We start from the raw sequence: 144,179 nt of genomic DNA, 5'->3' as shown, positions 1-144,179 counted from the left end.
CAATCCCAAAAGTCAACCCCCGAACGTCAGGTATCAAAGGCTCTACATGAGGCAAGAGTAAGAGACATGTTGGTGGAGAGGATGCTGGAGCCATACCTGTTAAGATGTAAATTGTCCCGAAGAAATAGACCTGGTCGGTCTGTAAAAGCTGCAAAGTTATCCACAAAAGGAATTCCCATCGTGCAGCAGTATCCCTTAAGCCAGGTGTGTAATTGGCGTATATGACTAAAAACCATATCCGTGTAGCGTGGGGATGGAAAAGGACCGGAAACAATGCACTGCTTCCCAGATTCCAGCAGCGTATTTATCAATGTTTTAAAATCGTCTCTCAATTTCTCTGCTGCAGAGGATAAGTTCATTAGAGTTACCAGCCTCAGAAATTGCAGCCCAAATAAATGCCTTGATGACAGCTTTGCACACTCTTGGTTTTCTCTCAACCAGCTTCACCTGGAATGCTTTTCCAACAGTCTTAAAGGAGTTCCCACATATGCTGAGCACTTGTTGGCTGCTTTTACTTCACTCTGCGGTCCGACTCATCCCAAACCATCTCAATTTGGCTGAGGTCAGGGGATTGTGGAGGCCAGGTCATCTGATGCAGCACTCCATCACTCTCCTTCTTGGTCAAATAGCCCTTACGCAGCCTGGAGGTGTGTTGGGTCATTGTCCTGTTGAAAAACAAATGATAGTCCCACTAATCCCAAACCAGATGGGATGGCGTATCGCTGCAGAATGCTGTTGTAGCTATGCTGGTTAAGTGTGCCTTGAATTCTAAATAAATCACAGGGAGTGTCACCAGCAAAGCACCCCCACACAATAACACCTCCTCCTCCAAGCTTTACGGTGGGAAATACACATCCGGAGATCATCCATTCACCCACACCGAGTCTCAGAAAGGCACGGCGGTTGGAACCAAAAATCTTCAATTTGGACTCCAGACCAAAGGACACATTTCCACCGGTCTAATGTCCATTGCTCGTGTTTCTTGGCCCAAGCAAGTCTCTTCTTATTATTGGTGTCCTTTAGTAGTGTTTTTTTGCAGCAATTTGACCATGAAGGCCTGATTCACACAGTCTCCTCTCAACAGTTGATGTTGAGATGTGTCTGTTACTTGAACTCTGTGAAGCATTTATTTGGGCTGCAATTTCTGAGGCTGGTAACTCTAATGAACTTGTCCTCTGCAGCAGAGATAACTCTGGGTCTTCCATTCCTGTGGCGGTCCTCATGAGAGCCAGTTTCATCATAGCCCTTGATGGTTTTTGCGACTGCGACTGGCTTTGAAATGTTCCGTATTGACTGACCTTCATGTCTTAAAGTAATGATGGACTGTCGTTTCTCTTTGCTTATTTGAGCTGTTCTTGCCATAATATGGACTTGGTCTTTTACCAAATAGGGCTATCTTCTGTGTACCCCCCTTGTCACATCACAACTGATTGGCTCAAACGCTTTAAGGAAAGAAATTCCACAAATTAACTTTTAAGAAGGCACACCTGTTAATTGAAATGCATTCCAGGTGACTACCTCATGAAGCTGGTTAAGAGAATGCCAAGAGTGTGCAAAGCTGTCATCAAGGCAAAGGGTGGCTATTTGAAGAATCTCAAATATAAATATATTTTGATTTGTTTAACACTTTTTTGGTTACTACATGATTCCATGTGTTATTTCATAGTTTTGATGTATTCACTATTATTCTACAATGTATAAAATAGTAAAAATAAAGAAAAACCCTTGAATGAGTAGGTGTTCTAAAGCTTTTGACCAGTAATGTAAATAATATCGGTCTATCTATTAATATAGATAGAGCATTGTAATATTAATCCGTATGCAGACGATATGGGTATGTATGCCATTGCACCAACTGTTGACCAAGCTAAGTTAGAGCTGCAATCTGATTTTGTTACATTACAGAAAGCCCTTGTTGATTTAAAACTTGTACTTAATGCGGGTAAAACTAAATATACTGTATGTTCTCTAATTCACGAAAAAATTTATTCGATGGACTGCATATTTACTCATTGGATTGTTCTCGAGTGGGTTCCTGCCTATAAATATCTGGACGTTTAGATTGATAAAGATCTAATGTTAAAAAAACATACGGAAGAGCTAGTTAAAAAACTAAGATTTAAAGTGGGCTTCTTTTTTAGAAATACATATTGCCTCTCTCTAAACAGCATGAAGCAGATTGTACAATCAACATTCTTGCCAGTTTTGGACTATGGTGACACCATTTATAAAAATGCAGCAGACACCACTCTAAAACCTTTGGATGCAGTCTACCATAGCGAACGTCGCTTTATCACAGGTGATAGGTTTAATACTCATCACTGCATCCTGTATCAGAAGGTCGGCTGGTCCTCACTAAAGTCTTGTAGATCACTTCATTACTCCCTTTTTGTTTATAAAGCTCTGCTGAAAAAGCTTCCAACCTACTTCACTTCACTGTTAAAAATAAATAAATATGAGACACCAAACCCGTTCACAGGGATGGTTAACTCTCGAGGTTCCACTAGTCCGTTTCGATCTAGGTAGATCCGCTTTCAGTCTTAATGCCCCCCCCCATTCTTGGAATAGCCTGCAGAACTCCTTGCATCTTGATTCCCTGGTGCGGCCAGGGCAGTTTAAGACTAGTATTACTGTAGATGTGTTGAATGAGATTTGCAGTTGTTTTTATTGAAAGAAGAGATTGTTGTGGTTGTAATGTTGAAAGTTGTAACTTTTTTTCTTTGTTTTTTTAATCTTTGTTAGAGTGATCATTTTGTACTATTGTATTGCTGTGCTCAGGGCACCTTTGAAAATGAGACCCTGGTCTCAATGGGTTTCCCTTAACTAAAATTAAATAAATCAAATCATAATTAATACACAAATATAATATTATCACAAGGTGCCAGATTACATTTAAACCAAGTATTTCTCTGCATATCTAAGCATACCTCTTGAGCTATCTGTATCCTCCTGACTGGTCCAGTCAGTGTGCCCCCTCCGCAAAATACCGCTGACAGATATTTTTTTATAAATAATTATGATAAAATGTGGGTTTAGAAATACAGTTTAGTAATGAATTAATCTGAAATATTAAACAGAACAAATCTGAGGGGGCACGTGCCCCCTATGGGTATGACGCCTCTGTCTTCCATCCGATCCTGCAACCTCCGCTGCATCCAGGTAGGCCGTATAATCCCGCCTGAACCAGGCACTGAGCAAAGAGATGCCTAGGCAGGACGCTAGATACTCTAGTGCATGCAGTATCGTCAGTGGAGGAGAGAGGGTGACAAAACAGAGCAGCATGCCTTGCCCTTAACTGCACATACAGAACTAACATCAACAACATGCATGCCAGTCTTCCTGGTTGAGAGTTGACGAGAGATGAACTGCTTCTCCTAGTTTTTATGAGAAATATTACTGTGTTGAAAATTCCAGATTGTATGCATAATCAAATAACATACAGCTCAGACACCCATACATACCCCACAAGGTTTTGTGTTTTTTTGTGGACACCAGCAAGAGTAGCTGCTGCTTCTGGAAAAGCTATGAGGATCGAAATAAACAGACAAATAGACACTCACAGTGTTTGATTTTATTTTAGCTACAGGTGATGAGCAGGAGTAATGTTTGCAAAATAATTTGATTGGCGGAGTGGTCTAAGGGTCGTCCGGGTTACGGGAGGGTTTGGCCGGCTGGAATGTCCTTTTCCCATCGCGCTCTAGCGACTCTGTGCGGCGGCTGGGCACATGCACGCTGACTTCGGTCGCCAGCTGTACGATGTTTCCTCCGACACATTGGTGCAGCTGGCTTCCGGGTTAAGCGAGCAGTGTGTCAAGAAGCAGCGCAGCTTGGCAGGGTCGTGTTTCGGAGGACACATGGCTCTCGACCTTCGCCTCTCCCAAGTCCGTACGGGAGTTACAGCGATGGGACAAGACTAACTACCAATTGGATATCGCAATTGGTAGTTACAGCCTGGGATCGAACCCTGGTCTGTAGTGACGCCTCAAGCACTGCGATGCAGTGCCTTAGATCGCTGCGCCACTCGGGAGGTGAGTTGTAGTTGTTTTGATTGAATGAAGAGACTGTTGTGGTTGTAATGTTGTAACTTGTAGTTTTATTTAATTTTGTATCTTTGTTAGAGTGATAATTTTGTACTGGTGTATTGTATTGCTGTGCTGTGCTCAGGGCACCTTTGAAAATTGGTTTCCCCTGACTAAATAAAAGTTAAATAAATACAATTTAAATTAATACAAAAATATCATGTTCTTTTTTGCATCTCTGCAAAAATGTGGATAAAAGATTGAAAGGAATTTTAATCTTATTCAGTACATTTAGTAATTGCTTGCTTTTCTTAAGTCTAGCAACCTTGCCAGAAGGCATGCCAGCTAAGATCTACTTTAACTTAATTGATAGCCTGAAGTGGCTTGGTTGGTTATAAGGTTGGGAGATAGGTTCCCAATCTAGATGGATAGCTAAAGTCAACTTCATAAAATGGCTAGGTGGCTAGTATTACAGAGAAACAACAGAACATTTTCATCCAGCCCATCACCGGCAGCTAAAATCAAATCAAAATCTGTGTGTTTTTGTTCCTTGGTGCACCTTGGAAGGAACCACTTACTAGGGATAATAGGGGATGGGTCCTCTTTGCTTGGTCCAGTCAGTGTGCCCCCTCCGAAAAATACAGCTGACAGATCTTTTTATAAATAATTATGATAAAACGTGGGCTTAGAAATTAAGTTGAGTAATTAATTTAACATAAAAAAAACATGAAAAATCTATGTGCATGATGCCTCTGCAGACAGAGGTTATGAGTTCATCCCTAAAGGAGCACAGCTGCCACCCCTCTGTCTCTGCAGCAGCAGCACACTACAACACATCCCAAAAGACAGCAGCCGACTTCAAATCAATAACAATGGAAGGTCTGCGAGTCAGGGAAAAGCAAGATAAGCAGTTTATATAGTTACCCCCTTCTGTTTAGAAAGTAGAGCAGAAGGCTGAGTCACTGAATAGTCTTCGGTCCTTGCTGTTGGTATTTTGTCTATAATTAGCTACCACACCCCCATGCACAATTACTTATCTTTAATAAACTCCCCAGCTCAACATCCCCTGATTCCCTGTCGGTCTCTGAACTTTTACCTCCTCTGCACGCTGCTGTGAAGGAGGTAGCGAGTAATTCCTAATCACTTCCTCCCTTCTATTTGGGACATGAAACCTTCAAAATAGGGTGTCTCCAGATGTTTTGTGTGCAAGTCACTAAAGTATTACCCTTTTTGCCCTTTGATGTGCTCTGTCTGCCCACACTCTGTTTGAAGCGTAGATAATCCTACTGAAGTCTCTCTATGTCGATTTGTGAACGACCATCATCAAGAGTGGATGGATACAGTTGGGGACAACAGGGGTTGGGTGGGCAAGGCACGGTTTTATGTGAATATAGTTTTATATAAATATGGTTTTATATTCCTGCAAATAACATGTAATGATAAATGGTTTACAAATGAGTGCAATCACTGCATTTAGAAATGTATTTTTAAATGATTGTCATATCAGATATTAGCTACAGTGATGGAAGTGTTAATTTTTTGAGTGATAGAAATGTATGATGCAGTATGAATGTAAAACACAACTGGAGATGGCACCCAGCTCTAGTACACTGCGCTTTACCCATAAACTAACAGAGATACTGAGATTTATTATTCTGTTACTTAAATCTTGAAGGCTCTTTATGGCTCTGGGATGACAAGCATAATCTCCTTTTGACAAGGCAGATGAGGAGCCCTAGTGAGCTATGCTCTACTGTGCTTCTGCACAGATATAAACCATGAGGTGTCTCTTCTCGAAATAAAACAGCCCAGCTCAGACAGAACCTTACTGCTGTACAAACTGCAAACAAGGCAGCTAGAAATGTGAAGCGCAGACATACCTTAACTCTATGTGAATCAGTAGTGACATCTAGTGGTACTGCTCTATCAGAGAACAAGCAGTCACTCCAGAGGTTATTAGTAAATTAACTGTTAAAATGTATTAAGAAGTAGGGGAGCAGAATATTAATATTAATAATTCAGATCAAATATTAACATGTCTTACCTCTAATCATAAATAGGCCACATCCACAGATTATGGTTAGAAAATAGGAGCAGGGTTTATTGGGAGCGTGACTGTGTCTCAAACCAGAGCCAAAAGAGACACCACTGACTGGTGAAGTTATGTAATCCCTTTACCCCAGACAATGCCTCTGTGTAGTGAGCTGGTATGGCAGTACTGAGATTGGGACTGTGTTATTGGTTCAAATCACCTGCTAAGCCTATCAGTGCTTATAAAACCGCTACCACATCCTCTTCATGCACTACTTCATGAAGTTGAACAGGGAATGACCCTGTTATCCTTCTCATGGAGGCCTGTGGTGCCAGTGATGCCAGTGGTTCTCCAAGTTTTTGACCCGCGACCCCAAGAAGGAGTGGTTCAAAGCTTGCAACCGCACACACGCACGCGCGCACATTCACTGCACAAATGTAGTGATTCATTTTCAAACTGTGTTTATTGAAAGTAATTCATGAGCTGAAAGTCATTCATGTTAGCAGTCAATATCAACTACTAGGGATATCATGTACTTCTCTGCAGGGGCGTCATGCGCCCATTATTTTAGAGGGGGCACAAAGTCCATTAGGATGGATAAATATTTTGCATTTTTCAAACACCTGAAACAGCTTTTTCCTGCAATCTAGAGCCATAATCATTATTCCTGAATTCTATATACAAAGTGTCTTCTTTCTGCATAGGTTATCTAAGCATACCTCTTGAGTTGTCTGTATCCTCCTGACTGGTATTTAGTTTTTTTAAATACATTAAATATGTTTCTCTGCTAAAATCTGGATAAAAGACTGAAAGGAATGTGAGTCTTATTCAATATATTTAGTAATTGCTTGCTTTTTAAAGTCTAGCAACCTTGCCAGCAGGCATGCCAGCTAAGATAGTTAGACAAGCTACTCTAACTTGATTGATAGCCTGAAATGGCTTGGTAGCTAGTTATGAGGTTGGGAGATTGGAAACCTATCTAGCTGGCTAGCTAAAGCCAACTTCCTAAAATTGCTAAGTGGCTATAATACAGAGAAACAACAAACACATTTTGTTTTATTTATTCATCAAGAAGCATTATGACTGTCAAGAAGCATTATGACCATCCTGTTTCAGTTTGTTTTGAATAAGAAAATACAAGTTTAGTAAAATATGTAAAATCTGAAAATGTTTAAAACTGGACAAATCTTAGGGGGCATGTGACTTGGTGCCCCCTATGGGCATGACGCCACTGTCTGTCTGATCCAGGAATGTGTGGAGGAATCTGGGCTATAGTGCAGCAGTATGGGAATTTCATCACCATGTCACACATTCCACTTATCTGCTGGCGGGGGAAATAGAGGAGGAAGTGTTTTTTCTTGTTTCCTCTGGTAGATATGGCGGATTAGCTCTGACAGGTAATACTATGAGATCCTGATAGATAAATCCATTAATCTCTCATTCCCAAACAGTCTAGCCTTTGGATCCCATAATTCCCCCCATGATTCTCCCATGATTGTAAATTCTACAATTGGAATAGTACCAAACATTGTTTGTCTCATTAATGTTAATGTCATACTTGATTTATGTGTGTTTAGTTTATCCTGGAAATGTTGTCTGTTGTGGTGTAATACCTGTCTTTATGGACAATTTGTTTAATGCAAAAGATGCCAAGCATCCTTGGGTAGGAAAAGTACCAGTTTAATGAACTGTGTACTCTGTTAGATTCCATCTTAAGGTGTCAAGTCTCACTGAAGTCATTTCCTACAGGCACACACACAATTTCCCCAAAACAAAGTACATGTAGTACTCACAGAGAGTTGCCATCACTTTGACTTAGGGAACAAATCTAGGAATATTTGCACAAATAGGTAGGGCAGTATGTAGCCTAGAGGTTAGAGAAGCGGAGAGTTGCGGGTTCGAATCTCTGTGCTATACTGTGGCTGACCATGTGCTCCTCTGAATGTGTGTGTGTGTGTGTGTATGTGTGTTATGTTATGTTATATTTGTCAACAGACTGCATTCTAGATGCAGTACTGGTGAAGAATAGACCATTTGAAAAAGATAACATACATTTATTCACATCTACAAGAACCACAGTATAGTATATGTATATTATAATCATATATAATCAGAAATGTTCAGAAGAGCTCAGAGACTCCTATGGTCAAAAATTACACAAGTAAAATTGATTCAGATTTACACATATGCCTGGACAAAAAAACACACAACTCTTTTTCTCTTTCATCATACTCTAGATGTGTGTGTGTGTGTGTTGTCGAGGCACGTGGTCCCCAGCATCTAAGTCTGACAGAGCTCATCACAGCCCACGCTGATGCTGATGACTGACAGCTTTATCCACGCAGCATTTCTATACACATTTGCCTTATTTCCCTATCAGATAATTGACCATCCACTCATCGGCCATCGGTGGCTTTATCGAACACCTAAGTCACTTTATGGAGTTAGCGATAAAATCCCTCTTGATTAACCTGGCTAATCTGAGTGTGTGGGGAGATTAACGCCCCAGTTCATTTGCATGAGTGAGTGCTGCCATTTGGCTATCTGCATGGCAGTGGTAAGGTTCCCCCCTTGGCTCCTGGGCCAGTCACTCACCGGGCACTGTGTGGGTGGCACAATGCACTGGGGGCATCAGTACCCTCAGGCAAGGAAGAGAGTTGTTGTTTTATCTGTGGCTGGGCTAGTACCAGCCATCACGGAACAAGAGACAAAGGTATTTTTTTTTCTCGGAAATGCACCAAGAATATTTTGGTCAAATGTAATTCCGGAAACAGTATAGCTACTTCTTTGACAGTGCAGTTGTCAAAACAATGATAACGTAATAGCTGGCAATGGTAGTAGAAATATTGCTGTTGGTCTGTAGCCTTAATTTTCAAAATACTGCTTCTGTATTGCATAAGATGTTTTGTATTGTACGTTGCTAACTTTGAGGTAGTGTGTCATAAGGGTTGGCTCATGATTTACTGTGAGTATTGTAACTTGGCCTTAGCATCACATCTATTGTCTTTAACTCTCTTCAACCCAATAACCATTATTAGATTAAGTGTTCATCACTACCACATCCTTTCGATTGATTGATTGAATTGATTGGATAATTAAATGTAGTAGGCTGCTCCAGCTGGAGACAACATTCAACACATAAAAAATTATCGAGGCTTAAAACACAAAGCCCGGAGGCTTATTTCCATTGTGGTCTTCAATTTCCATTGTAACCCATTTATCTTCTTCAATGACTAATCAGATTAACATAATACTCTCAGACCTCAAAATAACTCATCATGTTCTCAAAACACATCTTGCCTGAATCATTTAATGTAGACCCACAACTGCGTGTGAATGAAAATCTTATTCTGAGGCGCCCACGTGGCCTAGTGGTAACACTTCCAGCAGTATTCAAACAGTACATGTTACAACGGCAATCTTCTGCACTGTCTAGACTATAAATAAGGCTTGAGAAAATAAATATCGTAAGGAAGGTGGAATTCCACACTTCTTTAAAAAAGTAAAATATTGTTTGGTCAACACCCCATGGGGAATTAATGTGATCTGTCAATTGTCACCCAATGTACTGTATGGAGAGGAACAGAATAGGGCATGCACATCTGCTCCACCACCACATGCCACCACCATCTGACACCCCCCTGTATTGGATAACGTTCCCCCTGATCATTGTTTCCACGGCACCCTGGCCTTCCCCTGCAGACTCCATGCAAAGCAGGCAATCAGGAGCCATCTCTCTCCTTTTCCTCATGGCCTTCCACTCCCTCCTTCCCTCTCCTTCCTTCCTACCCTCCCCCCTCCAGGCTCTCGCCATATGTCAAACATCACTCAAAATCTGACAGCAAAAGGATATGTCACACAACCAAATTGCATGTGAAAAGTGAATGCAACATGCTACAGGTGATACGTGAACTGTTGTCTGCCTGGTGACCTGCAGGCTGGAGGGTTTGGGAGTTGTGGAGGGTATGAAGCACTGAACATAGATTCCTGGAATTTTCAGCAGCGGCTCAAACCCTCTGGAGGAGTTGTGTAACATTGTAGCAGCAAGGGGCAGGGCTTCCACTGTGACATCATGGGGGAAGAAGACTATAAGTTGAGTGCCACCGTTCAGACACCTGCAGACAAACAAGCAAGCAGCAAAGCAGAAGACAGTTGGGATAATTTGCCAAAGCGCATTTAAGGATATTATACTTCCCCGTGAGCTCTACAAATAGACCAACAGCAACCATGTCAGCACACGCCAGCCTGCTCCTTCTCATCACTGTGTGTGTGTCCATGCAGGAAGGTGAGTACTACAGCGCTATTACTATAATAAATTATCTAAGGATTTGTTATTTCTTCCACAAGCAAAAAATTAACTTAATAATGTCATTGAAGCATTGAACATAATAATGGTCAAGTGTCTTCCACTGATCATTTTCTGAATGCATAACTGAATTCAAAATATCTATTGGGAATGACGCACTATATAAAAAATTATGAAATTGTATTGAGGTTCTGCGCTACTGTCTTGCATCAACAAAACACTGGCTAACTTTTCATTGAAACTAATTAATCTCCCTATAAAATAGTGACATGGTGCAGCATTGTTTTCATTGTTCAGAGCAATGTAAACACTTACTCATGCACACACTCATTATATTCAGTGACAAGATATACAAACCAACAAAGAGACACGTTTCAGAGACACACGTTACAGCAAGCCCTGTTCCAATTGTCACATCATCAATGAAGATTTATCGTTAACACATTAAGACCAGTATTACATCTCACTTCAACCTTGCTGACTAGCTCAGGGGTACACATTCTCAAATGTTAATTCTCTGGAGAACCTCTTCATCTCACTCAGCAAATAGATTATCTTGTATTTGAGTGATCTTGGTTGTCAAAAGCACCTTAAACTTGAACTTGTGAGAGCATGACAATGTTTGCTACCTGGTTGTACAGACTTTTCATTGTACAGTCAGAAAATACCAGAGGCTGTGTTTCTCCAAACTCTGGTCATCTCTGTAACGGGACAAATGAGATGTTATGACTCCACCGAAACACTAGCACACATTCCCCTCCTATCGAGGGACCCACTTACTTACTTAACACAGTCAATAAAGAGGTGGAGTCTTCTCTAAATGTCTGCTTGCACTATTGGCACTCCCTTCAGAATGTTTGAACAGGCAGATAACAGCGATTAAAGATGATTACTAGCTTTCCACGGAAAGGTTTGAATAGACTGGTGTGATAGATCAAGGCAAATAGCGGGGTACCGGTAATAATACACTTGTCTAGTGTCCTTTTACGCTGGTGGATTGTACGGTTTTGATGCACCAGGATTGTTTTCTAAGCTATATCCTTCTGTCTGTCATGTAGGATTGGGACTTCCACTGTCAGAGAGGCCTAAATCCAGTGATCTGGCTCCACCTCACAGAGTGCGGACCAAACGCTGTGCCTGCAACAACCAGCTGGACTCTGAATGCCACTACTTCTGCCATCTCGACATCATCTGGGTCAACACACCAAGGTGGGCACACACACCTCACAGAAATATATGTATTCACAGAGAGAAACACATGCACTTACACTACACACCATCAAGGACGTCAAACAAATACCTCAGCTTTGCAGACATAAACTTGAGCAATTCACTTATGTGGGTCAATTATGTCACAGTGTGATGATATCAACATAATCGATCAACATAAATATTTGCACCGTTTTTTATTTTAGCTGTGTATCATTAGTATCAATATGACATTATTCTGGCAATCATCCCTGTCTGGCAACACTGCATTTTATTAATGCCAAGGAACAAAGTCTATAAACATTGTGGTTATATCTTGGGGGTGACTGATAAAACTGACATTCCCTTTCTCTCTTTCCCTTTCTGCAGTAAGACTACTGTTTACGGCTTGGGCAGCCCTCTGTCGCGTCGCCGTAGGTCCGCCGGTCGCTGTGTGTGTGCCGACTCTGACGACCACACTTGCACCATCATGTGCCAGGACAGGTGAGTAGGGGTCACAACAATAGCCAAGACAACATCACACACACCACCACCTCAGACAGACAGATACTCAGTCACTGTGGAATGTCCTAGTTTTATTAGTCAGCCATTTGAGGACACAGAACAAGAGGGACTCCTTGTTGAAGCTCTTCAAGGTGCACAAGGTGTGGTCTGAGAGCATAGCTCACTTCTCTGGGATGCTATTATTAGCTTGAGGGAGTGTTATTGTGTGTATCACACAGGCGTTCCCTCTCAGGGTGGAATGAATTTGCACCACATGTTACGGAGTGCCCGAGGGGGCAGTGTAGTCTCAGGCTGCTCTAGCGTCCCCACGGCATGTTTTGATTGGCTGAAGGGACCGGGGAGTGAACTGTGTAGGCGTCTCGTATCATTGAAAGGCTGAGTTAGGGATTAATGGTTCCTAAGGATGATAGAGAAACAAATACAGGCACCTAGAGACACCCAGAGACTCATTCCACTCATTGTTCCTCATTGGGAGACAAATGGGTCGTTTTTCATTTAGGGACAGTTAGGGCTCTAGTCAATTCAAGTTCAGCGTTACAGCGGGATTGAAATTGAAAGGCAATGTTCCCGCATTAGCAGAGACTGCATTCATGGTAAACGCTGCATATGTCGGCTCAATCAGAAATTACCTTTACATTTCTAGCGCGCAATCTGTAACGCTTCAGCGATACAGATTGAATAGAGCCCTTAGACATTATATTGTAAAGACATTATTGTTTGGTCTATGCCATTGCAATGATGTCAGTAAAACTGTTAGTGTACAATAAAGTTGTCTTTAGATTGCCAAATTGGCAAAAAAAAAAAAAGAGGCAACAGTTCTTTACACACCTGATTCTTTGATCAAAGGTATTGTGAGAGTTCACTGATATGAGGGGTATCTACAGTGCCTTCAGAAAGTATTCATACCCCTTGACTTATTCTACATTTTGTTGTGTTACAGCCTGAATTCAAAATTGATTAAATATATTTTTTTCTCACCCATCTACACACAGTACCACATAATGACAAAGTAAAAACATGTTTTTAGAGAATTGTGCAAATTTATTGAAAATGAAATACAGAAATATATAATTTACATAAGTATTCACACCCCTGAGTCAATACTTTGTAGAAGCACCTTTGGCAGTGATTACACCTGTGAGTCTTTCCGGGTAAGTCTCTAAGAGCTTTCCACACCTGGATTGTGCAACATTTGGCCAGTATTCTTGTCAAAATTCTTCAAACTCTGTCAAATTGGTTATTGATCATTGCTAGACAACCATTTTCAGGTATTGCCATAGATTTTCAAGTAGATTTAAGTCTAAACTGTAACTCGGCCACATTCCCTTTCTTCTTAGTAACCAACTCCAGTGTAGATATGTCCTTGTGTTTTAGGTTATTGTCCTGCTGAAAGGTGAATTAATCTTCCAGTGTCTGGTGGAAAGCAGACTAAACCAGGTTTTCCTTTAAGATTTTGCCTGCGCTTTGCTCCATTCCGTTAATTTTTTATCCTGAAAAACTCCCCAGTCCTTTAACGATTACAAGCATACCTATAACATGATGCAGCCACCACTATGCTTGAAAATATGGAGAGTGGTACTCAGTAATGTGTTGTATTGGATTTGCTCCAAACATAACACTTTGTATTCAGGACAAAAAGTTAATTGCTTTGGGATTTTTTTTGGCAGTATTACTTTAGTGCCTTGTTGCAAACAGGATGCATGTTTCGGAATATTTATTCTGTACCGACTTCCTTCTTTTCCCTCTGTCAATTAGGTTAGTATTGTGGAGTAACTACAATGTTGTATATTCATCATCAGTTTTCTCCTATCACAGCCATTCAATTCTGTAACTGTTTTAAAGTCACCATTGGCCTCATGGTGAAATCATGGTTTCTATCCTCTCCAGCAACTGAATTAGGAAGGACGCCTGTATCCTTATAGTGACTGGGTGTATTGATACACCATCCAAAGTGTAATTAATAACTTTACCATGCTCAAAGGGATATTCAATGTCTGCTTTTTTATTTTTATTTCACCCATCTACCAATAGGTTCCCTTCTTTGCGAGGCATTGGAAAACCTCCCTGGTCTTTGTGGTTGAATCTGTGTTTGAAATTCACTGCTCGACTGAGGTAGCCATTCCAAAATCATGTTAAACACTATTATTGCACACACAGTGAGTCCATGCAACTTATAATGTGACTTGTTATGCACACTTTTACTCCTGAAGTTATTTAGGCTTGCCATAACAAAGGGGTTAAATACTTATTGACTCAAAACATTTCAGATTTTCAATATTTTATTAATTTGTAAAAATATAGAAAAACATAATTTCACTTCGACATTATGGGGTATTATGTGTAGGCCAGTGACACAAATAAATTCAGGTTGTAACACAACAAAATGTGGAAAAAGTCAAGGGGTGTGAATACTTTCTGAAGGCACTGTATCTTTGTTATCACACCAAAATTCACGGTTTGCAACACTGAGGCAAATTGCTGTGTCATTGTATGGTTTATTCCATAGTTTTTGGAAAACTCTTGCACTGATCATCGTTTTATGGTGTCATGTTCAAAATGTCTGCCCCCATCTCTCTCTCTTCTTGTGTGCAGCTCATATAACTCTTCACCGCAGAGCGCCATAAAGAGCTCTCGTGCCAACCTGTTGACTTTCTTTAGGTGAGCTTAAACTAAGTCCTGGAACAGCTGTTTGCTATTCTGGTTATCAAATGAAGCATAGGCTGTACACATAATTATTTAATATTGTACCACAAGATGACCTTTTGATTATGTTGCTGACCAGTGTCTCTTTCCTCCATAGATCTATGGTCAGAGCCTCTGAGAGAGCCAGGGGATGGGCCTTCCCACCCAGGAAGGAAGAAGCCGGGGCCCATGGGCTTCATGAGCGCTAAACAACATGGTGTGAGGAGAGAAGAGTGAGCACCAGAACAAATGACACTCCTCTAAAGTGGAGATGAGCAGAACAAAGGGCTGCTGAGAGAGAGGTGTCACATGCAGGAAGGCCACAGACCGGTGGGACTGCCTGACTATTTGTCTGTTTGCACCCAGAAATAGAGGGTGGAAAACAAAATGTGACAGAGGCCTGAAGACTGAGAATAGACGCTAGATCCAAACCTTGAGGGATGGATCAGGCATGATGCACACAGGCTATTTGTGCAGCAAAATAGTTATTTTAGTGGCTGGAAGGACAAGGGTGGTCCATGCTACTGGCTGACTCTGGCCAGGTAACCATAGAGGAGAGAACAGTTGATGTGTTTATGCTGGTTGTCTGTGTTCAAAACAGTGGCAGACCATTGCTGTCATGATGGAAAGAATGTAACAGGGAGAATACGACTGACAGGCTACTGATACGATCATCAAAATGATGAATGAGATAATCACTGTGTTTTTCTCATTCTTTTGCCTTTATTTGATTGTACAATAACAACATATTATGATTGCTATGCAGGTTATTCATCAGGGAAAATGACTGAGGTCATTTAAAGGTGCAATGTTTAGGATTGTTTAGGATTATACACTGAGTGTACAAAACATTAAGAACGCCTTCCTAATATTGAGTTGTAAAGTTGACTGGATGTCCTTTGGGTGGTGGACCATTCTTGATACACATGGGAAACTGTTGAGCGTGAAAAACCCAGCAGCGTTGCAGTTCTTGACACAAACCGGTGCGCCAGGCACCTACTACCATACCCCGTTCAAAGGCACTTAAATATTTTGTCTTGCCCATTCACCCTCTGAATGGCATACATACACAATCCATGTCTCAATTGTCTCAAGGCTTAAAAATCCTTCTTTAACCTGTCTCCTCCCCTTCATCTACACTGATTGAAGTGGATTTAACAAGTGACATGAATAAGGGATCACAGCTTTCACCTGGATTCACCTGGTCAGTTTATGTCATGGAAAGAGCAGGTGTCCTTAATGTTTTGTACACTCAGTGTATATGTGTGGAATGAATGTGTGTATGGGTGGGTGGTCGGGTGGGTGGGAGTAAAAAATACATAACATTGAAACGTACGGTATATCATTGACAATTTATTCAATTCTTGAGATTTTGATTTATACCACTTCTGTATTGAGTGACTGTGTGAAGCAGTATGTAATAATAAACAAATGAACGGTTGAATTATACAAAATACTTGCCTGACACTCCTTATTTGACTGCTTTGACTAGATGATGAACACTACGTTTACATACAACACAGTGTAATAGTTCCATTACAAATATTCTGATGGGTCAAGGAGTGCAGGTGGAATGGTGTTGTCAGTCTTCTATGGTTTATAACTCTGTAACAGAACATATTATAAAGGGAATGTGAAGGGACGAGAAATTCCACCCAAGTCACATGTGGCCAATTCTCCTGTGTTGTTATTGTTTTATGGTGTGATACAGAACACATCTAGCCCATGGGATAAGAGACAGGAAGCATATTCAGTCAAACAAGTTGCCTGGATTTAAACAGTTTTTTCCTGGTGTATACTTGGGTCAAGAACTGGGACAGAAAGGGAAACACCTAATAAGCAATGACTGAGCACTTAGAGTTGACTGAATCATAAATCATTATCACTCCACATCATACTGTATGTATTGTTAATTGATGAGGTAGGTGTGGAAAAGCAAAAAGCCACTTTAGAGTTGTGTGAAGAGTGGACTTTATTATGAGAGCTCCCTGCACTGCATGCAGGAATAGGTGAGATTGAATGGGCCATTTCTAAACTATGTAATGTATAGTATATGATTATTAATTTGGCAGTGGTGTAGAACGAAACCTTGAACAGAGTGTCCCCACTAAGCCACTGAAGGGAGCGTCTCACCAGAATGTGAAACGTTGAAAGGATACTATTGAAATTAGCTTATTGATGATATAACACGTCTGTAGTGAGGAGGAACATGCTATAATATTGCATTGTTACGTAAATATGGTTAATTTCAGCTCTCCAGCAGATCTATACATTAGGATTCTCCATTCACTTTACTGGAAAACTAATGGTACGTTGTGTATACAATGTTATCAAATTAATAACAATAATTGTTTTGAAAAAATACTCTCACGTGCTGATGTATGGCACGTGGAGCAAATCATTGAGAAATAGAACATGATTGTACTGTTTGTGTACAGTAGTTTCACCTTCTCCCAGTCTCTTAAGCCAATGCAAACACTGCTCTGAGTTCAAACAGAGGCCCAAGGTAGATACAGTTGAAGTCGGATGTTTACATACACCTTAGCCAAATACATTTAAACTCAGTTTTTCACAATTCCTGACATTTAATTCTAGTAAAAATGTCCTGTCTTAGGTCAGTTAGGATCACCACTTTTTTTTTTTTATGTAAAATGTCAGAATAATGGTAGAGAGAATGATTTATTTCAGCTTTTATTTATTTCATCACATTCCCAGTGGGTCAGAAGTTTACATACACTCAATTAGTATTTGGTAACATTGCCTTTAAAGGGTTTAACTTGGGTCAAATGTTTCGGGTAGCCTTCCACAAGCTTCCCACAATAAGTTGGGTGAATTTTGGGCCATTCCTCCTGACAGAGCTGGTGTAACTGAGTCAGGTTTGTAGGCCTCCTTGCTCGCACACGCTTTTTCAGTTCTATCAACACATTTTCTATATGATTGAGGTCAGGGCTTTGTGATGGCCACTCCAATACCTTGACATTGTTGTCTTAAGCCATTTTTCCACAACTTCGGAAGTATGCTTGGGGTGCATTGTCCATTTGGAAGACCCATTTGCGACCAAGCTTTAACTTCTTGACTGATGTCTTGAGATGTTGCTTCAATATATCCACATAATTTTCCTTCCTCGTGATGCCATCTATTTTGTGAAGTGAACCAGTCCCTCCTGCAGAAAAGCACCCCCACAGCATGATGCTGCCACACCTGTGCTTCACGGTTGGGATGGTGTTCTTCGGCTTGCAAGCCGCCATTTTTTTCCTCCAAACATAACGATGGTCATTGTGGCCAAACAGTTCTATTTTTGTTTCATCAGACCAGAGGATATTTCTCCAAAAAGTACGATCTTTGTCCCCATGTGCAGTTGCAAACCGTAGTCTGGCTTTTTTATGGCGGTTTTGGAGCTGTGGCTTCTTCCTTGCTCAGCGGCCTTTCAGGTTATGTCGATATAGGACTCGTTTTACTGTGGATATGGATACTTTTGTACCTGTTTCCTCCAGCATCTTCACAAGGTCCTTTGCTGTTGTTCTGGGATTTATTTGCACTTTTCGCACCAAAGTACGTTCATCTCTAGGAGACAGAACGCGTCTCCTTCCTGAGCGGTATGACGGCTGCGTGGTCCCATGGTGTTTATACTTGCATACTATTGTTTGTACAGATGAACGTGGTACCTTCAGGCATTTTGAAATTGCTCCCAAGGATGAACCAGACTTGTGGAGGTCTACAATGTTTTTTTTCTGAGGTCTTGGCTGATTTCTTTTGATTTTCCCATGATGTCAAGCAAAGAGGCACTGAGTTTGAAGGTAGGCCTTGAAATACATCCACAGGTACACCTCCAATTGACTCAAATTATGTCAATTAGCCTATCAGAAGCTTCTAAAGCCATGACATCATTTTCTGGAATTTTCCAAGCTGTTTAAAGGCACAGTCAACTTAGTGTATGTAAACTTCTGACCCACTGGAATTGTGATACAGTGAATTATAAGTGAAATAATCTGTCTTTAAACAATTGTTGGAAAAATTACTTGTGTCATGCACAAAGTAGATGTCCTAACCGACTTGCCAAAACTATAGTTTGTTAACAAGAAATTTGTGGAGTGGTTGAAAAACAAGTTTTAATGACTCCAACCTAAGTGTATGTAAACTTCCGACTTCAACTGTAAATGGCCAAGGAATCCAAAAGCTCAAATGAATAAAAAAATAGATTTGCCCTTCAAAAGCAGGCCAGTTTGTGTTGTCATATGGATTTCTTGGCACATTTCCTATGACCAAATGTGTCATTGTGGTAGTGTCCTGCACCACCCATCCTTAGTTATCATGACCCCTCGCTGACATGTAGGACATAGGCCTATTGCTGAGACAATGAGTAACACTGGGAATCGTCCTACTGGGGTTTTTAATGAGATGACTTTCAAATAATCTAATAATCTTCCCTTCGGCAGTGTGATGCAATCAGCCCCAGTCCTGTCATACTTGTTGTCATACATCTACTGTAGAGTACCCCTGCGGCCAGGCTTTCTAGACAGGCCCCAGCATAGTCATCCTTCAATCAAGAGCAGGGACGGGCGGCCGGGCGCCATTTCCTCATGTGTCACCACAACAATAATAGACCAGAGGGCAACAAGGTCACACCATGTCCCATTATGTTCTCTTACACTGTACATTAGTCAGATAATTGTGGATCCACCTACAGTTCTGCAACTGAAACCTATCCTCTGCCAAAACCCTGCTCCATTTAAAGTAACCTGCTATGCTCAAACCTGCTCTACTGCAACAAGGGTTGCAAAACTCAGATAATTGTAATTCCCATCATTCTGAAAGTGACGCAGGAAGTGTTTAAATGTACCCTGGATATTTGATTCCTAGTGTTACTCATCGGCTGGGTAAACCTTCTGGTTTGCTATGTAGTGGTCATCTTGGTTCTACACTGTAAAAAAGGATGCTTTCTCCCATTCCTTTTCATCCAAAGTTGAGGAGGGAGAAATGACAGGAAGTAGCAGGCGAGTTGTTGGTCAATGAGAGGAAGTGATATGAAGTAGTGGAGGGTTGATAATGAGGTGATTAATGTTTTTCTCCCCGTTTGGCGGTTACCAAGGTGCACCTTTGTCATACCCCAATACGATCTGTAAGCAAAAGTACCCAACAATATTTATATGAAAACAGCATGCCACTCTCTGGGTATAGTTTCTGTTAAACCACTTGTATATTCTATTCATTAGTAACAATTAACAGCTATACTGTGACCTTGTGAAGTGATTTCCTATGAGAACCTGCATCATGGCTTTTAAATCAGCTGGCAGCAGAATCTTGCATCTGGCTATGCCTCTACTGGGCTGGCTAAACTCTGTCCATGGTGCTGGAAGTCTCTAAAGGGCCTACTTTATAAGCCAGACTTCAAACTGCAGTAGCTAACATCACTTTCATCCTTCCTGTATTCAATTAGCCTAAACTGACAAGAGGAGATAATGCAGTGATTGAAGACTGTTCTAAGATATTGCGCTCCACTTACTTTCTGAGATAAGTAAATGAATAGCTTACCTCAAAAGTCACTGAGCTGACATTAATTTTGACATTTTGGTGAGACTAGTATACAATACACTACACTCAGTATACAGTGTACAGTTGGCTGGACCTCTGTTTATTTCCATGCTATCCACCTCTTATCCAACCCCAGACAACCTCTGTAACTCTTTGCCTTTTGTGTGGTGATCTCCAAAACAGGAAGGTCTGTTTCCTCAACAACCCAAACAAACAAACTGTCACCTTTGCCCCCGTTCCACTCCCCCTGATAAATGCCTCTCACTCCCATTGTCCCTGAGTTGGCTGCTTTGCAAAGCAACCCTAATAACCCCATAGAAAGTCTTCTGTAGCTGTTCCTCACAAGTGCACGTGTTGTCCCTGTGATTGTGTCGTGGTTGGCTGAGTTACAGTAGGTACATCATCAGTGCAGAGCATCTAGGTAGGCGGTATCCAGTTGTTTGCTATGTTTTTCGGACGACTGTGTGATCTCGCTCTCTGTAACCAATGTGAGTAAGACCTTTAAACAGGTTAACATTCACAAGGCGGCGGGGCCAGACGAATTATCAGGATGCGTACTCAGAGCATGCGCTGACCAGCTGGCAAGTTTTTTCACTGACATTTTCAACCTCTACCTGACTCTGTAATACCTACATGTTTCAACAGAACACCATAGTCCCTGTGCCCAAGAACGGCAAGGTAACCTGTCAAAATGCTATTGCCCCATAGCACTCACATCTGTAGCCATTAAATGCTTTGAAAGGCTGGTCATGGCTCACATCAACACCATCATCCTAGACACCCTGGACCCACTCCAATTCGCATACCGCCCCAACAGATCAACAGATGATGCAATCTCTATTGCGCTCCACACTGCCCTCTCCCACCTGGACAAGAGGAACATCTATGTGAGAATGCTGTTCATTGACTATAGCTCAGCGTTCAACACCATAGTGTCCTCCAAGCTCATCACTAACCTCAGGACCCTGGGACTGAAGACCTCCCTCTGCAACTGGATCCTGGACTTCCTGACGGGCCGCTCCCAGTTGGTGAGGGTAGGCAACAACACATCCTCCATGCCCTCAGGTCCTCAAAAAGTTATACAGCTGCACCATTGAGAGCATCTTGACTGTTTATTATCTATCCTGTTGCCTAGTCATTTTATCCCTACCTATATGTACATACTGTATCTACCTCAATTACCTCGTACCCCTGCACATCGACTCAGTACCGGTAGTGAGCATTTCTTCTTTGCCAAGATAATCCATCCACCTCACGTCACTTCCTGTTGAATGCGGAATGAGGAAAAGCTCGGATTTGTTGTTTTGAAAGTGTATTGGGAAGTTCTTAGTAGCTAGCTAACTTTTTAGTTTGGTTCCCGCGACACAGTTGGCATCAGTTGCTGGGATTGCTAGTCTCTGTCCAGTGATCCTGCCGACCAAGGACGGGTCTGAGGAGCTATTTGGCAATGCAGCTAGCCTAGCTGCTAGCTAGCAGCATATCAAGCTAGCGGGGTTTCTTGAGGGCTTGAACGCAGCCCGCGACGCGGTTAGCCATTGTGGCTGGGACCGCGGATTGTCCCGGGTTTGTGGCTGTCTAGATCCCTGCTGTTTGTTGTTTTCAATCTACCCTGTGACCTGCCATGTCTGGAACTGCGAGGAGTAACAGCATAACCTACGTTGCTAGCTACCATGACAAAGACCAAAGCCGGCGGGAGTACCATTGTCGAGGACAGTGTTGTCTCTCTATCACACGTGAAGGATATTTTAAACAAACAAAAATAGTTCTACAAGCAGTTGTTACAACAACAAGAAAATATCTTCAAGTGCTTTGTCCAAATACTGGTGGATTCAACTAATAAAATAATGGACGACCTGACCAGAGAGGTCCAGAACCTAAAGAACAGTTTGCAGTTCTCCCAGGGTCAGCTCGATGAGTTGAAACAGGAAAACGGCAAGAAGACAGCAATCTGTAAGTCATTGAGAGGACATCAGTTCTGTGTGTGAATCCATGATAACAATGACGGATAAATTACCGTCATTGTTACCGTCAAATTACCCCTACAACTCATCCAGAATGCCGCAGCCCGTCTGGTGTTCAACCTTCCCAAGTTCTCTCACGTCACCCCCCTCCTCCGCACACTCCACTGGCTTCCAGTTGAAGCTCGCATCCGCTACAAGACCATGGTGCTTGCCTATGGAGCAGTGAGGGGAACGGCACCTCTGTACCTTCAGGCTCTGATCAGTCCCTACACCCAAACGAGGGCATTGCGCTCATCCACCTCTGGCCTGCTGGCTCCCCTTCCTCTGCGGAAGCATAGTTCCCGCTCAGCCCAGTCAAAACTGTTCGCTGCCCTGGCACCCCAATGGTGGAACAAGCTCCCTCACGACGCCAGGACAGCGGAGTCACTCACCACCTTCCGGAGACATTTGAAACCCCACCTCTTTAAGGAATACCTGGGATAGGATAAAGGAATCCTTCTACCCCCCCCAATTGTAAAGTGGTTATCCCACTGGCTATAGGGTGAACGCACAAATTTGTGAGTCACTCTGGCTAAGAGCGTCTGCTAAATGACGTTAATGTGCCCTTGAGCAAGGCACTTAACCCTAATTGCTCCTGTAAGTCGCTCTGGATAAGAGCGTCTGCTAAATGACTAAAATGTAAATGTAAATGTAATAAATCTCGAGGGACAATCAAGGCATAACAACATGGTTGTGGACGGAATTTCAGAATCTCCACATGAGACCTGGACGGAGTCTGAGGACAAAGTGAGGGAAATGATCTCTGAGAAATTGAAGATGGACCACAAGAAGATTGAGGTGGAGCGCGCCCACAGGACTGGAAAACCCACCACCGTCCCAGGTGACAGGCCCAGGCCGATATTGGTCAAGTTCCTGAGGTTCAAGGACAAGGTAGCTGTTCTGGAAAGAGCCAAGAACTTGAGAGGAACGTATATCTTTCTCAACGAGGACTATCCTGAAGCTGTGCGCCACAAGAGGAAAGAACTTGACTGGGGCGGCAGGTAGCTTAGTGGTTAAGAGCGTTGTGCCAGTAACCGAAAGGTCGCTGGTTCTAATCCCCGAGCCGACTAGGTGAAAAATCTGCGATGTGCCCTTGAGCAAGGCACTTAACCCTAATTGCTCCTGTAAGTTGCTCTGGATAAGAGCGTCTGCTAAATAAATAAATAAAATATATATATAAATATCCCAGCCATGAAAGCTGCCAGAGCGCGTGGGGATATTGCTTACATCCGCTATGACAGGCTCATTGTCCAGAAGCCTGGAGAGAGCCAAGCCTATGGGTTCGTAGCTTCAACCTTGCAGCACACACACACACCAATTGATTAATGGATTGCTGAATGTATATTTTTTTATCTTGCTTTGTTTGTTATTTTCAGTATTATGTCTATCTCTGATAATCTACCCAGGAAAGAGCTGAAAATAGCCCATATTAATATACACTGCTCAAAAAAATAAAGGGAACACTAAATAACACATCCTAGATCTGAATGAATGAAATAATCTTATTAAATACTTTTTTCTTCTTCTTTTCACAACAAAATCACACAAAAATTATCAATGGAAATCAAATTTATCAACCCATGGAAGTCTGGATTTGTAGTCACCCTCAAAATTAAAGTGGAAAACCACACTACAGGCTGATCCAACTTTGATGTAATGTCCTCAAAACAAGTCAAAATGAGGCTCAGTGGTGTGTGTGGCCTCCACGTGCCTGTATGACCTCCCTACAACGCCTGGGCATGCTCCTGATGAGGTGGTGGATGGTCTCCTGAGGGATCTCCTCCCAGACCTGGACTAAAGCATCTGCCAACTCCTGGACAGTCTGTGGTGCAACATGGCGTTGGTGGATGGAGCGAGACATGATGTCCCAGATGTGCTCAATTGGATTCAGGTCTGGGGAACGGGCGGGCCAGTCCATAGCATCAATGCCTTCCTCTTGCAGGAACTGCTGACACACTCCAGCCACATGAGGTCCAGGGCCAACCGCACCAGCATATGGTCTCACAAGGGGTCTGAGGATCTCATCTCGGAACCTAATGGCAGTCAGGCTACCTCTGGCGAGCACATAGAGGGCTGTGCGGCCCCCCAAAGAAATGCCACCCCACACCATGACTGACCCACCGCCAAACCGGTCATGCTGGAGGATGTTGCAGGCAGCAGAACGTTCTCCACGGCATCTCCAGACTCTGTCACGTCTGTCACATGTGCTCAGTGTGAACCTGCTTTCATCTGTGAAGAGCACAGGGCGCCAGTGGCGAATTTGCCAATCTTGTTGTTCTCTGGCAAATGCCAAACGTCCTGCACGGTGTTGGGCTGTAAGCACAACCCCCACCTGTGGATGTCGGGCCCTCATACCACCCTCATGGAGTCTGTTTCTGACCGTTTGAGCAGACACATGCACATTTGTGGCCTGCTGGAGGTCATTTTGCAGGGCTCTGGCAGTGCTCCTCCTGCTCCTCCTTGCACAAAGGCGGAGGTAGCAGTCCTGCTGCTGGGTTGTTGCCCTCCTACGGCCTCCTCCACGTCTCCTGATGTACTGGCCTGTCTCCTGGTAGCGCCTCCATGCTCTGGACACTACGCTGACAGACACAGCAAACCTTCTTGCCACAGCTCGCATTGATGTGCCATCCTGGATGAGCTGCACTATCACCCAGGAAGCATAGGAACTGAGAAGTGGTCTGTGGTCACCACCTGCAAAACCAGTCCTTTATTGGGGGTGTCTTGCTAATTGCCTATAATTTCCACCTGTTGTCTATTCCATTTGCACAACAGCATGTGAAATGTATTGTCAATCAGTGTTGCTTCCTAAGTGGACAGTTTGATTTCACAGAAGTGTGATTGACTTGGAGTTACATTGTGTTGTTTAAGTGTTCCCTTAATTTTTTTGAGCAGTGTATGTAGCCTTAGAAATGAGGTTCATGAAATCAATAACTTGCTAACATCAGATAACATATATTAGCAATTTCTGAGACTCACTTAGATAATTAATTTGATGATACAGCAGTAGCAATACAATAATATAACATCTATAGAAGAGACAGCTTAGAGAAGATCTTATGTCAAGTGTTATTGAAGTGTTTTAAAGCCTTTTCTAAAGCCTTTTCTTTTGGGGTGTTGCTATAGGCCACCAAGTGTGAACAGTCAGTATCTAAATAATATGTGTGAAAGGCTTGATAGTGTATGTGATGTAAACAGAGAGGTCTACTTTCTTGGGGACCTGAATATTGACTGGTTTTCATCAAGCTGTCCTCTCAAGAGGAAGCTTCTTACTGTAACCAGTGCCTGTAATCTGGTTCAGTTTATTAATCAACCTACCAGGATGTTTACAAACGCTACAGGAACAAGATCATCCACATGTATCGATCACATTTTTACTAATACTGTAGAACTTTGTTCTAAAGCTGTATCTGTACCCATTGGATGCAGTGATCACAATATAGTGGCTATATCCAGGAAAGCCAAAGTTCCAACAGCTGGGCCTAAAATAGTGTATAAGAGATCATACAAAAGATGTTGCTGTGACTCATATGTGGATGATGTAAAAAATATTTGTTGGTCTGATGTGATTAATAAGGAGCATCCAGACGCTGCACTTGATGAATTTATGAAATTGCTTCTTCCAATTATTGATAAACATGCACCTGTTAGGAAACTGACTGTTAGAACTGTTAAGGCTCCATGGATTGATGAGGAATTGAAATACTGTATGGTTGAAAGAGATGGGCAAAAGGAGTGGCTAATAAGTCTGGCTGTACATCTGACTGGTTGACTTACTGCAAATTGAGAAATTATGTGACTAAACTCAACAAAAAGAAGAAGAAACTGTATTTTGAAGCCAAGATCAATGATATAAAGAATTATGGAGAAAAAAAACTTTGGAGTACATTAAATGGGCAGAAAGACAAATTCAACTCCATCTTTCATCGAATAAGATGGCTTTTTCATCACAAAATCATTTGATGTTGCCAATTATTTTAATGATTACTTCATTGTTAAAGTGGGCAAACTTAGGCAGGAAATACCAACAATGAACAGTGAGCCATCGTATTCATGCATAAAAAAACAAAAAATGAAAGAAAAGCATTGCAAGTTTGAATTTTGTACAATTAGTGTGGGAGAGGTGGAAAAATTATTGTTATCTATCAATAATGACAAACCTCCTGGCATTGACAACTTAGATGGAAAGCTACTGAGGATGTGTCACACCCTGGCTCTGGGACTCTATATGTTGAGCCAGGGTGTGTTCATTCGATGTGTTCTGTTTCTTTGTTTGGGTGTTCTAGGTTGTCTGTTTCTATGTTTGCCTGTGTGACTCCCAATCAGAGGCAACGAGTGTCAGCTGTCGGCTGGTTGTCTCTGATTGGGAGCCATATTTAAACTGTATGTTTTCCCTTGGGTGTTGTGGGTTTTTGTTCCGTGTCGGTATTTGCTTACCGTGGACTTCACGAGTCGTGTTTTGTTTGGTATACTTTAACTAATTAAAGTTATGTTTGTTTCACACGCTGCGCCTTGGTCTACTCACTCATACGACGATCGTGACAGAAAAACCCACCGTAAAAGGACCAAGCAGCGTGTCCAGGAGCAGGCAGACTGGACATGGGAGGAAGCGCCAGGAAAGGAGATGGAGAGGCTGGCGATGGCCCAGGTGGGCAAAGTGTGGTCCTGGGAGGACATGCTCGGGGGCAAGGGACCTTGGGGTAGGATTAAGGCCCTGGCGAGAGAGGAGCAGCGGCGTCAGCAGTGCCATCGTCGAACGGACGAGAGGCACCCCCAATAATTTTTTAGGGGGGGGCACACGGCATGGGCGACTGGGCAGCAGGAGGCTGCCACAGGGCGAAATGGGAGACGAGGAGAGAAGGCCACCGGGTTACGGGAGCCATTGGCGAGAGGAGGGAAGGAAGTTGTAGAGGCACGGCGAGAGGTACTGAGGTGTATTGCCAGTCCGGTCCGGCCCGATCCTGATCCCCGTTTAAGGCCAGTGGTGTGTGTTCCCAGTACGGTCCGGCCTGTTCCTGCTTCACGCACCAAGCCTACGGTGTGCGTCGCCAGCCCAGTCCGGCCTGTCCCTGCTCCACGCACCAAGCCTACGGTGTGCGTCGACAGCCCAGCCCGGCCTGTCCCTGCTCCACGCACCAAGCCTACGGTGTGCGTCGACAGCCCAGCCCGGCCTGTCCCTGCTACACGCACCAAACCTACGGTGTGCGTCGCCAGCCCAGCCCGGCCTGTTCCTGCTCCACGCACCAAGCCTACGGTGTGCGTCGCCAGCCCTGCCCGGCCTGTTCCTGCTCCACGCACCAAGCCTACGGTGTGCGTCGCCAGCCCTGCCCGGCCTGTTCCTGCTCCACGCACCAAGCCTACGGTGTGCGTCGACAGCCCAGCCCGGCCTGTCCCTGCTCCACGCACCAAACCTACGGTGTGCGTCGCCAGCCCAGCCCGGCCTGTTCCTGCTCCACGCACCAAGCCTACGGTGTGCGTCGCCAGCCCTGCCCGGCCTGTCCCTGCTCCACGCACCAAGCCTACGGTGTGCGTCGCCAGCCCTATCCGGCCTGTCTCTGCTCACGCACCAAGCCTACGGTGTGCGTCGTCAGCCCAGCCCGGCCTGTCCCTGCTCCACGCACCAAGCCTCGGGGTGCGTCGCACCAGCCCGGCCCGGCCTGTCCCTGCTCCACGCACCAAGTCTACGGTGCGCGTCACCAGCCGGTCCGGCCTGTTCCTGCCACTGCACCAAGTCTACGGTGCGCGTCGCCAGCCCGGCCCGGCTCGTTCCTGCCACTCGCACCAAGCCAGGGGTGCGAGTCGTCAGTCGGCACAACCCGTGCCTGGGTCATCGGTGCCAGATCAGGTACCGCTTTATTGCTCCCCAACGGAGCTGAAGCTAGCCGCTCCTGCTACGTCCCAGGTCAGCTCCAGCCAGCGGAGCCAGACTGGACCAGGGCGCTATGGGGGGGTTCATTGGAGGGTGGTGGTCAAGGCCGGAGGCAGAACCGCCGCCGAGGAGGTATGCCCCGCCCAGCCCTCCCCTGTTTTGCTTTAGTTGAGGCGCGGTCGCAGTCCGCGCCTTTAGGGGGGGGTACTGTCACACCCTGGCTCTGGGACTCTATATGTTGAGCCAGGGTGTGTTCATTCGATGTGTTCTGTTTCTTTGTTTGGGTGTTCTAGGTTGTCTGTTTCTATGTTTGCCTGTGTGACTCCCAATCAGAGGCAACGAGTGTCAGCTGTCGGCTGGTTGTCTCTGATTGGGAGCCATATTTAAACTGTATGTTTTCCCTTGGGTGTTGTGGGTTTTTGTTCCGTGTCGGTATTTGTTTACCGTGGACTTCACGAGTCGTGTTTTGTTTGGTATACTTTAACTAATTAAAGTCATGTTTGTTTCACACGCTGCGCCTTGGTCTACTCACTCATACGACGATCGTGACAGGATGGTAGCTGACACTATAGCCGCTCTTATCTGTCATATCTTTCATCTGAGCCTAGAGGAAAGTCTTTGTCCTCAGGCCTAGAGGGAAGCAAAAGTAATTCCGCTACCCAAGAATGGTAAAGCGGCCTTTACTGGTTCTAACAGCAGACCTATACATTTGCTGCCAGCTCTTAGCAAACTGTTGGAAAAAATTGTGTTATTTTACAATACAATGCTATTTCTCTGTAAACAAATTAACAACAGACTTTCAGCATGCTTATAGAGAAGGGCACTCAACATGTACTGCACTGACACAAATGACTGATGATTGGTTGAAAGAACTTGATAATAAGAAAATTGTGGGAGCTGTACTGTTACATGTCATGCACAAAGTAGATGTCCTAACCGACTTGCCAAAACTATAGTTTGTTAACAAGACATTTGTGGAGTGGTTGAAAAACAAGTGTATGTAAACTTCCGACTTCAACTGTATCTATCTAATAGAACTCAAAAGGTTTTCTTTAATGGAAGCTTCTTTAATGTCAAACATGTAAAGTGTGGTGTACCACAGGGCAGCTCTCTAGACCCTCTGCTCTTTTCTATTTTTACCAATGACTTGGCACTGGCATTAAACAAAGCAAGTGTGTCCATGTATGCTGATGATTCAACCATATACGCATAAGCAACCACAGCTAATGAAGTCACTGAAACCCTTAACAAAGAGTTGCAGTCTGTTTTGGATTGGGCGGCCAGTAATAAATTGGTCCTGAACATCTCTAAAACTAAGAGCATTGTATTTGGTACAAAGTTCTAGACCTCAGCTGAATCTGGTAATGAATGGTATGGCTGTTGAACAAGTTGAGGAGATTAAATTACTTGGCATTACCTTAGAATGTAAACTATCATGGTCAAAACATATAGATTAAATGGTTATAAAGATGGGGAGAGGTCTGTCCGTAATAAAGAGATGCTCTGCTTTTTTGACACCACACTCCAAAAAGCAAGTTCTGCAGGCTCTAGTTTAGTCTAATCTTGATTATTGTCCAGTCTTGTGGTCTAGTGCTGCAAGGAAATACCTAGTTAAGCTGCAGTTGGCCCAAAACAGAGCAGCATTTCATGTTCTTCATTGTAATTAGAGGGCTGATATAAATACTATGCATGCCAGTCTCTCTTGGCTGAGAGTTGAGGAGAGACTGACTGCATCACATCCTCTTTTTATAAGAGACATTAATGCGTTGGAAATCCCAAATTGTTTGCATAGTCAACTTACACACAGCTCTGACACACACACTTACCCCACCAGACATGCCACCAGGGATCTTTTCACAGTCCCCAAATCCAGAACAAATTCAAGAAAGCGTACAGTATTATATAGAGCCATTATTGCATGGAACTCCGTTCCATTTCATATTGCTCAAATAAAGAGCAAACCTGGTTTCAAGAAACAGATAAAGCAACACCTCATGGCACAATGCCTCTCCCCTATTTGACCTAGATCGTTTGTGTGTATGTACTGATATGTAGGCTATGTGTGCCTTTAAAAAAAAAAAATGTAGTTCTGTCCTTGTCTATTAATGTTCTGGATTATGTCATGTTTTATGTTTTGTGTGGACCCCATTAAGAGTAGCTGCTTCTTTTGCAACAGCTAATGGGGATACTAATAAAATACCAAATACAAAATACCGTGTATATAACCAAGTTATCGTTACTCATTGTGTATTTATTCCTCATGCTATTAAGCATTTGACAAATAACATTTTATTTGATTTGAAATGAAAAAGAGAGCTTTGGAGTGAGAGAGAGAAGGACATGTCACTCAGACTGCATGGGAGAGAGAGGTTGGGCTCTCTCTCCCAGGCTAAATAACACTGCAGTGGAGTCGTCTGCTGGTGGATGAACAGAGCGACTATGATCCTCTCCGAAGCGCACTAATATTTCATATGAGATCAGTCCTTATGACATCCTTGCTGTGTCTGAACCATATAGATATATAATAGGTCCGAACCGGGATTGTGTGAAAATGGGACCCCCTGCATGGCTCATTACACCAACGGCAAAGAGAACACTCTGTACTTTCCTATTGTACGAACATGCTCATGAATTACCATTTGTACGCGTTTGCAAGCGTGGAATGCAAGGCACTACTTTCCCTCCATAAATTGAAACTGATATGGGCATATCAATGAAAACATTTATGTTTTTAAAACCCAAACCTATTGCAGAATGGCCAGTGTTCTGAGCGCATAGGTGACCTATTTTATGAATGAGGACTTTAGTAATACTATACTATATTAGGAAGTACCCGTGCTCAGGTCTATTCAACGCTGGTCTGACCAATCGGAATCCATGCTTCAAGATTGTTTTAATCACGCGGACTGGAATATGTTCCAGGTAGCCTCTGAGAATAACATAGGCGTAAACACGGACACGATGACTGAGTTCATCAAGAAGTGTATAGGGGATGTTGTTCCCACTGTGACTATTAAAACCTAACCAAACCAGAAACCGTGGATAAATGGCAGCATTCATGCAAAACTGAAAGCGCGAACCATCGCATTTAACCATGGCAAGGTGACTGGGAATATGGTCGAAAAAAAACAGTGTAGTTATCCCCACTGTAAGGCAATCAAACAGGCAAAATATCAGTACAGAAACCAAGTGGAGTTGCAATTCAACGGCTCAGTAACGAGACGTATGTGGCAGGGACTACAGACAATCACGGATTACAAAGGGAAAACCAACCATGTCATGGAGACCGACGTCTTGCTCTCGGACAAGCTAAACACCTTCTTCGCCCACTTTGTAGATAACACAGTGCCACTGACGCGGCCCGCTCCCAAGGACTGTGGGCTCTTGTTCTCCGTGGCCGACGTGAGTAAGACATTTAAGCATGTTAACTCTCGCAAGGCTGCCGGCCCAGACGGCATCCCTAGCCGCGTCCTCAGAGCATGCGCAGACCAGCTGGCTGGAGTGTTTACGGACATATTCAATCTCTCCCTATCCCAGTCTGCTGTCCCCACTTTCTCCATTGTTCCTGTACCCAAGAAAGAAAAGGTAACTGAACTAAATGACTATCGCCCCGTAGCACTCACTTCTGTCATCATGAAGTGCTTTGAGAGGCTAGTTAAGGATCATATCACCTCTACCTTACCTGACACCCTAGACCCACTTCAATTTGCTTACCGCCCCAACAGATCCACAGACGATGCAATCACCATCGCACTGCACACTGCCCTATCCCATCTGGACAAGAGGAATACCTATGTAAGAATGTTGTTCATTGATTATGGCTCAGCCTTCAACACCATAGTACCCTCCAAGCTCATCATTAAGCTCGGGGCCCTGGGTCTGAACCCCGCCCTGTGCAACTGGGTCCTGGACTTCCTGACAGGCCGACCCCAGGTGGTGAAGGTAGGAAACAACATCTCCACTTCGCTGATCCTCAACACAGGGGCCCCACAAGGGTGCATGCTCAGCCTCCTCCTGTACTCCCTGTTCACCCATGACTGCGTGGCAACACACGCCTCCAACTCAATCATCAAGTTTGCAGACGACACAACAGTAGTAGGCCTGATTACCAACAATGACGAGACAGCCTACAGGGAGGAGGTGAGGGCCCTGGCGGAGTGGTGCCAGGAAAATAACCTCTCCCTCAACATCAACATCAACAAAACGAAGGAGCTGATCGTGGACTTCAGGAAACAGCAGAGGGAGCATGCCCCTATCCACATCGACGGGACCGCAGTGGAGAAGGTGAAAAGCTTCAAGTTCCTCGGCGTACACATCACTGACAATCTGAAATGGTCCACCCACACAAACAGTGTGGTGAAGAAGGCGCAACAGCACCTCTTCAACCTCAGGAGGCTGAAAAAATGTGGCTTGGCCCCTAAGACCCTCCATTTTTTTTACAGATGCACAATTGAGAGCATCCTGTCGGGCTGTATCATCGCCTGGTACGGCAACTGCACCGCCCGCAACAGCAGGGCTCTCCAGAGGGTGTTACGGTCTGCCCAACGCATCACCGGGGGCACACTGCCTGCCCTCCAGGACACCTACAGCACCCGATGTCACAGGAAGGCAAAAAGATCATCAAGGACATAAACTACCCGAGCCACGGCCTGTTCACCCCGCTACCATCCAGAAGGCGAGGTCAGTACAGGTGCATCAAAGCTGGGACCGAGAGACTGAAAAACAGCTTCTTTCTCAAGGCCACTAGACTGTTAAATAGCAATCACTAACCGGCTACCACCCGGTTACTCAACCCTGCACCTTAGAGGCTGCTGCCCTATATACATAGACATGGAATCACTGGTCACTTTAATAATGTTTACATACTGCTTTACTCATTTCATATGTATATACTCTATTCTATTGTATTTTAGTCAATGCCACTCTGACATTGCTAATATGCATATATTTCTTAATTCCATTATTTTACAAGATGGCGTAGCAGTGCGGTCATGTTCTTTGTTGTGTGTCCGTGTAAATAGCCTGTTTTTTGTATATTTTTGTATTTTTCGTACATATTTCCCTATCACACTTTTCATCCTTCTACTAAATATACTTTCCTGCAACCCGCCTCACTCAATGTGGAACAGATTCTATTATTTACTCACCTTTATCTAGAATCTCCAGTTGAAACTAGCTAGCCAGCTAACTAGCTACCTGCTATTAGCCACAGTTAGCGGTTTTCACCCAGAACATCGGATTTTCTGCCGGAATAACTGAATCACTGGACCCTAACACCAGATCGCAACTAGCTAGCCGCAACCGAATGGACGTTGCTGTAGGCTAATCACCACTGCTATTGAAGCAAGCACCAGTTAGCCTTGAGCCAGGCCCATATCCCGGCTATCTACCTCTTTGTCTACCGGACGGGAGTAGCCAGCTAACTAGCTACTTGCTATTAGCCACCGTTAGCGGTTTTTAATCATTGTCCGTGGCCTGCACTACCTACCAGCCAGCTCTAGCCTGGAATATTATCGGTCGGTCTGCACTGTCTGCACAGCGCATTATCGACCCAGAACATATCGGATTTTCTGCCGGAATCACTAAATCACTGGACCTTTAACACCTGATCATCGCAACTAGCTAGCTGGAACCAAATGGATGTTGTTGTTGGCTAATCAGCCTTGAGCTAGCCTCGAGTCCGGCACATCTCCCGGCTATCTACCTCTCTGTCAACCGGACGGGACCTCCTAGAGTCGACACGGAGCCCCGCCGATCCATCACGACTGGTCTGCCAACGTAATCGTTTGTGGTTTCAACAGACTTCCCGTTGTGATGACCACGAAGATCCATCTGCTAGCCCCGGCCCGCTAGCACACACAAACAACAGCCGTGCTTCCTGCTCGCTGTGCTTTAGCACCAATTCGAACTGCTCTCGGACTCACATTTTGCTGTTCCCTGGACCTTATGATCACTCAGCTGCACAGCTGATGCCTGCTGGACTGTTCCTTTACATGGTACCCTGTCCTGTTTATCTGTTTAGCCTCAGCCCAAACTTTCATCGCCATTACCAGTTGTTGTCTTAGCTCTCTCTAATAACACCTGTGATTGCTTTATGCCTCTCTCCCATGTCAATATGCCTTGCCTATTGCTGTTCCAGTTAGTTCTTATTACACATTTACATTTACGTCATTTAGCAGATGCTCTTATCCAGAGCGACTTAGAAATGGGTGCATTCACCTTATAGCCAGTGGGATAACAACTTTACAATATGTTTTTTATTTTTATTTTTGGGGGGGTGGGGTAAGGGGGGTAGAAGGATTACTTTATCCTATCCCAGGTATTCCTTAAAGAGGTGGGGTTTCAAGTGTCTCCGGAAGGTGGTGAGTGACTCCGTTGTCCTAGCGTCGTGAGGGAGCTTGTTCCACCATTGGGGTGCCAGAGCAACGAACAGTTTTGACTGGGCTGAACGGGAACTGTGCTTCCGCAGAGATAGGGGGGCCAGCAGGCCAGATGTGGATGAACACAATGCCCTCGTTTGGGTGTAGGGACTGATCAGAGCCTGAAGGTACGGAGGTGCCGTTCCCCTCACAGCTCCGTAGGCAAGCACCATGGTCTTGTAGCAGATGCGAACTTCAACTGGAAGCCAGTGGAGTGTGCGGAGGAGCGGGGTGACGTGAGAGAACTTGGGAAGGTTGAACACCAGACGGGCTGCGGCATTCTGGATGAGTTGTAGGGGTTTAATGGCACAGGCAGGGAGCCCAGCCAACAGCGAGTTGCAGTAATCCAGACGGGGAGATGACAAGTGCCTGGATTAGGACCTGTGCCGCTTCCTGTGTAAGGCAGGGTCGTACTCTCCGAATGTTGTAGAGCATGAACCTACAGGATCGGGTCACCGCCTTGATGTTAGCGGAGAACGACAGGGTGTTGTCCAGGGTCACGCCAAGGCACTTCGCACTCTGGGAGGAGGACACAACGGAGTTGTCAACCGTGATGGCGAGATCATGGAACGGGCAGTCCTTCCCCGGGAGGAAGAGCAGCTCCGTCTAGATAGAACTGCCAAAGGGGGTGGAGTTGCAATCTACTGTAGAGATAGCCTGCAGAGCTCTATCATACTATCCAGGTCTGTGCCCAAACAGTTTGAGCTCCTACTTCTAAAAATCCCCCTTTCCAGAAATAAGTCTCTCAATGTTGCCGCTTGCTACAGACCCCCCTCAGCCCCCAGCTGTGCCCTGGACACCATATGTGAATTGATTGCCCCCCATCTATCCTCAGAGTTCGTACCGCTTGGTGACCTAAACTGGGATATGCTTAACACCCCGGCCATCCTACAATCTAAACTAGATTCCCTCAATCTCACACAAATTATCAAGGAACCTACCAGGTACAACCCTAAATCCGTAAACATGGGCACCCTCATAGATATCATCCTGACTAACTTACCCTCTAAATACACCTCCGCTGTCTTCAACCAGGATCTCAGCGATCACTGCCTTATTGCCTGCGTCCTAACGGGTCCGCGGTCAAACGACCACCCCTCATCACTGTCAAACGCTCCCTAAAACACTTTAGCGAGCAGGCCTTCCTAATTGACCTGGCCAAGGTATCCTGGATGGATATCGATCTCATTCCATCAGTAGAGAATGCCTGGTTGTTCTTTAAAAGTGCTTTCCTCTCAATCTTTAATAAGAATTCATAACTAAGAACAGATATAGCCCCTGGTTCTCCTCAGACTTGACTGCCCTTGACCAGCACAAAAACATCCTGTGGCGTACTGCATTAGCATCGAATAGCCCCTGCGATATGCAACTTTTCAGGGAAGTTAGGAACCAATATACACAAGCAGTTAGGAAAGCAAAGGCTAGCTTTTTCAAACAGAAATTTGCATCCTGTAGCACAAACTCCAAAAAGTTTTCGGACACTGTAAAGTCCATGGAGAATAAGAGCACCTCCTCCCAGCTGCCCACTGCACTGAGGCTAGGAAACACTATCACCACCGATAAATCTACAATAATTGAGAATTTCAACAAGCATTTTGCTACGGCTGGCCATGCTTTCTACCTGGCTACCACTACCCCGGCCACCAGCTCTGCACCCTCCACTGCAACTTGCCCATGCCCCCCGCTTCTCCTTCACAAAACAGCCAATGTTTTGAAAGAGCTGCAAAATCTGGACCCCTACAAATCAGCTGGGCTAGACAATCTGGACCCTTTCTTTCTAAAACTGCCAACAAAATTGTCGCAACCCCTATTACTAGCCTGTTCAACCTCTATTTCGTAACGTCTGAGATCCCCAGAGATTGGAAAGCTGCCGCGGTCATCCCCCTCTTCAAAGGGGGTGACACTCTAGATCCAAACTGTTACAGACCTATATCCATCCTGCCCTGCCTTTCGAAAGTTTTTTAAAGCCAAGTTAACAAACAGATCACTGAACATTTCGAATCCCACCGTACCTTCTCCGCTATGCAATTCGGTTTCCGAGCTGGTCATGGGTGCACCTCAGCCACGTTCAAGGTCCTAAACGATATTATAACCGCGATCGATAATAGACAGTACTGTGCAGCCGTCTTCATCGACCTGGCCAAGGCTGTCGACTCTGTCAACCACGGCATTCTTATTGGCAGACTAAATAGCCTTGGTTTCTCAAATGACTGCCTCACCTGGTTCACCAACTACTTCTCAGATAGAGTTCAATGTGTCAAATCGGAGGGCCTGTTGTCTGGACCTATGGCAGTCTCTATGGGGGTGACACAGGGTTCAATTCTTGGGCCGACTCTTTTCTCTGTGTATATCAATGATGTCGCTCTTGCTGCTGGTGACTCTCAGATCCACCTCTACGCAGACGACACCATTTTGTATACATCTGGCCCTTCATTGGACACTCTGTTAACAAACCTCCAAACAAGCTTCAATGCCATACAACACTCCTTCCGTAGCCTCCAACTGCTCTTAAACACTAGTAAAACTAAATGCATGCTCTTCAATCGAACGCTGCTGGCACCCGCCTACCCGACTAGAATCACTACTCTCGACGGGTCTGACCTACAGTATGTGGACAACTACAAATACCTAGGTGTCTGGTTAGACTGTAAACTCTCCTTCCAGACTCACATTAAGCATCTCCAATCCAAAGTTAAATCTAGAAATGGCTTCCTATTTTGCAACAAAGCCTCCTTCACTCATGCTGCCAAACATGCCCTCGTAAAACGGACTATCCTACCGATCCTTGACTTCGGCGATGTCATTTACAAAATAGCCTCCACCACTCTACTCAGCAAATTGGATGTAGTCTATCACAGTGCCATCCGTTTTGTCACCAAAGCCCCATATAATACCCACCACTGTGACCTGTACGCTCTTGTTGGCTGGTCCTCACTACATATTCGTCGCCAATCCCACTGGCTCCAGGCCATCTATAAATCACTGCTAGGCAAATCTCCGCCTTATCTTAGCTCATTGGTCACCATAGCAACACCCACCCGTAGTCTGCGCTCCAGCAGGTATATCTCACTGGCAGAGGTGGGTAGTAACGAGTTACATTTACTCCGTTACATTTACTTGAGTAAGTTTTTGAACAAATTATACTTCTAGGAGTAGTTTTAAATCACTATACTTTTTACTTTTACTTGAGTAGATTTGTGAAGAAGAAACTGTACTCTTAATCCGCTACATTAGGCTACAATGAGGTCGTTACTTTTCTTTTTACCTCTTTGGTATTCTACGCGTCATTGTCTTTATCCCCCCGCATATGCCTTATTTTAATGTTTTATTTTGACAGAGAGAGAGAGACTTCCGCTAAGGCTCTACCACGTGACTGTGTTTCACCAATCATACGTAGTTGTGCCGTCTCGTCACTTTACCATACTCAATCTCAGCGGCGGGACGGGTTGGCTTTACAGTCATAGCAACACAAAAATGTCAGAATTAGCCGTCGGCAATGCAGACACAGACGAGGAGGAACACCCGCACCCCTGGCCTCATATTGAAAGCATGTTTACCTTAGTAAAAGTGCGAAAGAACAGCTACATTATGCGGTGTCTTCTGTGTCTACCAAAACAAACGGACATTTCAGCATTCAAGAGCTCAACATCTAACTTGAGGAAACATGTAACGGTAAGTTTCCTAAATTCGTTTTTTTTTTGCTGTGGATAGGCGAATGTTTGTCTTTTAGGTTACATATGTTTTAAACATTTTCTATATATATATATATATATCCAAATTTGATGTGATAATAAGTCTCTTTTAATGTCTTGATCTCCCTGTAGCCTCACAGATTATTTTTTTGTCCACAGAGGATTCACCCCAACAAACTGGCAAAGTACACAGACTTACTAGAGAACCACAGAAAGCGTAAGTCCTCCTCTTCCAGTGATACTCTTGTGAAAAATGCAAAAATCACAGCCTTTGCTGCCCCAGGGGCGGGTAACACAAGCAACGCTTGACAAGCTGATGCTAAATTTTGTATGTGAGGCCAACCAACCATTTTCTGTGGTTGAGACGCCATCCTTCAATACTTTGATAGAAACCTTGCAACCTCATACAGTAATGACAAGGAAAACGTTATGCACAAGAATACAAGAAGCTGCAAAACACAAGAAGAGCATAATCATCAAAAAGCTGAGTGCTGTGAACTATGTTGCTAACGTAGCTACTTAGGTGTCACCTGTCACTGGATAGACAACACCTCACTGGAGAGGCACTCCACATTGGCTTGTAGACCTGTCAAAGGCTCGCACACGTTTGATGTCCTTGCTGCTGCATTAGAGGAAATACATTCTGAGTACCATATCAGGGAAAAAGTGACCAGGACGACAACAGACAGTGGCTCAAACTTCCTTTCGATTATATGGTGAGGAGAAAGAGGAGGGAAGCCATCAATGTACAAGAGGAGAGTGACTCCACCCTTGATGATGCAACAGAAGATCAGAGTGAGTCAGAGGTGGAGTATCAAGATGTCTGCAATTCTGGATGACAACACAGGCCTTGAGTACCAACTTCCAAGGCACCAAAAGTGTGCATGCCATCTCCTCAATCTTATATCCACAGTTGATGCCACTGCTGCAGGAGGAGCTGCAAACGAAACCTACAAGAGGCTGTCTCGGTCTGCTTTTGCAAAATGTCATGCTCTTTGGAATAAAACCAGCAGGTCAACCATGGCTCATGAAACAGTGGAACGTGAATGCAAGCTGCAGTTTCTCCGACCCAATCTGATACGCTGGAGCTCCCTGTTCCTCGCTGTAGAAAGGATTGTGCGCATTCACCGAGAGCAAGGAGAACAAGCAATTCGCAATGTCTGCACAGCATTAAAGATAAAGATGTAAGTTGACAAAATGTATATTTTGTTTTTAAAGAATAATACAAGTAAATAAGCCTTGCTGATTAATGGGTGAATCCACTTGTCTCAAGTAACTAAGTTTTCTTTGCATGGTGGTGTGACAATTGTGGATGACTTGAATTAAATATATATATATATATATTTTGTATTTAACATGTACAATGCATAATAAAGACATTGTACCAGAAATAGCTATAAGTCATTGTTTTATCGTTACATCTTTTATAGGTTCAATCCAGCTGAAAATGGGTTTTTGGTCGAGTATGCTGCTGTGATGAAGCCTGTTGCCATGGCCCTTAATATCCTCCAAGGGGAATCATCTGTGCATATGGGCCTCCTGCTGCCAACACTTTACCAGTTGCGGGACAAGCTGAAGAAGTTGGAGTCAACTTGCAAAATGTGTACACCTCTTGTTCACGCCCTGCAGCAAGGGATCCAGAAACGTTTTGGAGACGTCATGAAAGAGCCTGAGCTGATTGCAGCAGCAATACTCCTACCAAGATTCAGAACATCCTGGACCACAGAGGAGAACATCTTAAATGCTGGTAAATATACTTGTTTATCAATTCAAATGTGAACCAGTAGACCTTGACCTATATAACTCTGTATAATGTTACTGTCATTTAGGATTATAGTGTGTCAGTGACAAACCACAGGGTGGCAATATAGTTAGTGACTTTTTTTTGCTGACTTTTCTTGTTAGATATTGGAACTGGAAGTAAACATAATGCCCGATCTACAACTACATCACTCTCCTCTGATGCCTTTTAGAGAACATGCATTCAGCTTAATTTGTGTTCTGGGATACTAGGCCTGCAATATTGTTTTATTTGGCCATCTATCATGGACTGGTGCTTTTTCAGTTGATGTGTACTGCTGCTCTTTTCCTCTGCTCAGTGAGATGTGCAGTGTGGCCTAATCACAGATCAGAGTATTCATTTCTAGGCACACAGAAAAAGGGCTGTTGCTTGCCATGCAATACAAAGGTACTGAGTAGGCCTAATCAACACCTATTGATTATTTTACGTTGACCGCTTCCTTCTGGTGTGCAGTTTTCTGTTCAGCATGCCTGGTATGAAATGTTTGTGTGTTTTATGTTTATGTGTTTATGAGAGTTTATGGGCTGCCTCATTCTAGTTCTGCCTGGTAAAAAAAAGTATAAAGGTTTGGAAATTTGTGTTACTTGTGCTTATTTATTTATTTTTTATTTATTATTATTTAATTTTTTTATACTTGAATTTACCTGAATTATTTTAATTTAGGCTATTGTGACGTCACGAGAGGCTACACAGCTTTCAGCGGGATTGCTCAAGTAGTGCAAGGAGCCCAGGTTCAATCAAAACAAGGATTTTATTAAAGGTCTTGGGAAACTAACAAAATTATAACACAATTCTGTTCTCTTGTGGCTCTTTAAGGGTTAACAGTTCAAGGATGTCTCTTCCACATCCAAAAGCATAACTCTCACTCGCTCAAATAACTTTTCCCCAGTCTTCCTGTATTCCACGTTGCAGCTAGTGGCCAACCCAGCAAAACGTCCTTCCAAATGTCCCACACGTATTTCCACAGGTGCATATATCCAAAGGTGAGTATTTCCCAAAGGTAAGTATCTCCAAATCCTTATATTCCTCATGGAAGTGGACGTGCAGCACTCTTGTCCTCCAGAGAGCCCAGGTTGGAGACCGTGTCTCTTCCCTTCAACAAACCTTCAGCTCATCAGCTCCTGATTGGTTTCAGCTGCGTGGGAAGATTGGCCATAGAGGGTTGGAGTTCCCGACCATACCAGCAGATGGAGCCATAGCTGTCTGGGTTTGCAGCCATCTCAGGGGGATGTAACGTCCCTCCAGGACACAGCCTCTCGTGACATCACACAATTTTGTAATTCATTAAAGATGATTATTTTGTATTTTTGTCTGTCTGATTGTTGTCTTGTGTTAAAAAATAAATCAGACGTTACTCAACAGTTACTCAGTACTTGAGTAGTTTTTTCACCAAGTACTTTTTTACTCTTACTCAAGTAATTATTTGGATGACTACTTTTTACTTTTACTTGAGTCATATTATTCTGAAGTAACAGTACTTTTACTTGAGTACAATTTTTGGCTACTCTACCCACCTCTGCTCACTGGTCATCCCCAAAGACAACACCTCCTTTGGCCACCATTCCTTCCAGTTCTCTGCTGCCAATGACTGGAACGAACTGCAAAAATCTCTGAAGCTGGAGACTCTTATCTCCCTCACTAACTTTAAGCATCAGTTGTCAGAGCACCTTACCGATCACTGCACCTGTACACAGCCCTTCTGAATTTAGCCCACTCAACTACCTCATCCCCATATTGTTATTTATTTTGCTCATTTGCACCCCAGTATCTCTATTTGCACATAATCTCTTGCACATATATCATTCCAGTGTTAATACTAATTGTAATTATTTTGCACTATGGCCTATTTATTGCCTTACCTCCATAATTTGCTTCATTTGCACACATTGTATATACATTTTCTGTGGTATTTTTGACTTTATGTTTTGTTTTACCCCATATGTAACTCTGTGTTGTTGTTTTTATCGCACTGCTTTGCTTTATCTTGGCCAGGTCGCAGTTGTAAATGAGAACTTGTTCTCAACTGGCTTACCTGGTTAAATAAAGGTGAAATAAAAAATAAATACATACATATTTGTGTGTATTGTTGTGAATTGATAGATACTACTGCACTGTTGGAGCTAGGAACACAAGCATTTCGCTACAGCCGCAATAACATCTGCTAAATATGTGTATGTGACCAAGACAATTTGATTTGATTTGATTTATATACGCACGCACAGTGAAGGCCCACCAGTGGATCATAAAGCTGTCATTAGTCAAGTCTTCCGTGATAAAGCAGCTAATAATTTCAGCTGCTCAAACACTGAGTTAACATTCCAGTCAACCAAGCTACATTCATCCAGTCTAAATGTTACGTCTGGCGACTGAAGCTAAACTAAGAATATGTTCTCAGTGTTCTCATTTACCGAGTTCTCTATACTCTCTGTACTCACTCTCACAAATATCAATCACATAAGTTGCCAATTCTTCAGACATGCACTATTTTAATGGTTCCTAGTCTGACTACAAACCCCTGTTATGGAATCACATTGTATACATCATGATGGAGTTTATGTCTCTGACAACATGTGAATAGAACATTGGACAAAGAGACCAAGTGTATTCTCCCCGCTGCTTGTATATTGGTCGGGTAAGCATTGGCCTGAAGTGTACAGGCTGAATGAAGGCAGGTGCTAGGCCCTCTACATTTGGCTCTGATTTGAGCTAGTTCACAACTAGGGAGTTGTGGTAAAGCAATGTATATTTTTCATTAGGGGGGATCACAAGTTTTGATCCGAATCTGTTCCAGGAAATCCCTCTGGTTCCTTGTGTGATGTTGTGACCGTGAGTGCATTCCCTCTGTCTCCTTGTATAAATACTGTGTGTGAGTTTGGCATCCCACATCTGAAACAGCTATTGTGGAAATGATACACTCAAATAGCCCAGATTCCTTAGACTGATACATAAACCTGGTTACCATTATGAATGGTGCCAAGAGATATTTTTAAGCTGACCGGGTCACGTCACATTGGAAACGACCCTTACCAATTTATTAAGCTAGCTCAACATTCCTCAAATAAGACGATGCTCCATGCGCAGATGTATTGAAAGTGATTTGGGTCATACTAATAAATTATTACATGCATCATCCATAAGTAGTAAACCGCATGCAAGAGCAAAACTCCATTGGTTAATTTACTGTGCAAGTCAAAGCTTGACCGTGCATCCTATATCCTTGACCTTGAATATACATAGTCTTGATTTGTCCTAATACAAGATTGAGAGAATTGATAAACATGAACATGGGGTTGTCCTCAGGGCCAGCCCTAGCCTTTTGGGGGCCCTAAGAGAGATTTGGTTGGGGACCCCCCCCCACCTCGCGGGCAAAACATACTTGATGGCAGAGAGAACAATTTACTTTTTTAAGTTAATTTCCTGCAATTTACATATTTTGCAATGGGGAGAAAGAAAATGTTGCAGTTTTAAATCAAGCTTTCTGCAATTCTACACATTGTGCCATGGGGTGGAGAGACGATGAACAATTTAAAAACACATTTCATGCAATTCTACTCATTTTGTCATGGGGCAGAAATAAAAAGTTTTACAGCAAAGTTCTTGCAATTCTATCCATTTTGCCATGGGGTGGAGAGCAGAGGAGGATGCGCTCCTTGTAATGGCTGGAATGGACTCAATGGAACGGTATCAAACACATCAAACAAATGGAAACCACATGTTTGACTCCGTTCCATTAATTCCATTGCAGCCATTACAATGAGCCCGTCCTCCTATAGCTCCTCCCACCAGCCTACTCTGGTGGAGATACATTTGCATTATGCAATGTTAACAATCTCAGAGTAAGTATGACTAACAAAACATGCCAAATAGTGTCCACCTGCCAAAAAGTTATTAGCTATTAGCATCCGTTACTATATCAACGGTGTGATGACCTAATGCGTTGAATTTTGGAGATCATTACAGCCAAAATGATGTTATTTTCATCCCCGCTATATAAACAAAGCCGATTTCCGTGACAATGTCACTGCTTAAATTAGCTTTGTTTATCTAATAAGATACAAACATTACTTCAAACTACTTTTGGGTACCTTCTTAACATTTCAAAAACATGAAATCCATGTCTTAAATGTTGCTACGTTTCGAAAATAACAAAGAAAGCGTGTAACCTTAGGTGTAATATAGTAACCCTAGGTGTAAAATAGTAAATAATGGCTATTTCTCAGAAAGTCTTAAACTGTCAATTTATATCTATTTATTATGGTCATCGATATGTTAGCTATTAAAATCAGATCCAACAATAATATCAAGGGATTAGAAATCCAGGGCTTAAAAACAAAGGTGTCATTGTACGCTGATGATTCATTTAAATCCACAACTCGAATCCCTCCACAGCCTCATAGAGGATCTAGATACATTTTCTAACCTCTCTGGATTACAAACAAATTATGATAAATGTACTATATTACATATTGGATCTCTAAAAAATACAATTTTTACATTACCATGTGTTTTGCCAATAAAATGGTATGTGGATATACTCGGAATACATATCCCACATGAAATAAATGATCTCACTCCAATACATTTTAATAGAAAGTTAGCAAAAATAGATAAGATCTTGCTACCATGGAAAGGTAAATACCTGTCTATTTGTGGAAAAATCACCCTGATTAACTCTTTAGTATTATCCCAGTTGACCTATTTGCTTATGGTCTTGCCTACGCCGAGCGAACAATTTTTTAAATTATGATTAAGATTAAGATTAAGATTCTATTTTATTTGGAACGGCAAGCCAGACAAAATTAAACGGGCCTAATTATATAATGAATATGAATTCGGAGGACAGAAATGATTAAATATTATAGCATTAGACCTATCACTAAAGCTTCAGTCATACAAAAGTTATACTTAAATCCGAACTGCAAATTAGTAAGATTGTCTCACCCCATGTTCAAGAATGGCCATTTACCTTTATTCAAATTAGAACCTCTCACTTTCAGTTATTTGAAAAGGAAATCATCTCCGAAATATCACTATTTCTAAAACAAGCCATAGAAAATCCTCCAGAAACGACAGAACAAAAAAAGTAACAAATATTGTGGTTAAACTCAAATATACTAACTGATAAAAAAGCATAATAATAAAAAAAAAAGGTATAATCTTCGTAAATGATATCATAGGAAGGACTGGTGGAAAACCTGAGCGTGCATAACTATTCACCCCTCCAAAGTCAATACTTTTTAAAGTCAACTTTTGCAGCAATTACAGCTGCAAGTCTCTTGGGGTATGTCTCTATAACTTGGGACATCTAGCCACTGGGATTTTTGCCCATTCTTCAAGGCAAAACTGCTCCAGCTCCTTCAAGTTGGATGGGTTCCGCTGGTGTGCAGCAATCTTTAAGTCATACTACAGATTCTCCATTGGATTGAGGTCTGGGTTTTGACTAGGCCATTCCAATTCATTTATATGTTTCCCCTTAAACCACTTGAGTGTTGCTTTAGCAGTATGCTTAGGGTCATTGTCCTGCTGGAAGGTGAACCTCCGTCCCAGTCTCAAATCTCTTGAAGACTGAAACAGGTTTCCCTCAAGGATTTCCCTGTTTTTAGCGCCATCCATCATTCCTTCACTTCTGACCAGTTTCCCAGTCCCTGCCGATTAAAAACTTCCCCACAGCATGATGCTGCCACCACCATGCTTCACTGTGGGGATGGTGTTCTCGGGGTGATGAGAGGTGTTGGGTTTGCGCCAACATAGCGTTTTCCTTGATGGCCAAAAAGCTCAATTTTAGTCTAATCTGACCAGAGTACCTTCTTCCATATGTTTGGGGATTCTCCCACATGCCTTTTGGTGAACACCAAACGTGTTTGCTTATTTTTTTCTTTAAGCAATGGCTTTTTTATGGCCACTCTTCCGTAAAGCCCCAGCTTTACTAGCCCCGGCCCGCTAGCACACGCAAGCCGTGGCCTCTTGCTCGCCAGTGCTGTAGAAGCCCCCAAACTACCTCCGAACTCTATACGCTATACAGCTGATGCCTGCTGGACTGTTCCTTTATACGGTACCGCATCCTGTTTATGTTTAGCCTCAGCCCAAACTTTGTCGCCATTACCAGCTGTTGTCTTAGCTCTCTCGAATAACACCTGTGATTGTTTTATTCCTCTCTCCCATGTCAATATGCCTTGCTTATTGCTGTTTCGGTTATTTCTTATTGTACTATTTCACTGTAGATCCCCCAGCCCAGCAAAACCTGCCTTAGATAGCTCCTTTGTCCCACCCCCCATACACGCGGAGACCGACTCAATCGGTGCCTCCAGTGATGCTATCTCTTTCATCGTTACCCAACGCTTAGGTTTACCTCCACTGTACTCATATCCTTCCAAATCCTTGTCTGTACATAATGCCCTGAATCTATTCTACAACGCCCGGAAATCTGCCCCTTTTTTTCTCTGTACCCAACGCACTAGAAGACCAGTACTTAAAGCCTTTAGCCGTATCCTTATTCTACTCCTCCTCTGTTCCTCTGGTGATGTAGAGGTTAACCCAGGCCCTGTAGCCCCCAGTATCACTCCTACTCCCCAGGCGGTATCATTTGTTGACTTCTGTAACCGTAAAAGCCTTGGTTTCTTGCACGTTAACATCCGAAGCCTCCTCCCTAAGTTTGCGTTATTCACTGCGTTAGCACACTCCGCCAACCCTGATGTTCTAGCAGTGTCTGAATCCTGGCTTAGGAAGGCCACCAAAAATTCAGAAATGTCCATCCCCAACTACAACATTTACCCCACATTTACCCCATATCTAACTATGTGTTGTTGTTTTTATCACACTGCTTTGCTTTATCTTGGCCAGGTCGCAGTTGTAAATGAGAACTTGTTCTCAACTGGCTTACCTGGTTAAATAAAGGTGAAAGAAAAAAGAAAGAAAGAAAAGCCCAGCTCTGTGGAGTGTACGGCTTAAAGTGGTCCTATGGACAGATACTCCACTCTCCGCTGTGGAGCTATGCAGCTCCTTCAGGATTATCTTTGTTCTCTTTGTTGCCTCCCTGATTAATGTCCTCCTTGCCTTGTCCGTGAGTTTTGGTGGGCGGCCCTCTCTTGGCAGATTTTTTGTGGTGCCATATTCTTTCAATTTTTTAATAATGGATTTAATGGTGCTCTGTGGGACGTTCAAAGTTTCTGATATTTTTTTTATAACCCAACCCTGATCTGTACTTCTCCATAACTTTGTCCCTGACCTGTTTGGAGAGCTCCTTGGTCCTTATGGTGCCGCTTGCTTGATGGTGCCCCTTGCTTAGTGTCACGGTCGTTGATGAACGGGTCAGACAAGGCGCAGCGTGAAATGCATACATGTTTATTTTATAAGCTAAACTCACGAACAAAACAACAAAACAACGTAACGTGAAGTCCTCAGGCTAAACACAATACAAGCCTATACACGGAACAAGATCCCACAACTAATGATTGCAAACAGGCTACTTAAGTATGATCCCCAATCAGAGACAACGAGCGACAGCTGCCTCTGATTGGGAATCACACCCGGCCAAACATAGAAACACAATACCTAGAATGTAAACATAGAAATAATAACATAGATCTCCACACCCTGACTCAACATACAAGGGTTCCATTAGTCAGGGCGTGACAGTACCCCCCCCCCCCAAAGGTGCGGACAACGACCGCACAAACCTGACATAACAGGGTAGGGTCCGGGTGGGCATTCCGCCTCGGAGGCGGATCCGGCTCCGGGCGTGACGACCTCATTCTCTCAGCCTTCCCATTGCGCCCCTGGTCTGGTCTGGACCTCGGTGCACTGCTTCCCCTCTCCTTCCTCCCACGATGCACCAAGCCCTGTCTGGACCCTGGTGTGGGAGACCCCAAACCTGGAGAGGGGCTGACGTCTGGGTCTGGACTGGAGCCGCTGACCGGAGCTGGACTGTGCACCGGTGGAGCGGACTGCTCTGGCTCCGGAGTGGAGCTGCTGACCGGAGCTGGACTGGACCCCGGTGGAGCGGACTGCTCTGGTTCCGGAGTGGATCCGCTGACCGGAGCTGGACTGGGCACCGGTGGAGCGGACTGCTCTGGCTCCGGAGTGGAGCCGCTGACCGGAGCTGGACTAGGCACCGGTGGAGCGGACTGCTCTGGCTCCGGAGTGGAGCCGCTGACCGGAGCTGGACTGAGCACCGGTGGAGCGGACTGCTCTAGCTCCGGAGTGGAGCAGCTGACCGGAGCTGGACTAGACCCCGGTGGAGCGGACACGGGCCTTGCCGGGCTGGGAACACGCACCACTGGCTTGGTGCGAGGAGCAGGCACGGGCCGGGCCGGGCCGGACTGGGAACACGCACCACTGGTCTGGTGCGAGGAGCAGGAACGGGCCGGGCCGGACTGAAGACACGCACCACAGGTCTGGTGCGAGGAGCAGGAACGGGCCGGGTCGGACTGGGAACACGCACCACTGGTCTGGTGCGAGGAGCAGGAACGGGCCGGACTGGGGACACGCACCACTGGCTTGGTGCGGGGAGGAGGTACGGGCGTACCCAGCTGGCGACACGCACCACTGGTTTGGTGTGAGGAGCAGGGACAGGCCGTACTGGACTGGGAACACGCACCACTGGCTTGGTGCGGGGAGCAGGTACGGGGCGTACCGGGCTGGCGTCACGCACCACTGGTTTGGTGCGAGGAGCAGGGACGGGCCGTACTGGAGGTCTGGAGCGTAGAGCTGGCACAACCCGTCCTGGCTGGATGCCCACTTCCGCACAGTACGTGTGTGGCGTGAGCACCGGACGCACTGGGCTGTGCACGCGCACTGGCGATACAGTACGTAGAACCGGCGCAGGATATGCTGGCTGGATGCCCATTTTCACACGGCACGTGCGTGGCGCTAGCACAGGACGTTATTTTTTTCATTCCACTTCATCAATTTAGACTATTTTGTATATGTCCATTACATGAAATCCAAATAAAAATCTATTTAAATTACAGATTGTAATGCATCAAAATAGTAAGAACGCCAAGGGGGATGAATACTTTTGCAAGGCACTGTATAAGCTGGAAGTAGAGGCCTAAGCGTTGTTGTTCACTAGTTTACTCCAATTAGGGAAGGGGTGGTGGGGTTGGAAAGTAATAAATGGAAATATATATTTTTTTAAAGGATATGTGTATATATGTATGTATATGTATTTATATGTATGTACAGTTGAAGTCTGAAGTTTACATACACTTAGGTTGGAGTCCTTAAAACTTGTTTTTCAACCACTCCACAAATGTCTTGTTAACAAACTATAGTTTTGGCAAGTCGGTTAGGACATCTACTTTGTGCATGACACAAGTAATTTTCCAACAATTGTTTAAAGACAGATTATTTCACTTATAATTCACTGTATCACAATTCCAGTGGGTCAGAAGTTTACATACACTAAGTTGACTGTGCCTTTAAACAGCTTGGAAAATTCCAGAAAATGATGTCATGGCTTTAGAAGCTTCTGATAGGCTAATTGACATAATTTGAGTCAATTGGAGGTGTACCTGTGGATGTGTATCAAGGCCTACCTTCAAGCTCAGTGCCTCATTGCTTAACATCATGGGAAAATCAAAAGAAATCAGCCAAGACCTCAGAAAAAATATTGTAGACCTCCACAAGTCTGGTTCATTCTTGGGAGCAATTTCCAAACGCCTGAAGGTACCACGTTCATCTGTACAAACAATAGAACGCAAGTATAAACACCATGGGACCACTCAGCCGTCATACCGCTCAGGAAGGAGAAGCGTTCTGTCTCCTAGAGATGAATGAACTTTGGTGCAAAAAGGGCAAATCAATCCCAGAACAACAGCAAAGGACCTTGTGAAGATGCTGGAGGAAACAGGTACAAAAGTATTTATATCCACAGTAAAATGAGTCCTATATCGACATAACCTGAAAGGCCGCTGAGCAAGGAAGAAGCCACTGCTCCAAAACCGCCATAAAAAAGCCAGACTACGGTTTGCAACTGCACATGGGGACAAAGATCGTACTTTTTGGAGAAATGTCCTCTGGTCTGATGAAACAAAAATAGAACTGTTTGGCCATAATGACCATCGTTATGTTTGGAGGAAAAAGGGGTATGCTTGCAAGCCGAAGAACACCATCCCAACCGTGAAGCATGGGGGTGGCAGCATCATGCTGTGGGGGTGCTTTTCTACAGGAGGGACTGGTGCACTTCACAAAATAGATGGCATCATGAGGAAGGAAAATTATGTGGATATATTGAAGCAACATCTGAAGACATTAGTCAGGAAGTTAAAGCTTGGTCGCAAATGGGTCTTCCAAATGGACAATGACCCCAAGCATACTTCCAAAGTTGTGGCAAAATGGCTTAAGGACAACAAAGTCAAGGTATTGGAGTGGCCATCACAAAGCCCTTACCTCAATCCTATAGAAAATGTGTGGGCAGAACTGAAAAAGCGTGTGCGAGCAAGGATCCTACAAACCTGACTCAGTTACACCAGCTCTGTCAGGAGGAATGGCCCAAAATTCACCCAACTTATTGTGGGAAGCTTGTGGAAGGCTACCCGAAATGTTTGACCCAAGTTAAACAATGTAAAGACAATGCTACCAAATACTAATTGAGTGTATTTAAACTTTTGACCCACTGGGAATGTGATGAAAGAAATAAAAGCTGAAATAAATAATTCTCTCTACTATTATTCTGACATTTCAAATTCTTAAAATAAAGTGGTGATCCTAACTGACCTAAGACAGGACATTTTTACTAGGATTGAATGTCAGGAATTTAAATGTATTTGGCTGAGGTGTATGTAAACCTCTGACTTCAACTGTATGTGTATATGTATGTATATGTGTATATATATATATTTGCGAGAGAAAAAAATCATATGGGGGATTGGAAGTGATGCAGCCAATTACATTGATGGAAGTTACAATCTATCTGCAATATTAAAAGGGGGGAATCTGCTTCACACATTGTTACACTGAACAAAAATATAAATGCAACATTTAAAGTTTCATGAGCTGAAATAAAAGAGCCCCAAAAATGTATCTCATATTTTCTGCATTAAATTTGTTTACATCCCTGTTAGTTAGCATATCAAGAAGCTGATTAAATAGCATGATCATTACACAGGTGCACCTTGTGCTGGGGACAATAAAAGGCCACTCTAGAACGTGCAGTATTGTCACACAACACATTGCCACAGATGCAATTGGCATGCTGACTGCAGGAATGTCCACCAGAGCTTTTGACAGAGAATTGAATGTTAATTTCTCTACCGTAAGCCGCCTTCAACGTCGTTTTAGAGAATTTGGCAGTACGTCCACCCAGCCTCACAATCGCAGAACACGTGTATCCATGCCAGCCCAGGACCTCCACATCCGGCTTCTTCACCTGCGGGATCGTCTGAGACCAGCCACCCGGACAGGATGGGGAGAAGTCTGTCTATAATAAAGCGCTGCTCTGCATTCTTAACAGCACTATCAACAAGGCAGGTCCTACAGGCCCTAATTGTGTCACTCCTGGACTACTGTTCAGTCGTATGGTCAGGTGCAACAAAGAGGGACTTGGCTCAGAACAGGGCCGCACGGTTGGCCCTTGGATGTACACAGAGAGCTAACATTAATAATATGCATGTCAATCTCTCCTGGCTCAAAGTGGAGGAGAGATTGACTTCATCACTACCTGTATTAAAGCGCTGCTCTGCATTCTTAACAGCACTATCAACAAGGCAGGTCCTACAGGCCCTAATTTTGTCGCTCCTGGACTACTGTTCAGTCGTGTGGTCAGGTGCAACAAAGAGGGACTTGGCTCAGAACAGGGCCGCACGGTTGGCCCTTGGATGTACACAGAGAGCTAACATTAATAATATGCATGTCAATCTCTCCTGGCTCAAAGTGGAGGAGAGATTGACTTCATCACTACCTGTATTTGTGATAGGTCAAATAAAATCAAATCAAATTTTATTTGTCACATACACGTGTTTAGCAGATGTTATAGCGGGTGTAGCAAAATGCTTGTGCTTCTAGCTCCGACAGTGCAGTAATATCTAACAATTTCACAACATATACCCAATACAAACAAAAAAGTAAGGAATGGGATTTAAGAATATATATATATATGGACAAGCAATGACAGAGCGGCATGGACTAAGATACAGAAGAATATCATAGAATAGAATGCAGTACATACATATGAGATGAGTAGTGCAATATATGTAAACATTATTAAAGTGACTAGTGTTCCATTTCTTAAAGTGGCCAGTGATTTCAATAGATAGCAGCAGCCTCTAATGTGCTAGTGATGGCTATTTAACAGTCTGATGGCCTTGAGATAGAAGCTGTTTTTCATTCTCTCGGTCCCAGCTTTGATGCACCTGTACTGACCTCGCCTTCTGGATGATAGCGGGGTGAACAGGCAGTGGCTCGGGTGGTTGATGTCCTTGATTATCTTTTTGGCCTTCCTGTGACATCGGGTGCTGTATGTGTCTTGGAGGGCGGGTTGTTTGCCCCCGGTAATGCGTTCGGCAGACCGCACCACCCTCTGGAGAGCCCTGCGGTTGTGGGCGGTGCAGTTGCCGTACCAGGCGGTGATAGAGCCCGACAGGATGCTCTCAATTGTGCATCTGTAAAAGTTTGTGAGGATTTTAGGTGATAAGCCAAATTTCTTCAGCCTCCTGAGGTTGAAGAGGCTCTGTTGCGCCTTCTTCACCACACTGTCTGCGTGGGTGGACCATTTCAGTTTGTCGGTGATGTGTACGCCAAGGAACTTGAAGCTTTCCACCTTCTCCACTGTGGTCCCGTCGATGTGGATAGGGGGGTGCTCCCTCTGCTGTTTCCTGAAGTCCACGATCATCTCCTTTGTTTTGTTGATGTTGAGTGAGAGGTTATTTTCCTGGCACCACACTCCCAGAGCCCTCACCTCCTCCCTGTAGGCGGTCTCGTCATTGTTGGTAATCAAGCCTACTACTGTTGTGTCGTCTGCAAACTTGATGATTGAGTTGGAGGCGTGTGTTGCCACGCAGTCATGGGTGAACAGGGAGTACAGGAGGGGGCTGAGCACGCACCCTTGTGGGGCCCCAGTGTTGAGGATCAGCAAAGTGGAGATGTTGTTTCCTACCTTCACCACATGGGGGCGGCCCGTCAGGAAGTCCAGGACCCAGTTGCACAGGGCGGGGTTCAGACCCAGGGCCTTGAGGTTAATGATGACCTTGGAGGGTACTATGGTGTTGAATGCTGCGTTATAGTCAATGAACAGCATTCTTACATAGGTATTCCTCTTGTCCAGATGAGGAATTGACATGTTGAATGAACCGAGCTGTCTGTTTGAACTACTGGCACACAGCTCGGACACCCATGCATACCCCACAAGACATGCCACCAGAGGTCTCTTCACAGTCCCCAAGTCAATAACACAGTACTACATAGAGCCATGACTACATGGAACTCTATTCCACATCAAGTAACTCATGCCAGCAGTAAAATTAGATTTAAAAAATAGATAAAAATACACCTTATGGAACAGCGGGGACTGTGAAGCAACACAAACATAGACACATGCATACAAACACATGATAGCATATGCACTATACACACGTACACATGTATTTTGTGTTGTAGATATGTGGTAGTAGAGTAGAGGCCTAAGGGCACACACTTAATGTTGTGAAATCTGTTATGAATGTATTGTAATGTTTTTAAAATGTATAACTGCCTTAATTTTGCTGGACCCCAGGAAGAGTAGCTAACGGGGATCCATAATAAATACAAATACAGCTGATAAAACTGATGAGTATTTCTGTCTGTAATAAAGCCCTTTTGTGGGGAAAAACTAATTCTGACCCCAAGTGGGTGGGCCTATGCCCTCCCAGGCCCACCCATGGCTGCGCCCCTGCCCAGTCATGTGAAATCCATAGATTAGGGCCTAATTTATTTATTTAAATTGACTGATTTCCTTATATTAACTGTAACTCAGTAAAATCATTGAAATTGTTGCATGTTGCATTTATATTTTTATTCAGTATACATACCTTACAGATTGTCAGCTGATTTCCACACCATTCATATGCAAATCCGTTTGATTCATACACTGACTTGTCTGGCTGGGATGTTTTTATTTTGTCTTGTCTACACTGAAATATTATATTAATATTATGAAATATTATTTTAGTTGTCTTCTATTATGATTCCTTTTTTTCTATCTCACATAGCTCATTAGTACACCCTTGTAGTTTAATATATATACTGTAGGCCCTAGGATACAACAATAAATAACGTTGAACTAACATAGACCATGAAGGGATACGTTTAAATTTACAACAATTAACATCTTGTGAAACAGCTGTGAAAACCAACTTAAGCTGACCGTCCCCAAAATCGGGCACTAGAATTACAAAAAAAAAGATGTATATGTTTACATGACTTATTTTATTGATTTCCCACCGTTTTATGTCAGTAGACAACCATCCAGATCTTCCAAGGACCATGTAAATGTCCTCTGTCGAATAGACTTGTATTTGCCTCCCTCTGGTGGTCGGCTGCATCATTAATATGCCATTTAGCAGACGCTTTTATCCAAAGCGACTTAGTCATGTGCGCATACATTTTTACGTATGGGTGGTCCCGGGGATCGAACCCACTACCCTGGCGTTACAAGCACCATGCTCTACCAATTGAGCTACAGAGGACCACATCATTACATCCATTAATATCACTTCACTGCAACGTTACATGAAAGGGGTGGTCCTTTGAACAATATTTAACCAGCTCGACTGCTTCACGGCACAGACATGGCAAAGCAATTGCTGAATTTGTCTCGAGCAGGCGGATCTTTCATAGCTCTATGATAAAGAATGCAACCTGCACACTTCCTTAAACCTAAAATAAGTAAAGAAGCAATTGTGTGTGGAAGTCAAACATTTGTTTTACAACAGATGCAGACAAATTGCATATGCTCAGAACAAAAAAATTGAGCCCTTTATATAGCCCTTCTCCCCTTGTCTATAGGAAGGACGCACGCTGTTTAAATGGTCCAAATGATGATTTCGACATTCACAAACACTACTACATTAATAAAATATTGCCCTCTTGCTAGATTGATGACTAAAACCATAGCGAATCAGTGCAAAACTGCTGTCAGTTCAACTGGTTTAAATATATAAACTTTGATATTTTGTGGTACAGGTGTGTCATTAATTTATTTTCACAGATGTTTAATACACTCACATGGCAATCATAGACTGAAATACTCAATTCTGGTGTGTGCAATAGAGAGGAGGTGGGTGCTGTATGGGTGGGTCACTTATTTGGAGTGCTAGTGTTTTTAGTCCATCTGTGCATCTCACATATTGTGCCCAATATGATGCAGCAAGCAAACTTTCTTAGCAGATAATGACAACATGACAATAACAGTAGCTGTAGATGTAATGAAAAGTTGGAGGGTGGTTGGTAATGGAGAATATCAGGTCGATTCACATCTGGTTGTTTGGCAGAACCCCTAGGTCCTGGAGGAGAGGAGCAGAGTTGAAGGGAACAGGGGAGGAGACAGAAACGTAAACAAGCAAACACACAGGTTACAGGTAGATCAGGTATGTAAAAATGCAGTTATTGATTGATTTAATTTTAATTAAATGTTCGATTAGACAAGCAATAATGTTATAAAAAAGAAAGGATACCTGTCTGTAATTTTTTACGTCAGAGGGGTCGATGAGGGTTGTAAGAAATGGGAGGAGCTCTCCAGAGATGAGGAGGGGATGGGATGAGTGGGCAGATTGTTGGGCAATCAGACGTCATTAGATGCAGAATTTCATCTGGAGGGAGAGGAGAGAAAGAGTTAAAGGATGAGAAGAGAGGGAGGAAGCAGAATCAAGAGACAGGCGGTGCAGCAGCTAGTTCTTCCTGTCACTTGTCCTCGACAGGCAGCCAGTCTCGGAAGGGGGGCTTGAATCTTGTCTTGTCCCTCGCCTCCGTCTCGGAACACGGCAGAACCTCTCGAGATCAAAAGCAATGTAAAGGGAAGAGGGGAGGAGGCAGGGGTGGCAGGATGAAAAAGCAAACACAAAGGTTATTTAATTATCAAAAACATGGGCCTGGTTTAGTTGAAAGCCCTCTCACCACGTCAAGGTACAGGTCGAGAGAAGGATGATAAAAATACAATACAAATTAAACGCAGTTTAATTAAGGCCCTTAACCACCTACTCTATCATTTCAGTGTTTGACCTGATGGGGTTTGGATAGATGTAGCAACATGGTGATGACTCCACCCTGCTGTGTAATGGGCTCTGGGACACTTCTGCCATATTACTTACACAAATCTAGAACCTCCAGATATGCAACCACTAACTAGAAACCAATGTCCAATTCCAAAGCAACCCTGCCCTAAAGTTTGTTTTGTAATTGGGAACAAAATATTAATTGCTAGGGAGAAGGGGTTTGAAGGACCAGTAAGGAACTGGGCAACTGAACAGTCAATTTCAGTCAATACAGTTTTTTACTTGCAATAAATATATTTACTAAGCAAATGTAAACATTTACAGCCAATTCTTTCTGATATTTACCAGAAAGCAGACTCATTCAACTCACAGAAAAAATAGACAAACGAAAAAATATTAAATATTTACATTCTTGAAAACGTTACTTACAATACAAGACAGTTACCTGTGCTTTTGCCTTCCAAAAGTATCCATCCCCCTTGGAGTTTTTCCTATTTTGTTGCATTACAACCTGTAATTTAAATTGATTTTTATTTGGATTTCATGTAATGGACATAAACAAAATAGTCCAAATTGTTGAAGTGAAATGAAAAAAAGAACTTGTTTCAAAAAAGTCTAAAAAATAAATAGCGGAAAAGTGGTGCGTGCATATGTATTCACCCCCTTTGCTATGAAGCCCCTAAATAAGATCTGGTGCAACCAATTACCTTCAGAAGTCACATAATTAGTTAAATAAAGTCCACCTGTGTGCAATCTAAGTGTCACATGATCTGTCACATGATCTCAGTATATATACACCTGTTCTGAAAGGCCCCAGAGTCTGCAACACCACTAAGCAAGGGCCACCACCAAGCAGGCGGCACCATGAAGACCAAGGAGCTCTCCAAACAGGTCAGGGACAAAGTTGTGGGGAAGTACAGATCAGGGTTGGGTTATATAAAAAAATATCCTAAACTTTGAACATCCCACGGAGCACCATTAAATTATTAAAAAATTGAAAGAATTTGGCACCACAACAAACCTGCCAAGAGAGGGCCGCCCACCAAAACTCACAGACCAGGCAAGGAAGGCATTAATCAGAAAGACAACAAAGAGACCAAAGATAACCCTGAAGGACCTGCATAGCTCCACAGCGGAGATTGGAGTATCTGGCCATAGGACCACTTTAAGCCGTACACTCCACAGAGCTGGGCTTTACAGAAAAGTGGCCAGAAAAAGCCATTGCTTAAAGAAAAAAATAAGCAAACACGTTTGGCATGTTGGAGACTCCCCAAACATATGGAAGAAGGTAATCTGGTCAGACGAGACTAAAATTGAGCTTTTTGGCCGTCAAGGAAAACGCTATGTCTGGCGCAAACCCAACACCTCTCATCACCCCGAGAACACCATCCCCACAGTGAAGCATGGTGGTGGCAGCATCATGCTGTGGGGATGTTATTCATCAGCAGGGACTGGGAAACTGGTCAGAATTGAAGGAATGATGGATGGCGCTAAATACAGGGAAATTCTTGAGGGAAACCTGTTTCAGTCTTCCAGAGATTTGAGACTGGGACGGAGGTTCACCTTCCAGCAGGACAATGACCCTAAGCATACAGCTAAAGCAACACTTGAGTGGTTTAAGTGGAAACATTTAAATGTCTTGGAATGGCCTAGTCAAAGCCCAGACCTCAATCCAATTGAGAATCTGCGGTATGACTTAAAGATTGCTGTACACCAGCAGAACCCATCCAACTTGAAGGAGCTAGAGCAGTTTTTCCTTGAAGAATGGGAAGAAATCCCAGTGGCTAAATGTGCCAAGCTTATAGAGACATACCCCAAGAGACTTGCAGCTGTAATTGCTGCAAAAGGTGGCTCTACAAAGTATTGACTTAGTTTTTTTGTCTTATTTCTTGTTTGTTTCACAATAGAAAATATTTTGCATCTTCAAAGTGGTAGGCATGTTGTGTACATCAAATGATACAAACCCCCGAAAAATCAATTTTAATTCCAGGTTGTAAGGCAACAAAATAGGAAAAATGCCAATGGGGGTGAATACTTTCACAAGCCACTGTACTTACCAACCAACTTACCAACTTTCACACAGCCGATGTCTGCAAGAAAACACATCTTTATACAAATTAAAATCATTATTATTACAACATGATTAAAGTTATTTACAATAACATGCAATTTACAACAAGATGTAATGTCGTAAAATACCTACCGCCTTGAGGTGGGGAGTGGGCCAAGCAGTGACAACAAGGGTGGGGAAAACAACAGACAAAACAGATTACGGACGACGGACACCATTTATTTTTAAAATGTTTATTTCACCTTAAGCCAGTTGAGAACAAGTTCTCATTTACAACTGCGACCTGGCCAAGATAAAGCAAAGCAGTGCGATAAAAACAACACAGAGTTACATATGGGGTAAACAAAACATAAAGTAAAAAATACAACAGAAAATATATATACAGTGTGTGCGAATGTAGTAAATTATGGAGGTAAGGCAGTAAATAGGCCATAGTGCAAAATAGTTAAAATTTCATATTAACACTGGAATGATAGATGTGCAAAAGATGATGTGCAAATAGAGATACTGGGGTGCAAATTAGCAAAATAAATAACAATATGGGGAAAAGGTAGTTGGGTAGGCTAATTTCAGAATGGCTGTGTACAGGTGCAGTGATCCGTAAGCTGCTCTGACAACTGACGCCTAAAGTTAGTGAGGGAGATAAGTCTCCAGCTTCAGAGATTTTTGCAGTTCGTTCCAGTCATTGGCAGCAGAGAACTGGAAGGAATGGCGGCCAAAGGAGGTGTTGGCTTTGGGGATGACCAGTGAGATATACCTGCTGGAGCGCAGACTAGGGGTGGGTGTTGCTATGGTGACCAGTGAGCTAAGATAAGACAGGGATTTGCCTAGCAGTGATTTATAGATGACCTGGAGCAAGTGGGTTTGGCGACGAATATGTAGTGAGGGCCAGCCAACAAGAGCGTACAGGTCACAATGGTGGGTAGTATATGAGGCTTTGGTGACAAAACGGATGGCACTGTGAAAGACTACATCCAATTTGCTGAGTAGAGTGTTGGAGGCTATTTTGTAAAGGACATCGCCGAAGTCAAGGATCGGTAGGATAGTCCGTTTTACGAGGGCATGTTTGGCAGCATGAGTGAAGGAGGCTTTGTTACGAAATAGGAAGCCGATTCTAGATCAAACTTTTGATTGGAGATGCTTAATGTGAGTCTGGAAGGAGAGTTTACAGTCTAACCAGACACCTAGGTATTTGTAGTTGTCCACATACTCTAGGTCAGACCCGCCGAGAGTAGTGATTCTAGTCGGGTGGGCGGGTTTAAGCAGCGTTCGGTTGAAAGCATGCATTTAGTTTTATTAGTGTTTAAGAGCAGTTGGAGGCTACGGAAGGAGTGTTGTATGGCGTTGAAGCTCGTTTGGAGGTTTGTTAACACAGTGTCCAATGAAGGGCCAGATGTATACAAAATGGTGTCATCCGCATAGAGGTGGATCCGAGCATTACCAGCAGCAAGAGCGACATCATTGATATACACAGAGAATAGAGTTGGCCCGAGAATTGAACCCTGTGGCACCCCCATAGAGACTGCCAGAGGTCCAGACAACAGGCCCTCCGATTTGACACATTGAACTCTATCTGAGAAGTAGTTGGTGAACCAGGCGAGGCAGTCATTTGAGAAACCAAGGCTATTTAGTCTGCCAATAAGAATGCGGTGGTTGACAGAGTTGAAAGCCTTGGCCAGGTCGATGAAGACGGCTGTGCAGTACTGTCTTTTATCAATTGCGGTTATAATATCATTTAGGACCTTGAGCGTGGCTGAGGTGCACCCATGACCAGCTCGGAAACCTGATTGCATAGCGGAGAAGGTACGGTGGGATTCGAAATGGTTGGTGATCTGTTTGTTAACTTGGCTTTCAAATACTTTCGAAAGGCAGGGCAGGATGGATATAGGTCTGTAACAGTTTGGATCTAGAGTGTCACCCCCTTTGAAGAGGGGGATGACCGCGGCAGCTTTCCAATCTCTGGGGATCTCAGACATTACGCAAGAGAGGTTGAACAGGCTAGTAATAGGGGTTGCGACAATTTCGGCGGCTAATTTTAGAAAGAAAGGGTCCAGATTGTCTAGCTCAGCTGATTTGTAGGGGTCCAGATTTTTCAGCTCTTTCAGAACATCAGCTGTCTGAATTTGTGTAAATGAGAAGCGGGGGGGCATGGGCAAGCTGCAGCGGAGTGTGCAGAGCTGGTGGCCGGGGTAGTGGTAGCCAGGTGGAAAGCATGGCAAGCCGTAGCAAAATGCTTGTTGAAATTCTCGATTATTGTAGATTTATCGGTGGTGACAGTGTTTCCTAGCGTCAGTGCAGTGGGCAGTTGGGAGGAGGTGCTCTTATTCTCCATTGACTTTAAAGTGTCCCAAAACTTTTTGGAGTTAGTGCTACAGGATGCAAATTTCTTTTTGAAAAAGCTAGCCTTTGCTTTCCTAACTGATTGTGTATATTGGTTCCTGACTTCCCTGAAAAGTTGCATATCGTGGGGGCTGTTCGACACTAATGCAATACGCCACAGGATGTTTTTGTGCTGGTCAAGGGCAGTCAAGTCTGAGGAGAACCAGGGGCTATATCTGTTCTTAGTTCTGAAGTTTTTGAATGGGGCATGCTTATTTAAGATTTAGAGGAAAGCACTTTTAAAGAACAACCAGGCATTTTCTACTGACAGAATGAGGTCAATATCCATCCAGGATACCCAGGCCAGGTCAATTAGAAAGGCCTGCTCGCTAAAGTGTTTTAGGGAGCGTTTTACAGGGGTGGTCGTTTGACCACGGACCCATTACGGACGCAGGCAATAAGGCAGTGATCGCTGAGATCCTGGTTGAAGACAGCGGAGGTGTATTTAGAGGGTAAATTTGTCAGGATGATATCTATGAGGGTGCACAAGTTTGCAGATTTTGGGTTGTACCTGGTAGGTTCGTTGATCATTTGTGTGAGATTGAGGGCATCTAGTTTAGATTGTAGGTTGGCCAGGGTGTTAAGCATATCCCAGTTTAGGTCACCAAGCAGTACGAACTCTGAGGATAGATGAGGGGCAATCATTTCACATATGGTGTCCAGGGCACAGCTCGGGGCTGAGGGGGGTCTGTAGCAAGCGGCAACAGTGAGAGACTTATTTCTGGAAAGGTGGATTTTTAGAAGTAGAAGCTCAAACTGTTTGGGCACAGACCTGGATAGTACGATAGAGCTTTGCAGGCTATCTCTACAGTAGATTGCAACCCCACCCCCTTTGGCAGTTCTATCGAGATGGAAAATGTTGTAGTTGGGGATGGACATTTCTGAATTGTTGGTGGGCTTCCTAAGCCAGGATTCAGACACTGCTAGAACATCGGGGTTGGTGGAGTGTGCTAATGCAGTGAATAACTCAAACTTAGGGAGGAGGCTTCGGATGTTAACGTGCAAGAAACCAAGGCTTTTACGGTTACAGAAATCAACAAATGATAACGCCTGGGGAGTAGGAGTGATACTGGGGGCTACAGGGCCTGGGTTAACCTCTACATCACCAGAGGAATAGAGGAGGAGTAGAATAAGGATACGGCTAAAGGCTTTAAGAACTGGTCTTCTAGTGCGTTGGGTACAGAGAAAAAAAGGGGCAGATTTCCGGCCGTTGTAGAATAGATTCAAGGCATTATATACAGACAAGGATATGGAAGGATATGAGTACAATGGAGGTAAACCTAAGCGTTAGGTAACGATAAAAGAGATAGCATCACTGGAGGCACCGATTGAGTCGGTCTCCGCGTGTATGGGGGGTGGGACAAAGGAGCTCTCTAAGGCAGGTTGAGCTGGGCTGGGGGCTCTACAGGGAAATAGTACTATAAGAAATAACCGAAACAGCAATAAGCAAGGCATATTGACATGGGAGAGAGGCATAAAGCAATCACAGGTGTTATTCGAGAGAGCTAAGACAACAGCTGTTAATGGCGACAAAGTTTGGGCTGAGGCTGAACATAAACAGGATGCGGTACCGTATAAAGGAACAGTCCAGCAGGCATCAGCTGTATAGCTGAGTTATCATAAGGTCCGATGAACAGCAATAGGAGAGTTCGGAGGTAGTTCGGGGGCTGCTACAGCACTGGCGAGCAAGAGGCCCGGCTTGAGTGTGCTAGCGGGCTGGGGCTAGCAGATGGATCTTCGTGGTCGACGTCGTAACGGGAAGCCTGTTGAAACCACATCAGACGACGGCAAACCAGTCGTGTTGGATTGGCGGGGCTCCGTGTCAACACTAGGAGGTCCCGTCCGGTTGACAGAGAGGTAGATAGCCGGGAGATGGGCCTGGCTTGAGGCTAGCTCAAGGCTAACTGGTGCTTGCTAAGGGGCAATGGTAATTAGCCAACGACAACAGCCATTTGGTTGCAGCTAGCTGGTTGCAATGGTCCGGCGCTAGGGTCCAGTGATTCCGGTAGAAAATCCGATATGCTCTGGGTCAATAGCACGCTGTGCAGACTGGCCGACAAATTGTCCAGGCTAGAGCTAGAGCTGGCTGGTGGGTAGTGCAGGCCACGGACAATGGTGAAGACGCTAACGGTGGCTAATAGCAAGTAGCCATTCAGTTGCAGCTAGACTAGTTTCAGCTTAAGGTTCTTGATAAAAGTTATAAATAAATAATAGAATCCTTTCCACGTTGGTTGAGGCGGGTTGCAGGAAAATATATTTAGTTAAAGAATGAAAAGTAAAATTGAGAAATATATAAAAAAAAAAAAAACTGGCTATTTACACAAGGACACAGAAAAAAAACACGACCGCACTGCTACGCCATCTTGGATCAATGGACAGACAAATTCACGGACATTGACGACATGAGACAAACAAGACACATGAAAATGCTTGCAGCATCTCCTGCACCGACATAGCTGGTTGGTTGCTGCAGCACCCCTGATACATCACAACAACAACAAATATTAATATTTAAAATAAATGTCCATCAAATTAGTGCACTAGGGCTTTATTACGCCTGTATGAGCAGAGAAAGATACTCCTCAGCAGAGCGGGGAGAAAAATACCCCATGGATTTCTGATGGTATCGTGCCATGGAGGGTTCCTTACCTCTGCAGAGAGTAAGACTGTTTCCAATATCAAACAATCTGTGCCCCCTTTCTGCTGCAGGACGGCCGGCAACATGTAAATGACCAACTTTAATTTTTTATTTTTTATTTTATTTAACCTTTATTTTAGAAGGGAAAACACATTGAGACCTAGGTCTATTTTACAAATGTGCCCAGTCTATACAACATAAATATACACATTATACCCAAACATATTCCCATTAAAATACAAAAATACAGTCATGGGAAGCACAAATAAAACGTCACAAATCACCCAGAATAAAAGTTACATTCCTCCACAAATAAGTCCCCAATCAATACTTTAAGTTGCCAGAATGGCACCAGAACATCAAGATGAAATGTATTTTGAATTTTGTTCCAGCAATACGGTGCATTGGAACTAAAAGCAGATTTACCTAGCTCTGTGGAGACCCTAGATGGCTAAGTGTTGAAAGATGGTTGTACAATAAATCCTTCCAGTGATCTAATAAAAGGTAACTACTTAACGTTACCCTGAATTGTGATATTCTCTGCCCCCCTAGGAATGTTGGCCTCTTGTCGAGATCAGTGGTGTCTTCATGGTACTTCACCTGGTTGGAAAGCTAAATAAAACAGTCTGGCTTGCTAGCTAGCTGACTAGGCAGGCTGAGGTAAATAAGTAGCTAGCAATGTCAATCTAAAATCAACCTAAAAAGAGCTTAAATTATTTATTCCTATTTAGCAATATTTTCTTATATAAAGACAAATATATGGTAAAGAAAGAGTGTTCTCTTTTCGGTCTTCTGAAGCAGTAGTCCTTGGAGAGCGATTCTGAGGTAATAGATTAGCGCGGACCAAGCAAGCGCTTAGGAGGTGAAATAGAACTAGAACTAGAACTTCTCGCATCCTCCATCCGCTGCGACTGCTACAGGGTAAAATAGAGGCAAGCGACCAGCATAGCAACGGACGCTTTGGTTAATTACGTAGGCCGGTGAGTTCTAGCAACAGCCCTATAAGGGGAGGGGGACACACACTTTTTGGCAGATGGACACTATATGGCATGACAGGCCCCCTGGAGATCACGCCCTGCGTGCCAGGTCGGTATTCAGACATGATTACTACAAGTTTACAGTAGATAGATGGCTAGACTAACTTACCTATCAAAAAATTGTTTGCTGACATGGCTAATTGAGTGACTGTGAGTGACTGACATAACAAGAGAAAAACTGCTGATGCACAACCACATTTTGAAATGGCACCTTCTAAATATAAACAGTAAGTTGAGACTTCGTCTGAGTTCCTAAAAAAATAGTAAAAATTGTTTTTGGGTCGGGGGCCCCCTAGCGGCCGGGGGCCCTAAGCGACCGCTTATGTCGCTTATGCCTGGAGCCAGCCCTGGTTGTCCTGCTATCCAGCTGCAGCCAGTGATCAAATCCTCTGCAGCTGGTCTGGTCCCCAAACATTCCTGCCTAGATTGTTGCCTAATCAATTCTACCCCCTGCATACTATTATTGGTGCAAGTATGTAGGAGGACCACCGGAATAAATAATGTCTCCTAACATGCAAAGGCAACCTGATACAGCACTAGAAAACCTGAAAGAACCCATCACAACAGATATCTGTCGCTGGCCTTCACTATGTACTAATGTTTCTCTAACACCAGGGAACCAGATCATGTTTCGTTATGTTGGACAAAACATCTGGCTGCAGTGTTCCATCAACACCTCAGACAGACAGAGTTCTTAAGAAATAACTCCTGAGTGGCGCAGTGGTCTAAGGCACTGCATCGCAGTGCTAACTGTGCCACTAGAGATCCTGGTTCGAATCCAGGCTCTGTCGCAGCCGGCCGCGACCGGGAGACTCATGGGCGGCGCACAATTGGCCCAGCGTCGTCCAGGGTAGGGGAGGGAATGGCCGGCAGGGATGTAGCTCAGTTGATAGAGCATGACGTTTGCAACGCCAGGGTTGTGGGTTCGATTCCCACGGGGGGCCAGTATAAAAAAAATATATATATGTATTCACTAACTGTAAGTCGCTCTGGATAAGAGCGTCTGCTAAATGACTAAAAAAAAATAAAAAAAATAAAAAAAAATAGTGAGCCTAACTCTACCTTAATGTTGTTGTTGTTGTTGTTAGGCAGAGAGAGGCATGGTTGGGGTTAGGGCAATGTTATCAGAGCAAAGGGCACATGCTCATATCTAAGGAGGTGTAATACTGCCCAATGCCTGATTACTTTATAATGTCTCAATCTAAGAACAACCATCAAGCTGAAATCAGATTTATAGACTTAAAAACGCTTCTTCCTTGATGAAGTTACATGGAAAAGTTGTTGACAGGCAGCTCTGTACACATACATTATCATGCAATGATTTAGTCAAGTGCGTAACGGGTTTCAAAATACTAGAATATGTATTCAAAAAAACTTCCTCCATTCAGTTCTAGCTGTGGAGAACCTATTAGAGAGTACCAACGGAGTAGTGGATTCGATCAGATGTGCATGTTGTAAAGGTTAAAATAGTAGTTTTCAGTAGTCATCATTGCATTCCTTTGTCCTACAAAAATCTATAATTTATTTTTAACCAAGGAAAAACATGCTCTTATGATCTGTTTTCAATTTAGTGCCCTCACGTAAACCTTCCAGTAAGAAACATGGCATTTAGGCAAATAATATATTTGTGATTATGGAAACTGATGAGTTCTGTTTTACCAAATGTTATTCCCCGTAAATCTGTTATGGTCAATAAAAACACTATCTTATTTGTAATGTTCTGCCACAGCTTCCAGCTGATCCATCCCTTTGTTTCATACTCCGTTAGTCCTTCCTGCCTTCCCTTCACATCACAACCCACTGGCACAAGATCATTCCTAGAGCATAACTATAATGTCAAGAAAATAAGCAGCATGTTCAGGAGTCAGTAAACTATTTACTACCATTCAGCCACTAGATGAGGCTGTGTGTCCAATGTAAATTGAAGCTGGAGCTTGCAGAGTTTACAGGCTTTAGCTATACTGTAGCCTACTTGATCTGATTCAATGTACCTTCAATCTAAAAATTATTTTCAATATGATAAACTGACTTAATATATATTTGTTCTATTCATGGCAACAATTAGGCTATTACAGTTGATATGACACGTTCTGTATAATTGTTACATATGAAACAAGAATAAAATTGTTCGACATAAAGTAAGACTTATGCCTACACCTGCACACTCTTAGAAAAAGGGTTCAAAGCAGGTTCTGCAGTTGTCCCTGTAGGAGAACCCTTTTTTGGTTCAAGGTAGAACACGTTTAGTTCCAGGTAGCACTCACCAAACAAACACTTCATATTGGTGAAAAGGTTCTACCTGATACCAAAAAGGGCTCTACCCAGCCCAAAAAGGGTTCTACCCAGCCCAAAAAGGGTTCTACCTGGATCCAAAAAAAGGGTTATCCTACAGGGGCAGCCATAGAACATGTTATGGTTCTACTTAGTCCCGTTTTTCCCCATAAGAGTGCAGTACATCAAGAGCTTTGTCTTTTGCTAAAAAACGAGTTCAAGCTTGACTCATCAAAAGCTCTTAAAACACATTTAGCTTTAGAGTTGTCCATGCTCCATTTGTGCTCAAGTTGCTCTGAAAGCTTATGAGACCAGTTACCAGCATATCATTATGGTCTTTTGTGATAATAAAAATAAAAATGTTGAATTAAACATAGCTGACATTGTAACAAAGAAGACTGTCTTGTAACAGTCAGCTGTAGTGCGTTATTTCATTTAGGAACCTCATAATGATTTTAGATTACGAAAACAGTTGTAACAGTGCGCTTGGACCGTTTTCCTTACAATGCATGCTGGGTATTGAAGTATTTTTTATCCGAGGGGGATTCGATTTGCGACTACCACCCATAGTAGGCCATTGAGATGCTCTGGCTGCAGTTGTACACAATAACTACTACTACCGAAATGCCCTCCAGGTTGTTTCCGGTCATTCCGTTAAAAAAAGTTTCGACTGGGAAAAAGTGTTTGGTGAGGAAATGGCTGAGTAGCCTAGCTATATTAAATCGACTGTAACCGATTTCCAAACAAGAGGAGGGCAATTCATGAGTCAGGAGAGAAGGTATGTGAGGTCTGAAGTAACATGGTAGAGTTAAGAATTCCCTGCAAAACACAATGTAAATCGCTCTGGATTAGAGCGTCTGCTAAATGATGTAAATGTAAAAATGTAAATGTTTTAACTTGGCAATCACTAAGAGACAATTCCATTGCCATTGAAAATATAGATTTATAATAACTTTCTTCCAAATGTCATTTTTTTGTGAGTTTAAGTACATATTTATTTTGTTTTTACCGCATAAATCAGTGATGGTGTATTGTCCACATTGATCTCCATTGATGCTCTGTTGGCGTTCAAGCACAATGGATGCGCGTGATGATGCTCTCTAGATGTAATCAGTGGGATGGAGCGGTGATGTTACACTGGGTAGCAATTAGCAAGCCTCTTTTTCCTACAAAGAGGTGAGCTACAGGCTGCTGTTTGTGGTTTTTCGATATGTGGTGGCTATTCTTCATCCCCGTGGGTTGATTACAACGGCGTAGTCTATTCAATTCGATTTTTTTTTGCAAGAATATGATAGGCTACAGCTGACGAAATAGCCAGTTGCTAATTAGGCTAACCAGTACTTGTAGGCTACTTAATGAGTTTGAAAACAGCCGCTATAGTTATCTATGCGGTCCATCATTTGCTAGATTTGTCCACTGTTCAGCCATTAGCAACAGTTAGAAATGTTGCTGCGGCTTTCTTTGATATATACAATAGGCTAAACTGAGTCTACGAATAGGCTATGCCTTTGATTGAACACCCATTTGATGGGTTACCTGTTCCGTTATTCGCGGGAGTTGTATTGCCTAATGTGCTCTGCACTGTTGCCTTTACATGTTGCACTGTAGCAAACCGCTAATCATTCATCCATTAAAACCAACAGTGTTGACGTTGCTACAATGTTGCATTGTAACAATTACACCCAACCGCAACAATGTGTACGGTTACATGCACACAATAATGCGATTATTGTGGATAGTCAGGTTTAATGTAATATAGTTCGATTAAAACGTTTACATGCTTTGCAATAACGATTTTCCTAATCATGTTTACATGGACACATCTGAAATCAGTCTACCTGATGGCACTGATAAATGCAGAAAATTGCTCATCTAAACCTGATGGCACTTTAATAAATGCAGAAAATCGCCAATCGAAATAAACGATCTACCACAGCGAACATGTTATTTTTGGCAAGCATATTTGATTCTGAGTTCTGACATATAAAGTTTGTATGTGAAAACTACTTCTAAAACGCATACATTCAGTTGCGCCGAACTCACTTCACTCGTGCTAAATGCTAGCACATGCGCAGATCAAATACACCACTGGAACGCCAATTAAGGTGTTTACATTACCTAATAATTGGAAAGATTGCTCAGAGATCCAGGTGTTTTAATCGGCGTATGCTTACTTCTATTTTGAATTTACGCACATTAAGATAAGCAGAGTAGGGTGTTTACATGAATATTGTATAATCTGCCTACTTCCATAATCAGTTTAATATCGTATCATTAGGCTACTGTGCTTGTAAATGTACTGCATGTTGCATTCTCCTCCGCCATCCGTAAGCGATGTAAATACCACGCGTACATTCAAATACAAGCTCTACTGGCGCGATAGCCTAGTACTCATAAGCATACACACCGTTCTCCATTTTCAGTGTCGACGTTGTTTTCAAGGGATACACAAGCGAAACGTCTTATATTATTATGATGATGATTATAATTTTTTTTAACGTTTGTAGCCAAAATATGCGTCCAAACAGAGCAAGATAAACTCATGGGTTGTTGTCGATTTGGTTTTGCGAATGGTAAGTTACCATCTAGAGACGAATATTAAGCGTTCCTGTGACCTCAAGTTAGCTTTGCATTGACTTGTTTATGCATGATTTATGTCTCTGTGCTATAGCGAATATGGAGACATGATAGCCTAATATGGATACTACTCGCTCCTGCAGCATCATGGCTCAGCTGTAGGATAGCTTACGCTAGCCAGCAGATCCGAACCGCTTGCTTACGCCTCGATCACACCGACAGTGTGATTGTGCAACAAAAGTTCAACATTCACCCTCTGCTACCATTTATGTCAAGCTGTCTACACATACAGTTTGGTGCATGTGAACTACAATTCCGAGGCGGTGTTTTAACGTTTAGAAAAGTGACTCATCACTTTCAAACCCTTATCTTTAATATCAGCGAGAAAAATCTTTCTAATAAAAAATATACACTTACTGTAGTAGCAGTTTTGCACAGATCCACAAGCTGAGTGTGCCTCCAGTTGACGAACTACACTTCCTCCCCAGTTATGCTTACACACAGGTGTTCGGAGCACGCAAGATAAATAATTACCACTATGTCTTCTGTCTTTCTTCCGTAAACAAGCTATGTAACATGGCAATATAGCCATGTAGGAACCCTAACCCTATAAAGGTGTGTAGTAATTTTATTTGTCACATGCGCCGAATACAACTGGTGCCCAATAAAAATAAAATAAAAAATAGTAACACAAGGAATAAAAAAACTCAAATCATTTCTATAACAGAACTATAATATAAATGCAACATGCAACAATTTCAAAGATTTTACTGAGTTACAGTTCATATAAGGAAATCAGTCAATTTAAATAAGTTCATTAGGCCCTAATCTATGGATTTCACATGACTGGGAATACACATATGCATCTGTTGGTCACAGATACCTTAAAAGAAAAGGTAGGGGCGTGGATTGTGCAGTGTGACACATCTCCCTTGCGTAGAGTTGCTCAAGCTGTTGATTGTTGCCTGTGGAATGTTGTCCCACTCATCTTTAATGGCTGTGCGAAGTTGCTGGATATTGGCGGGAATTGGAATGCGCTGTCGTACAGGTCGATCCAGAGCATCCCAAACATGCTCAATGGGTGACATGTCTGGTGAGTATGCAGGCCATGGAAGAACTGGGACCTTTTCAGCTTCCATGAATTGTGTACAGATCCTTGCGACATGGGGCCATGCGTTATCATGCTGAAACATAAGGTGCTGGGGGCGGATGAATGGCACGACATTGGGCCTCGGATCTTGTCACGGTATCTCTGTGCATTCAAATTTCCATCGATAAAATGTAATTATGTTCGTTGGCCGTAGTCTATGCCTGCCCATACCATTATGACGCCGAACTGCAGTCAGGTCAAGATCTTGGTGAGGACAACGAGCATGCACATGACAGTTTATGCAGAAATTATTCGATTGTGCAAACCCACAGTTTCATCAGCTGTCTGGGTGGCTGGTCTAAGACGATCCTGCAGAAGCCGGACGTGGAGGTCCTGGGCTGGCATGGTTACACGTGGTCTGCGGTTGTGAGGCTGGTTGGACGTACTGCTAAATTCTCTAAAACAACGTTGGCGGTGGCTCATGGTAGAGAAATTAACATTTAATTATTTGGCAACAGCTCTGGTGGGCATTCCTGCCGTCAGCAATTGCACACTCCCTCTAAATTTGAGACATCTGTGGCATTGTGTTGTGGCACTACTGCACATTTTAGTGGCCTTTTATTGTCCCCAGCACAAGGTGCACCTGTGTAATGATCATGCTGTTTAATCAACCTCTTGATATGCCACACCGTTCAGGTGAATGGATTGTCTTGGCAATGGATAAATGCTGACTAACAGGAATGTAAACAAATTTGTACACAACATTTGAGAGAAATACGCTTTTTGTGCATATGGACCATTTCTGGGATCTTTTATTTCAGCTCATGAAACATGGGACCAACACTTTACATGTTGCGTTTATATTTTTGTTCAGTATATATCCCTCTTCAGTGCACATGATTGAATCCTTTTTCATATTTTCTACACCTATTACTAGGCTAGTAGTGGGGTTCGTTCCTATGTGTCTGTACTGTCTGTGTTGGCCACCTCCAATACCTGCCCCATAAACCTGTATCTCATTATCTGATGCTGACTCTTTGTGGCCTGAGAGGTCTTGAAGTTAATTTGCCTGTCGGAGAAAACGCTGTCTCAGTGCTCGTGCAGTTCTCGCCACATCCTATTGGAATGCACTGTAATGGGCCATTAAGAGCAGAGCAGGATGCTTAACCCATCAGCTGGGCATGATTCAATTAGACCAAAGAGGAGACAGGTCTCTGACAAGCCACTTCAATAGCTCTCAGCCAGGGTTTCCGTTAGGAAAGTGTTGCGCCAGACAACATGACCGGGAAGATTTTAATGTACCGGCCATTTGAGAAATGTACCTGACCCATATGCATTGGGTGCATAACCCATTAGGGCGTCCACACACGGTTTTCAGAATGACAGAAATCACATTTAGGTTATGGTAATGCATTTTAACAGAACATGCAACTCATGTAATGAAGCAGCCAATAAAACGTCCTTTTCAAAAATTGGCCACAATGCAATTAGCGGGAAAACACCATTCTAAACAGCGCACCTGATAGCGGATCCATGTGACGGAGATGAAAATCTATGTCAGACACTTAGAAAGAGGGGGAATCTAAAGATAGAACAACTAGGATGGGTTGCTAATATGACTAGGATTGTGCCTTTTGGCTTCTGGACAACAAAATAAAGTTGATATGAAAACCAATAGAACAGGAGAGAAATTACAGTGGTGGGTCCAATGGGGAAGTAAATGAAAATACATTTGCCAAAATTAGATAATTTCTCCTGTCTATACAGAAATATATAAAATCATTCAAAATACTTCACCAGAAAGCATGACTTAGCCAGAGGAATTGAGGATCATTAGGTTTTTGAAATATTTTGCTGTGGATTGTTTTAAAGTAGAAGCTCGTAGGCCTATGCCTATTTGGGAAGCCCACAATTTGGGCAGCGTGAGTGGCAATAGGCATAGCTGATTATTGAATTGCGGCTGTCATTGAAAAGCATCTAAAATATGTGTGAAGATAATGTGCCTTGATTATCATTTAAAATGTTGAGACAAGAAGAAGGGGAGGGGTGTGTCTCTCCAGAATGGCTTATCTGTATCCTGCCAATTCTTGCGCATTCATTGTGTGAATTGTTTGCCCTTTTGATTCCCCATTACATATGTCACCAGTAGTAAATGTACCGTTAATCCCCGTCATTTGGTTGCATTAATTTGGTTGTCACTCTATAGCTAAGGAGGAAGAGAAATGGAAGACCCCTTCCCTTTTTCCACATTTTGTTACATTACAGCCTTATTTAAAAATGGATTAAATCCTTGTTTTCCCTCATCAATTTACACACAATACCCCTTAATGACAAAGCAAAAACAGGTTTTTAGAAATGTTTGCAAATTTATAGATAACAGAAGTACCTTATTTACATAAGTATTCAGACCCTTTGCTATGAGACTCGAAAATGAGCTCAGGTGCATCCTGTTTCCGTTGATCATCCTTGAGATGCTTCTACAACTTGATTGGAGTCCACCTGTGGTAAATTGAATTGATTGGACATGATTTGGAAAGGCACACACCTGTCTATACAAGGTCCCACAGTTGACAGTGCATGTCAGAGCAAAAACCAAGCCATGAGGTCTAAGGAATTGTCAGTAGAACTCCGAGACAGGATTGTGGCGAGGTACAGATCTGGGGAAGGGTACCAAAAAAATTCTGCAGCATTGAATGTTCCGAAGAACACAGTGGCCTCCATCATTCTTAAATGGAAGAAGTTTGGAACCACCAAGACTCTTCCTAGAGCTGGCCGCCCGGCCAAACCGAGCAATCGGGGGAGAAGGGCCTTGGTCAGGGAGGTGACCAAGAACCCAATGGTCACTCTGACAGAGCTCCAGATTTCCTCTGTGGAGATGGGAGAATCTTCCAGAAGGACAACCATCTCTGCAGCACTCCACCAATCAGGCCTTTATGGTAGAGTGGCCAGATGGAAGCCACTCCTCAGTAAAAGGCACATGACAACCCGCTTGGAGTTGCCAAAAGGCAACTAAATGACTCTCAGACCATGAGCAACATGATGAATCCAAGATTGAACTCTTTGGCCTGAATGCCAAGCGTCACATCTGGAGGAAACCTGGCACCATCCCTACGGTGAAGTATGGTGGTAGCAGCATCATGCTGTGGGGATGTTTTTCACCGGCAGGGACTGGGAGACAGGATTGAGGGAAAGATTAACGGAGCAAAGTACAGCGAGATCCTTGATTAAAACCTGCTCGAGAGCGCTCAGGACCTCAGACTGGGGCAAAGGTTTACCTTCCAACAGGACAACGACCCTAAGCACACAGCCAAGACAATGCAGGAGTGGCTTCGGGACAAGTCTCTAAATGTCCTTGAGTGGCCCAGCCAGAGCCCGGACTTGAACCCGATCTAACATCTCTGGAGAGACCTGAAAATAGCTGTACAGCGACACTCCCCATCCAACCTGACAAAGCTTGAGAGGATCTGCAGAGAAGAATGGGAGAAACTCCCCAAATACAGGTGTGCCAAGCTTGTAGCTTCATACCCAAGAAGAGTCGAGGGTGTAATTGCTGCCAAAGGTGCTTCAACAAAGTACTGAGTAAAGGGTCTGAATACTTTCAGTTTTTTATGTTTAATACATTTCCAAAAATGTCCAAAAACCTATTTCTGCTTTGTTATTATGGGGTGTCATGTGTAGATTGATTAGGGGAAAAAATAATTGAATACTTTTTAGAATAAGTGTGTCATGTAGAAAAAGTAAAGGGGTCTGAATAATTTCCGAAGGCACTCTTTAATCATGGCTTAAGCAACGAGGGTTTTTTATTCTTATTGGTAATGAGATTAACTAATATCAATGCGACTATAGAAGATCCTCACAGGAGATGCTGGAAAACACTTGGTTTGTTATTTTTGATTAAAACAATAACGCTATTCATAAATACGAATACAGAACTTGTTTTTGCGTGGATTCCACGACACGGTTAGCATTTAACACCTAGGACCGCTATTTCTTGTCCCGGAATCACGCTTAAGAGACAGGTTGAAGCCTGCTTGACAGAGACGCTAAGCTGCTAGCCATCAAGCTAACGAAGTTGGTACCAGATTAGTTTTGCAATGGAGCCATCTTTGTCTGGAGAACTAAATGAACGGTTCCAGCGCTGTAGGAGCTGTATCTATTACGCTTTGATTCGGGCAATTGTTTACTTGCCGAGGATTATAGGCTTGAGGTGGCTTCCTTGATCACGCCGGTCGTCAGCCTACGTAAGAAACTGGGGAAAACGCAGAGTGGAATGTTTACATTTTCTACGCCGGTGGCTGGACGGCGTTCGCGCTTGTTGGATGCATCTCCGCCTTGTCGTTTGTCATTATCCGACTGGCCGGTGTTGCCCGGAGCTCCCCCATATGATAGCGCCGTCGAAGGAGCACAGCATGAGGAGAAAGGCAATCAACGATGGTCGCATGTCACGAGCCGTGGAAGCCGAAGACAGCGACCTCCCGCAAAGCAGTCTACACTCCCAACGAGAGGCCCGGAGCGGATACAAACCACGAATAGTTTCGCCATCCTGGAGCCTGATCTTCCAGCACCTTTGTCGCTGGGGGTGCCTGTGTCTGCGGCCGCAGTGCCTACTACTACGATTTCGAATGTCAGCAATCTTCCGTCCCTGCTCGGGATCGAGCGGGGCTTCTCCATCTGTCGGGGAGTCCTGCATCCTGTGAAGCGTGGGAGTCGGCAAATTTCCTCATCCTTCTCGCCAGTCGTGATTTTGAGCATCTCCATGGCAAGAAATGTGACCGTTCCTGGTGCAAAAACAATGTCCTATCCTGGAGCTCGAGTAAATTACATTACTAAGCTGCTCCCGAAAGTACTACGTCAGGACATGGAAATCGATTCTATCGTAGTCCATGTGGGTTTTAATGACATTATGAAGGGCAGCTCTGAACTGTTGAAACTGGATTTTAAAGAGCTGATTGACACTCTGCTAGACACTAACAAAAAACCCATCATATCTGGCCCTGTGCCCTCTCTGAATCATGGCATTGAATGCTTTAGCAGGATTCTTGCTCTTCACAACTGGCTACGTGATTATTGCAGCTCAATGTGAGTAACTTTTTGTTGACAATTTCGATACCTTTTGGAAACAAAACACGTTTTATAAGGAGGATGGGATCCACCCAAATCATTTGGGTTCCTGGATCCTTTCACAGCATTATAAGGCTGCGTTGAGACAATAACTTAGCAATGACCCAAGCCCAACTCCCTACCATTGTGACTAAGAGTTATCAAAATGCTTCAGAAAATGTACATTACATCAGGGGCGTCGGTAGTCACAATATAAGTAACCTAATTTATGTCCCTCTAACTGCCCTGAATCCTACAGCTATTGTGTGCTGTAATCATGTGCCTAAGAACCAGATTTATACTGTTAGCACTGAGCCGGTGTGACCGAGGAGGCAATCCACTGTGTGCACTAACAAAAAGTACATGAGCACATCTACTGCTGCTAAGCTTCCCAGTAAAGCAATAAAAACAATTAAGCATCCCAGAAGAAAAGTGCTCAAAATAGCCCACGTTAACATAGAGTTGAAGTCGGAAGTTTACATACACTTAGGTTGGAGTCATAAAAACCGCCATAAAAAAGCCAGACTACGGTTTGCAACTGCACATGGGGACAAAGATCATACTTTTTGGGGAAATGTCCTCTGGTCTGATGAAACAAAAATAGAACTGTTTGGCCATAATGACCATCGTTATGTTTGGAGGAAAAAGGGGGGCCTTGCAAGCCGAAGAACACCATCCCAACCGTGAAGCACGGGGGTGGCAGCATCATGCTGTGGGGGTGCTTTGCTGCAGGAGGGACTGGTGCACTTCACAAAATAGATGGCATCATGAGGAAGGAAAATTATGTGGATATATTGACGCAACATCTCAAGACATCAGTCAGGAAGTTAAAGCTTGGTCGCAAATGGGTCTTCCAAATGGACAATGACCCCAAGCATACTTCCAAAATTGTGGCAAAATGGCTTAAGGACAACAAAGTCAAGGTATTGGAGTGGCCATCAAAAAGCCCTGACCTCAATCCTATAGAAAATGTGTGGGCAGAACTGAAAAAGCGTGTGCGAGCAAGGAGGCCTACAAACCTGACTCAGTTACACCAGCTCTGTCAGGAGGAATGGGCCAAAATTTACCCAATTTATTGTGGGAAGCTTGTGGAAGGCTACCCGACTCATTTGACCCAAGTTAAACAATTTAAAGGCAATGCTACCAAATACTAATTGAGTGTATGTAAACTTCTGACCCACTGGGAATGTGATGAAAGAAATAAAAGCTGAAATAATAAATAATTCTCTCTACTATTATTCTGACATTTCACATTCTTAAAATAAAGTGGTGATCCTAACTGACCTAAGACAGGGAATTTTAATATGATTAAATGTCAGAAATTGTGAAAAACTGAGTTTAAATGTATTTGGCTAAGGTGTATGTAAACTTCCGACTTCAACTGTATGTAGCTTAAGAAACAAGGTTCATTAAATAAATAATTTGCTAGTAACAGATGACTTTTATATTCTGGCTATCTCTGAAACTCACTTAGATAATACCTTTTGATACAGTAATAGCAATACAAGGTTATAACATTTACAGAAAAGATAGAAATGCCAATGGTGGAGGTGTTGCTGTTTACAGTGAGGGAAAAAAGAGTTTGATCCCCTGCTGATTTTGTACGTTTGCCCACTGACAAAGAAATGATCAGTCCATAATTTTAATGGTAGGTTTATTTGAACAGTGAGAGACAGAATAACAACAAAAAAATCCAGAAAAACACATGTCAAAAATTTTATAAATTGATTTGCATTTAAATGAGGGAAATAAGTATTTGACCCCTCTCAATCAGAAAGATTTCTGGCTCCCAGGTGTCTTTTATACAGGTAACGAGCTGAGATTAGGAGCACAAGATTGTAGACCTACACAAGGGCTACAAGACCATCACCAAGCAGCTTGGTGAGAAGGTGACAACAGTTGGTGCGATTATTCGCAAATGGAAGAAACACAAAATACCTGCAATCTCCCTCGGCCTGGGGCTTCATGCAAGATCTCACCTCGTGGAGTTGCAATGATCATGAGAACGGTGAGGAATCAGCCCAGAACTACACGGGAGGATCTTGTCAATGATCTCAAGGCAGCTGGGACCATAGTCACCAAGAAAACAATTGGTAACACGCTATGCCATGAAGGACTGAAATCCTGCAGCGCCCGCAAGGTCCCTCTGCTCAAGAAAGCACATATACATGCCCGTCTGAAGTTTGCCAATGAACATCTGAATGATTCAGAGGAGAACTGGGTGAAAGTGTTGTGGTTAGATGAGACCAAAATAGAGCTCTTTGGCATCAACTCAACTCGCCATGTTTGGAGGAGGAGGAATGCTGCCTATGACCCCAAGAACACCATCCCCACCATCAAACATGGAGGTGGAAACATTATGCTTTGGGGGTGTTTTTCTGCTAAGGGGACAGGACAACTTCACCGCATCAAAGGTATCGTCAAACCTTGGGTGAGAACCTCCTTCCCTCAGCCAGGGCATTGAAAATGGGTCGTGGATGGGTATTCCAGCATGACAATGACCCAAAACACACAGCCAAGGCAACAAAGGAGTGGCTCAAGAAGAAGCACATTAAGGTCCTGGAGTGGCCTAGCCAGTCTCCAGACCTTATTCCCATATAAAATCTGTGGAGGGATCGAGTTGCCAAACATCAGCCTCGAAACCTTAATGACTTGGAGAAGATGTGCAAAGAGGAGTGGGACAAAATCCCTCCAGAGATGTGTGTAAACCTGGTGGCCAACTACAAGAAACGTCTGACCTCTGTGATTGCCAACAAGGGTTTTGCCACCAAGTACTAAGTCATGTTTTGCAGAGGGGTCAAATACTTATTTCCCTCATTAAAATGCAAATCAATTTATAACATTTTTGACATGCGTTTTTTCTGGATTTTTTTTGTTGTTATTCTGTCTCTCAATGTTCAAATAAACCTACCATTAAAATTATAGACTGATCATTTATTTGTCAGTGAGCAAACGTACAAAATCAGCAGGGGATCAAATACTTTTTTCCCTCACTGTATATTCAGAACCACATTCCTGTGAAGATTAGAGAGGATCTCATGTTAAATACTGTTGAAGTAATATGGCTACAGGTTCATCTGCCTCACCTAATGCGAATTTTGGTGGGAAGCTTCTATAGACCACCAAGTGCTAACAGTCAATATCTGGATAACATGTGGAATGCTTGATTAATGTATGTGATATCAATAGACAGGTATACTTTCTGGGTTATTTTAAATATTGACTGGCTTTCATCAGGCTGCCAAATCAAGAGAAAGCTTAAAACTGTAACCATTGCCCCTAACCTGGTTCAGGTTATCAGTCTTCCTACCAGGGTGGTTACAAACAGTACAGGAATTAAATCATCAACATGTATTGATCATATCTTTACTAATGCTGCAGAGATTTGTTTGAAAGCAGTATCCAAATCCATTGGATGTAGTGATAACAATAGAGTAGCCATATCTAGGAAAACCAAAAGTTCCAAAGGCTGGGCCTAATATTGTGTATAAGAGGTCATACAATACGTTTTATAGTGATTCCTATGTTGTTGATGTAAAGAATATATGTTGGTCCATGGTGTGTAATAAGGAGCAAACAGACACTGCACTTGACACATTTATGAAATTGCTTATTCCAGTTACTAATAAGCATGCACCCATTAAGAAAATGATTGTAAAAACTGTATGGTTGAGAGGGATGAGGCAAAAGGAATGGCAAATAAGTCTGGCTGTACAACCTATTGGCAAACGTATTGCAAATTGAGAAATCATGTGACTAAACTGAATAAAACAACTCTATGAAACAAGGATAAATTACAAAGAATGATAGTAAAAAGCTTTGGAGCACCTTAAATTACATTTTGGGAAAAAAGGCAAACTCAGCTCCATCATTCATTGAATCAGATGGCTCATTCATCACAAAACCAACTGATATTGCCAACTACATTTAATATTTTTTTCATTGACAAGATTAGCAAACTTAGGCATGACATGCCAGTAACAATTGGTGACACTACACATCCAAATATATCTGACCAAATTATGAAAGACAAGCATTGTAATTTTGAATTCCATAAAGTGAGTGTGGAAGAGGTGAAAAAAGTATTGTTGTCTATTAACAATGACAAGCCACCGGGGTCTGACAACTTGGATGGAAAATTGCTGAGGATAATAGCGGACGATATTGCCACTACTATTTGCCATATTTTCAATTTAAGCCTACTAGAATGTGTGTGCCCCCAGGCTTGGAGGGAAGCAAAAGTAATTCCGCTACCTAAGAATTGTAAAGCCCCCTTTACTGGCTCAAATAGCCGACCAATTAGCCTGTTACCAACCCTTAGTAAACTATTGGAAAAAATGGTGTTTGACCAGGTACAATGCTATTTTACTGTAAACAAATTGACAACAAACTTTCAGCATGCTTATAGAAAAGGACATTCAACAAGCACCTACACAAATGACTGATGATTGGCTGAGAGAAATTGATGATAAAAAGATTGGTGGGGCTGTTTTGTTAGACTTCAGTGTGGCTTTTGACGTTATCGATCATAGTCTGCTGCTGGAAAACCGTATGTGTTATGGCTTTACACCCCCTGCTATAATGTGGATAAAGAGTTTCTTGTCTAACAGAACACAGAGGGTGTTCTTTAATGGAAGCCTCTCAAACATAATCCAGGTAGAATCAGGAATTCCCCAGGGCAGCTGTCTAGGCTCCTTGCTTTTTTCCATCTTTACTAACGACATGCCACTGGCTTTGAGTAAAGCCAGTGTGTCTATGTATTCGGATGACTCAACACTATACATGTCGGCTACTACAGCAACTGAAATAACTGCAACACTTAACAAAGAGCTGCAGTTAGTTTCGGAATGGATGTCAAGGAATAAGTTAGTCCTGAATATTTCCAAAATTAAAGCATTGTATTTGGGTCAAATCATTCACTAAACCCTAAACCTCAACTACATCTCATAATGAATAATGTGGAAATTGAGCAAGTTGAGGTGACTAAACTGCTTGGAGTAACCCTGGATTGTAGGCTGTCATGGTCAAAGCATATTGATCCAACAGTAGCTAAGTATGTCCATAATTAAGCGCTGCTCTGCCTTCTTAACAACACTATCAGCAAGGCAGGTCCTACAGGCCCTAGTTTTTTCGCACCTAGACTACTGCTCAGTGGTGTGGTCAGTTGCCACAAAGAGGGACTTAGGAAAATTGCAGTTGGCTCAGAACAGGGCAGCACGGCTGGCCCCTAAAAGTACATGGAGAGCTAACATTAATGACATGCATGTCAATCTCTCATGGCTCAGAGTGGAAGAGAGTTTGACTTCATCACTGCTTGTTTTTGTAAGAGGTGTCGACAAGCTGAATGTACAGAGCTGTCTGTTTTGGAATACTGGCACACAGCTCTGACACCCATGCATACACCACAAGACATGCCACCAGAGGTCTCTTCACAGTCCCCAAGTCTAGAACAGACTATGGGAGGCGCACAGTACTACATAGAGCCATGACTACATGGAACTATATTCCACATCAGGTAACTGATGCAAGCAGAATAATCAGATTTTAAAAAATAGGTAAAAATACACCTTGTGGAACAATGGGGACTGTGAAGAGACACACAAGGGTATAGACACATGCATACGCACACATTGTGATATTGTTATATGGTGGTATTAATCATTTTGTATTGTAGATGGGTAGTGGTGTAATAGTGTCATGATGTACTGTTTTATATTTTGTTTTATATGTAATGTAAATGCTTTAATATGTTTGGACCCCAGGAAGAGTAGCTGCTGCCTTGGAGGATTGTAACAAATAAATGATAATGGTTGGAGATTTTAATACAGTGATAGATTCAGCAATCGATCGAACTGGGAGCCGCATGTCAAATTGTCACCCACAAGCTCATTCAGCAATCAGGGAGATGATATCCTCTCTGGATCTAGTAGATATCTGGAGATTTAAAAATCCCCAGTCAATAAAATATACTTGGTGAAGAAGGGAACAGGCGAGCCAAATAGTTTCTTTTTTAAATGTCCTCTTCACTCACTTCTACGGTATCAAACTGTTATTACAGAACGTTTACGTTCAAACCACTCTGTTATTGCAATCCAACTTGTTAGTGAGGAATTCCCAAGAGGTCCAGGGTTTTGCAAATTTAACCAATCCTTACTGGAGGATGTGCATTTTATTAATAACACCAAACAATTCATAATTTAATTATTTAACCACAATACAGACTCAGCTGATCCACATATTGTATGGGATGCCATCAAATGCACTTTCAGGGGACGTGATAAAACATGCTTCTTGGAGAAAGCTTTTAACAGAGAAAATTATTACTCTAAACCAACAAATAGACAATTCTTCTAAAGATTTAAATTACAACATTACAATTACTCAATGGAAAACAAAGAGCTAGAGAGACTTCATCAACAGGTGGTTGGTGGTATCATCTATAGATCTTAAGCCACATGGATGGAACATGGTGAAAAATACTCCAAATATTTCATGCATTTACAGCAGAGAAATTTTGCATGAAAAAATATCAACTCATTTTAGAGAATTTTGTGATCTCCCAACAAATTATTTGAAACAGTTGTTCACTTTAGAGGAAGCCAGCCCTACAATCTCACAAGCATTCTCAGAGAAAAGCATTTCGCTACACCCGCAATAACATCTGCTAAATATGCGTATGTGAACAATACAATTTTATTTTATTTAGATTCCCCCCAAAAAATATCGAATAGCCCCCACCTGAAACTTACAGATGAGCAGCAGCTTTTAGGTGAAGGTTTGATCACGGAGGAGGAATTACGTCATGCCATTGAGTCATTCAAAATGATAAAGTCCCCACGTTTAGATGGAATTCCAATTGAGGTATGTAAAACGTTCTTCACAGAAATTTAAGAAACCCTTACTATCCTGTTTGAACTATTCTTTCGATGCTGGAAGCCAATCCGGCACCCAACAGGAGGTAGTTATATCCTTATTATTCAAGCAAGATGCAAACGGTCAATATAAAGACCCAATTAATCTTTAAAAATTGGAGAGCCATCACGTTACTTGGTTGTGATGCCCATATACTGTCAATGTATTTCCTTGAGAGTTAGAAAAGTCATACAAGATACCACCATGATCAAACTGGTTTCTTGGCAGGGAGATTCATCGGAGACAGTATCAGAAGGCTTCTTGAAATTATTGATTATTATGATAAGGCAAATTAACTGGGCCTTATATTTATTGCAGATTTTGAAAAGGCATTTGATAAGTTCAGATGGGACTTCTTATGTGAATGTCTGAAATACTTTAACTTTGGCGAGTCCCTCATAAAATAGGTGAAGGTATTACGACCAGGACTCTGTGAGCAAAATCCTAAATAATGGATACATCTCTGATAGTTTAAAACTATCAAGAACAGTGAGACAGGGTTGTTCTCTCTCGCCTTATTTATTTATTTTTAATTGGAATTGGAATTCTAGCTATTAAGGTGAGAAATAATATAGAGATAGAAGGATTAGACATGTATGGTTTTATAACCAAGATTTCTACCTATGCAAATGATATCCCCTTCCATCTCTGTCCTCGAGCTGTCTCAATAAGTGCCCTCACCAAAGATTTAGATGATTTTGCCAATCTATCTGGTCTGAGACTCAAACTTTGTATTACCATGTAGTGTACCAATTACATGGACAGATGGGCCGGTAAATGGTCTTGGAATACATATACCTGAATACATGAACGACCTTGTTAAAATAAGCTTTGAAGCTACAATTTAAAAGATTGATAAAATATTACAACCATGGAAAGGCAATCCTCTTTCCATCCACGAAAAAAAGTCATGAATAAATGATTTAGCTGTCTCTCAATTCAATTATTTTATTATGTCTCTTCCTTCACCAGATAATATTTTTTTCAAACGATATGAACAGAAAATATACAAATGTATAGGGAAAAATACACCTGAGAAAATTGGGAAAAATACACTACATGACCAAAGGTATATGGACACCTGCTCATCGAAAATTTCATTCCAAAATCATGGGCATTAATATGGAGTTGATCCCCCCTTTGCTATAAATCTCCACTCTTCTGGGAAGGCTTTCCACTAGATTATGGAACATTGCTGCGGGGATTTGCTTCCATTCAGCCATGAGCATTAGTGAGGTTGGGCACTGATGTTGGGCGATTATGCCTGGCTCGCAGTCAGCATTCCAATTCATCCCAAAGGTGTTCAATGTGGTTGAGGTCAGGGCTCTGTGCAGGCCATTCAAGTTCTTCCACACCGATCTCGACAAACCGTTTCTGTATGGACCTTGCTTTGTGCACTGGGGCATTGTCATGCTGAAACAGGAAAGGGCCTTCCCCAAACTGTTGCCACAAAGTTGGAAGCACATAATCGTCTAGAATGTCATTGTATGCTGTAGCGTTAATACACTGCTCAACAAAAATAAAGGGAACACTAAAATAACACATCCTAGATCTGAATGAATGAAATAATCTTATTAAATACTTTTCTCTTTACATAGTTGAATGTGCTGACAACAAAATCACACAAAAATTATCAATGGAAATAAAATTTATCAACCCATGGAGGTCTGGATTTGGAGTCACCCTCAAAATTAAAGTGGAAAACCACACTACAGGCTGATCCAACTTTGATGTAATGTCCTTAAAACAAGTCAAAATGAGGCTCAGTAGTGTGTGTGGCCTCCACGTGCCTGTATGTCCTCCCTACAACGCCTGGGCATGCTCCTGATGAGGTAGCGGATGGTCTCCTGAGGGATCTCCTCCCAGACCTGGACTAAAGCATCCGCCAACTCCTGGACAGTCTGTGGTGCATCATGGCGTTGGTGGATGGAGCGAGACATGATGTCCCAGATGTGCTCAATTGGATTCAGGTCTGGGGAACGGGCGGTCCATAGCATCAATGCCTTCCTCTTGCAGGAACTGCTGACACACTCCAGCCACATGAGGTCCAGGGCCAACCGCACCAGCATATGGTCTCACAAGTGGTCTGAGGATCTCATCTCGGTACCTAATGGCAGTCAGGCTACCTCTGGCGAGCACATGGAGGGCTGTGCGGCCCCCCAAAGAAATGCCACCCCACACCATGACTGACCCACCGCCAAACCGGTCATGCTGGAGGATGTTGCAGGCAGCAGAACGTTCTCCCCGGCGTCTCCAGACTCTGTCACGTCTGTCACGTGCTTTCATCTGTGAAGAGCACAGGGCGCCAGTGGCGAATTTGCCAATCTTGGTGTTCTCTGGCAAATGCCAAACGTCCTGAACGGTGTTGGGCTGTAAGCACAACCCCCACCTGTGGACGTCGGGCCCTCATACCACCCTCATGGAGTCTGTTTCTGACCATTTGGGCAGACACATGCACATTTGTGGCCTGCTGGAGGTCATTTTGCAGGGCTCTGGCAGTGCTCCTCCTGCTCCTCCTTGCACAAAGGCGGAGGTAGCAGTCCTGCTGCTGGGTTGTTGCCCTCCTACGGCCTCCTCCACGTCTCCTGATGTACTGGCCTGTCTCCTGGTAGCGCCTCCATGCTCTGGACACTACGCTGACAGACACAGCAAATCTTCTTGCCACAGCTCACATTGATGTGCCATCCTGGATGAGCTGCACTACCTGAGCCACTTGTGTGGGTTGTAGACTCCGTCTCATGCTACCACTAGAGTGAAAGCACCGGCAGCATTCAAAAGTGACCAAAACATCAGCCAGGAAGCATAGGAACTGAGAAGTGGTCTGTGGTCACCACCTGCAAAACCAGTCCTTTATTGGGGGTGTCTTGCTAATTGCCTATAATTTCCACCTGTTGTCTATACCATTTGCACAACAGCATGTGAAATTTATTGTCAATCATTGTTGCTTCCTAAGTGGACAGTTTGATTTCACAGAAGTGTGATTGACTTGGAGTTACATTGTGTTGTTTAAGTGTTCCCTTTATTTTTTTGAGCAGTGTATTTCCTTTCACTCGAACTAAGGGGTCTAGCCGAACCATGAAAAACAGCCCCAGAAAATTATTCCTCATCCACCAAACTTTACAGTTGGCACTGCATTTGGGCATGTAGCGTTCTCCTGGCATCCGCCAAACCTAGATTCGTTCGTCGGACTACCAGATAGTGAAGCGTGATTCATCACTCCAGAGAACTCGTTTCCACTGCTCAAGTGTCCGATGGCGGCGAGCTTTACACCAGCCGACGCTTGGCATTGCGCATGGTGATCTTAGGCTTGTGTGTGGCTGCTTGGCCATGGAAACCCATTTCATGAAGCTCCTGACGAACAGTTATTGTGCTGACGTTGCCTCCAGAGGCAGTTTGGAACTCGGTAGTGAGTGTTGCAACCGAAGACAGACAATTTATACGTGATACGCACTTCAGCACTCGACGGCCTTGTTCTGTGAGCTTGTGTGGCCTACCACTTCGTGGCTGAGCCGTTGTTGCTCCTAAACGTTTCCACTTCACAATAACAGCACGTACAGTTGACCGTGGCAGCTCTAGCAGGGCAGAAATTTGACTTGACTTGTTGAAAGGTGGCATCCTAGAACGGTGCCACGTTGAAGGTCACTGAGCTCTTCAGTAAGGCCATTCTACTGCCAATGTTTGTCTATGGAGATTGCATGGCTGTGTGCTCAGTTTTATACACCTGTCAGCAACGGGTGTTGCTAACAAAGCCGAATCCACTAATTTGAAGGGGTGTCCACATACTTTTTTATATATACATTTACATTTTAGTCATTTAGCAGACGCTCTTATCCAGAGCGACTTACAGTTAGTGAGTGCATACATTTTCATACCGGCACCCCGTGGGAAACAAACCCACAACCCTGGCGTTGCAAGCGCCATGCTCTACCAACGGAGCTACAGGGGACTAATATACAGTGCCTTGCAAAAGTATTCATCCCCTTGGTGTTTTTCCTATTTTGTTGTTAAATAGATTTTAATTTGGATTTCATGTAATGGACATGCACAAAATTGGTGAAGTGAAATTAAAAAAATTACTTGTTTCAGAAATGTATACAAAATTAATAACGGAAAAGTGGTGCATGCGTATGTATTCACCCCCTTTGCTATGAAGCCCCTAAATAAGATCTGGTGCAACCAATTACCTTCAGAAGTCACATAATTAGTTAAATAAGTGTCACATGATCTCAGAGTGTGTGTGTATATGTATGTATGTATATGTGTGTATGTATATATATATGTATATGTATATGTATATGTATATGTATATATGTGTATATATATATATATATGTATATATATATGTGTATATATATATATATATATATGTATATATATATATGTGTATATATATATATGTATGTATATATATATATGTGTGTATATATATATATATATATGTATATGTATATGTATATATATATGTATATGTATATGTATATGTATATGTATATATATATATATATATATATATATATATATACCTACCTGTTCTGAAAGCCCCATAGTCTGCAACACCACTAAGCAAGGGGCGGCACCATGAAGACCAAGGAGCTCACCAAACAGGGCAGGGACAAAGTTGTGGAGAAGTACAGATCAGGGTTGGGTTATAAAGAAATATCCGAAACTTTTAACATCCAATGGAGAACCATTAAATCCATTATTCAAAAATGGAAAGAATATGGCACCACAACAAACCTGCCAAGAGAGGGCCGCCCACCAAGACTCACGGACCAGGCAAGGAGGGCATTAATCAGAGAGGCAACAAAGAGACCAAAGGTAACCCTGAAGGAGCTGCAAAGCTCCACAGCGGAGATTGGAGTATCTGTCCATAGGACCACTTTAAGTAGTTGAATAGTTATGCACGCTCAAGTATTTTTATTTTTTTCTTATTTCTTGTTTGTTTCACAATCAAATATTTATGCATCTTCAAAGTGGTAGGCATGTTGTGTAAATCAAATGATACAAACCCCCCAAAAATCCATTTTAATTCCAGGTTGTTAGGCAACAAAATAGGAAAAATGCCAAGGTTGGGTGAATACTTTTGCAAGCCACTGTAGTTTATATGTATAACTCATTTCCAGAGGGTGGGCTAAGACTGACTAATTTAAAGGCCCTGGATGTGACCTTGACGACATCCTGAATACAGAAACTACAGTGCATTCGGAAAGTATTCAGACCCGTTGACTTTTTCCACATTTTGATTTTAGTCACTTAGCAGACACTCTTATCCAGAGCGACTTAGTTAGTGAATGCATATATATATATATTTTTTTTCATACTGGCCCCCCGTGGGAAACGAACCCACATCCCTGCCGGCCCAACCCTCCCCTACCTTGGACGACGCTGGACCAATTGTCAGAGCCTGGACTCGAACCAGGATCTCTAGTGGCACAAAGTACTGAGTAAAGGGTCTGAATACTAATGTAAATGTAATTTCTGTTTTTATATTTTAATACATTTGCAAAAATTTATAAAAACCTGTTTTTGCATTGTCAATATGGGGGGGGGGGCAGTTTAATACATTTTAGAATAATGCTGTAACCTAACGTAATGGTGATACATATGCCTTAGACCACTGCGCCACTCGGGAGTCACCATTACGTTAGGTTACAGCATTATTCTAAAATGTATTAAACTGTCCCCCCCATATTGACAAAGCAAAAACAGGTTTTTATAAATTTTTGCAAATGTATTAAAATATAAAAACAGAAATTACATTTACATTAGTATTCAGACCTTTACTCAGTACTTTGTTTAAGCACGTTTGGCAGCAATTACAGCCTTGACTCTTCTTGGGTATGAAGCTACAAGCTTGGCACACCTGTATTTGGGGAGTTTCTCCCATTCTTCTCTGCAGATCCTCTTAAGCTCTGTCAGGTTGGATGGGGAGCGTCGCTGCACAGGTTTTCCAGAGATGTTCGATCAAGTCTGGGCTCTGGCTGGGCCACTCAAGGACATTCAGAGACTTGTCCCGAAGCCACTCCTGCGTTGTCTTGGCTGTGTACTTAGGGTCGTTGTCCTGTTGGAAGGTGAACCTTCGACCCAGTCTGAGGTCCTGAGTGCTCTGGAGCAGGTTTTCATTAAGGATCACTCCCCAGATCTGTTCCTTGACACTATCCTGTCTCAGAGCTCTACGGACAAATTTCCTTCGACCTCATGGCTTAATTTTTGCTCTGACATGTACTGTCAACTGTGGGACCTAATATAGACAGGTGTTTGCATTTCCAAATCATGTCCAATCAATTGAATTTACCACAGGTGGACTCCAATCAAGTTGTAGAAACATCTCAAGGATGATCAATGGGAACAGGATGCACTTGAGCTCAATTTCGAGTCTCATAGCAAAGGGTCTGAATACTTATGTAAATACGTTTTTATTTAATTTAATTTTTTTCTACATTTGCAAAAAGTCTAAACCTGTTTTTGCTTTGTCATTATGGGGTATTGGGTGTAGATTGATTGAGAAAAGAAAATCAATTTTATAATAAGGCTGTAACCTAACAAAATGTGGAAAAAGTCAACGGGTCTGAATACTTTCCGAATGCACTGTATATTCCAATCCTAACTGGATTTCAGATACATTTTACTACATTTTTACACACAACCTTCTCCCTTTTCATCAACTTAAACATTTCTCTACCAAAATAATGTTTTTAGCAATGCATCTCCATTCCTTCAGGAGGCAATAAAATCATGGTTACACTTCCAATTCTTTCCAACCGAAAAACCTGAGGTAATTCTTCAGCAATTTATTTAGTACAACACAAATATTGAAATTGATGGACAACCTCCTTTGTTGGCAATCTTTTATTGAAAAACACATTTTATTTTCTAAAGGACATTGTGGACAAGGACGGAAAGTTGTTTGATTTTGGAACATTGTGTAGAACCTATGCGGATATTTGTACAAATCATACATATGCTCAATTGGTGTCTGTTATACACCCCACATGGAAAGTTAAGATTAAGAAAGGAACGCATAACTTAACTGTATGCTGTCGTACTATAAAAAAAAAAACTATAAATGGATACAATAAGATAAAATCAACTCTTAAATATATCAATTTACTTTGAATTTCCTTAACTTATCTGCAATTCCATACAAATTGGGAAGATATCTTTGACAACCCAATACCATGGAAGCAGGTCTTCAATCTCACATACAAACATCAATAGATACACATTCAAGAGCCTTTCATTTAAAGGTATTCTATACAATTCTGTCAACAAAGAAAATGCTTTGCATTTGAGTTATTGAGCAAGACTCGAAGTACAGATTCTGTCATAATGACGAGGACATAATGCATTTTGTATTGGTACTGTTCGACAGTGAGCTTATTTTGACTACAGGTTCAGGGCTGGCTTTCCCATCACTATTATAAATCAGAAAATTCAACAGCATCAAAGAAAGTGGGAGATGCTAAGCTCTAAGGGCATATGTTTTTGACTAAGTCGACTAGAGTTCTATTGAACAATATTAATTAAAGCAAATATATTTTATTAGAACGGCACAATGTTCCAAATGCCATGGAATGTAAGCTAACAATGTTTTGTCCTTACATTGAGGGACATTTTTTTTTGATCCCCTGCTGATTTTTGTACGTTTGCCCACTGACAGACATTATCAGTCTATAATTTTAATGGTAGGTTTATTTGAACAGTGAGACAGAATAACAACAAAAAAATCCAGAAAAACGCATGTCAAAAATGTTATAAATTGATTTGCATTTTAATGAGGGAAATAAGTATTTGACCCCCTCTCAATCAGAAAGATTTCTGGCTCCCAGGTGTCTTTTATACAGGTAACGAGCTGAGATTAGGAGCATACTCTTAAAGGGAGTGCTCCTAATCTCAGCTTGTTACCTGTATAAATGACACCTGTCCACAGAAGCAATCAATCAATCAGATTCCAAACTCTCCACCATGGCCAAGACCAAAGAGCTCTCCAAGGATGTCAGGGACAAGATTCTAGACCTACACAAGGCTGGAATGGGCTACAAGACCATCGCCAAACAGCTTGGTGAGAAGGTGACAACAGTTGGTGCGATTATTGGCAAATGGAAGAAACACAAAATAACTGTCAATCTCCTTCGGCCTGGGGCTCCATGCAAGATCTCACTTCGTGGAGTTGCAATGATCATGAGAACGGTGAGGAATCAGCCCAGAACTACACGGGAGGATCTTGTCAATGATCTCAAGGCAGCTGGGACCATAGTCACCAAGAAAATAATTGGTAACACACTACGCCGTGAAGGACTGAAATCCTGCAGCGCCCGCAAGGTCCCCCTGCTCAAGAAAGCACATATACAGGCCCGTCTGAAGTTTGCCAATGAACATCTGAATGATTCAGAGGAGAACTGGGTGAAAGTGTTGTGGTCAGATGAGACCAAAATCGAGCTCTTTGGCATCAACTCAACTCGCCGTGTTTGGAGGAGGAGGAATGCTGCCTGTGACCCCAAGAACACCATCCCCACCGTCAAACATGGAGGTGGAAACATTATGCTTTGGGGTTATGCGATGGACGGCGCCATGTACCTTCAAATCTTGAGTGAGAACCTCCTTCCCTCAGCCAGGGCATTGAAAATGGGTCGTGGATGGGTATTCCAGCATGACAATGACCCAAAACACACGGCCAAGGCAACAAAGGAGTGGCTCAAGAAGAAGCACATTAAGGTCCTGGAGTGGCCTAGCCAGTCTCCAGACCTTAATCCCATAGAAAATCTGTGGAGGGAGCTGAAGGTTCGAATTGCCAAACGTCAGCCTCGAAACCTTAATGACTTGGAGAAGATCTGCAAAGAGGAGTGGGACAAAATCCCTCCTGAGATGTGTGCAAACCTGGTGGCCAACTACAAGAAACGTCTGACCTCTGTGATTGCCAACAAGGGTTTTGCCACAAGTACTAAGTAATGTTTTGCAGAGGGGTCAAATACTTATTTCCCTCATTAACATGCAAATCAATTTATAACATTTTTGACATGCATTTTTCTGGATTTTTGTTGTTTTCTGTCTCACTGTTCAAATAAACCTACCATTAAAATTATAGACTGATCATGTCTTTGTCAGTGGGCAAACGTACAAAATCAGCAGGGGATCAAATACTTTTTTTCCCTCACTGTTTATTTTTGTATTAGGCTACACCATGGCATTGCTGATAACTATCTTGTCCAAATGTTTTGTATTGTGTGTGTTTGTTTGTCTGAGTTTTGTTATGTACATTGTCCTCAGTTCTTATGGTTGTCTTGTCCTGTCATAAATTATTATTTTTTAATCTGTTAATTCCGGTATTAATTAGTCATTCTCCTTTCTCATTCTCGGAGTGGAAACTTTGTTTGCAGAGTTCACAACCTGCTACACTTGTGAGATTTGGTTTATTTCATAACCATCCATTTTGAGATTTGTCCATTTTTCTCATTGTCTTTTGTTTGGCGTGCTCCATATGAGCAATGAGCATGTCTGGTTTCTCTTTCCTGATAATGTTGAGGTAGTGCGTGCCTGAGCACTCATATAAGTACCTGGCCTGCTGCACAGGAAATGTAGGAAAGTTTTTTTTTTTTTTTTTACATCCATTGCAAATTATAATATATTAAAACTTCCTCACAGTAAGCTATTTGAAAAAGGTTTCAAACAATGAAGTATGTTTTCAAAATGCATACTGCCTCCAGCTCACATTGTAAAGTGGTGGGTGACGCAATAATAGGCTGTTGCCTGCACTTGAATGTTGAATTTTTTTGCTATTTTTAATCGTGCACCAAAACTGTTTTAAACATGTGATTTGCATTTAGATTTGTGGCGCACATGTTTTACTGTAGCAGCAACCAGCTGGGGAGCTGCAGCAGAAATCCCACTCAAAATAGGCTCTGTTTGATGTGCGCGTATGATAGTTGTTGGATAAATAAGATGCATGATTATTAACAAAAATACACAGGCCAATTTAATTGCACTAAATTATTCAAATTAACCTATAGACTGATAAGCATGACGGTGAAATGTATTTCCATCGACTGGTATTTCCATCAATGGCTTTAAACAGTGGAAGTGCATTTAAGAACGAGGACGGAAATATGGGCTGCAGAGAGCTTTGGAGATGGGTGTGTGAAAATACTGACCATGCAAAAGGTGTGGGTTGAAGCTAGATTATGCTGATACCTGACAGCTGTCCAAACCAGCGATCTTGTCTACTGTATGTAATCAGGAACTGCACTTCTATACACCACATTGAGTGGAGTCCTTACTTCTGCCTTTTAAGCAGAGGATAAAAACACATTCTCATTGCTCGTAGTGACCGAAGGACAGTGAGTTTCAAAGTTCAATTTGCACTAGCTTCCTGTTGAACGGTTCTCTAAAACAGGTGGAGAGAGAGAAGTAAAGTTTTTCAGAGGAGAGGATCATTTTGGGCTCCTTGGGAAAGTGGGCCACAAGTCCCTGCGGTGAGTGGTGCTATTCTGGGGCAGGCGCGGCGATGACGTGTAGCCGGCCCGGATTGAGAACAGACTCCATCGTCTGTCCGTATCCGAGAGGGGGGGCTGGGGAGCGGTGCTGATCGGAGAGATTCGCACGAGAGGGACCAGAGAGGCTGTAGGTCTGCCACTGCGCACCCAGCTACAAGACACCTTTGGCGGGGGAGAGATCTGTCATAAAGGCCCCTCCGGAGCAGTGAGTATGGCGCTGGGTCCACCTGCTTTAGGCTCTGGTTCTGTACAACTGCAGTGCTTTGCAATGCATCTCTCCTTACCTTCTAGATGTGTAGTGCTAGACGCATGTCAGGCTGAGCTCAGTGTTGGCTTGGTGAAGCGTAGAGAACTGGGGATAACTATTTTTCCTCCACTTTATTGGCGGCTGTTTGTGCCCAAAACCCAAGCAGCCCTGCAGTGAGAGGAGGCAGGCTGGGCTGCTATTTAAAGATCACATAACCAAGCCAGCTGCTCCCGTTTCCGCTCGCATCATAATTGAATCATCGCTAGTGGAGTGCGCCAGCCAGTGAGAGTGCACTCTACAAATGATTATACAGTAGTGACTCTAGCAACAACTAGTTTGTGATGCCTCCTGACCTGTGCTTTGTGATGCCTGGTCCTTGGTGACTGTGGAGGGGAGGAAGGAGGGATAGGTGTGTGTGTGTGGGGGGGGGGGTGCAGGCAACAGCAGGACTTAAATGTACCCTCAAATGAAGTGTTGTTGTGGGTTTAGTCTGTGTGGGTCGCCTCAGGTTGTTTGCTATGGCAAGATAATATTTTGTTTCAGTCGGAGCTGATCAGAATGAGTTATAAGACGACCACTGACTCTGAGTTCATCAGGATCGATTCAATTGGCTACTCACCACGGTGGAAATCATTACGGTCTCTAATTAGTCAGGACAATCACTGACCAAGGTGTGTGCCAGCTCTCGCACCCTCCTGCTTGACAGTCCGTTTGAGGTGTTTATGTGAGGTCAGGTGTTATCAGCTGTGGTCTGGACTGGAGACTGACGTGTTATGATGTGTCAAAGGCAATTGGAGTGTATATTTGGCATCGCTATGGTGGAAAGGTGAGTGATTGAAGTTTCTGGACTGTTTGACTTTGACACAGTGAGCCTTGTGGCGGTGCTGAAAAGCATTGATTGAGCGCAGCGATATCGCCCAGCAGTGAGACGGTTAAAAACTCAAAAGGGAACTAGGCCATTTACATCCCTTTTTCATGAGCACCATCCTGAGGGTGTGCTGTGAGCATGAGGAAGAGCGAGCGAGGGAGGGAGAGAACACATTTCTGTCTGTTTCAAATGACATTCAAAGGCTGAGCATAAAGATGAGGGCATGACGATATGTATAAGATCACAAACACACACACACACTTTTCTAAGATAGGGAAATGCTCGCCACTCTGCTCCAGATTCTGCTTGACTCACCAAGCAGTGGTACTGGGCGGGTCGGGAGTGTGAGAAACTTCATCTTCAACCACACTGACATCTGCTGCCTCTCAGCTCGCACCTTGTCTAGTAATTCAGTGTCAGTACTTGTCTTTCAGTACATTTTAGCCCAGGCTCTGAACTCAAGGAAAGGATGTGGCTTATCTGGTGTCACTGCCACTTGTTCGGTTTCATTCCTTTACCCTTTTAGCTTTCTTTTGTGATTGAAAAGCAAAGCTTTGTTCCCACGCTCATACAACAAGAGGAACTCATAAGGGGTGACGATGCTTCTGAAACAGAGCAATCAGTCATTAAATGGTAGCCTGATGATGGGGTGTGTGTGTGTGAGAGAGAGCAGTAGAACCCTGTGCATAGCTGTGTCCTAGACCGACTATTAGCCTAGGTAATGGCTGTGTGTGTGTTCATGTATTTATGATTGCGCGTGTGTAATAGAGCAGTAGAACCCTGTGCTTGTCTGTGTCCTGGACAGATTATTACCTCACGGCAGGGCATTGATTGGACGGTGTGTATTTATAGCTCTGGTCAATGGGGCCTCTCAGGACGACAGCCATCACATTGTCTAAACAGGCTTTTGCCCATGTAGTCTTTTTGCCCACTGTTCATTTAAAGAAAGACAATGTATAGGGATAGTATTTTTTGATCAGTCATGGAATAAAAGTGCTGAAAAAAAATTGGCTCCCTATAAAAAGAAGATTGAGAACAAGCTATGAAGTTTTGGTGCAGGTAAAGCAAACTAGCTCAAAAATTATATTGCGACATTGTCAAAATGATACGAGATATTGTATAATAACATCCCGATATGTAACTATCGTTTTTCTTCCCCCGCTATCACTAGTCTTCTGTCCCTGACATGCAAGAAATGGCATTTGATGGAATGTGTTAGGCTTGGGCGATATTCCGTTTATGAGTATTTCTATAAACTAGGGTACCAGTGAGGATTTCCTATGCAGGACAACTTGTTACAGCTGTTGATAAGTCATTGATAATAATCTGCCAAATGTTTTCATGTCATTTACATTAAGATATAAGGCGGGATCATAGCTATATTCAATAAAATGTACGAGTTGATTTAAAACGTGTTTTGGTGTCTTGACGGATTTGTCCAAAATCGTGTGATATAAAACAACTTTTCTGTCCTTGCATTTATGGCAGTGTAAGTTGTCGTTATATCATATATTAAGCATTAATCAGTTCAATTAGACATTGAACTTGAACCCTGTAAAGAATCCTGGATCTAGTTGTCGGACAGTTTTTTGCATAGAGATCTCAAAAATGCAGTGTAACTACGTAACATTTTGTGTCTCCTTATGTTACAGGGTGAAAACAGTTTTCATGAGCACACAAATCCAAAATGATGTATGAGACTTCAAAATTGAATGCTTCTAACCGAAAGAGTCACCTTACCTTGATACTTAAAACCTAAACCAATACTGTCATTAACGTGGTTCTTCAATAAGTATGCATAATACTTGATGGATGTGCATTTGGTATCAAGCTGATTGTGTCGAGGCACAGATCTGGTGAAGGGTACCAAATATATTTTTCAGCATTGAAGGTCCCCAGGAACACAGTGGCCTTCATCATTCTTAAATGGAAAAAGTTTGGAACCACCAAGACTCTTCCTAGAGCTGGCCGCCCGGCCAAACTGAGCAATCGGGGGGGGAAAAGGCCTTGGTCAGGGAGGTGACCAAGAACCTGATGGTCACTCTGACAGAGCTCCAGAGTTCCTCTGTGGAGATGGGAGAACCTTCCAGAAGGACAACCATCTCTGCAGCACTCTACCAATCAGGCCTTTATGGTAGAGTGGCCAGACGGAAGCCACTCCTCAGTAAAAGGCACATGACAGCCCGCTTGGAGTTTGTCAAAAGGCACCTAAAGACTCTGAGACCATGAGAAACAAGATTCTCTGGTCTGATGAATCCAAGACTGAACTCTTTGGCCTGAATGCCAAGCGTCATGTCTGGAGGAAACCTGGCACCATCCCTACGGTGAAGCTTGGTCCTTGCAGCATCATGCTGTGGGAATGTTTTTCTGCGGCAGGGACTGGGAGACTACTCAAGATCAAGGGAAAGAAGAATGGAGCAAAGTACAGAGAGATCCTTGATGAAAACCTGCTCCAGAGCGCTCAGGACCTCAGACTGGGGCGAAGGTTCACCTTCCAACAGGACAACGACTCTTAAGCACACAGCCAAGACAATGCAGGAGAGGCTTCGGGACAAGTCTCAATGTCCTTGAGTGGCCCGGAATTGAACCCGATTGAACATCTCTGGAGAGACCTGAAAATAGCTGTGCAGTGACGCTCCCCATCTAACCTGACAGAGCTTGAGAGGATCTGCAGAGAAGAATGGGGGAAAGTCCGCAAATACAGGTGTGCCAAACTTGTAGCGTCATACCCAAGAAGACTTGAGGCTGTAATGGCTGCCAAAGGTGCTTCGTCTTATCTCGATCGCCCACTGGAGTTTATATTTTTTATTCATTACCAGTATGAAAATGTATGCACTCACTTACTGTAAGTCGCTCTGGATAAGAGCGTCTGCTAAATGACTAAAATGTAAAATGTAAATGTAAATTAGACGCGCATTCGGTCCTTATATTACTGTAGCATAGGCTATGCTGCAGCAAATGTAAGCATACCTGTCACATGTAAAAAAAGTTACCATGATGAGATGATAGGTCTACATGCGTTGTGAACTGCACTCCATACCGAGATGGTCTGTCCCCACCATGAGCATTGATGATTGATTATGCAGAGAGCCGAGAGAAGGCCATAGAGTAGCCAGCTTTAGAAATCCCATATTAACAGTTCCATTTCACGTCATGCTATTGATATAAAACATTTATTATAATTTACCAGTTTCTCGCAGTTATTTATCCCGGGAAAAGGGAGTGGTTTTGGGTGGTAAATCTTGGTAACCGGGTTCCCGCCATTCAACCCTAACCTGCACCCACACTTTTTCACACATTTGCTCACTCAACCACCTCTCCCTTGACACTCCACCATCTCTCCCTTGACACACACGCACACACCTTTCCTGTGCTTGTCCTTCATTCGCCCTGAAAAAGTCCCTGTTACAGCAGATCTGCTCGAGTTGACGACACTAAAAATAAGTTTCAAACGTGCTCACGCTCTGTTCCCAAGGTTTAATATTGTCCCCCTGGCTACACCAGCTGGAGTCAGTGTGTGTATTTCAGTCTAGATGGACTGTAAATGAGCATGTCCTTTGGCTCTCTTTTCCAAAGTTAATATTTAGTTACCATACACCACAATATGTTCTTTGCCAATTGTTTTTATTAACTAGCTTATAATTTAGATTTGTATGTAAATCTGAAGAGGAAAAATGCCGTTTCCAAACAATCGTTAAGACAATGTGTGTTTGGGTGTCATAGCGATGCATTACCCTTCTCCTCACTCCAAATCCTCTAAATATTTAAGTGTTGTTTTATGTGGAATGTCACTTGAGTTTATCGATCCCCATTAAAACTGGTTAAATGCTCTCCCCTCCCAGCTGTGTGTGACTGACTGTGTGTTGTGCTGTCTCTGGACAGAGGGACCGAGCCGAGAGGGCATCTCCAGGGAGGCCTGAAACCTCTCCCCACAGAACTACCTACTGCTGCTGAAGACCACCACCTCCCAACACCAATGACCTTCTACAGTGTACATCTCTTCAGTTTTTACATAAATACTACTCATGAAAGTCAAAGTTGCCATTTTGCCATTTACCTCTGCAGGCTAATAAATAAAAATGTTGCGGTTTCTTTTTCAGGAAGCGTTGACTGTTGTGCCTCAGACCTTGTAATGGAAAATCGTGGTAAGTTTGGCTTCTTGTTCATTGTGGTTTGTGTAGTAGTGCAATATAGACCTGGGTGTGTTTATGGGGCAGTTTGTTTTTGCTGCTACTCGACGCACAGCAGACAGCTCAGTACTCTATGGCGCCCTCTGTAGGCTAGTGAGACAGGTTCCCTCCCTTTCTTGTTACTACCAGTCTGTGTTGAGCTTCAGTTCCGTCTGCCTGCTGAAGAGGCCTGGCCCAGTCTGTTTTCCAGGTCAGGCTGACAGGTTCCGGGCTCATGTGGATTGGCCCAGCTCTCTTTCTCGCCCTCTCTCTGGAAGCCTGCCCAGTTTGGAGGCTTTATGTGGGGCAGTGAGAAAAGGCCGTACAACTACAGATACCATCTTTAGAAGCAAAGAGAGAGAAAGGGAAGGGGGAAAGGGGAATACCTAGTCAGTTGTAAAACTGAAATGTGTCTTCCGCATTTAACCCAAACCCTCTGAATCAGAGAGGTGCGGAGGGCTGTCTTAATTGACATCCACTTCATCGGCACCTGGGGAACAGTGGGGTTAACTGTCTTGCTCAGGGCAGAACGACATACTTTTTTTTACTTTGTTGGCTCTGGGATTTGATCCAGCAACCTTTCGGATACTGGCCAAACTCTCCTATCCGAGAGAGACACAGCCCAAGACTGCAGATGAAGGGCAGAGACCTCATCTGTTCAAATCAGCAAATACTTTAGCTGTGCTTGATTGAGCTTGCCTGGCACAATGGAACCAATATGATAGTCCCCAAAGTGCAAACCTCGCCCACCTGTCACTCCAGACAGTATTAATCAAACGCTCAAAGTATTTGAAGGAAAACAACGATTTAAACCCAGGAGCCTGTTCATGATAGAACTTTCAGATAGGAATGTATCGTGAAGAACAGATATGATTGTCTGTCAGATCATGCCAGCTCTATTCACTCTATTTCTATCTGCGACGTCCAGAACGTTTCACATCACTGAATACACCCCAGGTCGGTTCAGTGCCCTGTGTTGACATGTTGCATGTGACCCCAGGTAGTGGGTTTAAACGTGCCCTTCATTCTAACCAAAACAGCCTGGCTGGCTAGCCTTCCTCCTCTTCTGCCGATCTCTCTCTCCACCCTCTCCTATGAGAAAGAGTTGTTTGTGTTGGTACCTTAACACTCCCTTCTTTCTCCCTCTGTCTCTGTATCTTGCCCAAACAGTTTGCGCCTCTCCTTGGCAAACACAAGTTTCAAAGGCATGCTAATCCCTTGGAGCCTGTTCAGATTTCGATAAGGAACCAGGCGCAGGGCAGACAGAAAATAGAAAACAGCAGCCAGCCAGCCAGCCAACCAGCCAGCGTTGTGTAGAGAGGGGCACACACAGAATGAAAATGAGAAGCGTTCCACCTCAAAAAGCACAACAAAGAGGATTTCGACACCCACCATTTCAGATTGTTCTGAAATCTTTTCTGATAAGATTAGCATTCCTGCAACATTATTTTGTTTAAATATAATTTGATCTCTGAGAAATTAAGCTGATTGATTGCACCCAAATTGGCCATTTTAAATTATAGGATTCATATAATATTCAATAAATATAGTACATAACATCCGATTTGTACCCCAACAAAAATCTTACAATGAGTAATATTCCAAAGAAATGGTCAAAAGCCACCCACGGACCCCCCCACACCCCCAAGCCAATCCGTATCAGTTTTGACAAGTATACTGAACAAAAATATAAACGCAACATGCAACAATTTCAATGATTTTACTGAGTTACAGTTCATATAAGGAAATCAGTCAATTGAAATAAATTAATTAGGCCCTAATCTAGGGATTTCACATGACTGGGCAGGGGTGCAGCCATGGGTGGGCCTGGGAGGCATATGCCCACCCACTTGGCAGCTAGGCCAAGCTAATCAGAATGAGTTTTTCCTCACAAAAGGGGAAAAAGACAGAAATACGCCTCAGTTTCATCAGCTGTCCAGGTGGCTGGTCTCAGACGATCCCGCAGGTAAAGAAGCCGGATGTGGAGGTCCTGGGCTGGCGTGGTTACATGTGGTCTGCGGTTTTGAGGCCGGTTGGACGTACTGACAAATTCTCTAAAATGACCTTGGAGGCGGCTTATTGTAGAGAAATTAACATTACATTCTCTGGCAACGGTTCTGGTGGACATTCCTGCAGTCAGAATGCCAATTGCATGCTCCCTCAAAATCTGTGGCATTGTGTTGTGTGACAAAACTGCACATTTTAGAGTGGCCTTTTATTGTCCCCAGCACAAGGTGCAACTGTGTAATGATCATGTTTTTTAATCAGCTTCTTGATATGCCACACCTGTCAGGGGGATGGATTATCTTGGCAAAGGCGAAATGCTCACTAACAAGGATGTACACAAATTTGAGAGAAATAAGCTTTTTGTGCGTATGGAACATTTCTGGGATCTTTTCTTTCAGCTCATGAAACATGGGACCAACACTTTACATGTTGCGTTTATATTTTTGTTCAGTATAGTATGGAGCTGCGGCTCGGAGTATTGTTTCTTCATATCCTATGAAATGCATTCTCATGCTAAAAAGTAAGCATTTGAAACAGTGGCCAGGTAAACATGGGTGTCATGGCTTGCTGAAATGACATGGAACGAACCAGTACCGTCTCTGTGAAGTAGATAGTTGTAGCTCTGTCATGAGTGCTGACTGGAAATGAATGTTAAGAAGGCTTTTGTGAAGCATACACAGCCATTTTGAATGGCTAGCCATTGCATTCATTTTTCACATTGACATTTGAGTCATTTAGCAGACACTCTTATCCAGAGAGACTTACAGGAGCAATTAGGGTTGTGCCTTGCTCAAGGGCATGTCAACAGATTTTTCACCAAGTCGGCTCGGGGATTCAAACCAGCAACCTTTCTGTTATTGGCCCAACGCTCTTAACTGCTAGGCTACCTGCCACCCCATTCCTATAATAATTGACCACCTCCGCAGTACAAGAGACGTCTCTGCTGCTGGAATGCTGTGTGGTCTCAGAGCAGACACTTCCTCCTCTCTATCTGAACTACATCTCCATTGATAGAGGGCACAGATAGAAATAGATCTCTCTCCCAAAGGACAAGCTAGTAGCTTTGTACCTGCTCTGGTTTTCCGGCTTTAAACAATTTAATTTCTATGTCGGAAGTGAGAGATAGAAGGTACTACTTTCTATATTTTTTTTTTCGTTTTTTCTCTCTCTGGCCCCACTGCCCATCCTTTCGGTTCTCTGTGAATACTCACACCTCTCAGCCCTACTGCTCATGCTGTACATCCATATGGTGGCTCCATAGAGACAGAATATGAATACCTCAGTGGGTGTCCTTATTTAACCTTTGACCTGGATCTGGCCACTGTCAGGTCACATGAGCAGTCAGAGCCCACCGCTGTTGAAGAAACTACTTTCGTTACTACTGGGCGGTTTTGGTCTATTAAGCTGCTGAGTGCCCCCTTCAAAGTGGAAAGGAGAACTGCGGTGGGCATATATGAAGGGCTAAAGCCCGAGAGGTTAGCCAGAGAATGTTGGTAAATTCTGTTGTGGTAAATCCCATCTTATCACTCACTCACTCTAAAATACAAACGCATATTTATACTCCACCAGTGCAGCTCAAAGCAATGATAGGCATCCGTCTGTGAATGCTGACCGGCCCAGAGAGCCAAGGAGGGAGGGTCAGTGAGAAAGGGAGAGGGAGGGGAGCACTTCAAGGGAGCAGGGAGGGTAGGTCTTATGGAGACCGAAAGAGGGAGGGAGATTGGGAGGAGTATATCGAAAGAGGTAGAGGGGAAAGAAAGTCGCACAGAGTTGCTGGCGAAGTAGACAGAGGTGTCCGGGAAAGAGGAGACCAGGGAACTTGGTTGAACAAGTTGTGGACCAGGTGTGCTCCTACTCTACCCAGCACAGAGTGCCTATTCCTGGGTAGAAAGAGCAAGAGAGGCCCCTCTGGGGCTGGATCATGGGACAGAGCCTTCCTCTGGAGACCTCAGCTCAGGACCAACACTAACACATCCACCGCAGCAGTGAGTTTCTAGCTTACTCACTCACTCATTCAGTCACTCACATACACATGCTCAATAATCAGTCTCACAAGTACACACACGCACATTTATAAATACACTCAAACACTTTCACTCACTTATAAAAATATCCTTAGTGTTGTTTTTCTAGTTTTTTTCAACATCTTACCTGCGCCGCTTGAGTGAAGGAGAGAGGGCAGAGGAGAGGCGGGGGCTGGAGATTGTGTAATCAACAATGTTGCACACTTTATCTCTCGCTCTCTTTTTACCACAGGGAATGCTAAAAATCACTGGGATCAGGTGGATGAATATCAGCTGTATGTGTGTGTGCACCCACATTACTGAGTGCAGGATACCCTTCTGACGTGCTATGTGCAAAACAAAAAGATTAGCCGCACAAACACATGCCTCACTGTTTGCGGCAGTAAACTGAGATATTGAAAGAAAAATCTGAGAGGTTACTGGAAATAGGATTGTCTGTCTGTGAATGTGTAGGGCGTTTTTATGTGCTTTTTCTGGAGCCATTCCATCCCCCTTTCCCTCAGTATTGTTGTGGCCTGTCATCCCACGGAGGTTAAGCCTATGAGGTTGGGTAGTCTTGCTGGGTTATTGTATAGAGATGAAGTATGGCAACCAGCGAGTAATCGGCCCTGGCATTTCTAACACACCGGACCATTTTTTTCCTGTAGGACCCCACACTGGACCAGTTATTAGCCAGTTATCAGTTACTGACCAAGTTAGACAGGCCCACTAGGCTAAAAATGGACCAGCCCATCTGGCATTTAAAATGCCAGATGGCCAGTCCGATCCTGTGTGTAGGTACAAGTACACAAAACCAGGTTTAGAAATAACTATATTTTCAACCGACAACTTTAGGGATTGGAATTACCTCTCTGTACCACCCACTAGTCAAAGCTTATCTAGGCTCCATTTCAAAACATGGAAGTTGACTAGTTTAGGGATGAGGAGGGAGGGGGTGGGCTTTCCTTGCGGAAGCAGACTCTTATGTAAATCAGGCTGCTCGAGGCAGCGGGCCTGCTGCTGAGGCCCTTAAAACAACACTATCTTCTCTCCACCACATGCTCACCTGACTGCTCCTGCTATGAGTCAATGAGTCATGGGGCTGAGGCTAAACCATAATTAGCTACAGTTTGTTACGTGAGATATGTGATAACTATGTTTCCATATTCAACGTTACAGCTTAGCTTATACAAAATGGCGCCATTGATTTTTCAACTAACCTGCTCTTGGCGATACTTTATTTTCTTGTTTCGGGTACAGGGTTATCTTATAAATGTCCGTGTCCAGTTGCTGGTGGTTCCACACAAAAAAAATACTTTAAACCATGTTTTGTATCAAGTGAGAAATGCCTCTTGCATGGGTGTAAATCTTTGTTTTGGTTGCACTGTGTGACTTGCTGTCATCTACTACTAGAAACGACTAGATCCTGCGAAGATGCTGGGAAATGCTACATGTGTGGTGGAGAAGAACCTTGTGCGGTACAAAACATGTATTTAATAGCTTTGAGTTTTTTTTGCAGTTTTTTGGCAAAACCATCTGCAACTGGACACTGACATTTATAATAAAATGTTCCCTAGTGACCACTACTCAGGCCTCTTTCTTTTTGTGGAGGGAGACTTGGTGTGAGGTAGTGATGTGCAGTTCGAAATATTTTTTTGAACAACTCTTTTTATTGACTCGATAGTGATGATTAGTTTTTCTGAGTGACTCGTTCATTTTTCGTCATTCTTTTGAACTGCTGGCCGCAATTAATTCTACAGCAGGATTAATTCTCCGGCTCCTGAGACGTGCTCCGACCAACAACTGTCTCATATACAGTGAGGGAAAAAAGTATTTGATCCCCTGCTGATTTTGTACGTTTACCCACTGACAAAGAAATTATCAGTCTATAATTTTAATGGTAGGTTTATTTGAACAGTGAGAGACAGAATAACAACAAAAAAATCCAGAAAAACACATGTCAAAAATGTTATAAATTGATTTGCATTTTAATGAGGGAAATAAGTATTTGACCCCCTCTCAATCAGAAAGATTTCTGGCTCCCAGGTGTCTTTTATACAGGTAACGAGCTGAGATTAGGAGCACACTCTTAAAGGGAGTGCTCCTAATCTCAGTTTGTTACCTGTATAAAAGACACCTGTCCACAGAAGCAATCAATCAATCAGATTCCAAACTCTCCACCATGGCCAAGACCAAAGAGCTCTCCAAGGATGTCAGGGACAAGATTGTAGACCTACACAAGGCTGGAATGGGCTACAAGACCATCGCCAAACAGCTTGGTGAGAAGGTGACAACAGTTGGTGCGATTGTTCGCAAATGGAAGAAACAAAAAATAACTGTCAATCTCCCTACAAGATCTCACCTCGTGGAGTTGCAATGATCATGAGAACGGTGAGGAATCAGCCCAAAACTACACAGGAGGATCTTGTCAATGATCTCAAGGCAGCTGGGACCATAGTCACCAAGAAAACAATTGGTAACACACTACGCCGTGAAGGACTGAAATCCTGCAGCGCCCGCAAGGTCCCCCTGCTCAAGAAAGCACATATACAGGGCCGTCTGAAGTTTGCCAATGAACATCTGAATGATTCAGAGGAGAACTGGGTGAAAGTGTTGTGGTCAGATGAGACCAAAATCGAGCTCTTTGGCATCAACTCAACTCGCCGTGTTTGGAGGAGGAATGCTGCCTATGACCCCAAGAACACCCTCCCCACCGTCAAACATGGAGGTGGAAACATTATGCTTTGGGGGTGTTTCTCTGCTAAGGGGACAGGACAACTTCACCGCATCAAAGGGACGATGGACAGGACCATGTACCGTCAAACATTGGGTGAGAACCTCCTTCCCTCAGCTAGGGCATTGAAAATGGGTCGTGGATGGGTATTCCAGCATGACAATGACCCAAAACAAACGGCCAAGGCAACAAAGGAGTGGCTCAAGAAGAAGCACATTATTTATTTATTTATATATATATATATTTTTTTTTTTAACCTTTTATTTAACTAGGCAAGTCAGTTAAGAACAAATTCTTATTTACAATGACGGCCTACACCGGCCAAACCCGGACGACGCTGGGCCAATTGTGCGCCGGCCTATGGGACTCCCAATCACGGCCGGTTGTGATACAGCCTGGAATCGAACCAGGGGGTCTATAGTGACGCCTCAAGCACTGAGATGCAGTGCCTTAGACCACTGCGCCACTCGGGAGCCCTTTTAATTAATTAATTAATTAATTAATTAATTAATTAATTAACATTAAGGTCCAGGAGTGGCCTAGCCAGTCTCCAGACCTTAATCCCATAGAAAATCTGTGGAGGGAGCTGAAGGTTCGAGGTGCCAAACGTCAGCCGCGAAACCTTAATGACTTGGAGAAGATATGCAAAGAGGAGTGGGGCAAAATCCCTCCTGAGATGTGTGCAAACGTAGTGGCCAACTACAAGAAACGTCTGACCTCTGTGATTGCCAACAAGGGTTTTGCCACCAAGTACGAAGTCATGTTTTGCAGAGGGGTCAAATACTTATTTCCCTCATTAAAATGCAAATCAATTTATAACATTTTTGCATGCGTTTTTTCTGGATTTTTTTGTTGTTATTCTGTCTCTCACTGTTCAAATAAACCTACCATTAAAATTATAGACTGATCATTTCTTTGTCAGTGGGTAAACGTACAAAATCAGCAGGGGATCAAATACTTTTTTCCCTCACTGTATGCGCACAGGCAGCATAGAGAAGAAAAATACATGTTTAGAACTGATAATTGATCGCATGGTGCAATTAATTGATTATTGAATGTTATGATGGGGACTGCTTTGTAGAACCAAAACACACACAGCCTCTGCTCAACAAACTCGAACTCGAGAACAAATCGTGTGAGGTGCTGCAGTTAGCAAACGATATTGTGCTTATCACCCTCACGGCAGTAAAGCAATGCATTCCGCCAAGAGTCGTTCACAATATAGTCCGGTTGCGGCCACAACTAGACCTCGTTTCAAATGTATCAATAAATAATATTGTTTGTATGCCTAGAAATCAACAAATGTACATTGTTTAAAGCACACTTTTACAAGTCTCAGTCACAAATGACCGCTCCAATAAGCAAACATCTTATGGTGAACGACATGTGAACAAGAAGCTTGTAGAATCATTACTTTTTCAAGTCTTCAGTTCATCGTTCGCCGGTAGGGGGTCCTACGTGCTCTGGGCATTACTGACTCAAATGAACGAAATTAGTCGATTTCATTATTTTGACCAAACGAGTCAAAGATCATAGTCAGTAAAAATAGCTGAACTTCCCATCACTAGTCTGAGGTGTGGAAGATGTTTGACAGCAGGTGTGGCTATTAGCATTGCTTTGAGGTCATCCCAGTCTGGCGGTTTCCACTAGATCGTAAAACCACAAAGTCAAAATTGGCTATATTGTAAAAATTCACAAAAAAATGATCTTAATTTAAGATTAGGCATAAGGTTGGGTTTAAAATCACATTTTAAGAAGAAAAATTTTAGAAATAGGTGGAACTTATGACATTGTGGCTGTGGTAACTGTTACAGGCTTTGATTTTCGTTTTCGAGGTTGGTTCTATTTAGGTGTGGACGCGCACTGATTGGAATTATCCTCATTGGTCAGGATGTGTTGCACCTGTCACCTCATTAGTCAGTTGTTAGTTTCAGGTGATATTTAAGAGCTACAGAGCCAACGCTTCAGTGGGCATCTCTTTTTATCTTGTCTCACCTGTTTGGTTTGTGCCACGTTTATTTGCACCTAAGTTGGTGTGGGTTTTCTTTTCTTTTAGTTTGTCTGCTATCAGGCAAATCTAGTAGGCGTCCATGATGGGTGTTTTAAGACCCTACTCAAGTTTGTTTGGCCAGCACCCAGTCAGTAGGCACCCCCATGGATGCCTTTTCAGAACCCATTTTAAAACCCCACCTGTTTTTGTTCTGGTTGTTTTTATTTATTTATTTTATTTCACCTTTATTTAACCAGGTAAGCCAGTTGAGAACAAGTTCACATTTACTACTGCGACCTGGCCAAGATAAAGCAAAGCAATGCGATAAAAACAACAACACAGAGTTACATATGGGGTAAAACAAAACATAAAGTCAAAAATACCACAGAAAATATATATACAGTGTGTGCAAATGAAGCAAATTATGGAGGTAAGGCAATAAATAGGCTATAGTGCAAAATAATTACAATTAGTATTAACACTGGAATGCTAGATGTGCAAGAGATTATGTGCAAATAGAGATACTGGGGTGCAAAAGAGCAAAATAAATAACAATATAGGGATGAGGTAGTTGGGTGGGCTAATTTCAGATGGGCTGTGTACAGGTGCAGTGATCGGTAAGGTGCTCTGACAACTGATGCTTAAAGTTAGTGAGGGAGATAAGTCTCCAGCTTCAGAGATTTTTGCAATTCGTTCCAGTCATTGGCAGCAGAGAACTGGAAGGAATGGCGGCCAAAGGAGGTGTTGGCTTTGGGGATGACCAGTGAGATATACCTGCTGGAGCGCAGACTATGGGTGGGTGCTGCTATGGTGACCAATGAGCTAAGATAAGGCAGGGATTTGCCTAGCAGTGATTTATAGATGGCCTGGAGCCAGTGGGTTTGACGACGAACATGTAGTGAGGACCAGCCAACAAGAGCGTACAGGTCACAGTGGTGGGTAGTGTATGGGGAGACAAAACGGATGGCACTGTGATAGACTACATCCAATTTGCTGAGTAGAGGGTTGGAGGCTATTTTGTAAATGACATCGCCGAAGTCAAGGATTGGTAGGATAGTCAGTTTTACGAGGGCATGTTAGGCAGCATGAGTGAAGGAGGCTTTGTTGCAAAATAGGAAGCTGATTCTAGATTTAACTTTGGATTGGAGATGCTTAATGTGAGTCTGAAAGGAGAGTTTACAGTCTAACCAGACACCTAGGTATTTGTAGTTGTCCACATACTCTAGGTCAGACCCGTCAAGAGTAGTAATTCTAGTTGGGTGGGCGGGTGCCAGCAGCGTTCGATTGAAGAGCATGCATTTCGTTTTACTAGTGTTTAAGAGCAGTTGGAGGCTACTGAAGGAGTGTTGTATGGCATTGAAGCTTGTTTGGAGGTTTGTTAACAGAGTGTCCAATGAAGGGCCAGATGTATACAAAATGGTGTCGTCTGCGTAGAGGTGGATCTGAGAGTCACCAGCAGCAAGAGCGACATCATTGATATACACAGAGAAAAGAGTCGGCCCAAGAATTGAACCCTGTGGCACCCCCATAGAGACTGCCATAGGTCCAGACAACAGGCCCTCCGATTTGACACATTGAACTCTATCTGAGAAGTAGTTGGTGAACCAGGCGAGGCAGTCATTTGGGAAACCAAGGCTATTTAGTCTGCCAATAAGAATGCGGTGGTTGACAGAGTCGAAAGCCTTGGCCAGGTCGATGAAGACGGCTGCACACTACTGTCTATTATCGATCGCGGTTATAATATCGTTTAGGACCTTGAGCGTGGCTGAAGTGCACCCATGACCAGCTCGGAAACCGGATTGCATAGCGGAGAAGGTACGGTGGGATTCGAAATGGTTGGTGATCTGTTTGTTAACTTGGCTTTCAAATACTTTCGAAAGGCAGGGCAGGTCTGTAACAGTTTGGATCTAGATTGTCACCCCCTTTGAAGAGGGGGATGACCGCGGCAGCTTTCCAATCTCTGGGGATCTCAGACGTTACGAAAGAGAGGTTGAACAGGCTAGTAATAGGGGTTGCGACAATTTCGGCAGCTAGTTTTAGAAAGAAAGGGTCCAGATTGTCTAGCCCAGCTGATTTGTAGGGGTCCAGATTTTTCAGCTCTTTCAGAACATCAGCTGTCTGAATTTGTGTGAAGGAGAAGCGGGGGGGGGGCATGGGCAAGTTGCAGCGGAGGGTGCAGAGTTGGTGGCCGGGGTAGTGGTAGCCAGGTGGAAAGCATGGCCAGCCGTAGCAAAATGCTTGTTGAAATTCTCGATTATTGTAGATTTATCGGTGGTGATAGTGTTTCCTAGCCTCAGTGCAGTGGGCAGCTGGGAGGAAGTGCTCTTATTCTCCATGGACTTTACAGTGTCCCAAAACTTTTTGGAGTTAGTGCTACAGGATGCACATTTCTGTTTGAAAAAGTTAGCCTTTGCTTTCCTAACTGCTTGTGTATATTGGTTCCTAACTTCCCTGAAAAGTTGCATATCGCGGGGGCTATTTGATGCTAATGCAGTACGCCACAGGATGTTTTTGTGCTGGTCAAGGGCAGTCAAGTCTGAGGAGAACCAGCGGCTATATCTGTTCATAGTTCTGTATTTTTTGAATGGGGCATGTTTATTTAAGATTGAGAGGAAAGCACTTTTAAAGAACAACCAGGCATCCTCTACTGACGGAATGAGATCTATATCCATCCAGGATACCTGGGCCAGGTCAATTAGGAAGGCCTGCTCGCTAAAGTGTTTTAGGGAGCGTTTGACAGTGATGAGGGGTGGTCGTTTGACCGCGGACCCGTTACGGACGCAGGCAATAAGGCAGTGATCACTGAGATCCTGGTTGAAGACAGCGGAGGTGTATTTAGAGGGTAAGTTAGTCAGGGAATATCTATGAGGGTAGGTACCCATGTTTACGGATTTAGGGTTGTACCTGGTAGGTTTGTTGACTCAGAGAGGTCTGGATGACAAGTTCAAAGTGAATGATGCAGTGACAGCCAGGATACCAGGCTAGACAGGAGGCTCATTTGTTAGTTCCCTATTTCTATTTTCTTATTTTTTTCTTATTGGGGAATGTAACATAACTAGTGACGACCCAGTCTGACCCTGTTTCCTTATTGGTAAGCTCTAGATGGGCTGGCTTCCTGATTTGGACAGCACTGTCTAGCCTGGTATCCTGGCTGTCACTGCATCATTCACTTTGAACTTGTCATCCAGACCTCTCTGAGTCCTTTGTTTTTACATAAAGGCATTGTACACAACATCTAAGGATTCTTCAAGAGGTCTGGTGATTGATGATTTAGAAGGGAGTGATGATGATGCAGGGTTTATGGTATTGTTATACAACGGGTGTGTCTAATCCTGAATGCTGATTGGTTAAAACCAAATTTCAGCTGGTGTCTATTCCACAAATTACCACTGGCTAAATCTATGACGTTAAAATGCCTATTTACTCTGTTCCATCTGACTGCGCAATCCACTGTCACATCAGCCCAGCCAGGCACTTTATATACTTGATCTCAACTATAAAAAGCATCTAGACATTATCTCATATTTATTTTAGAGTAACATTTAGTTTTCAACAGCGGAGATTTGTATAAACCTTGCTGTCAGGCTCTCTGACATTTGCAACATTGTTTCAATATTCAAATTCGATCCCCAGTTGTCACATAGTAATAAACGTGTCGGGATGAGACAGACAGGCAGGCACCGTTTCTCAGCCAGTCGAAATCATGAATCAGCTGGCATTATTTTTATGGACATATACAAAGAAATGTGAATTGAAAAAAGCTCAAACGAAACGAAGTGCAGCTAGTTTGCAGTCTTTCCAGCTTCAGTTTGAAGTGATTGTGTTAGCTGTGTTGTTGTCTAGCTCCTCTGAACGACAGTGTCCTGACGAGTGAGCACATTTTCTATGCCAGGCGAAATCGCCTCATTAGCTCATAGTTATGGATGCATACAAATAAATGTCACTAGAAAACAGCTTAAACAAATGCAAATGAAGCTACTTTGCTGTTCTTCTGGCTGCACTTGACGTGACTGTAAGTTATCCATAGTTGGCTAGCTAGCAAGCAAGGGATAAGAACGTTGCCAGTATGAATAAATTCATCAAAATAAAGTTTTTAATGAAAATGTGTCATTCATTATTTGAATAGGTTGGTAACCCGTTGTATAAAAGTGATAATGCCCTCAAAGCCGGTGTTTGAAGGATATATTGGCACGGTTTGCTAACAACACCCTTGCCGATATATCTTCCAAACACCGGCTTCTCTGGCATTATCACTTAATATTCTGTCCTGTGTGCTTTATAGCCTACAGTACAGGCTCTCAGTTGAAACAGGCTCTCTGTTTCCATGTCCAGTACAGTAAGATGTGTGAGGGGTGGAGGTTGTCTTTGTTCTCTGTCACAGTTAGGAACAGGGTGGAGTGCCGTTTCCTCCCTGTGTTTCCCAGACCTTTCCCCCCCCTTTCCTCTGTCCGAGTCACACAGCTGCAGACAGCCTACACACACACCAGACCTCCACTCACTCTTCAGGCACCCTTTTGACAAAAAAATGGGTATAGGAAGGATCCATTTGGTCACCTTTCCAATCTCCGGGATAAGAAACTGTATTTCTTGCTACCAGCTGAATGGAGTGAATGTGCTGCTGCTGTGTGTTTCTGGTAGTATCAGTCAGTCAACCCACTGGATCTGGAGTGTGTCGGCCCAGCACAGCCAGCACTTATCCTGCTTGAGTGGATTTAGCTGACCTGCCTGCCTGCCGCACTCTCCTTGTCAAAGGCAGACCGCTCTGCCAGAGCCTGCTGTGCCTGTGTGTAGGAGAACCAGGGGAGTGTATGTGTTACAGACCACTGCATTTAGCAACTCGTTCTTTGGACATCATGAACTGAATCCACTGCTTTCTGTAACTTCCAGAGGAGCTGGATGTACATGATTTGGACCTGGCCTCTGAACTTGTTTTGTCCGCATGTGGCTTAGCAGCCTGTGGGTCTCTGCGCTGTCACAGCCGCCCCCAGCCCTACCTAGGGTGTTAGGATCGACTAGGGACAAGAGAGTTTGAGTTTTTGAACACAACCTTTTGCTTCCTCATGGCATGCTGCCTGAAGTCCCACCACCATGGAAGCTTGACCCTGAGCTCTCACCCAGGTAGACTAGCTCTGTAATATAACCTCCATGACCCTGCTTTGGAGCCCATTTCCACCTTTTGGCATGCATGTTTCCTCTACCTCCACTTCTGGCCTTTCGAAGGAAGGTATTGTATAGTATTATTACATCTGCCCATAAACCCTCCTGTAGCTCAGTTGGTAGAGCATGGCGCTTGCAACGCCAGGGTTGTGGGTTTGATTCCCACGGGGGGTCAGTATGAAAAAAATATGCACTCACTAACTGTAAGTCGCTCTGGATAAGAGCGTCTGCTAAATGACTAAAATGTAAAATGTAAGCATGCATTGTTGTGGGAACCGAATTGCTGGGGCAACGTTGTTGCCAGGACATCCTGTGTTTGTGGGACTTGTTGGTTGTTTTGCCCCAGCCTCTCTCTACACGGAAAATATTATGTCTGCTGAATAAAAACCTCAACCTTAGAGGAACCTGGCTCACAGAGTTGTTCTGTGACAGGCCTTGTGTAGCTCAGCACCTTGTCAGTCAGCCTGTCAATCACCTGAGCTGTTACCATGGCAGCTGGATGTCTATGCGTGTCTCGGAGAGAGACGCACTCAGGCCAAAGAGAGAGTCCTACCTCCAAATTATTTTTAAAGGTGTATGACTCCACATTGTTAGTGAAAAAGCATATAGAGTGCAATGTGTGTCTGTGTGCTTCTACATAGCCTGTTGGTATTGAAAGGCTGATAACAATATTTTCCCAGTAGGGAGGAATGTGAGACTCTTGACTGTGGGAAGCTATGGATGGAGGCCAGTGCAAGAGGGACTCTCCCATCACATAACTGTTGGTTACTTGGTTGTGAATGTGTGGAGGAGTACATGAGCTTTCACCATCACCCTGCCAAAGCACACACAGTCCCAGAGCTCTGAGCTAAAGATAATAACCTTCCTAATGAGTCTGGCCCTCCCATGTCTTTACTCATGGTTCATATGGGTGTCAGGCTAGCCTAGCTAAGCTAATGTTCTTCTGCACTTTTACTCCGTGTGCATATGGGTGTCAGGCTAGCTCAGCTAGGCTAATGCTCTACTGTGAAAATGTCTGGGCTCTGGTTAGCTCTGCTCTCTGTGCTGTTATGTTGTAGATGCCCAGTTGTGGTTGTCATATTTCAACAGTGTTTCTTGACTCTCCATTCTTCTCTCACTGACTCCATTCCTCCAGATGATGACGTTGACCACCTGCACAACACGACGGGGGGAGATGGGGACGGCACCCCTATCCCATGCAAGGGCAAGGGCAAGTTCTCTACCCTTGGCAAGATCTTCAAACCATGGAAGTGGAGGAAAAAGAAAAGCAGCGAGAAGTTTACGGAAACTTCAGAAGGTTTGTGTTCCGGCTTCATTGTGGTTGTTTGTTTTTATGTGTTGCATTCAATCTTTATCATACGCCTTTCAGTGTGCTTTTTCCTGTCTCTTGGTGATGTTATGTACATGCCATGGCTTTTTCCAGTGTGTCCAGTTCAGTCTGCTTAAAAAAGACAATTGTTATAGTGGTTAGAATAATATCCTTTTTATTTGAAGATCTGTAAACTTACATCTTTGACTTCTGGAACGTGATATGACACACTAAAATTTGAAGTATTATCTTCGGTTTTATATGCTATCTGGAATAAATCTGAAAAAAAACTCTGTGCGTTAACGCACAAGCTTAAATTCTGTGTGTTGACGGCAGTTCTGGAGAGAAAGATGTCGATGAGGCGACCGAGGCAGGAGCTTATAGAACAGGGAGTGCTGAAGGAGCTCCCGGAGAATGGTAAGAGTGCTGCCTCTGGTGATGTCATTCACTCACCTGATCCCCACATGACTCAATCAGCCAGTTCCAGTTGGCTCCCTACTCCTTCCTCTTGCCCCTAACCTTTCAATGTTTCTATATCTGTAAGTTGTAAGCAACATGGTGGACGCTCCACCACTACCCTGCATATACCTATCCAGACCCTTCAGATCTGCAAACATTTAAGGGTTAGGGCAGCCAAGGGGGAGGGAGCAAATTGGAAATGGCTTTATCTGTATCAGACAAAAGTCCAGGGCTATCACACCTACACAGACAGCATAGTCGATGACCGTAACAGCTTCATATTCAGAACACTCAATGGCAGTTGAAGAAAGGCAACTCTCAGGCTCCCTTTTCAACAGTAGAACTATATATTTTGGGAAGAAAATGACATGGTGTTTTTCTTGAGCTGGGGAAATAGCTTTTAAAGTCAGTGTGTTCTGTGCTCTTACTCACTCTGCCGGCGTCAGTGTTGCAGAGGTCCATTTATTAAACATATTTCACTCCAGGGGCAGAGCTCTGATCCAAAGGGGTTGGCAGTTAGGACACCTTTCTCAAACCTCACATTCTGAAGGGGGCTGTGAAATCATGTCCAGATCCACTGAGGGAACCAATCCAAAAGTCCATCTTGTGCCTTATTTCAACAAGCCAAATAAATTTGACAATTTCTACTCAAATATGCACAACATTTTGAGTAGAGATAATGGCTTTGTTAGATTTCTGACTAACCACTCCCTCACACTTGGTTGGTGACTCAAAGTAGTGTTAGTTTATAGATCTTCTCATGTGTGAGTGACGGTTGTCTCTGTATGGAAAGTCTCACTGCTTGTATCCATTTTTGTGACAGAAGGGGACGATCCTCACAGCCCCAAACAGCCCTACGTGAAGAATGGCCACACCCTGCCCATGGGTGGAGGTGGTGGAGGGGGCAGAGTGCAGGAGAACCAGACAAGACCCACCTCAGACTCTGGGATGAACCCATCAGACTTGAAGATTAACCCAGCCTGGCTGCCACAGCCAGAGGACCGCCGGGTCCGCTTCCCCTCGGAAGGAGACCGCCATGGGGACCAGGGTGGCCCCAGAGGCTCTGGACAGCAGGAGGATGGCCGGCGAGGAGGGGGAGGAGGACGATCCCAGGGGGAGGGGGAGGGGGAGTGGAAGTCTAACATGGCCTGGCAGGGCCAGGGGATGGGCCAGGCGCAGGGGATGGGACAGGAGCAGGGGGAGGAGGGGAGACGCGGGGGCAGACTCCACTCTTCTGACGGAGACAAGCGGCCGGGCCTGCAGAAGGCACCATCAGAGGATGGTAGGAAGAGTCGCCCCGCTGAGACAGCATGGAAGCCCACCCTCCCCCGGCACGCATCCGCAGAGGAGGGAAGGGCCCGTAGAGGTGAGCTATTAACACACACATTCTTTTACTTTTAGATTTGTGTGTATTGTTGTGAATTGTTAGAGCTAGGAACACAAGCTAGGCGCTAGGAACACAAGCATTTCGCTACACACGGAATAACATCTGCTAAATATGTGTATGTGACCAATCAAATTTTGATTTGACACACACACCCTTATTCTGTGGAGTAGGATGACGCTGTCTCTAGACACTGATCTAAGGTTTGTCTTTTTACCCCTAATTTAAGATTTGAAAAGGATCAGCTGATCCTAGATCTGTGCATAAGGGAAACTTCTGCCCCCCCTCCGTCTTCCTCCTCTTCAGTACTCTGGTTTGGGCCCAGATATAGACAGGAGTCTCTGAGCCTCTTTGCTCCCCTGAGTCCTGCTCCAGCTATGCGTCTTATTCAGGAACAGAAGGGAATAAAGGGAATAGCTCATCCTCTCTTCCTTTCGGAATTAATGCGGCACTATCGTTTTAACCATTCCTGCCCTTAAAAGCTAATGCCTGTCAGCTCAACCGTAACCCTGCTGACGAGCTAAAGCTAGTTGATACCATTCCAGTTATTACACACTTAGCTAAATGGCATTTAGTGTCCGCTGTTTCTTTTAGATCTTACGCTCTCCCTGATTTATATCTTAATCTTCTCGCTTTCTCTCTCTCGCCCTCTATTCTGTCTCTTCTCTCTCACTTCTGAAACTTCCATTTCATCCCTCCCCCTCTCCTTTTTTCCCCTTTTCTCTCTCCCTCAGTTTTCTTTGACCTACAGTGCCTTCAGAAAGTATTCACAACCCTTGACTTTTTCCAATACAGTTTCAACCCTTTTGTAATGGCTAGCCTAAATAAGTCACTACAATGATACACGCACCCTTCCTAACTCAGTTGCCAGAGAGGAAGGAAACTGCTCAGGGATTTCAGCATATTAGAGTTTAATGGCTGTGATAGGAGATAACTCAGGATGGCTCAACAACATTGTAGTTACTCCACAATACTAACATAAGTGACAGAATGCAAAGAAGGAAGCTTGTACAGGAAGCCTGTAATCTAACACAACACATCACGGAGTACCACTCTTCATATTTTCAAGCATGGTGGCTGCATCATGTTATAGGTATGCTTGTCATCGGTAAAGACTAGTTTTTTTTAGGATGAAAATAAGTAGAATAGAGCTAAGCACAGGTAAAATCCTAGAGGGAAACTTGGTTCAGTCTGCTTTCAAACAGCAACTGGGAGACAAATTCTCCTTTCAACAGGACAATTACCTAAAATAGAAGGCCAAAATATACACTGCAGTTGCTTACCAAGACAACATTGAATGTACCCGAGTGGCCTAGTTACAGTTTTGACTTAAATTGGCTCTATGGCAAGACTTGAAAATGGCTGACTAGCAATGATCAACTTGACAGAGCTTGAATAATTGTTTTAAAGAATAATGGGCAAATATTGTACCATCCAGGTGTGCAAAGCTCTTAAGAGACTTACCCAGAAAGACTCAGAGCTGTAATTGCTGCCAAAGGTGATTCTAACATGTATTGACTCAAGGGGTTGAATACTTATCTAATCAAGATATGAGTTTTATTTTCCATGTAAAAACAAAAAATCTTACACTTTGACATTAGAGCATTTTGTGTAGATCATTGACCATAAAAAAAAAATGTATCCCACTTTGTAACACAACAAAATGTGAAAAAAGTCAAGGACTGTGAATACTTTCTGAAGGCACTGTATTTCCTCTCTTCTCTGTGACATCAGCGTGTGATAAAGATAAAATAAACTTCAAACTTCAGCTTTGAGGAATGGCGTGGGATAAAAAGCATGGTGGGGGGCTAGGGGAATGGGGGAGGGAGGTTGGTAATTACAGCACTGTTTCTCTTCACAACTGATCCCCTGATAATGACAATCTCATACAAGTTTTTTGATACACACACACACACACACACACACACACACACACACACACACACACACACACACACACACACTAGAGTGGCTGAGTGAATGGCACAAATCGGCTCAGTGCTCCAACCCAAGACTGAAACATTTATGTTTTTTAGGGAGATGCATAATGTGATGAGATTGGCTCTTTCAATAATGGAAAAGATACTAACACGCTCCAAAAAGGCTAGCAGTGTGTAGTGAGTTGCTGTGTGTACGGTCTTTGACACGAATGCGCCCCTGTGTCTCTCATGATGATGATTAGTTATTAAGTGTTCTTTCTTTAACACATGTATGTTATGTAACGTGCTTTGTGTGCTGTGTGTTTTGCAGAAACGGATAGCCATTTTGTTCCTGACCCAGATTCGCTGCGGGACACTCTCCGAGAGCCGCTGCCGCCCAAACAGTCTGTTATGCCCCCCAAGTGGCTGATGAGCTCCACCCCCGAGCCCGGCAATGAAGGGTCACCCTCACCCCGCACCCCATCCAACCACCCTGCAACCACGTACTCTTCACCCCGCACCCCATCCAACCACCCTGCAACCACGTACTCTTCCTCCTCCTCTTCTTCCTCTGCAGTTGCAAAGCCTGCCCGAAATGTCTCCTCTGCAGGCGCCAACCCCCAATCTTCAGCAATAGTGTCCCTTGTGCCATCCTCCACCCCCCAGGCGACCAAGCAGCCTCCCCTCCCCCCGCCCAAGCCTGTCAACAGGGGCGGCAACGCGGCCATGTTGGGTGAGTAGTAGTTCTAGTTGTGGTGGTTGTAGTAGTAGGGACCGCAGCTGCCCATTTAATCACGGGATGGCAGAATTAGCCAATGAGATGCCAGAGGAGACCAGGTGCAGCTTGCATCGATACACACACATATTCACTCGTGCACATGCACACATGCAAAATCAGTGGAGCTTCCTCACGTAACATGTAGTCATTTGTCATATGCATACATGCCTGCAGAAGACTCACGTTACATGCATAGTCATTACTACAAGGGACACGTGCACGTCGCGCGCATTCACACACACACACACACACACACACACACACACACACACACACACACACTGAAACACACACACATACACTTTTCCACTCTCATCATAATAATGATGTTATCCCTGCGGCTCCAGCGGCTGTTCCCCAGCCGATGACTTAATAAGACTGATCTATTTTAGACAGCAGCAGCAGAGCAGATTTTCCCTGTCATTGTACTCTCCCAGGACACCACTGACTCTGGTTGCTCTGAGCCTGCTGCTGCTCAGCTCCATGCGAAGACAATGTTGTCGTTGTTGTTGTTGTTTTTACCAGGGGCATTTCTCCTCAGGGGAGCCTGACTTTATTCAGACTCTAATTTAGCCTGGAGCTAGTAGGCTTGGAAGTCATTTGCTGTGCGCTGGTGTCACCTTTTCGCAATCTATAGTCTGTCAAGCTATTTCATATGCACGTTCTAGAATGTGTGTAGACATTTCAGCTGTTATATATTGTAAACAATTCCGATGTATTAAACCATGTCGGATATGATCAAAAAATGGGGCATAGAATACTCTGAACAATGGGGGCTTTTCATGATGTAGTCATGTAGCAGGAAGGAGAAACGGCATTAGGAAATTGCTTTGCTGATAAACATTCTGCATTCTTAATTTGGTACAATTACAATACGTTCCGTTATTGTCTTAAACTGTAGGAGTTTTGATTACCTCTCTTCACTTTCCCCACTTGGTGCCCCTCTCACAGCCCAGGCAAGCCCCTTAGACACTTAGCGCAGTACTCTAATTACACACACCCTCTTGTTCTGGGTGCTGGTAGTGGATTCAGTGTAGGCATATCGACCTTGGTCGTGTTCATTAGACGCCACACGTCAAAAAACTGACTGAAACCAGGAAGGACTACATGGACTGTTTTTAAAATGTTGTGCTACGGTGTGCCCTAATGAACACCACCCTGGTGTAAGTGTAGTTAAGGTGACCAGATATTGGAAATGGGGCTAGTTGTGCGAAAATATTTAAAAAACAATGGTATGGAACTATAGTTAACTATCAATTTTCGCTATATTCCTTTCAAATACTTGTATTAATTATAACAGTTTTCTTAGGCTAGTAATTTTAGAATCACCTGTTTAGTAGCCTGGTCGGCATGGTTGTTCATGCGGTGGTTACATGTTTGTATCAATGATCAAATGTTCTCATAAATGGTCAAACAAGTTTGGTACAGGGATAGACCATTTTTACATGCAAATCTGACTGGATACAGCGTTTTGATTATTGAAATATCAACCTCAATTTAACTTCACAGTTGCGTCTTTCTTTCTATGGGATAATCAAGGACATTTTTGGGGACAGCTCTAGCCGGGGGCAGGCCACAAAAATTGAGGACTGTCCCTGGAAATCAGGGACATCTGGTTACCCTATACACAGTGTATACATTCAGCCAGCCTATATGAGAGCTGAAGGCCTGCGTGTCGTGACTCTCGTCCCCCGCCAGCCTCCACTCTACATGGGGGTGAGAACCAGAATGACTCCCAGCTGCCCCTCTACTGGTCCTGCTGGAAACGCGAGGGAGACTATGACGTCTACCTGTCCCTCCCTGTCTACCTGTGCCGGCGGGATGGCAGAGGCCTGCGGTCAGGTAAAACAAAGGATGCCCACCAATGCCCCTCTTCACTGGCATCGCCGCAGCAACGGTGCCCACCCTGTCTTTCTAACGTCTTCCCGAGCCTGCATTGTGTGTGTGGCTGTTATCGTCAACCTTCTGGTCACCTGCGTCATCATATTGCATCATCCTGACTTGAAATGCCTCATGCCAAACGCTACCTGGCTGGACTAACCTATAACGGCCTGGATTGAGAGCTCTCTTCTGCTCATGCCACGTTAGGCTGCATGCGCGTAAGAAGGTTGAATGAGAGTGAGGTGTGCGTGTGCATGTAAGTGGGTGTACGTGGGTGTCTGAGCACCATATGTGTACTACCACCTCTGGCATGTGAATGGGGGAGTAACAGAGTCTCCAGTGATGGCTAGCTGTGGCAGCGCAGCACAGACCGGGCTGCCCCATAAAGGCTAATCCACACATCTGCTCTGGAGCGAGAGAAGGGCAGATAAAGGGCTTGATGTTATAATCCAGTCCAGTTTATTGCATGGTTCATGTCTGGCACTCAATCGGTCAGCTGCTGTTATCTATTGTACTCCAATGCGGTGTGTGTTCATGGCTTTGTATTTTAATGCTATTTCGTGGTGACACATTCATCAGCAACTGCATCGAGCTTACGGATTTAAAGGTTTGCATGCAATCGCGAAATGTATATTCCAGCTTGGTTGAACAGGGTTTTTTCATAATTCTCAGTTCAGAGATGCTAAGAAGCGATGGATGCATACTGGCCAATTTGATTTGTATATGGTCTGTGTGTATTCTAGAGCAGGTGTACATATTCAAACCCTCACTGTAACCTTGATTGCCACATGCACCCGTTTGTAGTGTAAGACCCTGTCGGATGCACTCATGTGGACCCAGTCATGTGACCTGGGTTTGTGGATCTATGCATTAATGTGGACTCAGTCATGTGATCTGGGTGTGTGTATATCCGTTCATGTGCACTCACCCATGTTACTTGGGCTCCTCTTACATGTAAATGGAGACATAAACAAGCATGTGCAATCACTTGATCCACGGTTGAAAGCCCAGATTTAGGTTAATAAAGTAAGTGAACATGTGTGTTTATCAGTGTGTGTGACACATTCAATAAACTGTGTTTCTCCATCCCACAGGCGACCTCACCCAGGCCGGTACCAGCCTTGTGTCAACTAAGCCCTCCCCACCGATGCCCCCCAAGAGGACCACCCCTGTCACAAAGCGCAACCAGGAGGACCCCTCTGTGTCCACTCAGTCTGTCTCCTCCCCCTCCCTGCTTTCTCCTGAGGACCATCATAACCACTCAGTGGGCTTCCAGATGCCTCCCCCGTCCCCGCCCTTACCCACACACATCCCCCCTTCTCCCCCCCGCCAGCATCTGCACGCGCACTACCTCCACCACCAGCATTCCTACCAACATCCCATCCCCCAGCCCTTGCTCTTTGACCCTCCCAGCCCCACCAGTGAGCCCCCCCAGCGTCCGGCCCCCGTCCCCCTGCACATCATGATCCAGAGGGCCCTGTCCAGCCCCGGCCCAGCCCAGCCACACCCCGATGGCTCCCAGCGCTCAGCCCACTCCCTGCTCTTCGAGACACCGCCCGAGTACCAGGGGGACCGTGGCCGGCCCCTAGCCGTCAGCATCCAGCCTCTGAAACTGTGAGTCCTATATGTTACTGTGGATATTTAATCAATGTTCTAGACTTGAGTAAAACACACACCTGAAAAATTAGGTGTAAAGTTGGCAAGACCTTGTCTAGGACTTATGAAAGGATCTAGCCACACAATCTTTCTGTGATGCCAATGATTTATTATCAGCTCCATCAATAATTATATGTGACTGGCGGCTTTTCCTATTTCTGTTGAAATCATCTGATCTCCATCGCTCCATTTCTCTCTCTCTCTCCCTCCTCTCTCTCCATCAGGGCTGAGGATGACTACTCTGAGGAGGATGATGAAGAAGAAGAGGAGGAGGAGTACGATGGGGAGCTCCCCCAGCCAGAGCTGGAGCCACGGAGCAGAAGGTGCATGGTGGGAGGGCCCAGCATCAGCGTCATCCCCGAGGGACCCAACAGCAGTGAGGAGGAGGAAGAAGAGCAGGACCTGCAAAGGGACGACAGCGACTCGGACGGGCCAGTGCTTTATAAGGATGAAGATTCAGACGAGGATGAGGAGGATGAGCCTCCACCCAGTATGTATCTGTCTCACTTGAATTGGTTTATGGATAAACATTTATACTTAGATTCAAAATCAAATCAAATGTATTGGTCACATACACGTATTTAGCAGGTGTAGCGAAATGCTTGTGTTTATAGCTCCGACAGTGCAGTAATATCTAACAAGTAATATCTAACAATTTCACAACATATACCCAATACACACAAATCTAAGTAAAGCAATGGAATTAAGAATATATAAATAAATAAACTCAGCAAAAAAAGAAATGTCCCTTTTTCAGGACCCTGTCTTTCAAAGATAATTCGTAAAAATCCAAATAACTTCACAGATCTTCATTGTAAAGGGTTTAAACACTGTTTCCATGCTTGTTCAATGAACCATAAACAATTAAAGAACATGCACCTGTGGAACTGTCGTTAAGACACTAACAGTTTACAGACGGTAGGCAATTAAGGTCACAGTTATGAAAACTTAGGACACTAAAGAGGCCTTTCTACTGACTCTGAAAAACACCAAAAGAAAGATGCCCCAGGGTCCCTGCTCATCTGTGTGAACGTGCCTTAGGCATGCTGCAAGGAGGCATGAGGACTGCAGATGTGGCCAGGGAAATAAATTGCAATGTCCATACTATGAGACGCCTAAGACAGCGCTACAGGGAGACAGCTGATGGTCCTCGCAGTGGCAGACCACGTGTAACAACACCATCGGTACATCCGAACATCACACCTGCGGGACAGGTACAGGATGGCAACAACTGCCCGAGTTACACCAGGAACGCACAATCCCTCCATCAGTGCTCAGACTGTCCGCAATCGGCTGAGAGAGGCTGGACTGAGGGCTTGTAGGCCTGTTGTAAGGCAGGTCCTCACCAGACATCACTGGTTTTGTCTCACCAGGGGTGATGGTCGGATTTGCGTTTATCGTCGAAGGAATGAGCGTTAAGCCGAGGCCTGTACTCTGGAGCGGGATCGATTGGGAGGTGGAGGGTCCGTCATGGTCTGGGGCGGTGTGTCACAGCATCATCAGACTGAGCTTGTTGTCATTGTAGGCAATCTCAACGCTGTGCGTTACAGGGAACACATTCTCCTCCCTCTTGGTACCCTTCCTGCAGGCTCATCCTGACATGACCCTCCAGCATGACAATGCCACCAGCCATACTGCTCGTTCTGTGCGTGATTTCCTGCAAGACAGGAATGTCAGTGTTCTGTCATGGCCAGCGAAGAGCCCGGATCTCAATCCCATTGAGCACGTCTTGGACCTGTTGGATCGGAGGGTGAGGGCTAGGGCCATTCCCCCCAGAAATGTCCAGGAACTTGAAGGTGCCTTGATGGAACAGTGGGGTAACATCTCACAGCAATAACTGGCAAGTCTGGTGCAGTCCATGAGCAGGAGATACACTGCAGTACTTAATGCAGCTGGTGGCCACAACAGATACTGACAGTTACTTTTGATTTTGACCCCCCTTTGTTCAGGGACACATTATTCAATTTCTGTTAGTCACGTGTCTGTGGAACTTGTTCAGTTTATGTCTCAGTTGTTGAATCTTGTTATGTTCATACAAATATTTACACATGTTAAGTTTGCTGAAAGTAAACGCAGTTGACAGTGAGAGGACGTTTCTTTTTTTGCTGAGTTTATATGGACCAGCAATGTCAGAGCGGCATAGACTAAGATACAGTAGAATAGTATAGAATACAGTATATACATATGATACAGTGGCAGCTTCTTAAAAATACTGTAAAAGTAAATATGCCACCTAGCAGACGTGACTTACAGTAGAATGCATACAACCTTTGTATGTGATTATTATCCCTGCGGGAATTTACCCCCGATTTGCCGTTGCTAGAGCTGCACTCTTACCAATTGAGCCACACAGGATACCTACAGTGAGGGAAAAAAGTATTTGATCCCCTGCTGATTTTGTACGTTTGCCCACTGACAAAGATATGATCAGTCTATAATTTTAATGGTAGGTTTATTTGAACAGTGAGAGACAGAATAACAACAAAAAAATCTAGAAAAACACAAAATGTTTTCCATTTTAATGAGAGAAATAAGTATTTGACCCCCTCTCAATCAGAAAGATTTCTGGCTCCCAGGTGTCTTTTATACAGGTAACGAGCTGAGATTAGGAGCACACTCTTAAATGGAGTGCTCCTAATCTCAGCTTATTACCTGTATAAAAGACACCTGTACACAGAAGCAATCAATCAATCAGATTCCAAACTCTCCACCATGGCCAAGTCCAAAGTGCTCTCCAAGGATGTCAGGGACAATATTGTAGACTTACACAAGGCTGGAATGGGCTAAAAGACCATCGCAGCTTGGTGAGAAGGTGACAACAGTTGGTGCGATTATTCGCAAATGGAAGAAACACAAAAGAACTGTCAATCTCCCTCGGCCTGGGGCTCCATGCAAGATCTCACCTCGTGGAGTTGCAATGATCATGAGAACGGTGAGGAATCAGCCCAGAACTACACGGGAGGATCTTGTCAATGATCTCAAGGCAGCTGGGACCATAGTCACCAAGAAAACAATTGGTAACACACTACGCCGTGAAGGACTGAAATCCTGCAGCACCCGCAAGGTCCCCCTGCTCAAGAAAGCACATATACAGGGCCGTCTGAAGTTTGCCAATGAACATCTGAATGATTCAGAGGAGAACTGGGTGAAAGTGTTGTGGTCAGATGAGACCAAAATCGAGCTCTTTGGCATCAACTCAACTCGCCGTGTTTGGAGGAGGAGGAATGCTGCCTATGACCCCAAGAACACCATCCCCACCGTCAAACATGGAGGTGGAAACATTATGCTTTGGGGGTGTTTTTCTGCTAAGGGGACAGGACAACTTCACCGCATCAAAGGGACGATGGACGGGGCCATGTACCATCAAATCTTGGGTGAGAACCTCTTTCCCTCAGGCAGGGCATTGAAAATGGGTCATGGATGGGTATTCCAGCATGACAATGACCCAAAACACACGGCCAAGGCAACAAAGGAGTGGCTGAAGAAGAAGCACATTAAGGTTCTGGAGTGGCCTAGCCAGTCTCCAGACCTTAATCCCATAGAAAATCTGTGGAGGGAGCTGAAGGTTCGAGTTGCCAAACGTCAGCCTCGAAACCTTAATGACTTGGAGAAGATCTGCAAAGAAGAGTGGAACAAAATGCCTCCTGAGATGTGTGCAAACCTGGTGGCCAACTACAAGAAACGTCTGACCTCTGTGATTGCCAACAAGGGTTTTGCCACCAAGTACTAAGTCATGTTTTGCAGAGGGGTCAAATACTTATTTCCCTCATTAAAATGCAAATCAATTTATAACATTTTTGACATGCGTTTTTGTCGATTTTTTTGTTGTTATTCTGTCTCTCACTGTTCAAATAAACCTACCATTAAAATTATAGACTGATCATGTCTTTGTCAGTGGGCAAACGTACAAAATCAGCAGGGGATCAAATACTTTTTTCCCTCACTGTATGTATCTTTGTATACCTGACTACATCTCTCTGTGGTTCTTGTTCAGGTGCTTTGGCCAGCAGGGTCAGAAGGAAAGACACGTTAGCTTTGAAACTGAGTAACCGAAATGCCCCAGAGAAAGATGCTCGGGAGGACAAGTCCAGCGGTCACACGGGAGGACGCACTCCGGGACACACACACCAAGGGTCAACAGGGCTGACGTGGCAGAGCAGGGAGCAATGGGAGGCCATACGCACACAAATAGGCTCTGCACTCACAAGGTAATAGATAAAGCCACATACACACAGTCTCACTATCATTTTCTTTCGCTCTTTCCTCTTTTCTCCCTCTCTTCTCTCTCTTCTCCCTCTCTTCTCTCTCTCCACATATACACACCAAATCTAACACAAGGTTGATGTGATGCTGATGTTCTAACTTCTATCCTCTAGGCGTCTCAGCCAGAGACCCAGTGCAGAGGAGCTGGAGCAGAGAAACATCCTTCAACGTAAGTCTTTCCAACTCTCCATCACAATTTTTCCTTCCCTGAGTATGGGAATGAAGCGACAGGTGAAAGCTTTGTGGTGGAGGCGTGGAGCCCTTGCCTTCACCTGTCCGATCACGTCTGATCAGGGATAACTTCAAGGAAGGGAGGAAGGAATAATGCACTTTTATGGAATTGGAATGGGACCTAGGTTTTCACCTAATCACTGCTCAATCCCCACTGGTATTTCTCTCTCAGTAATGATTCTTGTTATTTATATAAATGAGGCCATATTCCAAGAGCATGATGCCACTTCTTATCAATGTGGATTAGGAAAACACATTTCTCAATCGGTGTACTTTTGTATTTGTACCTAGTACCTTTATTAAATCCCATTGGAAAATCAAATTTTTGTGAAATGGACAACAATTGCACAATTTGGTGAATGTCTGCACAGGGTTCTAAATGTTGGTTTGACTCTCTCTCTCCTTTCCAGCCAAGAACCAGGTAGACAGGCAGGCGGAGGTCCGAGAGATCAAACGTAGGCTCACCAGGAAGGTAAGACCAGTGACACACACACTCACTACTGTTAACTGTTATAAGCTAGTTCTCTCATTTAACAGAACATTTACATACAGAGGATTAACTAGAGTGAATTGTTATAAGACGAGCTGAGAGAAGATAGAAGGTAGTCCTCTTCAAGGGATACTGGCAATGAGGCCCTTTATCTACTTCCCCAGATTCAGATGAACTTGTGAATACCAATTTGGCTCGCAAAACTACCTCTAACTTCCTTCATACTGAACACAGAGACATACAAATGGTATTCACATTGATCTGACTCTGGGGAAGTAGATAAAGGGCCTCATTGCCAAAATCTCAAAGTATCCCTTTAAACTCTGTATTTAACTCCTCCTCTAGCTGAGTCAGAGGCCCACGGTTGCTGAGCTACAGGCCAGAAAGATCCTGCGCTTCCACGAGTATGTGGAGGTCACCACAGCCAATGACTACGATCGGCGCGCGGACAAGCCCTGGACCAAGCTAACACCCGCCGACAAGGTACAATCAGCTGTCACTCATAGCTCCCTAAATCACGGCTTGTAATGCACTTATTTATTGACACCAGTATATCTTATTGACCAGTAAAGGAAGTATATATTTCTGTGTTTACTTTAGCATTTAGATGCTGTCTTATGCGACTTGATACAGTTAACTTTCCCTCCTTCGTCCAGGCTGCCATTCGGAAGGAGCTCAATGACTTTAAGAGCTCTGAAATGGAGGTTCATGAAGACAGTAGGATCTATACAAGGTACTTCCTCAGCCTATGGACAACATGAAGTTATATACACCATTACATAATATAGATCTTGAATTAACATACCAATACATTTGTTTCGGTCCCTTTAATTGGCGGCTCTTACAGCCGGAAAATACCTTTTTCAGATGTTGAGTTGTTGTGATTGATCAAATTATATTTGATGTCCCTTTCTTTAGGTTCCACCGGCCTTAGCATCCACCCCATACTGGAAAGCACGTACTTAACCAGCGGCCGGCAGAGTCTCTGGAGAGGAGTTGCGGGGTCTTGGTGCTCCCTAAACAGACTGCCTTTTTATGTTGCTGAATGTACTGTACAGATCATCAAGGAAGGCCCGGGAATTGACTGAACTGAAAACAGGGGGACTGAGGACCAGATGCAGTATTTCTCCCGGACAGTAGGGGGAGCCAAGTGCCAACAAAGTGGAGAGGTGGCAGAGGGGCTTGACCGATCGGGCTGACTGGGAGACACTCTGCCAATGTGTGTTATCCCTCAGGGACTTGGTTCCACTGACAACGACCTTTTGCCGCCTCTTTCGATGTTGCCTTTTTTTTCTGCTTTTACTCTGTATGGCACAGTTAACCCATGTTGCAGAGATGTAAATGCAATAACATTACAGTAATAATAGTCATAATAATGACGGCTACAATAATAAACACAGTAATAATAAATGTTAGAGACTTGAAGCTGCAGAAAGAGGACGAGGAGGAAGACAACTGTGGGATTTGCCATTCCCAAGACTGGAAAAGCTCTGGGATAATTGTGTACTTGCTGTGATTTCTTAGACTGAAACTTTGGAGAGTTCTAATAATGACAACTGTAATGCATAATATTTTGATCACATCAGAAATTACCGCTTTTATTTGAACCTGTTTTATAGTGTGCATTTGTACATTTTAGTCATTTAGCAGACGCTCTTATCCAGAGCAACTTACAGGAGCAGTTAGGGTTAAGTGCCTTGCTCAAGGGCACTTCAACAGATTTTTCACCTAGTCGGCTAGGGGATTCAAACCAGCGACCTTTCGGTTACTGGCCCAACGTTCTTAACCGCTAGCCTGCCTTGCCTGTATTTGTATTTGGTTGTGATGTGGGGTGAGCATTTGAGCTTTAACTAGTCATAGGAAAGAAAACAATGAGGAGGTAGTTGGTGTGCTATTCTTAAATTTTATTTTTTGGGCCAGACACTGATCTCCATGCTGTGACAGTATAATGATGGTTTTTCATATCGCAGATTTCTTCAATTCGCTGCATGAGCCAACACACAGTGCAATTATTGAATCAACACATTTTAATTTTTTATTTATGCTTTTTTATTTGATTTTTTTGTACTTCTCTACATAGGTCAAACCATGCAATTCTGCAATTGATAGCTGTTTTTAAAATGCAAAGATCATGATGATGGCATCTTAAATAGAACAAAAGTTAAACTTATAAATCTTTACAGAATGTATCAAAGTGCAGTTACCATAATCAAACATGAAAACAACACAATTAGTGGATTTTACGGTTGACAGGGAATCATTTCGGCAGGAACATACTTTTTTATCTGGAGAAATGTATCATGCGTTGTCTTCTGGTCAGTAGATTACAGGGTCCTTTGCTGTACAGATGCATTTAGGTTACTGTTGTGTATATATTTTTCTTCCTTATTATTTGAAAATAAATGTTAAATATAATAAAGTATTATAGGTTGCTATTTTTTTAAGCACTAAATATTACTGTATGATTAAACACTACAGCAATGGAAATATTAAAGTGTACCTGTTTTACTTCGTTTTATGAAATGTGGAATTTTAGTAACTGACTTTCTGTTTAGATGTAAATAGTCACCTCTAATTAAAAACCTTACAAATCACTCTGAGTCTTGTTGTTGGACTCATGCCGCGTTCATGTGCTATTCGGAACTAGGAAACTCAGAAATTGTTCGACTTGCTAACTGTTTGCAGTTACACGTGCTGCGTTCAACCAGTTAGCAAGTCTAACGTTTGAGTTTCCTACTTCCGACTAGCACTTGAATGCGTCATTAAAAGCTCACTTATGTGAATAAATATGTGTACAGGGTAAAGTGATGGTTCACTCCAGAATGAATTGCCTAATTTAGATAAGAGTCCACGTCCCATCTTCAGTTGTGAAGATCCAGCTAAATCCTGTAATTCCAAATGAATGGGAAAAATGGGACTTCATCATTCAAGATGGTGCAATATCTCTCATTCATCTGGGATTGAGGCATATAGCTGAATCACAAGAACCTACAAGTGGATCTAGACTAGTTAAAGGCCCAATGCAGCTGTTTAAATATATATATATATATTACTGTAATAGATTTCCATTAAAATTGTTGAAAGAAATAGCTCTTTAGCCAAAAAATAATTGTCAAGCAAGAACTTTGCTAGGACTAACCAAGTTTCCATCCAGTTTTTATGCGAGTAAGTCATAACGTATAAAAACAAATCACGACAGCTGTGATGGAAACAGGACGTTTCGGTACAATTTTATAAATGCTGCCATAATTTGTTCGTAAATATCGAGGGTCTTATTCTGGTGGCATTATGGTTGATGCTTGACTACTGTTTGACAATAAAAATATTCTCATGTAGACTAGTTCACCTGCACAGCCTACCCACACTGTATCTGCAAGCTGTTGGCTAGAGCGCATGTGCCAAGACCAGAGTAGGCACATTTGCTATTTAACGCAACAGTTTTTGTGGCAAAACTATCGGTAGAGATGAAATGTTGAAAATGCGATGGAAACACAAACTTTTGATTTTTATTCAGTACATGAAAACGTATGCAAAAAAAGTACATTTTGTGTGCACTACGTCATCACGCGCCGATTTCTATCCGCAACAGGTCAGCTTGCTGGAAAGACACCACTGTTGGGAAAATGTGCATATTTTCTTTATGCGTATTTTTGAATATTCGCATGAAAATGTGTCTCCAATTGTATGGAAACCTAGCTATTGTCTTGGTAGGGAGGGGAAAACTAGTTGTTATTGGCAGAGTTTTGGAACTCTCTTTGTTATTGGTCTATTAACCAATTTACTGCATGTTGATATCACCATCGAAAGCTGACACTCCCACCCATGCAACCCTGCTGATTTGAAGGTCCTGTGTAGATTGCTTTTTCAACCAGCAACTATCAGGAAATGACACAACACATTTTTTTGCACACTTAGTGTTCGTTTCATCAGCTGATACAATTTTGACTAGCTGGGCCTTTAAATGCCCACACCAGTAGAAATCCACTTTTTCGAGCTGAAAGAAGATAGCCAGAGTTTACCCATGATGTTGCACAAAGATGTAAATCAATAAGTCATCGTTTTAGTCAAAGTATGAGATATTAGGGCTTGAAGTGCCATATCCGAATGTTAGACTTCAGATTTTCCCTGAGTCGTGTCTTCCTATGAGATGACGTGCAAATTCTTTACAGCCTACATTTTGTTTCAGTGCTGGGTTTTATGCCGTGTTCACGAGCTAGGAAACGCTGACATTTTTGATTTGCTGATTTGTTGAACGCGGCACGTGATTAACTACAACCAGTTAGCAAGTCTGAAATTTCAGTCTCCTATTTCTGACTAGATGTGAACGCGACATTATGCAGTAGTGTGGTGGAGGGTATTGGTATACCAACTTGTTTTTCAGTGGGCATTGCTTGTTTCTTAAGAGTCTAAGCCATTGGGGTGGGTTCTAAGCTGACATATGGAATTGCTTTAAGATGGTAATTTAGCTATTTGATTTTGTATTTTATTTTTGAATGTTTTAGGACCCCTTTAGGTATAAAAAATATATATATAAAACAATTATTTGATCAAATATTGAATTTGGCCTTTACTACTATAGCCCATAGAAACGCATTGAATAACACATTCATAAATGGCAAAAAAGACAGTCAAAAAATAAATCATAAGGAAAAAGGTTTTGAAGTGTCTGTCCTATATCTAGAAGATATACTGTAAGAAAGCTCAGGAAATATATATATATATATATATATATATATATATATTTATTATTATTATTATTTTTTTTTTTACCTGTACCGGTTACCTTCAGAAGAGTCGTAGTGTCACGCCCTGACTCAGGGGACTCTTATATGTTGAGTCAGGGTGGGAATATTCTATGTTGTGTTTTCTATGTTGCAGTCTAGGTGTTGTAGATCTATGTTTAGCCGGGTGTGATTCCCAATCAGAGACAGGTGTCGCTCGTTGTCTCTGATTGTGGATCATACTTAGGACTAGTTAGTTGTGGGATCTTGTTTCGTGAGTAGCCTTGTTTTGTGTGTAGCCTTAGGGCTTCACGTTTCGTTGGTTTGTCGTGTGTTTATCATTTAAATAAACATGTACGCATTTCACGCTGCGCCTTGGTCTGACCGGTCCTTAAACGAACGTGACACGTAGAGTAAAACGGAGAACACCATTGTGTTCGTGAGACTCTCCCCTTTCCATAGAGTGGTCAGGATGTCTCATGGTCTGACAAACACCACTGTAGCTCAGCCACCTTCCACCGCAGATGCGGAAGGACGCCATAGGCGGTTGTGGTGGATTGAGATGCAGCCCATGCAAAAAAACGATATCTAGTTTTAATTGGAGGATTTTGATGGGGATTTTTGTATTATGTTACTTAGCTTTAATCCCCCGATGCATAACACCATATCAACTAATAAGGCTGCTTGAACAGATCAGAATGTTTAGCTTAAAATGTTAAATATTATTTCTTCAAATTTTTGGCGCAGCAATGTGCACAAGGCCATAGGTCTATCTGCAAATGTTCCAAAACGCAATTTGTGGGAAAACACCTTTCTAAAATGCACCTGCAAGCGGTTTCATGGACAAAGGTGGAAATATCCATTAGGAATGTAGAAAGAGGGGACATCTGAAGTTGCAACAACTATCATTGGTTGCTAATATGACTAGGAAAATGTCCAGACACTACCGCCACCGTGCGCATTTCCCCCGAATACCTCGATTTGGCACACACATTTTTCCAAAACGCAGGCGACCAAATTACCACCTCATCTGGCGGGGGATTGCGCGATAACCCTCCGGGTAGACGCTGTGCCTACCAGGAGTCATGTGTATCCCCTGTCGCAGGCTGAAACGGAGGCGATGGAGACATGCGTCAGGGGTTCATACGTCCCTCCACTTCGCCCGCCTCCTCAAGTTTATTTTATGTGAAGAAGAAAGACGGAGGTCTGCGCCCTTGCATTGATTACCGAGCACTGAACAAGGGGACAATACGTTATAGTTATCCTCTACCCCTCATTCCATCTGTGATCGAGTCAATGCATGGGGCGCGCTTCTTCACAAAATTAGATCTCCGGAGTGCGTACAACCTGGTGCGTGTCCGAAAGGGGGACGAGTGGAAGACAACATTCAGCACAACCACGGGGCATTACGAATACCTGGTGATGCCGTACGGTTTGATGAATTCTCCATCAGCCTTCCAGTCCCTTTGTGAATGAGGCGTTTCGGGACATGCTTGGTCGCGGTGTAGTGGTCTAGATCGATGACATTCTGGTGTATTCCGCTACACGCGCCGAGCATGTGTCCCTGGTTCGCAAAGTTCTGGCCCGACTGTTGGAACATTACCTTTATGCCAATGCAGAAAAGTGTCTGTTTTTCCAACAGTCCGTCTCCTTCCTCGGATACTGCATTACCACCTCAGGTGTGGAGATGGAGGGAGATCACATTTCAGCCGTGCGTAATTGGCCAACTCCATCCACGGTTGAGGAGGTGCAGCGCTTTATTGGCTTTGCCAACTACTATCGGAGGTTTATCCGGGGCTTTGGCAAGGTCGCAGCTCCCATCACATCTCTGTTGAAGGGTGGACTGTCCCGGCTCCGCTGGTCTGCTGAGGCTGACAGGGCCTTCAGTAACCTGAGGGTTCTGTTCACCTCAGCCCCAGTACTGGCCCATTCCGATCCATCACTACCGTTCGTAGTGGAGGTGGATGCGTCCGAGGTAGGGATAGGCGCTGTCCTATCTCAACGCTCGGGCACGCCACCCAAGCTCCGCCCCTGTGCCTTCTTCTCCAAGAAGCTCAGCCCGGCGGAGCAGAACTACGACCTACGCCTGTTTTGCGCACTGGACTGTCTTGACGCATTATTGTGTAACTCTGTTTTCCTGAATAAATTCTGTGATTTACCCTCCTGCGCCTGACTCCTTACAATAACCCATCACAACACAAAACATGTTTTTGATCTGCAAATGTAATCCAATAAACATAAATATTGTTTTAGTTTTTATGTTTCTCATTCCAATGATTTGGTGATTGACAGTCACTGTAGTGGGTCATGTGACCAGTCCAAATTGGCCTAGGTCAGTGAGACAGTCACTTCCACAACTTTTACAACCTTAACGACTAACCTGTAGCCTATATAATTGTGGATAGGCTCTATAACATGCCACAGATCAACACAAGCTTCAGTTCCTACAAGCTTAGACAACATGACCATATGGGCAGTCAGCCATGGTCAGGTGAATGATCTATACCAATGACAAATGATCTATAGAGTACCACAGTATGAGTCATAATACCAATGAAACCTAAGGGACAAACAAGGAAATGGTTCCAATTGTTTTTCCACCACACATTTTTCCCAGAGGGGATTTTAGAAACACTTACAATAATGGCAGTGTTTTGTGTAGGCTTACCCTGGTGTGATTTTTTGATAACCGTGTAAATCTTTCTAGGACAAGGTCACTTTTATCAATTATTTTTCCCTGTATTTACCCCACAAAAATGAACTGCTAATGTGGCTATCATAAAGAACTACAAATGCCATGATGAGACTGCCAAATCGAGGCAATGGTAAGAATCTTTGGATTAACTATCTAATGTTAGCAAAATCTAGTCATTAATAAATTGGCTACATTTCTTTAAATGGACAATTCTGTGAACTATCTTGTGAAGTTTTAAATTGACACAATACCTGTTAGCAAAGGTGTCAGCTAGAGATGATGTGCAGGAGCTTCTAGGGATTTGTAGTCTTGCATGATGCTAATTAGCATATTTGAATCTGAGAGTAATTTACATCTTGTCCTAGAGAGATTTACATGGTTATCAAAACATCACGCCAGGGTAAATCTACACGAAACATAGCCCTTATTTTTAGTGTTTCTAAAATGAATGGTGGAAAAACGATTGGAACGATTTCCCTATTTGACCGCTAGGTTTTATGGGTATTACCTCCACTGTGGGGCTCTATACCGTGGTCATGACCTATGGAGAACAGTTTTTAGTTTTGCTCATGTCAGGATCTGGCTATTTGTGATGAGCCTATAAGCTACATCAACAATAAGGTATGATATGGTTCTAACAATGAACTTAGCCTTTAGATACTTTTGGCAAACCGGGCCCTGGGCCTCGTTTCCCAGAGCATTCATATAGCATTAAAATTATCGTTAGAACCATCTTACGATGTATCTTTAGTAGCCTAGGTGCCGCCCTACGGGACTCCCAATCACGGCCGGGTTGTGATACAGCCTGGAATCGAACCAGGTTCTGTAGTGACGCCTCTAGCACTGAGATGCAGTGCCTTAGACCGATGTCAGTAAAGGTCGGCAAAACAACGTAATTAAATTGTTGCCAGCAGCACAGTTACAGTCACCAATGCTCTAGATAACATGGAAACAGCCCTAACAAGCTCTGCTAGGGCGAGTAAAATGGTCAGCGTGAGGTGTTCTCTCATTTGTGTCTGGAAGTAGCTAGCAAGCTAGCCAACTTTAGCCAGTTAGCTTGGGTGCTTGACTGCCATTGTAAGGTCAGAACACTCAGATCAACCCTACTCCTCGGCCAGAGTGTCCAGTATGCGCTCTGAACGCTCCGATAGCGAAATGCTCTGAATTTACGAATGGACAATCTGACAACAGCTCTGATTTTACCAATGAGCGCACTCTGGCACTCCAGAGTGAATTTACGAACACACCCTTCGTAACGAAGGCTTTTGAAACCCTTGCACATCTACAAGTGATCCAGACCACTCCTAGAGCAGCCAAAGTGCACGGATATCTTTCTAAAACAATTTTTATGTAAATGGGAATGATCATACGATGATAAATGTTTCATAGGATCTAATGTAATATTTGAAATATATATTTGTAACATTTTGTCAAGATTAGTTTTATCCCAAGCTGAATCTTATCCGGTACAAATTGGAAACACCTGGAACACTATAAACGCCAAGCCATTGTCAGACGTCAGCGGAACAACAATAATACGGCATTTGGCTGCTATTCAGCAGATTGTTGCTCTCCAACATAACTGGCGGTGCCGGCCACGCAGTCAGTTGGTGTATATACAGTAAATGCGCAAATTCTCAACAACCTGAGCCCGTTGCAGACTCACAATGATGAGGCAGGAATACAGGATAGGAGATACTCAGACTGCTTGACCTTGTGTCCCGCTCAATCAGCCAACCAACCCACTGCAACTTTGCACGGAGTTGCTTTTACGCAATTAGGGCTATTTTACCAAGAATGAGAGTGATGGAGTGCTGCATCAGATGACCTGGCCTCCAAAATCTCCTGACCTCAACCCAATTGAGATGGTTTGGGATGAGTCGGACGGCATAGTGAAGGAAAAGCAGCCAACAAGTGCTCAGCATATGTGGGAACTCCTTCAAGACTGTTGGAAAAGCATTCCAGGTGAAGCTGGTTGAGAAAATGCCAAGAGTGTGCAAAGCTGTCATCAAGGCAAAGGGTGGCTATTTGAAGAATCTCAAATATAAAATATGTTTTGATTGGTTGAAGACGTTTTTGATTACTACATGATTCCATATGTGTTATTTCATAGTTTTGATGTCATCACAATTATTCTACAATGTAAAAAAAAATAAAGAAAAACCCTTGAATGACACTGTGGCCCCTTCCGACGATATCCACGGACAGGGCCAACCAGGCAGGATATAACCCCACCCACTTTGCCAAAGCACAGCCCCTACACCACTAGAGAGATTTCAACAGACCACCAACTTACTACCCTGAGACAAGGCTGAGTATAGCCCACAAAGATCTCCTCCACCTCACGAGCCCAAGGCGGCGCAAAACCAGACAGGAAGATCAAGTCAGTGACTCAACCCACTCAAGTGACGCACCCCTCCTAGGGACGGCATGGAAGAGCACTAGGAAGCCAGTAACTCAGCCACCGTAATAGGGTCAGAGGCAGAGAATCCCAGTGGAGAGATTCATCTTCGCAACCCTGGGCCAGACCTCACTCAGTCATAGGACCTACTGAAGAGATGAGTCTTCAGTAAAGACTTAAAGGTCGAGACAGAGTCTGCGTCTCTCACATGGATAGGCAGACTATTCCATAAAAATGTAGCTCTATAGGAGAAAGCCCTGCCTCCAGAGCATTGCAGTAGTCTAATCTAGAAGTGACAAAAGCATGGATTAGCTTTTCTGCATCATTTTTGGACAGAAATATTCTGAATTTTGCAATGTTACGAAGATGGAAAAAATATCTCCTTGAAATTTTCTTGATATGTTCGTCAAAAGAGAGATCAGGGTCCTTTTTTTGTTGTTGTCATTTAGCAGATGCTCTTACCAGAGCGACTTACAGTTAGTGAGTGCATAAATGATTTTTTTATTTTTCATACTGGCCCCCTGTGGGAATCGAACCCACAACCTTGACCACTGCGCCACTCGGGAGGCCCTTCACAGTTTTATTTGCGACGACTGTACAACCATCAAGATTAATTGTCAGATCCAACAGCAGATCTCTTTGTTTCTTGGGACTTAGAACTATCATCTCTGTTTTGTCCAAGTTTAAAAGTAAAACATTTGCCGCCATCCACTTCCTTATGGCTGAAACACAGGCTTCCAGGGTAGGCAATTTTGGGGCTTCACCATGTTTCATCGAAATGTACAGCTGTGTGTCGCCTGCATAACAGTGAAAGTTGACATTGTGTTTCCGAATGACATCACCAAGAGGTAGAATATGTAGTGAAAACAATAGTGGTCCTAAAATGGAACCTTGACGAACACTGAAACTTACAATTGATTTGTCAGAGGACAAACCATCCACAGAGACGAACTGATATCTTTCCGACAGATAAGATCTAAACCAGGCAAGAACTTGTCAGTGTAGACCAATTAGGGCTTCCAATCTCTCCATAAGAATGTGGTGATCGATGATGTCAAAAGCAGCACTAAGGTCTAGGAGCACGAGGACAGATGCAAAGCCATGGTCTGACGCCATTAAAAGGCAATTTACCACTTTCACGAGTGCAGTCTCAGTGCTATGATGAGGTCTAAAACCAGACTGAAGCGTTTCGTATACATTATGTGTCTTTAGGAAGGCAGTGAGTTTCTGTGCAATAGCTTTTTCTTAACATTTTGAGAGGAATGCGAGATTCGATTTAGGCCGATAGTTTTTTACATTTTCCGGGTCAAGGTTTGGCTTTTTCAAGAGAGACTTTATTACTGCCACTTTTAGTGAGCTTGGTACACCTCCGGAGGATAGGGAGCCACTTAATATGTTCAACATAGGAGGGCCATGCACAGGAAGTAGCTCTTTCAGTAGTTCAGTTGGAATAGGTTTCAGTATGCAGCTTGAAGGTTTAGAGGCCATTACTATTTTCATGAACGTGTCAAGAGATACTGGATTAAAAAACGTGAGTGTCTCCATTGATCCTAGGTCCTGACAGTTCTGTGTAGACTCAGGACAACTGAGCTTTGGAGAAATACGCAGATTCAAAGAGGAGTCCATAATTTGCTTTCTAATAATCATTATATTTTCGTCGAAGAAGTTAATGAATTCATCACTGCTAAAGTGAAAGCCATCCTCTATTGGGGAATGCTGCATTTTAGTTAACTTTGTGACAGTATCAAACATTTATTTTTGATTTTTCTTATTCTCCTTAATTAGGTTGGAAAAATAGGATGATCGAGTAGCAGTGAGGGCTCTTCGATACTGTCTTTCCAAGCTAGTCGGAAGACTTCGAGTTTGGTGGAGCGACATTTCCGTTCCAATTTTCTGGAAGCTTGCTTCAGGGCTCGGATATTTTCCGTATACCAAGGAGCTCATTTCTTGTGACAAATGTTTTTTGTTTTTAGGGGTGCGACTGCATCTAGGGAATTACACAATGTTACATTTTGATCCTCAGTTAGGTGGCTAACCAATTTTTGTACTTGTCACACCCTGGCTCTGGGACTCTATATGTTGAGCCAGGGTGTGTTCATTCTATGTGTTCTATTTCTATGTTGGGGGTTCTAGGTTGTGTATTTCTATGTTGGCCTGAGTGACTCCCAATCAGAGGCAACGAGTGTCAGCTGTTGGCTGGTTGTCTCTGATTGGGAGCCATATTTATACTGTCTGTTTTCCTTTTGTGTTGGTGGGTTCTTGTTCCGTGTTCGGTCATTGTCACCGTGGACTTCACGAGTCGTTTATTGTTTTTGTTCGTGCTTTAATATAATAAAGTAACATGTTCATTCATCACGCTGCGCATTGGTCTACTTCTCTCCCTGACGATCGTGACAGAAGAACCCACCCTAAAAGGACCAAGCAGCGTGTCCAGGAGCAGGCAGACTGGACATGGGAGGAAGCGCCGGGTAAGGAGATGGAGAGGTTGGCGATGGCCCAGGTGGGCAAATCGTGGTCCTGGGAGGACATGCTCGGGGGCAAGGGACCTTGGGCTAGGATTAAGGCCCTGGCGAGAGAGGAGCAGCGGCGTTAGCAGTGCCATCGTCGGACGGACGAGAGGCAACCCCAAAAAATTTTTAGGGGGGGGCACACGGCATGGGCGGCTGGGCAGCAGGAGGCTGCCACAGGGCGATTTGGAGAGGAGGCCACCGGGTTAGGGGGGCCAGAAGGCAGGTTGGCGGAGCCTGGATGGAGAGCGGAACCAACTTCCCGTACTCAGGCATGGCAGCATGGGACGGGGCAGGTTCCGCGGTATGCGGAGCGGCGTACTGTGCCACGAGTGGTCCGGCATAGTCCTGTACGTCCTGTGCGAGCACCCCGCATGTGTCGTGCGAAGGGGGGTATGCAGCCAGGACGGAGTATGCCGGCTCAACGCTCGTGGTCTCCAATGCCTCTCCGCGGTCCCGGATATCCTGCTCCAGTGTCACGTGCTGTTATGCCAGTACGGGTACACAGCCCTGTACGTCCTGTGCGGATGCCTCACACAAAGTGTGTGAGGGTAGGCATTCAGCCGGGACGGGTTGTGGCCGCTCTTCACTCCAGGTCTCCTATCCGTCTCCACAGCCCGGTTCGGCCTGTCCCTGCTCCACGCACCAAGCCTATGGTGTGCGTCGCCAGCCCAGCCCGGCCTGTCCCTGCTCCACGCACCAAGCCTACGGGGTGCGTCGCCAGCCCAGCCCGTCCTGTCCCTGCTCCACGCACCAAGCCTACGGGGTGCGTCGCCAGCCCAGCCCGGCCTGTCCCTGCTCCACGCACCAAGTCTACGGTGCGCGTCGCCAGCCCGGCCCGGCCTGTTCCTGCCACTCGCACCAAGCCAGGGTGCGAGTCGTCGCCTGTCAGTCGGTGAGCCCTGAAAGCCCGTTCGGCTCCACGCACCAAGCCAGGGGTGCGCATCGTCAGCCCGGTCCGGCCCGTTGCTGCTCCACGCACCAAGCCAGGGTGCGCGCCGTCAACCCGGTCCGGTCCGTTCCCGGCCTCACGCACCAAGCCAGGGGTGCGCGTCGTCAGTCCGGCACAACCCGTGCCTGGGTCATCGGTGCCAAATCAGGTACCGCTCAACTGCTCCACAACGGAGCTGAAGCTAGCCGTTCCTGCTACGTTCAGGTCAGCTCCTGCCAGCGGGGCCAGACCGGACCAGGGACGCTATGGGGGGATTATTGGAGGGTGGTGGGCAAGGCCGGAACCAGAACCGCCGCCGAGGAGGTATGCCCACCCAGCATGCCCATCCACAATATTTATTCCACGGGACAAAACTGTGGCAATTAGGTCCGAAGACATGTTGGACAAAACCCACTGAGTCAATGATTGCTCCGAAAGCCTTTTGGAGTGGGTCTGTGGACTTTTCCATGTGAATAATAAAGTCACCAAAAATTTGAATATAATCTGCCATGACTACAAGGTCTGATAGGAATTCAGGGAACTCAGTGAGGAACGCTGTATATGGGCCAGGAGGCCTGTAAACAGTAGCTATAAAAAGTGATTAAGTAAGAGGCAATGATTTCATGACTAGAAGCTCAAAAGACGAAAATGCAGTCTTTAAACAAAAAAAAACAACACAGTAAATAAATTAGGTTTGAGCCATGTTTCAGTCAGGCCAATCATATCAACATTATGATCAGTGATTAGTTCACTGACTATGAATGCCTTGGAAGTGAGGGATCTAACATTAAGTAGCCCCATTTTGAGATGTGAAATACCACAATCTCTTTCAATAATGACAGGAATGGAGGAGGTCTTTATTCCAGTGAGATTGCTAAAGCGAACACCCCCTTGTTTAGTTTTGCCCAACCTAGATCGAGGCACAGACACTTTCTCAATGGGGATAGCTGAGCTGACTACACTGACTGTGCTAGTGACTGTTTCATCCTAACATCGTTGGTGCCGACGTGGATTACAATATCCCTCTATGTTTTAGCCTTAGCCAGCAGCCTCTTCAGATTAGCCTTTACGTCGGTAGCCCTGCCTCCTGGTAAACAGTGTATGATCGCTGGATGATTATTTTTAAGTCTAATATTGCGGGTAATGGAGTCGCCAATGACTAGGGTTTTCAATTTGTCAGAGCTAATGGTGGGAGGCATCGGTGGCTCAGACTCCATAACGGGTGGAGGAGAGACCTGAGAAGGCTCGGCCTCTGACTCCGACTCGTTGCTTAATGGGGAGAACCGGCTTAAAGTTTATGTCGGCTGAATGAGCGACACTGGTTGAGCATGCCGACAGCATTTCTTTCCAGAAGCTTTGAGAAAATTGTCCGGTGGCGGGGACTGTGCAAGGGAGATTTATACTAATATTTGTACTTACTGGGGGCACAGACGCTGTTTCTTCCTTTCCTACTGTTCGAAATTAGGTAATTCAAATCTGGTATTGGAATAAGAGAAAACATAATCAAGAGATATTCAATCCAAGCTACATTTATTATATGCAAAATGTATGTATGATAAGTATGATGGTTCGTATACGGGCTCACTGAAATACATTTTACATTTACATTTTAGTCATTTAGCAGACGCTCTTATCCAGAGCGACTTACAGGAGCAATAATACCACGCAGGGCAGACAGAGAACTAATCCATTGTTATGAGTTCTCCTTAAAATACTCTGACAGAGATAGTTCCCGCTCCCTGCTGGGCCTATCAGAGTAGAGACTGAGCGTGGTTTAGACTTACTCAGCCTATCCGTTGGCGCACCGGCTGGTCCCAGTCCCTTGGCGCTCCTCTGTTGCACACTGTTGCCAGGCATAAGTTGTTTTGCAACTTATCCAGAAAGTCAGCACTTTTGCAGTACATGTCCTTGGACGGTTCACAGATCACAATAGAGGCAGTGTGTATGTGTCTGTGAGAAATACAAGTCTTATCTCATCCTACCCCCTAACGTTCCTCACATGAATCACAGCTTGTTAGGTGAAACAATCCATATCAGTACAGTATAAACCTTCTATGTTTAATCACCAATCCATTCCTTCTAAGCTATTCATCACATACAGATCCAGTTATGAGAAAATAGAACCCCACACTACACTTAAATTGCCCTTGCCTAAAGATTGCATCTGAAGCTGGGCTTGCAACACGGCTATCCTTACCATAAGGCGATAGTTCTCCTGTATATTATCAGCACAGCGACTGCAATTAGATGGCATAGTGTTAATGTATCTACAGTGGCGTGCGAAAGTATTCACCCCCCTTGGTATTTTTCCTATTTTGTTGCCTTACAACCTGGAATTAAAATGGATTAAAAGGGGTTTGTATGATTTGATTTACACAACATGCCTACCACTTTGAAGAGCTCCTTGGTCTTCATGGTGCCGCTTGCTTGGTGGTGACCCTTGCTTAGTGGTGTTGCAGACTCTGGGGCCTTTCAGAACAGGTGTATATATACTGAGATCATGTGACACTTAGATTGCACACAGGTGGACTTTATTTAACTAATTGTGTGACTTCTGAAGGTAATTGGTTGCGCCACATCTTATTTAGGGGCTTCATAGCAAAGGGGGTGAATACATATCCACGCACCACTTTTCCGTTATTTATTTTTTGGCATTTTTTGAAACAATTTTTTTTTTTCATTTCACTTCACCAATTTTGACTATTTTGTGTATGTCCATTACATGAAATCCAAATAAAAATCAATTTAAATTACAGGTTGTAATGCAACAAAATAGGAAAAACGCCAAGGGGGCTGAATACTTTTGCAAGGCACTGTATGCTATTGCCCCGACTGTTGATCTGGCTGTGTCAAAACTACAGTCCGATTTTATAGCTATGCAGGAATCCCTTGCTGATTTAAAACTTGTGCTGAATATCGGCAAAACTAAATTCATGTTGTTTTTAAACTCTCGTAAGAATGTTTCAGATGAATTACATGTTCACTCATTAGATGGTTCACCAATCAAACGTGTTCCCGCATATAAATAGGCCTATACGCATTTGGATTGATATGGATTTGACATTTAAAAAACATATACAGTGGGGAAAAAAAGTATTTAGTCAGTCACCAATTGTGCAAGTTCTCCCACTTAAAAAGATGAGAGAGGCCTGTAATTTTCATCATAGGTACACGTCAACTATGACAGACAAAATGAGGGAAAAAAATCCAGAAAATCACATTGTAGGATTTTTAATGAATTTATTTGCAAATTATGGTGGAAAATAAGTATTTGGTCAATAATAAAAGTTTCTCAATACTTTGTTGTATACCCTTTGTTTTTTATTTAATTTTTTTTTTTTTTTTTTTTTTTTTGTATATTTAAGGGTATATTTTGTATACCCTTTGTTGGCAATGACACAGGTCAAACGTTTTCTGTAAGTCTTCACAAGGTTTTCACACACTGTTGCTGGTATTTTGGCCCATTCCTCCATGCAGATCTCCTCTAGAGCAGTGATGTTTTAGGGCTGTCGCTGGGCAACACGGACTTTCAACTCCCCCAAAGATTTTCTATGGGGTTGAGATCTGGAGACTGGCTAGGCCACTCCAGGACCTTGAAATGCTTCTTACGAAGCCACTCCTTCGTTGCCCGGGCGATGTGTTTGGGATCATTGTCATGCTGAAAGACCCAGCCATGTTTCATCTTCAATGCCCTTGCTGATGGAAGGAGGTTTTCACTCAAAATCTCACGATACATGGCCCCATTCATTCTTTCCTTTACACGGATCAGTTGTCCTGGTCCCTTTGCAGAAAAACAGCCCCAAAGCATGATGTTTCCACCCCCATGCTTCACAGTAGGTATGGTGTTCTTTGGATGCAACTCAGCATTCTTTGTCCTCCAAACACGACGAGTTGAGTTTTTACCAAAAAGTTCTATTTTGGTTTCATCTGACCATATGACATTCTCCCCAATCCTCTTCTGGATCATCCAAATGCACTCTAGCAAACTTCAGACGGGCCTGGACATGTACTGGCTTAAGCAGGGGGACACGTCTTGCACTGCAGGATTTGAGTCCCTGGCGGCGTAGTGTGTTACTGATGGTAGGCTTTGTTACTTTGGTCGCAGCTCTCTGCAGGTCATTCACTAGGTCCCCCCGTGTGGTTCTGGGATTTTTGCTCACCGTTCTTGTGATCATTTTGACCCCACGGGGTGAGATCTTGGGTGGAGCCCCAGATCAAGGGAGATTATCAGTGGTCTTGTATGTCTTCCATTTCCTAATAATTGCTCCCACAGTTGATTTCTTCAAACCAAGCTGCTTACCTATTGCAGATTCAGTCTTCCCAGCCTGGTGCAGGTCTACAATTTTGTTTCTGGTGTCCTTTGACAGCTCTTTGGTCTTGGCCATAGTGGAGTTTGGAGTGTGACTGTTTGAGGTTGTGGACAGGTGTCTTTTATACTGATAACAAGTTCAAACAGGTGCCATTAATACAGGTAACGAGTGGAGGACAGAGGAGCCTCTTAAAGAAGAAGTTACAGGTCTGTGAGAGCCAGAAATCTTGCTTGTTTGTAGGTGACCAAATACTTATTT

At 43.6% G+C, this 144,179-nt stretch overlaps 2 protein-coding genes across 5 annotated transcripts; both read left to right on the top strand.

The window, feature by feature from the left end:
- Positions 1–10,194: 10,194 nt before the first annotated feature.
- Positions 10,195–12,153, top strand: LOC121542477 (endothelin-2-like). Its single transcript, XM_041851871.1, has 3 exons — positions 10,195–10,336; positions 11,416–11,566; positions 11,936–12,153. The coding sequence occupies exons 1-3, from the start codon at positions 10,279–10,281 to the stop codon at positions 12,051–12,053; spliced, it is 327 nt and encodes a 108-aa protein (XP_041707805.1). The 5' UTR covers positions 10,195–10,278; the 3' UTR covers positions 12,054–12,153.
- A 55,155-nt stretch (positions 12,154–67,308) lies between these two features.
- Positions 67,309–128,056, top strand: LOC121543508 (phosphatase and actin regulator 4B-like). Of its 4 annotated transcripts, XM_045208831.1 has the most exons (16): positions 67,309–67,420; positions 97,809–97,917; positions 98,027–98,071; positions 113,122–113,283; positions 113,632–113,712; positions 114,578–115,120; positions 117,389–117,790; positions 119,534–119,677; positions 120,811–121,330; positions 121,597–121,862; positions 125,367–125,580; positions 125,749–125,804; positions 126,277–126,338; positions 126,702–126,839; positions 127,013–127,089; positions 127,275–128,056. In XM_045208831.1, exons 3-16 carry the CDS (start codon positions 98,059–98,061, stop codon positions 127,288–127,290), a joined length of 2,694 nt encoding a protein of 897 aa, XP_045064766.1. In that variant the 5' UTR covers positions 67,309–67,420; positions 97,809–97,917; positions 98,027–98,058; the 3' UTR covers positions 127,291–128,056. The 4 variants fall into 4 exon arrangements, with proteins under 4 accessions (XP_045064766.1, XP_045064765.1, XP_045064767.1 ...); XM_045208830.1 differs by lacking the exons at positions 67,309–67,420; positions 97,809–97,917; positions 98,027–98,071 and adding an exon at positions 111,428–111,947; XM_045208832.1 differs by lacking the exons at positions 67,309–67,420; positions 97,809–97,917; positions 98,027–98,071; positions 113,632–113,712 and adding an exon at positions 111,428–111,947.
- The last annotated feature ends 16,123 nt before the right edge of the window (positions 128,057–144,179 follow it).

Source organism: Coregonus clupeaformis, chromosome 28 (assembly GCF_020615455.1).
Source record: "Coregonus clupeaformis isolate EN_2021a chromosome 28, ASM2061545v1, whole genome shotgun sequence".
In the NCBI taxonomy this organism is placed as follows: Eukaryota; Metazoa; Chordata; class Actinopteri; order Salmoniformes; family Salmonidae; genus Coregonus; species Coregonus clupeaformis.
Note: the sequence above shows the minus strand (reverse complement) of the source record. Positions and strands in the feature narration are given on the sequence as shown.

Bases quoted from the DNA above. Each gene is read 5' to 3' on its own strand.
- LOC121542477 (XM_041851871.1), top strand. From the start codon at position 10,279: ATGTCAGCACACGCCAGCCTGCTCCTTCTCATCACTGTGTGTGTGTCC. The intron at 10,337-11,415 runs GTGAGTACTACA...TCTGTCATGTAG, and splicing joins GTGTGTGTCCATGCAGGAAG to GATTGGGACTTCCACTGTCA. The intron at 11,567-11,935 runs GTGGGCACACAC...CCCTTTCTGCAG, and splicing joins ATCTGGGTCAACACACCAAG to TAAGACTACTGTTTACGGCT.
- LOC121543508 (XM_045208830.1), top strand. From the start codon at position 111,890: ATGGCATGCTGCCTGAAGTCCCACCACCATGGAAGCTTGACCCTGAGC. The intron at 113,713-114,577 runs GTAAGAGTGCTG...TTTTTGTGACAG, and splicing joins GAAGGAGCTCCCGGAGAATG to AAGGGGACGATCCTCACAGC. The intron at 121,331-121,596 runs GTGAGTCCTATA...TCTCTCCATCAG, and splicing joins AGCATCCAGCCTCTGAAACT to GGCTGAGGATGACTACTCTG.